General features: G+C 45.0%; 1 protein-coding gene across 1 annotated transcript; it reads left to right on the top strand.

Moving 5' to 3' along the window:
• Positions 1–18,874: 18,874 nt before the first annotated feature.
• LOC134337158 (cyclic AMP-responsive element-binding protein 3-like protein 3) lies at positions 18,875–77,031 on the top strand. The gene is made up of 10 exons (XM_063032001.1): positions 18,875–18,895; positions 33,406–33,552; positions 36,558–36,840; positions 48,560–48,678; positions 51,094–51,201; positions 56,106–56,212; positions 57,346–57,414; positions 59,174–59,258; positions 67,683–67,779; positions 71,864–77,031. Exons 1-10 carry the CDS (start codon positions 18,875–18,877, stop codon positions 72,211–72,213), a joined length of 1,386 nt encoding a protein of 461 aa, XP_062888071.1. The 3' UTR covers positions 72,214–77,031.
• Positions 77,032–139,244: the final 62,213 nt, after the last annotated feature.

Below are 139,244 nucleotides of genomic sequence, written 5' to 3'. Positions count from 1 at the left end.
GTCTCCCAAGATAACAGAGGCTCCTCATTTCCTTAGCCGTCCTGGTAAACCTCATCTGTAGCTTCATCAAGAGAATGACCAAAATGTTCTTCATTTGTTTGTCATACTTACTTCTGGTAAATTTAGTATCAGGTTTGCCCTTCAATTGGGTACTTACCCAATTACATCATGTTCAGACTGGTTAATTATAAAATGTTAGTTTTTGTTTACAGCCTCTGTGCTGACTCTATCGAGCTGGTTTTTTGGACTTCGGACTTTGTTCTTTCAAAACTTCCAACTCTCACTGCTGTTCTGTTAAGTGACCCGACCTGTGAGCAGAGGAAACTGCAGTGGTTTGTTATTCTCAGTCCTGCACTCTGTTAAACGATAAACAGCTTACTGTTTGTCATAGGACTTCCCAGTTGTAATGGGTCTTGCGACAACCCCGCCCCCACCAGATCGGATATGCCCCTAGTGATTGGGAGAATTGTTAGACTAATTCCACAATATTTGTATTTTACTTTATTTAGAGATGGTAACAGGCCCTTCCAGCCTAATGAGCCAGTACCCACCCAATTACACCATGTAATCAATTAACCACCCAATTACGCCATGTAACCAATTAACCTATTAACCCAAATGTCTTTGGAACGTAGAAGGAAACCAGATCACCTGGAGGAAGTCCACTCGGTCACAGGGAGGATGTATGAATTCCTTAGACAGTAGCAGGAATCGAACCTGGGTCGCTAGCACTGTAATAGCGTTACATGAATTGCTACACTACCGTGAGGTATTGCATTTTTCTGTTAGACAGAAACCCTCAAAACCCATCCAATTGATGTTTTCACAGCATATTGCCTATAGTTGGTGTAAAGACTTTGAGCTTTAGATTACTTACTGCCAATGAAGTTCGCTGTTTTATGACAAAATCACTTACACTGTTTTATGACTTTTCAAGATATCTTTATGATCAGTACGAAGGGTGATTGATATGTTCATGGCCTAAGGTAGAAGGAGTCAATTTTAGAAAACCTTGCGCATTTATTTTTCAACATAGTCACCTCCTACATGTACACACTTGGTCCAGCCGTCGTGGAACATACAGATCCCTGCTTTGTAGAAGTGGTCCATAGCAGGGGTGATTGATAAGTTTGTGGCCTAAGGTAGGAGATGAGTTATTAACTTCAAATTTCCTGCATTATCAGTCAATGAGTTGAACTGCACGTGCATGTAACGAGAGTGTCTTGGACCTCCAAGTGGTCCACAGCAGGGGTGATTGATCAGTTCATGGCCTAAGGTAGAAGGAGATGAGTTAGACCATAAGACAAAGGAGCCGAAGTCAGCCATTCAGCCCATCGAGTCTGCTCCACCATTTTATCATGAGCTGATCCATTCTCCCATTTAGTCCCACTCCCCCACCATAACCTTTGATGCCCTGGCTACTCAGATACCTATCAATCTTTACCTTAAATACACCCAATGACTTGGCCTCCACTGCTGCCTGTGGCAACAAATTCCATAGATTCACCACCCTCTGAATGAAAAAACTTCTTCGCATTTCTGTTCTGAATGGGCACCTTTCAATCCTTAAGTCATGCCTTCTCATACTAGACTCCCCCATCATGGGAAACAACTTTGCCACATCCACTCTGTCCATGCCTTTCAACATTCGAAATGTGTCTATAACGTCTCCCCTCATTTTTCTAAACTCCAAGGAATACAGTCCAAGAGCGGACAAATGTTCCTCATATGTTAACCCTCTCATTCCTGGAATCATTCTAGTGAATCTTCTCTGTACCCTCTCCAATGTCAGCACATCCTTTCTTAAATAAGGAGACCAAAACTGCCCACAGTACTCCAAGTGAGGTCTCACCAGCGCCTTACAGAGCCTCAACATCACATCCCTGTTCCTATACTCTATTCCTCTAGAAATGAATGCCAACATTGCATTTGCCTTCTTCACTACCAACTCAACCTGGAGGTTAACTTCAAGGGTATCCTGCACGAGGACTCACAAGTTCGGTTATAGATATGTAAAAAGGAAAAGACTGGTAAAGACAAATGTAGGTCCCCTACAGACAGAAACAGGTGAATTGATTATGTGGAACAAGGACATGGCAGACCAATTGAATAACTGCTTTGGTTCTGTCTTCACTAAGGAGGACATAAATAATCTTCCAGAAATAGTAGGGGACAGAGGGTCCAGTGAGATGGAGGAACTGAGTGAAATACATGTTAGTAGGGAAGTGGTGTTAGGTAAATTGAAGGGATTAAAGACAGATAAATCCCCAGGGCCAGATGGTCTGCATCCCAGAGTGCTTAAGGAAGTAGCCCAAGAAATAGTGGATGCATTAGTGATAATTTTTCAAAACTCGTTAGATTCTGGACTAGTTCCTGAGGATTGGAGGGCGGCTAATGTAACCCCACTTTTTAAAAAAGGAGGGAGAGAGAAACCAGGGAATTATAGACCGGTTAGCCTAACGTCGGTGGTGGGGAAACTGCTGGAGTCAGTTATCAAAAATGTGATAACAGCACATTTGGAAAGCGGTGAAATCATCGGACAAAGTCAGCATGGATTTGTGAAAGGAAAATCATGTCTGACGAATCTCATAGAATTTTTTGAGGATGTAACTAGTAGAGTGGATAGGGGAGAACCAGTGGATGTGGTATATTTGGATTTTCAAAAGGCTTTTGACAAGGTCCCACACAGGAGATTAGTGTGCAAACTTAAAGTACACGGTATTGGGGGTAAGGTATCGATGTGGATAGAGAATTGGTTAGCAGACAGGAAGCAAAGAGTGGGAATAAACGGGACCTTTTCAGAATAGCAGGCAGTGACGAGTGGGGTACCGCAAGGCTCAGTGCTGGGACCCCAGTTGTTTACAATATACATTAATGACTTGGATGAGGGAATTAAATGCAGCATCTCCAAGTTTGCGGATGACACGAAGCTGGGCGGCAGTGTTAGCTGTGAGGAGGATGCTAAGAGGATGCAGAGTGACTTGGATAGGTTGGGTGAGTGGGCAAATTCATGGCAGATGCAATTTAATGTGGATAAATGTGAAGTTATCCACTTTGGTGGCAAAAATAGGAAAACAGATTATTATCTGAATGGTGGCCGATTAGGAAAAGGGGAGGTGCAATGAGACCTGGGTGTCATTATACAGCAGTCATTGAAAGTGGGCATGCAGGTACAGCAGGCGGTGAAAAAGGCGAATGGTATGCTGGCATGTATAGCGAGAGGATTCGAGTACAGGAGCAGGGAGGTACTACTGCAGTTGTACAAGGCCTTGGTGAGACCACACCTGGAGTACTGTGTGCAGTTTTGGTCCCCTAATCTGAGGAAAGACATCCTTGCCATAGAGGGAGTACAAAGAAGGTTCACCAGATTGATTCCTGGGATGGCAGGACTTTCATATGAAGAAAGACTGGATGAACTGGGCTTGTACTCATTGGAATTTAGAAGATTGAGGGAGGATCTTATTGAAACGTATAAAATCCTAAAGGGATTGGACAGGCTAGATGCAGGAAGATTGTTCTCGATGTTGGGGAAGTCCAGAACGAGGGGTCACAGTTTGAGGATAAAGGGGAAGCCTTTTAGGACTGAGATTAGGAAAAACTTCTTCACACAGAGAGTGGTGAATCTGTGGAATTCTCTGCCACAGGAAACAGTTGAGGCCAGTTCATTGGCTATATTTAAGAGGGAGTTAAATATGGCCCTTGTGGCTACGGGGATCAGGGGGTATGGAGGGAAGGCTGGTGCAAGGTTCTGAGTCGGATGATCAGCCATGATCATAATAAATGGCGGTGCAGGCTTGAAGGGCCGAATGGCCTACTCCTGCACCTATTTTCTATGTTTCTATGTTTCTATCTCAGAACTTTGAATTCTCTCCCCATTTACGTAATAGTCTGCCCATTTATTTCTTCTGCCAAAGTGTATAACCATACACTTTCCAGTTATACAGCTCTTATTACATGCCCGTGTAGTTCAACTCTTTGAGTGAAAATGCAAAAAGTTTGAAGTTGGTAACTCATCTTCTTCTACATTAGGACACGAACTTATCAATCACCCCTGCTGTGGACCACTTCTGGAGGTCCAAGACGCCGACTTCTACAAAGAAGGGATCCGTATGCTCCATGACCACTGGACTAAGTGTGTAAATGTAGGGAAAATAAATGTGCTAGGTTTTCTAAAATTGACTCCTTCTACCTTAGGCCACGAACTTATCAATCACCCCTCGTATGTTGGTTCTGTCTGTTTCTCATGAAGAGTCGTATAACAATGTAAGTGGATTTTGCCTTCAATAGTTATAAAACGGTGAACTTCATGGTACAGTTAGCAGGCCGCCTGTTTTCCCAGTGACCCGGGAGAACCCTGTGCTGTGCTCAGATTAGTTCCATGAGATCTTTCATGTTTATCTGAGAGGATAGGGGCTCCATTCAATGTTTCATTTAAGAGGTGGTGCTGCAAACAGTGCAACATTCGTCTTTCAACTTGGAGCAAACACGTAGCATTCCAAACCATGAAGTAAAGTTATTTTCAAATGAGTAATGAGCAGTGAACTAGTGTTGACACCTACAGTAGGTAGTAGGGAAAGTAAAGAAAGCAGAAGAATAATTACCTAAATCAAAATTGATAGGACCAATCAATAGAAGGTTACATGAGCTGGGTGTAGTGTTGGGTAGTCGGGGGATCTCAATGACTGGAGGAGCTGCGATGAGAAGCAAGGGAGAAGACTGCTGAGACCCCTCTCAGCATGCACTTTTATCAGCAATGCTGAGGTACTAGATGACTACAGGACAGCAAATGTTATTTCTTTATTCAAGAAGGACACTGAGAATAAGCCAGGTAACTACAGGCCTGCGAGTCTTACTTCAGTAATAGAAAGGTTATTGCAAAAAAATCTCAGGGACAGGACTCTTTTCTTCACTTCAAAGGTTCAAAGGTTAATTTATTATCAAAGCCTGTCTCCATATACAACTCTGAAATTTGTCTTCTACAGATAGCCACAACAGAAAAAACGAACATGAAATTCGCTCTGAGAGCAACATCAAACCTCCCGCCCCCACACAAAAAGAACCCAAACATCAACCCACCCCAAACTCCCCTTACCCCACACAGAAAAGGAACATGAACATTGACCCCCACCAAAAAACAACCCCTCCCCCGCACAAATAACAAACAGAACACCAGCCCCCAAACCTCCTGCCCTTGCACAAGAAAATGGAAAAGGAACGGGCGATAAAAAACACAGAATATAAAAACCAGAAGTCTGAAAAAGTCCACAGTCCATCAAGACAGTAGTCCAATCCATAAACATAGAACCACAATACCATCTCCGATATCACCAATATTCATTGACAGAGAGGGACACCACATGAGGCAGAGAGGCCTACCCTCCTGTCACAGTGAGACACACAGCGATAGGCCTCTCATAGACTCCTTCTCCAGCAGCGATCAAAAGGTGGGCTGTCAGCACTGAAACTCTCGCTTGCCCCCGGCGTTTGTCTCGATGTCTCAGCTTCCTTGGTACTTTAACTGGCGATTACTAAATGCTTTAAACAGTGAAGTGAAGCTGAACTTTGGCTCGTGCCCATCTCAAAGTTTCTTTGCATCAAGGCTGTCTGAGTACACGCTCATCTCTTGGAGCCAGCAAAGCACTCTATCACTCAAATGATCTCCAAATTGCAAAACTTGGAGAAGTAGGATTAATTAGGGATAGTCAATAAGGCCTTTTCTTACAGTAGATTTCATATCGCAAATTTGATTGAGCTTTTCAAGGATGTGACTAATCATATTGATGAGCCAAGTGGTGTACTTGGAATTTATTTAGACCTTTGACAGGGTCCTGCATTGTAGGCTTGTTCAAAAGGTGCAAGCTCATGGTATCCAAGGCAGATGGACACAAACGATCCCAAATTGGCTTGGTAACAGGAGTCAGAGTGTGGTGGTGGTGGTTTGCCTTTCATTGGAAGTGCTTGAACAGTGGTGTAGCACAAGAATCAGTGCTGACACACTTGACGTTTGTAACATGTATTAATGACGGGTGTGGGAGGCGTGATAATTAAGTCTGCAGATTGCGAGGAAGATTGTCTAAAGCATCGTATAGATCAGCTGGAAAGTTGTGTAGAGTAATGGCAAGTGTAATTTAATCCTGAAAAATGTAAAGTGATACCTTTTGGGAGGGCAAAAAGTGGTCAGACACACTGTATGGTTGAGTTCTGGGATGTGTTGATGAGCAAGAGGGGCCTTAGGTAGATGTCCATAGAGCAACAAAAGTGGGAGAACAGGTTGATTGTGCTGAAGAAAACGTTTGATACACTTGCCTCCTTGGCACAGCTTAGAATATAACAACTTGAAAGTCATCGTACAACAGCAGTGGTTAGGCCACACCTTGAATGTTGGTTAGGTGGCACAGCGACATCAGCGCCGGACTCCGGAACAGAGGTTCCCGGGTTCGAATCCAGTCCTGCCGTTCCCGAGTATGCTTTCCATCCGTGCCGGGTTGAGTGTTGAGCTCACAACTCGACCTCGTAAAATAAAGAAAAATTCTGCGAAATGTCTGTGAGAGGGGTGGCGCCCCACACAGTCTTCCGATCCGCGCCATGTAAAGCATGAAAATGCCCAACGCTGGCCTCTCGGGCCTGAGTCGATGTCATCATCATCATCACTGAATATAATGTGCAGTTCTAATCGCCAGACTACAGAAAGGACGTGATAGTGCTGGAGAGATTCACTAGCATGTTTCCACGGTTGATGCATTTCAGTTATAAGGAAGATACTGGATACCTAGGTTCATTTTACCTGGAGTGAAAGAGGCTGAGGGGTGGCCTGATAGACGTGTACAAAATTGAGAAGGGTAGATATCGTTTTGTGTCTAAGACAAGAGAGTTTAAGATGAGAGATGGGAGGCTGAGAGGAGCTCTGAATGGAGCTTTTCTGCACAAAGGCTGGTGGAATTAGTAATGTGTTGCTTAAAGAATGTTGGAGGCAGAGACTCTCTTGTCACTTAATAAACATTTGGACAAGTCTTTGCACTGTAGAGCGCAGAAGGCAATGGACATCATGCAGGTAAATGGAACGCACATCAAATAGCAACATGGACTTGGTGGGCAGAAATGCCTCTTGCTGTACTGCACACATTAGTGACTCCAGGACTCAATGAACAGTTGAATGCACTCTTATAGAAACATAGAAACATAGAAAATAGGTGCAGGAGTAGGCCATTCGGCCCTTCGAGCCTGCACCGCCATTTATTATGATCATGGCTGATCATCCAACTCAGAACCCCACCCCAGCCTTCCCTCCATACCCGCTGACCCCCGTAGCCACAAGGGCCATATCTAACTCCCTCTTAAATATAGCCAATGAACTGGCCTCAACAGTTTCCTGTGGCAGAGAATTCCACAGATTCACCACTCTCTGTGTGAAGAAGTTTTTCCTAATCTCGGTCCTAAAAGGCTTCCCCTTTATCCTCAAACTGTGACCCCTCGTTCTGGACTTCCCCAACATCGGGAACAATCTTCCTGCATCTAGCCTGTCCAATCCCTTTAGGATCTTATACGTTTCAATCAGATCCCCCCTCAATCTACTAAATTCCAACGAGTACAAGCCCAATTCATCCAGTCTTTCTTCATATGAAAGTCCTGCCATCCCAGGAATCAATCTGGTGAACCTTCTTTGTACTCCCTCTATGGCAAAGATGTCTTTCCTCAGATTAGGGGACCAAAACTGCACACAATACTCCAGGTGTGGTCTCACCAAGGCCTTGTACAACTGCAGTAGTACCTCCCTGCTCCTGTACTCGAATCCTCTTGCTATGAATGCCAGCATACCATTCGCCTTTTTCACCGCCTGCTGTACCTGCATGCCCACTTTCAATGACTGGTGTATAATGACACCCAGGTCTCGTTGCACCTCCCCTTTTCCTAATCGGCCACCATTCAGATAATAATCTGTTTTCCTATTTTTGCCACCAAAGTGGATAACTTCACATTTATCCACATTAAATTGCATCTGCCATGAATTTGCCCACTCACCCAACCTATCCAAGTCACCCTGCATCCTCTTAGCATCCTCCTCACAGCTAACACTGCCACCCAGCTTCGTGTCATCCGCAAACTTGCTGGAGACAAGATACTAAGTATCCCACCAGGCTTGGGGCAGGGCTCTTTTTGCCTAGGAGCTGGCTGAATAGAGAATTTAGCTAAGGTCAACGATAATGGAGAGGGCATGCCAGTGTTGAATCCTTCACTTTCTATGTAAAGTAGATGGTATCTGTCTGAAGGATACTTGTAGAGAAACATTACCAGTGGATCTGAGACAGGTGAAATGGAAGAACAGGCCCATTAATTAACTTAAAGAGGAACTACAGAAACAGGACTGGACAGAAAAACAGAGAAGAGCTAGACCAGGTAATGTTAAAGGAAGTTTGTCAAAGACATCATGAGTAACAACTCTGGAACTTGAGTAACAACCCAATACAAGGAAGAAGTAATTCCCACCTCATGGATAGGGAGTCTGGAAAACCCCTCATTGTGATTCCCAGCTTAGTAATGGAAAGTAGATGCGACAATGCATGTCAAGTACAGTAATCAGTACACGTATGCAATAATAAACTAGTTTGGAAACGCGACTCTGTTAGGTGTGGTTATTTGCCTGGAAGCGTTGTCACCTGGTGACAGACAATAATGGGCAAAGGGGCATGTGCCACATCTGCCCCTACACCTCCTCCCTCACTTTCACTCAGGCTCCCAAACAGTTCTTCCAGGTGACTTGCTTCACCTGCGAGTCTTTTGGGGCCTTCTACTGTATTGGGTGTTCCCGACGCAGCCTCCTCTATATAGGTGAGATCTGACATAGGCTGGGCAATGGCTTTGTCAAGCAGATTTGCTCTGTCCAGCACAAAAGGCAGGATCTCTTGGTTGCCACCCATTTCATCTCGGCATCACATTCTGCCCATGGCTTCCTCTACTGCCATGGTGGAGGAGCATCACCTCTTATTCATCTGGATAACATGAACTTTGATTCCCTTAAATTGTGGTAATTACTCACCTTCACTATTTTCCACTGCCTCCTCTTTTTCCATTCCTCATTCTGGTTACTCTCTCACGCCTCCTCCCATACCCTCATGACCTGCTCTTCACTCCTTCTGGTTCCCCCCTCCTCTTCCCCTTATTCCATGGTCCAGTGTCCTCTCTCATCAGATTCCTTCTTCTTCAACTGTTTGCCTCATCCACCTATCACCTCCCGGCTTTTCACACCATCCCCCCTCACCCACTCACCTTCTCCCTCACCTAGTCCCACCTAATGTCCTCCCACCACCCCCCCCATCCTATTCTGGCTTCTTCCCCTCCCTTTCTACTGCTGATGAAGGGTCACACCCAAAACACTGATTGTTTATTCCTCCCCATGGATGTTGAGTTCCTCCAGCATTGTGTGTGTGTGTGTGTGTGTGTGTGTGTGTTGTACGGAGAGGATATTGTTTTTTTTTCAGGAATAGGGCTGGATAGTGATCTTTTAGCTTTTACTAATATTGAGGGAGCTGCATTTTCTGACTTGTAAATGAATAAACTCTCTCTCTGCGCCTTAAGGGAGTTCTGGGAATCTACTTGATAATTTCTAAACAGTGTTGCTGAGTTTCCATTTAACCTGAATTTTATTGTTGAATGAAAACTGCGGGCTGTGAGGAAATTGGATAAGTTACTTTTCTTACATTTGGAATTTTCTGTCTTCAGCTGTACTGTCAGTAATAATTCTAATAATAAGTGTATCTTCATTGTCTCTTCTGCTGTCTTTGAACATCTGTGTACCACTGTAAACCTGTATACTAATTGTAGAATACATACTGTTACACTCCCTCTTGTGTAGCAGAATCAGGAGACACCAGAAAATGCCTTCCAGAGATCTCATAGACAATAAGTGGTGCTGGAGGTCAGCTTCCAACACCACTTTGTATCTGCCAGGCTGTTGGGGAAATAATGGCTTCCTAGGTACCTGACGAAGGAATTAAGTGTGATATGAGGCCAGTATTTTAACTTGATATCTGTACATTGTTAAAAAAATACAGTTAAAAGCTTGTTTTTGCACACTGTTTATGGGGCTCCACAGGGGACGGTCTTGTTTCCCTTTCTGTTCACCATTTACACCTCGGACTTCAACTACTGCACAGAGTCTTGTCATCTTCAGAAGTTTTCGGATGATTCTGCCATAGTTGGATGCATCAACAAGGGAGATGAGGCTGAGTACAGGGCTACAGTGGGAAACTTTGTCACATGGTGTGAGCAGAATTATCTGCAGCTTAATGTGAAAGAGACTAAGGAGCTGGTGGTAGACCTGAGGAGAGCTAAAGTATTGGTGACCCCTGTTTCCATCCAGGGGGTCAGTGTGGACATGGTGGAGGATTACAAATACCTGGGGATACGAATTGACAATAAACTGGACTGGTCAAAGAACACTGAGGCTGTCTGCAAGAAGGGTCAGAGCCGTCTCTACTTCCTGAGGAGACTGAGGTCCTTTAACATCTGCCGGACGATGCTGAGGATGTTTTACGAGTCTATGGTGGCCAGTGCTATCATGTTTGCTGTTGTGTGCTGGGGCAGCAGGCTGAGGGTAGCAGACACCAACAGAATCAACAATCTCATTCGTAAGGCCAGTGATGTTGTGGGGATGGAACTGGACTCTCTCACGGTGGTGTCTGAAAAGAGGATGCTGTCTAAGTTGCATGCCATCTTGGACAATGTCACCCATCCACTACATAATGTACTGATTGGGCACAGGAGTACATTCAGCCAGAGACTCATTCCACCGAGATGCAACACAGAGCGTCATAGGAAGTCATTCCTGCCTGTGGCCATCAAACTTCACAACTCCTCCCTTGGAGGGTCAGACACCCTGAGCCAATGGGCTGGTCCTGAATTTATTTCCTGGCATAATTTGCATATTACTATTTAACTATTTATGGTTTTATTACTGTTTATTATTTATGGTGCAACTGTAATGAAAACCAATTTCCCCCGGGATCAATAAAGTATGACTATGACTATGACTAAAGCAAATCATTACACAATGCATTGGGCTAGAATAAGGTAAAACAGTGGTCATAGAAACAAAGAGACACAGAAAACCTACAGCACAATACAGGCCCTTCGGCCCACAAAGCTGTTCCGAACATGTCCTTACTTTAGAAATTAACTAGGGTTACCCATAGCCCTCTATTTTTCTAAACTTCATGTACCTATCCAGGAATCTCTTAAAAGACCCTATCGTATCTGCCTCCACTACTGTCGCGAAATAAAATGCAGAGTAAAATGTAAAAACTACTGTAAAGTTGCAGCGCAGGTAAACAATAAAATACGCGATCACAATGAGGTAGATTGTGAGGTCAAGAGTCCATCTTATTCTAAGAGTCTGATATCAATGGGATAGAAACTGTTCTTCAGCCTGATGGTGCATGCTTTCAGACTTTGTTAGGTCTCCCTTCAATCAGGTCACCCCTCAATTTCTTGTACAGTTCTGGTCTAAAATTCTAATCCTAATTATAACCATGGGTTATAACTAAGCGTAATGCCCTGGTTCACATCTTTACTGTTATGCTGTAGGTATTTCATTTAGCAGTTCTGAAAGAGCAGTATGTTCTGTTTTCAGCCTGTTTGAGTTATTGTTGAAGATAAGGAATGAGGAAGAATGCGTGCCATCCAATTAGAATGCCGGAACTGGGGGGGGGGGTGGGGGGGAGGTTTTTTTGGCGAAAGATACTGAGGTTGGTCTTGGAGATTTTGTTTGGTGGGAGATGAAGAGGGAAGATGCTGGGGAGAACCAGTTGTAGCACACGACCCAGTGGGAGACCCATTTGCTCGAAATGGATTTCGAGCGACATTCGGAAGCTGGTGTGGGCTTTCACGTTGACCGAGGGCCCAGCGTGTGAGCGACAGAGAAGTTCAAGGTGAGTTCCAACGTACACATTTGGCTGTTTAATTAGAATGGACCCTTTTCTTTTCTGTTTTTCTCTACTAACCTTTAAGTTAAGATTCATAAATATAATTCTTTTAATCGTATGTGGTGTACTGCCTGTCATTTCGTGGCACTAATATGTAACAAGGTAGCAAATTACACAGCATCCACACAAACCCGGGTTTGCGACGGGACAGCCATCTCAATCTCACGGGTTTGGTGGGACCGGAGGGTGTCTTCCCCAGACTTACACAGCCAAGGAAACCAGCGGGATAGAATGATTGATCGTTTTTTCAGCCAATCAAAGAGGCAGCAGGTATTTGCAAAGTGAAGAGCATGCTCGATGAAACTGACTGAATTACTTGACTCTAGCCTGCACTAATCTACTAGCTGGAGTGTTTACTGGCATACTTAACCTCTTGCTTTGGCAGTCTGACGTACCCTCCTGCTTCAAGCAGGCTTCGTTCGTACTGATGTCCAGGAAGAAAGAGGTAACTTGCCTCAACGACTTTCATCCATTAGCATCCACTCTGATGAAGTGCTTTGAGAGGTTGGACATGAGTGTATCAACTCCTGCCTGAGAAGTGACTTGGATCTGCTCCAATTTGCCTACCAGCACAACAGGCCAACAGCAGATGCCATTTCATTGGCTTTTCACTCAACCCTGGAACATTTGGACAGTGAAGATGCATCAGGATGCTCTTCATTGACTACAACTCTTCACTCAGCACTATCATCCACAGAAGCTAATCAATGAGCTCCTGATCCTAGACCTCAATACCTCCTTGTGCAATTTGATACTCAATTTCTTCATCAGTATACAACATCTTTTCCACGATCTTCATCAGCACAGGTGTACCACAAGGCTGTGTGCTCATCCCCCGCCCGACTCACTTTACGTTTATGACCGTGAAGCCAGTACATATCCAATGCCATTTTTAAGTTCGCTGACGACGCTGCTGTTGTTGGCTGAATCAAAGGTGGTGACGAATCAGCAGGTAGGAGGGAGACTGAAAATCTGGCTGAGTGGTGCCACAGCACCTTCTCACAATGTCAGCAAGACCAAGGAGCTGATTACTGACTGCAGGAGGATAATGAGCCAGGCATCATCAGGAGATCGGAGGTGGGGAGAGTCAGCAGCTTTAAGTTCCCTGGTGTGATCATATTGGAGGATCTGTCCTGGGACCAGAATGTAAATGCCATTACAAAGACAGACACAGACAGCTCCTCTACTTCCTTAGAAGTTTTTACAGATTCAGTATGTCATCTAAAACTTCAACAAACTCTTATAGATGTGCAGTGGAGAGTATCCTGACAGGTTGTATCAAACCCTTGTAGGGAAGCACTAATGCCCAAGAACAGAAAAGCCTATGACAAGTGGTGTATCCAGCTAGTCCATTACAGGAAAAGCCTTCCCATGACTGGGTATACCTTCAAGGAGTGCTGCCACAAGAAAGCAGCATCCGCCATCGAGGCTTTGCTCTCTTCTCACTGTTGCCATCAGGCAGGAGGTACGGAAGCCTTAGGTCCCACACCACCAGGTTCAGGAACAGTTATACCCTTCATCGATCAGGATCCTGAACCGGTGCGGAGACCTTCACCCTCCTCAACTCCGAACTGATTCCAAAACCTATGGACTCGCTTTCAAGGACCTGCAACTCTTGTTCGTAGTGTTATTTATCTCGCTGTCTGTCTATCTTTGTACATATGCATTGATTGATTTATTTATTAATATTATTTTGTATTCGCACAATTTGTCTTCTTTTGCACATTAGTTGCTTGACAGGCTTTGTGTGTAGTTTTTCATTGATTCCATTGTATTTCTTTGTTCTAATATGAATGCACACAAGAAAATGAATCTCAGGATACTATACGGTGACATATACTCTAGGTACTTTGATAATAAATTCAGTTTGAACTTTGAACTTAGAGCCTTGACCTCGTCATGGAGGAGGACAAGGGGGGATATGGGAAGCGGAATTAAAATGGGTGGCCGCTGGGATATCCTGGCTGGCTTGGTGGACGGAGTGAAGGCGCTTGACAAATCTGCTTCAAGTCTCGGTGATGCATAGAGGCCGGGCTGAAGCACTGGACGTGATGAGTAGCACTGAGGGGTTCACCTGGTTCACCTGGAAGGACAGTTTATGGTCCTGGATGCTGATGATGGAAGAGCTGTAGGGACAGGGCTAACTGGGACGAGTGAGGGGGATCAATGGGAAGGGACGAGTGGATGAGGGAGCCACACAGGGAGTGATCCCTGTGGAAAGCGGAGAGGGGAGTGGAGGGGAAGATGTTTTCTCTGCGATAGTAAGTCTGGACACAGATCAGGTTGTTGCTTCGCTGAGTACCTTCTCTCTTGGACCAGTCAGTCTAATTGTGCTTTTACTTTGATGTACAAAGTGTCACATTCAAATTAAAGTCTTTGCCCTAAACAAGATCCATGAGCTAATTTGAGATCAAGTACAACCTCAGAGGTGCAGCAGGACTAGTTTAAGGAGCCCAGGATTATGGCCACCCTCTGTTTTTTGAGCTCAGTACCATTCCAGGCTGCTGCTGACCTCTGGCACATTCACAGTTTGCTGCTCACTGCCAGATTAGGGAGGCTACTCAAATTCCACACTCAAGGAGTGGAGACTTCCCTTTCTAATCTACAGTAGTTAGAGGGGGCGTAGGCATTTACCAGCAGTGTGTCTTTCAAACTGCACTCAGGTCCTGACAGAGACCTCCCCTCAATGTCCATGGTCTGCCGAGGGCTTGGTTTTTCACCAGCCTATCCAGATTTCTCAGATCCCCATGAGGACTGTTACTCTCCTCCCCCATCATTGCTTTATCCGTTCATTAAACCGCAACACTGCCCACTATGCATTCCTCAAGATTGTACCTGCTGGGTTACATACTAAAAGCCATTTCTCCAGTAGGGAGTACCATGTGGAGACCAACAATATCAGTTTCAGCAAGGAAATTGACAATTCTCTTCTGTGAATCACACAGATGTTTATTCTTCTTTTAAAGCATCATTCACAGCAGCAATAGGATAAGTACATTAAAAGAAAATCATATTGAGCAATTCCTGTGCATAGTGGTTATGTCAGAAATTTAACAGCAATATGTTAATGATATCTTCCTTGTGATGTTGTGTTTGTGATATAGTAAATAGGATTATGATAACAAGAGATGCAGAAAGAGGCACATTGAGGAGTTGATATTTAATTTATATTATCATTTTCAAGTATAGAAAAATAAACACCTCCACATTTAGAGAATGCAGACTTCCCAATGAGTCAGATCTTTGTGAATTCTAACTCCATTGCGAGGGAACACATGATCTGGGCTGGTAATGTGATCTAGCAGGCTTCCAGAGTGATGCATATTTTAACAGGCAGCTTTTTGGACGGTGATGCTCTTACCTGGAAGTCTTGTGCTGTGATCTGAAGAACAGGTTCTTCAGAATTCCTGCCTAATGTTATTTACTTTGTCTCTGTATGTGTGACCTTGCTGTGATTATTAGCTACCATTTTTTTCTGAATTACAAGTGATAGCAAGGCAAAAATAATTCCTTGTGCTTACAAAAATAATTGGTTTTAATTTGTTTACAATGACTAGGGATGAGAAAAGAGTAATTATTGGGGAGGAGATTGAGAAATTATATCATCACTAGATGGGCTGAAGGGCCTGTTTCTGCACTGTCGTGTTCTATATTGGAAGAAAGCCAGTCTTTGAAAGATACAATTTACTATTTATGCAAAATCATACTGGTATGGTAATAACATTACATTATCCAATATTTTAAACCAAGTAGGCTAAACTATGCTGTAAAAGAGAAAATTTAAAATAAAATTCAAATTTATAGAACAAAATGTATTTCCAAAAGATCGTGGAACAGTAAGATGAAATTTCATAGACTTAAAAATACTTGAACTCTGATGGAATCAGAATAATTCCTCTGATTGGAAAAATCAGGACTCATTCATCTGAAACCTAATCAAAAGAGCAGGGAACAGTTTGCACTGGACACTGACTGAGACACATATCATTACATCTTTTAAGTGATGACCAAATAAACTGTTGAAGATAAGAGGATTGTGTTGAAAGAACTGGTCAGAGAGGATGGCTTTGGATTTCCAAGGATCTTTTTACAATGCTCATCTGCTTTTCAATGGCATGAACTAAAATGAATGAACCAGAGTTTGATTCAATTTTTAAAAATTATTGAGAAAGATTCCAGTATTAGGAAGTATTCTGGAATTATGTGGATATAGCAGATATTAATTCAAACAAGAATGAGTCTTCAGTCCTTATTGTAAATGTAAATAAGTTTAGGGCACTTGCAATTAGCTTTCAGTTCGTATTGTAAATTGCAAGCAGTAAACTGAAGTTAAACTGGCCCACAGACTAAGAGGCTGTATTTGGAATAGCAAAACATTAAGTCAATGGGGTTGTGTTAATTGGCCTGCATCATACCAGGCAACATGGCTAAGTTATTGGCACCATTGTGATTTGAGATCAAGCTGGCAGACCAGACGGATGTTGTCACCTAGCATATCAAACATGGTCACAGGAATAGGCAATCAATAGTTTTTACATACTTATGTTACTTGTGTAACCCTGACAACATAAATTTTGGGTGTCTGGCTCTCTGTCTTCAAAAGCTTTCAGAATATTTGTGTTAACCAGTTTCTCCCAAAAGTATTTAGGCCTTCAGAGGTGTCTTATCAATTACAATGTACTACCACTATGTATCTCAAAGGAACCATTTGTCAACCCAAAATATTGAAATTGTATTGAATTTTTGATCTTAATAGCATAAAAGTGTGATGTACCTTTGGGTTTGTGAGCCTCTACCAAGAATGTCTTCAGAATGATGCCTGCTTGTTGTGACCAATAATGACCTCTTTATCACCAGCTTCAGTGTCTCTTCGGTGACTTCAATCACAGCCACAACATCCAGATCCATTTGTTCCAACTTTCTGTTTCCTTGGTTTGGTGGAGCCTTCATTAAAGATATTGCTTGACCCACGGTATTTCTCCAGCAATTTGTTTTCTGCTCCACATTCCAGCATCTGCAGTCTCTTGTGTTTTCACTAAGGGCGCATCTGATGATGGATAGACTTTCAAGATCTTGCCGGCACTAGTTTGACCCCTTGTGCACTAGTAGCTTCATTTTAGATCTTTCTCTATAATCCCCTCCCCCCACTTTTTTAACATAAACTTTGTGACTTCTTGGCTAAGCTGGGGTCTGGGTATTTTCATCAAAGTAACTCAACTCGTGACTCCACTCAATCCTGTCCATCACCAAAAGGGAACTTCAGGAGTTTAAAGGAACATTGAATGAAAATGGTGGATATACTCAGCAGGTTAGCCAGCATCTGTGGTGAGGGAAACAGAATTAATATTTCAGGGCTGATGAGAGGTGGAAATTGAAAAGGTTGGAAATATAGAAGGTTTAAAACAGTCACAGAGGAGTGGATGATAGTCAGCTGGGAGGGGAGGAAAGAACAAAAAGGAGGAACAAAGATAACTTTCTATTTGTCTGAATGAGTTCTCCAACAGCACACGGGAGCCTCAACCCCAGTGGGTGTAAGGCAATCCATTTGTTTTGCATTTCATCCATCATTTTAACTACTGTTTCATGTCCCTCACTGGTACAAAGTGACTGTGGTTGTACCATTCACAATTTGCACAGCAATGACTTGGGGAGGCTTCTTTAAAAGCACTACCCAAACATGCAACTTCTGTCACCTTGAAAGAACAGAGAAGTAGTCTCATGTCAACACTACCACCACATCAAGTTCCCCTTCACCCTAACCCTATCTTGGAGATGTGTGCTTCTTGCTACGCTGAAACTGCTCAGTCTTCAGCATGGTGGGGGCTCATAGACAACCCACCACTATCTTCTCAAAGACAAGTAGGCATGGCAATAAACTAAGGCATTCCTTGCGACATCCACTACTGAGAATAAGTATTGGAAGATCACCAATTTTGTCCCTTTCATTGGAGAAGCAAGTGATTACAGGTCACTCCCCCAACTTCAGTGGCAAAGAAATTATTGTAAAAATCTATTGTCATCCATTTAGTCAGCATCAACCCTGATCTCTCCCCTTAATTACACCAGCTGATCACCATTCCCTCACCCCTATCATAGACAAACCTCAGAGTCCCAGATCTCTCCCAATGAAGCCCCATTGATAGGGCCGTCTACTTTCATGGCTCTAGCTTCCCAATCCCCCAGACCATTACCCTATATCCAACTACGCTCCCCCATTCTGGGAGAAAGGACTTTGTATGTGTTTATCCATGCAAGGTTGTTTTTATTATATACAAACTTCACAGGCGGTAGAATTTTGTAATGATGTGCCCATGTGTAAGACTAGCCTGCTGAACTTTACTGGTTTAACGAGCTCTTCCCAGCGTGAAGAATTTGACAGGCCCAGACCCTGCGGTCATACTCCCTCAGTAAATGAGAATTATCTAATAAGGCAGACCTGTGTGCTGTGATGGTGATCCATTAACTGAATGATTATTGACACACACACTTTCTTCAGTGAGGTGAGATCATGGTCTAAAGTTAATCTCACATTAATATAATTTTATTTATATTAAAGGGCAGCCCTCTGAACCCCCTTATCTCCTCCCTGGTGATTGGATAATTGACAATTCTTGCATGACATTTTGGCATTCTCAACAATCTACGTGTTATTCAGCTATCAATCACTGCCCTTCCATGGCAGCCGGCCAGGGTATTCGCCGCTGTCCAGCCAATCATAACAGCTGCTGGTGTTGCAATACCTGAAGCTATTTTTCCCTGGTTGGACTTCAACTTAGTCACAGGTCAAATCTAAGGAAGAGTGAGGGTGTATCGGTAAGTGGAAGGAACCGGAACGCTTCCGAAACACAGGAGAAGAGAAAAACAAGTTTATGAGCTATTCTTCCATATATTCGAAAATGACTCTGGTTACAGGGACGGTAAGTTTATTCGAATTTTAAAAAGTTTTCAAAATAAATAAACTAATGTCATCATCTGGTTATCAGATCTGTTCAAACACAAAGCAGGGCAAAGTTCAGACAGAGATTGAAGCACAGGATTAGGGTGGTAAATTGAAATCCTGTACACATTCTGGTCTTTTAAGATGTATTTATCTTCAAAATTATATGTTTTTTGGAATAAGGTTTTCATTTAGAGCTTTAGAAAATCTCAGGATGGGCCAAAGTGTTTATAGTCAATGGAGTAGAATTTGCTATCGGGAAGTTAGTGAGGTAACTTGCTGAAAGCTGGATAGTAATAACCAGAAAATCTAATACAGTAATCATGACTAGAGGGTTAACAATGAGCGGGGAGAATGCTCAAACCCTTTTCAGGTACCATCAATCATCTTGTTTCTTTAGAAAGGCTGCATTCTCAAACCTGGAATATCGTGCACAGTTTTGGTCACTTTCCTTTAGAAATTATATAGTAGACCAAAGGAAATTCACCAGGCCAGTTTCTGGCATAATAGGATTGTTTTATTGAGAACAGTTGGATGAGTTGGGTCTGTATTTGCTGGATTTTATTACACCGAGTTGTGATTTACTGAAATATATAAGATAAGAGACGACAAATGTTGAGATATTTCTATTAGTGGGAGAGGCTTGATGAAGGGATGTAGTTTCAAGGTAAGGGACCTATCATTTACAACGGAGATACATTAAAGTTTCTTCTCCCTGAGCAAAGTAAATTTCTGGAATTTTCTACCTCAGGAAGTTGCTGGATCAAAAGAATTATTTAAAATGGAGGTAGATATATTTTTGAAAGACAAGGGGACCGGGTGTGATGGGACACTGGGGCAGATTCACAATAATCATATTAAACAATGGGGAAGATTGGAAGGGGTTCTGCTCCTGCTAGTTGAGTTTTTCCAAGAGCACCAGAGCATCTGCTTTGCTTTAGGTGTTGGTGTGCAGACCGGTTGGCGGGGTGTTGAAATCACAATTTATGTTTGAGAGGCAACACTGAGTCAGTGGCGTACTGTTGTATTGTAGCAGAAAGCAGCAACAAAGTCCTGCTTTATTTTCAGAAGCCTTTAAATGCAGAAAAGAGTGGCCCAAGGTTAATGCAGTTGAAGCGTTGGCTGGCACCACTGTTCCCGGTGCACCTGTTCTGCTGTTTGTGATCATGAGGGAACGTGCTCTTCATTCTGACACGAGTGTCACCAATGCCAAAACCTGGACTGCACAGTGTCATTCAGGCTCTGATGACATTTAATCCCAGTCTCCTATTGGAATGTTACAAAGCCAGGGATGGTATGCTCTTGTTATAGGAGGCTGAGCGGTGACCTTATATAATGTCATGAGGGAATAGACAAAGTGAATGGTCACAGCCTTTTGTCCAGAGTAGGGAAGTCTAAAACTAGAGTACATAGGTTCAAGGTGAGAGGGGAAGGGTTTAAAGGAGTTCTGAAGGGGTTAGGTTTATAGCCAAGGACAATGGGTGCATGGAATGAGCTGCCAGAGGAAGTGGTAGAGACTGGTATAAATACAATGTTTTGAAGACATTCAACAACTGCACAGATAGGAAACGATTAGGGGAATATGAGCCAAATGCAGGCAAAAGGGACTAGCTCAGATAGACAACGTTAACATGGACGAGTTGGGCTGACAGGGCTGTTTAAGTACTGTATAACTCTATGATTCTACCTCAGCCTCCCTTTCTCCACATTCCTCTCCAGACAATCCACATTTTCACTTACTCTAATGGCAGTGATGATTCACCTACATTCTCAACTGAAATCCCCGACAGGAAAAAATTAGCTTCAGACATACGGCTACTGTGAATTTAACTTGGGACGGAGAATATTTCATGTCAGAATATTGACTCTGCCTGGTAGTGAGTGCCAAGAGTTAAACTGTCCCAGGTATTACGTGTGTCCATCCAAACCCCACCCCACGTGCCCAACAGAAAGGCTTCAGACACCTGGAACCGAGCAAAATAATAAACAGCATGTTCTGAAACCTGTCAAGTCTGGAATTTGTGACTTCAAAAGTCAACAAAATCAAGTTTCTGAACAAATGTTACCTTAAGCTGTAAGGACCCTTTTGTCGGGCACCTTCACTCTGTCCACAACAGGCAGGATTTTCCGATAGCCACCCCGTTTTAATTCTACTTCCCATTCCCATTTCGTCATGTCAGTCCACGGCCTCCTCTACTGCAACAATCAGACCCCTCCTAGGTTGGAAGGACATTTCACATTCCCTCTTAGTAGCCTCCATCTCGACGGCATGAACATCCATTTCTCTCCCTTCCAGTAATTTCTCCCCTTCTCCCCTCTCTCTTCTTATATTCCCCATTTTGGCTCCCCTCTATCCTCTTCTCCTTTATAGTCTTAGTCATACTTTATTGATCCCGGGGGAAATTGGTTTTCATTACAGTTGCACCATAAATAATAAACAGTAATAAAACCATAAATAGTTAAATAGTAATATGCAAATTATGCCAGGAAATAAGTTCAGGACCAGCCCATTGGCTCAGGGTGTCTGACCCTCCAAGGGAGGAGTTGTAAAGTTTGATGGCCACAGGCAGGAATGACTTCCTATGACGCTCAGTGTTGCATCTCGGTGGAATGAGTCTCTGGCTGAATGTACTCCTGTGCCCACCCAGTACATTATGTAGTGGATGGGAGACATTGTCCAAGATGGCATGCAACTTGGACAGCATCGTCTTTTCAGACACCACCGTCAGAGAGTCCAGTTCCATCCCCACAACATCACTGGCCTTACGAATGAGTTTGTTGATTCTGCTGGTGTCTGCTGCCCTCAGCCTGCTGCCCCAGCACACAACAGCAAACATGATAGCACTGGCCACCACCGGCTCGTAGAACATCCTCAGCATCATCCGGCAGATGTTAAAGGACCTCAGTCTTCTCAGGAAATAGAGATGGCTTTGACCCTTCTTGTAGACAGCCTCAGTGTTCTTTGACCAGTCCAGTTTATTGTCAATTCGTATCCTCAGGTATTTGTAATCCTCCACCATGTCCACACTGACCCCCTGGATGGAAACAGGGGTCACCGGTACCTTAGCTCTCCTCAGGTCAACCACCAGCTCCTTAGTCTTTTTCACATTAAGCTGCTCTTTTGTTTACCTGCCTATCACCTCCCTCTGGTGCCCCTCCAACTTTCCTCTCTCCCATGGTCCACTCTTCTCTCCTATCAGATTCCTTCTTCTTCAGCTTTTTACCTTTTCCTCATCACCACCCAGCTTCTCACTTCATACCCCCACCTGGCTTCACCAGCTTGAACTCCTTCTCCTCCCCACCACCTTCTGATTCTGGCTTCCTCTCCTTCATCTCAGCCCAGATGAAGGGTCTTCGTCTGAAACGTTTACTGTTTATTCTTCTCCATGGATACTACCTGACATGCCAACTTCCTCCAGCGCTGTGTGTGCGTTGACTGAGTGAGCTCCTGTCTCTCCTGCACCAACTCCACTTGTTGTCGAATGCTTCCTGTTCCCAACACCTTTGTCTCAACTAAACAGCGGAATTTACTGGCACAGTATGCCTTTACCACATCCCTTCCTGCTCTAAGATATCAGTATGCATCTTTTCCATGTGTGTCAGTGTGAGTTACAGTCCCTTCTTGCTGGAACTTGGTCTGAATCTCTCCTTGTTGCCCATGTTCTTGCTTTAAACTCATCCTCCCTGTTCATCTCTATCTTGTATCCACTGTTCTGTGTGAGAGCATGTAGAAGCAATATGTCACGGTAACCTCCTTCCTTTTCGCTGGTGTACCTGTGGGTCAGTAGATGGCACCCCAGCCTCTACGTCAAAACGCGATCAGTTCAAGTCGAACACTAAATCTAACCCGGCACTCCAGTCCAGCACCAAGGGAGTGCTGAAATGTACAAGCTCTTACTTTTTAGATAATTGTCTAAAACATGAGTCCATGCCATTTTGGCATTAAAATAACCTTGTGGGATTTTGGAAATTTGAATGTTGAGTGGCAACTTCAACTGGAAGGTTGAAGCTAGTTGTTCTGTGAGAGAATAAAGATTGTGTTTCACAGACCAATGAGGGTGAAGATCTACTGAGAGAAACATTGCATACTGTAGTAAAGTTGATGTAATTTGGGGCTGGATGTGGTTTATGCATGAACTATATTCTAAAGAATCCAAAAATTCTGCTGGGAAATGAGATGAATTCCCAGATTGGTGGGAAGAGATCCAGAAATATGAGCAAATTTTTCGACCTTGGTTATTCAACCATTTTTTATTTGAAGCTTTGTGAATCAATTTCAAGCCCCAGTCGTTAAACCAAATTTGCCCTTTGCAGATACTAATGACCTCATGTTGCATGCCATCTTGAACAATGTCTCCCATCCACTACATAATGTACTGGTTGGGCACAGGAGTACATTCAGCCAGAGATTCATTCCACCGAGATACAACACAGAGCGTCATAGGAAGTCATTCCTGCCTGTGGCCATCAAACTTTACAACTTCTCCCTTGGAGGGTCAGACACCCTGAGCCGATAGGCTGGTCCTGGACTTATTTCATATTTACTGGCATAATTTACATATTACTATTTAACTATTTATGGTTTTATTACTACTTAATTATTTATGGTGCAACTGTAAAGAAAACCAATTTCCCCCGAGATCAATAAAGTATGACTATTACTATGAAATTGCTTTGAAATAGAGTGGGGAGTTCTCCTGGCCAATGTTTATCTAAGTAAGAACACAACTTAGTCATTTTTACTTGACATTTTGTGACATTTTACCAAACGCTACAATTAACAACACGTCAAGATCAGCTGGTTGGCTGTGAAATGTTTTGTGACATCCAGAAGATGGTAAATACACTGTAAGAATACACTTTTCTGTCTTTATTTAACTTCAATACTGGTGGTTTCTCATAGTGTAGGAAACAACACCCACACCGACTCCTTCCCTAATCCATTGTTTCCCAAGGATTTAAACTGCTCGCCTCTTTGTTTTTCAGATCAGAATGCTTGAAGAGTATTGTGATTATAACCTACTGTAATGGCACAGTACATGTTTTCTTCAATCTCTAATGAAATAAAATATAATCTGGCAGTTTGGAATATTAATTTAGTATTTAAGATGTTTTAATTAGTGCTTTTCATCTCTATATTCTTTACTTAACACTCAATTGAGATTTGCTTCTCAGTAACTAACTTTTCCCTAATTTACATTTAACCAAAATGATTTTGACATGAAATATGTAATTTATAAATATTGTATGATTTGATTTGAAACAATATTGCATTTTGTGTCATTAACATTTACTGAAACACATTTTCTGTCACGCTTCCCTGAATTGTTTAGGTCTCATGCTTAGTTACACATGAATTGATCCTAATTGGTCATAAATATATTCAAATTTATGCAAATTGATACTATGTATTTTGGTTGGGCAGATTTTAGCATGACTGATGCAAGTCTGAACTCACATTCCTTCAGTATTATAATCTCCTATTAATTCAATATTGAGACCAAATATGTCTTTCAGTGAAATATCTTTTCTATAATAATAGTTCATTCAGAAAAATTACAGTGAAAGAGGGCATTTGTATTAAATCAAACTATATAGTCTCCACAAAATGTTATGTACAATACTGTATAGAAGTCCTGTGTAGGCGAATTCTTAGTCCGACTTTTTATCAGAGATAATGGATGTGATTTCATATTGCACAACATTGGGGCTGGACTATTTACGAAAATAATGGATAACTTGAATGATAATGGTTGTTTATAAGAATGCAGTTACAACCATTGGCCAGGTGGCTATACTTTAAATAGAACCAGAAAATGCTGGAGGAATCAATAGGTCAGGCAGCATCTGTGAAGAGGGAGGCAGGGGTGACATCGCATGACTTTTGATAATGGTTAGGGAACCCTTATCAGGACTGTAAATATGGGGAAAAACTTTGAGTTTTAAGTTGCAGCCAGGTGGTAGGGCACAGATCAACACTGTCAGAGTTTTAAAGCCAGCAGTCAAAGTCAAAGTCAAGTTTGTTGTACATGTGTAAGTGTTTTTTATGCACAAGTTCAATGGAGAACTTACTTGAACAGTTTATTGTCACTTAGCGTCAGATAAGCGGCATTCACACACAAAACCAAAAATGAAACATCAAACATCCCCAACTGAAACAATTAAGAGTCCATTTTAGTGCCAGGTGAAGGAAGTGGTCACAGTGTTGCTGAACTGTGGTTAGTGACAGAAGAGGGATAGAAGAAACAAATGAGACTGAAAGGTCCAGCCTGGAGCAGCGATACCTTTCAGTGATCTACAGTATTTCTCAACTCAGTCACTGCCTGGTATTTTTATTAAAATAATAGGTTATTTGCAACTTTTTGCTAAAATGCCAAAAGTCATCTTGCACTATAAAGGTCCTAGAAACTAAATTGTATCATACTTTTTTCACTATTACATAGTTGGAAATCTACTTGACTCCAGATAATTGAACAATTCCTGTTTCTGGGTTATTTTATGTCACTTGAAATTCTGATTGAGCATATCTAAGTGTGAATGACTGCAGTACCCTGACGTGCTTTCCACAATGGGGATGAAGGGGATGTCCTTGTTGTCCTTGCTGGGTGTCCTTTTGGCCATTGTTCTGAGGGCACCTGCAGGCAACACAACCAACACAACCTGGTCTGCACATTGCAACACCAATCCAAGTCAGTTAACTGCACTCTTCCCCTCACCCCACCAGAACTCCGATCTGCAGCCTCTCCTCCACCTGCAAAGCCATTCAGCCTTCAGTAATCTGCTGGTCCTCCCCAACAAGCCCCCATTCATCTGCCAGCCCGACTGCCCTCTCCCATCTCTCAACTGCCTGCCAGACCCTCCATTCCCTTGTCAGAAATCGATCCTGACCGGACCTGTACTCAACGTTCCACGTAATCTTACAGAAGGAAGTCCTTTCCCATCATAATAAAATCCAGCATGCTCTTTGTTTTCTTCGTTGCTTGCCGCATGTTAACTTTGAGTGAATCACATGCCAGCCTCTCTCAGCACTTTCAATCTCCCACCTTTCAATAATTACACTGTTCATCCACATTTTGTGCTGAAGTGTATGGTCCCACATTCGCCCCCAACCGCCATTATATTCCATCTGCCAGGTCCTAGTCCACTTACTTAGCCCACCTGTATCCTCCCGCAGAATCGCTGTATCCTCCTCACAGTCCACAATGTTACTCTGCTTTATATCATGAGCCAATCTGGAAATATTGTACTGATCTCCTTATCTGAATCTCTGACAGAGGTTATCCCTTACACTGATACCTCTGACACCCCACCACTCACAGTCCCCAACACAAAAATCAGTTGCCCATTCCTACTCATCGTTTTCTTTCCATTAACTAATCACCAATCAGCACCCAATCCATACACATAATCCTCTGTGCTCTAGTTTTCAGCGGCAGAATGCAGCAGACAGTACCTTGTGATTTTCCCTCTAGATTACTCTTGAATTCTATTTTTGTTTTCATTATTGTTGTCTTGATCTTCTGTTGTTGACTTCTGAAGCTTTCCTTATCCAGAGGATTACTGCCTTTTATGGCAATATTTTAAGATGCATATTTTTCTTTTCTGTTGGACTTTTGCTCCTTAAATAGATATACACTTAGTGCCACCTCATTAGGTATTTAATAAGATGGCCACCGAGTCTATGCTTGTGATCTTCTGCTGCCGTATCTCATCCGCTTCAAGGTTTGACATGTCGTGCATTCCGATTTGCTCTTCTGCACACTGTTGCAAAGTGTGGTTTTCTGAGTTATTGTTGCCTTCCTGTCAGCTTGAACCAGTCTGGCCATTCTCCTCAGATGTCTCTCATTAACAAGGTGTTTCCACCCACAGAATTGTCATCACTGGATATTTTTCTGTTTTTTTTGCACCATTCTCTGTAAACACTAGAGACTGTTGCGTGTGAAAATCCCCGGAGATCAACAGTGTCTGAGTTACACAAACCACCTTATCTAGCACCTCGGTCATTCCTCGGTCAAAGTCATTTAGATCACATTTCTGATGTTTGGTCTGAACAACAACTGAACCTCTTGACCATGTCTGCATGTTTTTATGCATTGAGTTGCTGCTGCATAATTGGCTGATTAAATTTTTGCATTTTCAAGCAAATGTACAGGTGTACCTAAAAATGCGGCCACTGAGTGTATATTTTCTGCTAGCTATGTGTTAATTCATTAAACATTAACAATTACATGTTTCCATCACATTTTCATACCTTCCAAAGTAGCTTCTCGTCTACCACCAGTCAACTACTCAAGCTTTCACAGCCTGGTTTGTTTATAAATAAGGGGTCAGTTTCATGTTCAATCTTTATATATAATGTTATCACGTTACAAGCATTCTTCTCAAAAGCCCCCTGAACTAAAAGATTATTAATTATCTTTTTCTTATTCCACATATTTTATGGTCTTATAAAATAGATCTAAAGCAACCAATTCACTATTTCAATCCTCAACATATGATCTAGGAAACCATCTCACTCACATTCCATGAATTCTTCCACACTATCGCTTGCTTGTTCCAAGTCTGTATAAAGTCCCTACAAGAATAATGTATCCACCTGCCTACCTATGTTATGATGGGTAGTCATTGAATTACCACCGGCTTTAAAGAAACCCTTTTGAGGGATTTTTAATAAATGATAAAGAATCTATAAAATTCTTTGTTGTTGAAGTTGAGAGACTAAAACCATCTTAACACAACAGCAAACTTTAAGATACCCTTTCCTTTCTCTCTACCCCTTTTGGTTGTAGATGAACTCTGCATTCTGCAGTTCAATCCACCAGTGAGGTACAAACTCCAGTGACTGATCCGATTACATTTTCGCATATGAGAGACCTTACTGCTCGGATTTGGTTCCATTGCATAAACAATTGTCACCTTTGATTCAACACTGTGTTTTCTGTTGCTTTCTGCTTTTTTGCTGTAACTCAAATTCATTCTACTTCTAAGCTATGATGTACTCCCTTTGCTGCCTTTATTTCTCCTTTATTATTAGGCCAATTTTTTCCTATTTTTTATTATTCCTGTTTACACGATAAATATCCTGGTATATTTGATTCCCAAATTTGTTCATATTGTGGCCACGGCTTTGTATCAACTATTAAATTGTACTCAGTTGTTTTTATTGTTTTATATTTCCCTATGTCATTGAAGGAGACATCCTGCCCATTCAATCTATGCCAGATCACAGATCTACCCAATAATTTTCCCTGTAATCCATTTTTTTCCACATTCCCTTCGATTCCGCCACCCGCACACTGGGAGCAATTTACAGTGGCCAGTTTACCTACAGAGAAAGTCTTAGGATGTAGGAGGAAACTGGAGCACCTGGAGGGAAGTCAGGATGTCACAGGGAGAACATGCAGACTCCACGTGGACAGCATCAGAGACCAGGTTTGAACCCTAAAGGCTGGAATGTAAGGTAGTGGCTCTGCTGGCTTTGTCGCTGTGGCCTCTATTTGTGTCAAAATCTCATCCGTTTTGTGAACGCTCCTTACACTCATGTTAAGGTGCCTCCATTTTGACTCCGTCAGGCGATTTTCCCCTTTGAACTTGTGTAAGTCCGCTCCTACTTCTGACAGAATCTGCTTACTAGAACATAGGACCATACAGCACAAGTCTTGTCTTTTCCGCCCGTGATGTTGGTTTACCCTTTTAACCTACTCCTACTCTATGATCAACCTATCCCTTCCCTCCTACGTAGTCCACAACTGGCCATTTTTCTTTCATCCATGTGGTTCTCTAAGAGCTTTTTATATGTCCCTAATGTATCTGTCTCTAATACCACCACACCGGCAGTGCATTCCAGGCACCTACCACTCTCTGTGTGAAAGATCTACCTCTGACATTTCCTCTAAACTTCCCCTACTCACCTGAAAAGGATGTCCTCTGCTATTACCCACTACCGCCAAGGGAAAAAGAAGCTGTTGTCCACTTTGTCTACAAACACAAGAAAACCTGCAAATGCTGGAAATCCAAGCAACACACACACAAAATGCTGGAGGAACTCAGCAGGCCAGGCAGCATCTATGGAAAAGAGTACAGCCAGACGGAATATAAGGTGTCGCTCCTCCAACCTGATGGCATATTGACTTCTTGAACTTCCAGTAACACCTCTCCCCTCTCCTTCACCATTCTCCATTCCCTTTTCCCTCTCTCACCTTATCTCTTTACCTGTCCGTCACCTCCCTCTGATGCTCCTTCCTCATTTCTTTCTTCCATGTCTTCTGTTCTCTCCTATTGGTCTCCCCCTTCTCCAGCCCAGTTTCTCTTTCACCAATCAACTTCCCAGCTCTTTCTTTCACCCTTCCCCCCTCCCAGTTTCACCTATCACCTCTCCTCCTGCACCCTCTAACTCTGACCCCTCATCTTTATTTTTCCAGCCCTGATTAAGGGTCTGGGCCCGAAACGTCGACTGTATTCTTTTCCATAGATGCTGTTGAGTTCCTCCAGCATTTTGTGTGTGTTGTATGCACTTTATCTCTGCCTTTCATAATCTTATTCAGCTCTATCAGGTCACCTCTCATCCTCCTTCACTCCAAAATTATCACTACCTGTTGTTATTTATTGGTCATGGTGACTCATTGGTGAGGCAGTGAGTCACCCAGGGGTACTGTGTGTCCACAGTTTGCTCCAGTGAGGATGGAAGGTGCACAATGAGGGACACAGAGGCCGGGCTGTGAAGTCAGTGCTTCAGTTTGCCATTCTACAGATGTTGTGATAACGGACACGCAGACAGCGACATCTCATGACAATTGCTGAGAGAATCAAGATACTTCTGCACTAATATCAAGAGACAAGGACCCTGCATCATCTCCAGGGATGTCCTGGGGCAACAAACATTCCACCACGATGGAATACAAGAAAAGAACAAAATAGAATAGCCAAACAGAATAGGAGAAAGTTTTTACACATTCATACAGAGTTGCAAGGATGTGCGTTGCATTGGCTGAAAGGAGGGGTGTTGCAGATTCAGGAATAACTTTGATTAAGGGAAGTTAGAGAGGCGAAGGAACAAGTAGGATTGGCACAGACTGTGCTTTATTGACCGAATGGCATAAGCAATGTTGTCTGCTAGACCCGTCATCTATATTTTCCAGCCATGCTGTGAAGGAAATAACTGAGACTGATGTGTACTGTAGTCCTGGGAATCCCAGCACAGATTGGGATGAATATGCCCTCACTGCATGTTGAGATTATGGCAGAATTCTCCGGTAGCATCATGGTACTAGGTAACTAGAAGGCAAACATATTGCATGTGATAGTAATATTGTTCTATGTGACCCAAGTATTTCAACACACATCTTTGATTGTCCATCTTCTCGGTGTCTCCAGCCCAACGTTCCTATCTCGTAGACATCATGTATGCTGCTAGGCTATGGTTTCTGGTGTTGGTGTTACCAAATGCTGTGATACAGGGTATCCCAGGGGAAGATCCAGTGTTGGTTTCTCCTGAATTTGGACACTAATTCAGAATTTTGTGAGAGTGTAAGCAGTACATACTTCTCAGGTGGTTTTGTATGTGAGAAAGTTGTCCTTTTCTTTGAATCTTGTCACCATAAGCTACAGAGTATAATAGATCTTAACTGATTGGCAAAATCACTGGAAATAAATCAGGCTTCGAAACAGTCTGCTAATTCTTTTTCACCTAAACACTGTTACACAGAACTGGAATCAATCTTCTCTATCATAATCCAGGTGAAACAATTCACTGCCTTTTGAACTAAACTCTCAAACATTAGAGTTTAATTATCTAAAGCCTTGAAGACAGTTCTCGGACGTAACGCATGCTAAAGGCTTGCATTCCCTCTTTCCCAAGTCTGATGAGGAGACCAATCTGAAACATAACTGTTTCTTTCTACACAAGTCTGGCCTGAGCTGCTGAGGTTATTTTTTGTTTTGATTTTAGATTTTCAGCATCCTTTTGATGAAAGTTAGTGTAAATGGGTGTTGATGACTGGTATGGCCTCAGTGCGCTGAAGGGCCTGTTTCTGTGCCAGAAGACTGTACGACTCGTATGTTCTGACAATTAATTTTCTTGGTCAGCCTCACTGGATTAAGGCTGACTTGCTTCCTCTCCAGTACTGTGGGTTCTGAGGCGGCTGCTGAGACTGTTGTGGGACCGAAGATGGGGCTGGAGGTGCCTCAGTGAGATGGCTTGTGAAGGGATGTGTTCCTTCCAGTGTTTGCATTGGGCTTCTGCCTGCTCCTACTTGATGGCCCTGAGGTTCTCCAACACATCACCAACACTCCTGCTGATCCTGGTCCAGGGATTCTGAGGGGCCAGATGGAATGTTGCATTTTTTTAAGGAAGATTTGACATTGAAGCTTTTCCTTTATCTACCTGGTAATCTCTTTCTCTGACAAAGCGTGGAATAAAATGAGTCAGACCTCGGGAACTAGAAATCTCCTTGTTTGGTCTTGACAGCTGCACCAAATCTCTGTTTTCCAAAACTGGTTGGATTTCTGACAACTGTCTCTCATTGGTGATATCTATTCATAAATGAAAAATAGAGAAAAAATGCTTTTAATTTCCACAACCTCAATAGCTCAATCTTAAAGTATATTTCAACCAACAAAAATACTGCCTTAGAGTTATAGAACACAGAAACAGGCCCTTCGGCCCATCTAGTCTGTGCTGATCTACTAATCTGCCTAGTCCTATTGGCCTGCACCCAGAGCATGGCCCTCCATAGCTCTCCCACCCATGTACCTATCCAAATTTCTCTTACATGTTGAAATCAAACCCATATCTGTCACTTTTTGCTGGGAGCTTGTTCTACACTCTCACCACCCTCTGAGTGAAGAAGTTCCCCCTCATATTCCCCTTAAACATTTCATCCTTAACCCATGACCTATAGTTTTAGTTTCATCCAACCTTAGATGAAAAAACATGCTTGCATTTACTCCATCTAAACCCCTCATAATTTTGTATACCTCTATCAAATCTCCTCTCAATCTTCTCCACTCCAGGGAATAAAGTCCGAACCTCTCCCTATAACTCAGGTCTTCAAGACCTGGCAACATCCTTGTAAATTTTCCCAGCACTCTTTCAATCTTTTGACATCTTTCCTGTAGGTCGGTGACCTACTTCCTACTTTACAAAAACGTTATTTCATTTTTGTATTTGCCATTGTAAATTCTACAGTAAGGCAGCAATTTGCATTCTGCAAGGTCCCAAATAGAAAGGGACCGTTACTTTTCTCCGTGAAATCAGATGATGGATAAATATTGTCCGGGGCACTGGAGGAGAAGTCTCTGCTCTTCTGTGGTTAGTGGTCTGGCAACTTTTACAGCTGCCTGAAAGGATCTTGGTTTCAGGAGATGAGAGTTCAGCATTTTCTCGGGACTTGAATGAGGGCGTGATTCACAACCAGCCTGACTTGTATGTGCGAGCGTAATGCACGAGCTTCGGCTGCCATGCCATTTCAACCTTTTTATTCACTGCTGTGACTCTGAATGAGCCTCCTGGGAACCGTAGATGTAAGCAGTTGGATCAAATGCATTGTCAATACTTCCAGTGTGCAGTTGACCTCAATATTTTGGATATGAACAACTGGTTTCATATAATTATTCAGTTACAATGAGAGTGCATATTAACCAATGAGACCAGGTACTTTTACTGAGACCAGGTAGCTTGCCCCAGAATTCTAATAATGACTGAGGACAAGCCCTCGAGTCCCAAGACATTCTTCTTGTAGCACAGCATTGTGAGAAGTACCTGCTTGGATACACAGACTCCCCAGGTATTATCTTGTCACTACCTGAAGTATTTCTCTGAAGTTGTCTCCTGTTGTGAGCCTGTAGCCAGCTCCCTTCATAGATAGGGTGATTTTCTTGAACTTTCAAGACTGATTATTGGAATCGAAATTGGTTTATTATTGTCACGTGCATTGAGAAACAGTGAGAAGCTTCTCTTGCACACCGTTTATAAAAATCAAATTATTACAAAGCGTATTGAGGCAGACCAAGGTAAAATAATCACAGAATGCAGAATGAGGTGTAGCAGCTACAGAGAAAGTGCAGTGCAGGTAAAATAATGTGCAAGATCATGGTGAGGTAGATTGTGAGGTCAGGAGTCCATCTTATTGTACCAGGGAACCATTCAATATTCTAATAACAGTGAGCCAGAACCTGCCTTGATCCTGGTGCTTTCAGGCTTTTGTATCTACTGCCTGATGGAAGAGGAGAGAAGAGAGAGTATTCAGGGTGGGTAGGGTCTTTGATTACACTGGCTACTTTACTGAGGCAGCGAGAAGTACAGTCAGATCCCAAGAAGGGGAGACAGGTATAGCTCATTGCCCATTTACATTTGGGAGGGGTTTGAGCTCTGCTTCCGATTTATGTTAGTAATTAACAGATGAAATGTCCTGTGATTATGGTGGTACTACTCTTGCTGACTGTTTTTTCCCCTTCACTGAGGGAATACTCTTTCCATTTTCCCTTCTCTAGACACCTGGAGAATGCTTGGCCCCGGAAATGGACAGCGTGGAGCTCCTGGATCTACTCTTTGACCAGCAGGATGGGATCCTTCGCCATGAAAACTTCCAGGCAAATGCCCAGGAGAGTGCAGGGTGCTGGGAGATGGCACAGCCCAGTGTAAGGAGAATTGTAAAGCTGCATCGTTGTGCGGGCACAGATCTTTGTAACCCTGGTCACCCCACATACAGAGCACCAGGAACCCAAGCCAGCTTACACACAGAGCACATTGTAATGTATCTGTTATACAGACCAGTATTGTAACTTCACACAGAGTACACTGTAGACCAGGTTATCCCCCCCGCCCCAACACACACACAAAACATCGTAAAATAGGTCAATACTGTTATCTCAAGGACTTTGCACATAGATCATTGTAACCTGAGTCACCCAATTACATCAAATTTAGAACATCGAACAGTTACAGCAAAGCCTCAGGCCCTTCAGCCCACAATATTATGCCAACCCTTTGACCTAATGCATGATTAATTTAATCTTCCTTCCTATATAGCCCACAATCCTCAATTTTCCTTTCATCCATGCATCTATCTAAGTCTCTTAAATGCTCCTAATGTATCTGCCTCTACACCACTCCTACCAATTCATTCCAGACACCCACCGCTCTCTGTGTTAAAAACCTACCTCTGACATCACCCTTAAAATTTCCTCCATTTAGCTTAGAATGATGTCCTCTAGAATTGTCCTCTGAGGGAAAGGTGCTGGCTGTTCACCCTACCTATGGCTCTTTTAATCTTTTACACAGAGGCTGTGGGAAAAGAACCAGTTCAGGTCAAAAATCCATCATCAAAACTAGCCCCAAACCCACCACACAGCCACTCACCCACTCACACACACACACACACAGAGTCACACACACAGTCTCTCTCTCTCTCACACACACACACACACACACACACACACACACACACACACACAGTCACACACATACACAGTCACACATACAGAGTCACACACACAGTCTCTCTCTCTCTCTCCCCCACACACACACACACACACACACACACACACACAGTCACACATACAGAGTCACACACACAGTCTCTCTCTCTCTCTCTCTCACACACACACACACACACACACACACACAGAGTCACACACATACACAGTCACACATACAGAGTCACACACACAGTCTCTCTCTCTCTCTCACACACACACACGCATACAGAGTCACACACACACACACACACACACACACACACACACACACACACAGAGTCACACACACACACACAGTCACACCCGGGTCAACCAGCCCAAACAAGATGGAATTCTCTCATGAAGGATCCCATCTCTCACCTTGTAGAACATAGAACCTCGCACAGTACAGTAGACTCTTTGGCCCACGACGTTGTGCTATTCTTTTAACCTATCCCAAGATCGAGCTAACCCTTCCTTCCTACATAGGCCTCCATTTTTCTTTCATCTATCTGCCTATCGAAGAGTCTTTTAAATCTCCTTAATGTATCTACCTCTACCACCACCCCTAACAGTGCATTCGTGCTCTTCCCACTCAGTGTGTAGAAAGATCTACATCTGACATCTCCGCCTGTACTTTTACCAATCACCTTGTATTAGCAACTTACACCCGGAAAATAGGCACTGGCTTTTCATTCATCAATGCCACTTATCATCTTGTACATCTCTATCAAGTCACTTCTTATCCTCCTTCACTCCAAAGAGAAAAGCCTTAATTTGCTCAACTTTTTCTCATAAAACATGCTCTCTAATCCAGACAGCATCCTGGTAAATCTCCTCTGGACCCTCTCTAAAGCTTCCACATCCTTCCCAAAATGAGGTGACCAGAACTGAGCACAATACTCCAAGTATGGTCTAACCAGGGATTTATGGAGCTGTAACATTACTTTGTGACTCAATCCCCCAACTAATGAAAGCCAACACATATACCTCCTTATCCATCCTATCCACTTCCACAGCAACTTTGTGGAATCTATGGATGTGGATCCCAAGGTCCCCCTGTATCTCCACACTGCTAGTAATCCTCCTATTAATCCCATATTCTGCCTTCAAGTTCAATATTCCAAAGTGAACATTTCACAGTTTTCTGGATTGAACTCCATCTGCCATTTCTCAGCCCAGCTCTGCATCCTGTCAAAGTCCCTTTGCAACTTACAATAAACTTCTGCAGTAGCCACAACACCATCGACCTTGGTGTCGTCTGCAAACTTACTAGCCCACCCTTCTGCTTCCTCATCTGAGTTACTTATAAAAATCACAAAGAGCTAGGGTCCCAGAACAGATCCCTGCGGAACATCACTGGTCACCGACCTCCAGACAGAAAATGCTCCCTCTGCTACTCACCCCCTGCCTTCTGTGGACAACCCAATTCTGAACCCAAGCTTCCCTGGATCCCATGCTCCCGACTTCCTGAATGAGCCTACCATGGTGGAACTTGTTGAATGTCTTATTAAAATTGATATACACCATATCCACTCTTTTACCTTCATTAGATTGTTTTAATATTACCTCGAGAATTCAACCAGGCTTGTGAGGCATGAACTGTCTCTCACAAGCCACGTTGACTATCCCTAATTGGCCTATGCTTCTTTAAAGGCTCATAAATCTGCCTCTAAGAATCTTCTCCAAAGTTTGCCTACCACTGATTTAAGACTCGCTGGTCTATAATACCCAGGCTCATCCCTATTCTCTTTCTTGAAAAAAGGAATAATATTTGCCACTCTCCAATCTTCTGTTACTTCTCCTATTGCCAGTGAGGACACAAAGATCATCGCTAAAGGTGCATCAATCTCCTTCCTTGCTTCCTGTAGTAACTTTAGGCAGATCTTATCTGGCCTGGGGAGTTATCTATGCTAACGTTTTTCAGAAGTTACATCACATCCTCTTTCTTACTGTCAACACGCTCCAACATATTAACCTGTTTGATGCTGTCATTACATTTGTCAAGGTCCCTCCCACTGGTGAACACTGGAGCAAAGTATTCATTTAGGGCCTCCCCTAACTCCTCCAACTCTTTTATCCTTGATTGGTCCTAACCTTCACTGTAGTCATCCTCCTGTTCTTTATGTACGAGTAGGACGCCTTGACACTCCGTCCTTTAATCTTGATCTCCTTCCTTTGTCCAGACCCACAGTGGAAGAAGCAACAAGGAGATCCTATCCTCACTCTTGCCAGAAACCGTCCCTGACTCCCCGCTCTGGTCGTCAGCTGGCAGTGACAGTGGGATATCTGAGGATCACCTGTCTGACCAGCTGGACAGTCCACAGCAGCCATCCAGCAGCCCCCACAACTTCGAGGCTTTCCAGTCGGAGCTGCCCTTTCACCCTGGCCCGGAGATTTGCTGCTCAGATCCTTGTCCAGGAGCTTCTGATTTGGCATACCCAGATGTGGATTTCTCTGTCAGCTTTGGTAAGAAACACAGCTGCCCTGTAAATGTGGACCTGGGAGACTTGGAGAGAGGCAAGGAGGTGTTCAACACACACAACATGTTGGAGGAACTCAGCAGTTGGGCAGCACTGATGGAAGGAATAAACAGTTGATATTTTGGTCAGAGAAAGGTCTCAGTCTGAAATACCAGCTGTTTATTCCCCTCCATAGATACCTCCTGACTTGCTGAGTTCCTCCAGCACATTGTGTATGCTGCTTAAGATGCCTAGCAACTGCAGGATCTCCTGTATTTGGGAAGGAGATGTTCCCCTGGGTTTGTTGTCCAGTTACTGTTTTTATTCCCGTGTCCCTCTTCTCCTTTGGAGAGAACTCTGCAGGATGTAAACGGATCAGAATTAGATTTGGGGAGGCTGCCAGGAGTTCATTAAGATCAGAGAATACTGGAGATCCTAAGCAGATCAGGCAGCACCCGTAGAGAGGGAATCAAATATAATCTTTCCAATCAATAACCTTTCATCAGAATTGAAGAGTATTGCCTGTCATAGATATCCTTTCTGGTCACCTCACCTCCTCCTCTCTGCAACTGAAACTATACTGTTTTCTCATCAATCTATTGAGGGGATATTGGCTGGAGATGGCCCCTTTCTTGTCCACAGATGATCCTAAGTTACAAGCATGTTTGGTTTTTATTACAGAATTCAATATTTATACGTTTACTGCAAAAATATCAACCACTCCTTGAACATTGTGAACATTCCTTGGTACCTCAAAGACCAATTAGGCATCCAAGGCTATTTGACTACAGTAGTTAATGCAGAGAAACCCAAACAAGTCACTCAAAATGCTGGAAGAACTCAGCAGGCCAGGCAGAATCTGTGGAAAAGAATGAACTGTCGATGTTTTGGTCTGAGATCCTTTACTGGGACTGGAAAGAAAAGAGTAAGAAGGTAGGGGTGGGGAGGAAGAAATACAAGATGGTAGGTGGTAGGTGGTAGGTGAAACCATGAGAGGGAGAGGAGTGAAGTAAAGAGCTGGGAAGTTGATTGGAGAAAGAGATAAAGGGTTGGTGAAGGGGGAATCTGAGTGGAGAGGGCAGAAGACATGGGAGAAAGAGAAAGGGGAGGAGCTCCAGAGGGAGGTGATGGGCAGGTAAGGAGATAGGTGAGAGAGGGAAATGGGAATGGGGAATGGTGAAGGGGGGGGCATTTACCAGAAGTTCAAGAAGTCAATGTTCGTGCCATCAGGTTGGAGGCTATCCAGATGTAATATAGGGTGTTGTTCCTCCAACCAGAGTGTGACCTCATTGCAACAGTAGAGGAGGCCATGGACTGACATGTTGGATTTGGAATGGGAATTAGCATTGAAATGGGTGGCCACTGGGAGATCCCTCTTTTTCTGGCGGATGGATCGTAGGTGCTCAGCGAAGTGGTCTCCCAATCTACATCACCGAAACACAGGCGGCCACACCGGGAGCACCAGATACAGTAGATGACCCCAACAGAGTCACAGGCAAAGTGTCACCTCACCTGCGAGGTCTGCTTGCGGCTCTGAATGCTAGTGAGGGAGGAGGTGTAGGGGCAGGTGCAGCACCTGTTCCGCTTGCAAGGATAAGTACCAGGAGGGAGGTCAGTGGGGAGAGACGAATGGACAAGGGAGTCATGTAGGGAGCGATCCCTGTGGAAACTGAAAAGTGGGGGGGGGGGAGGGAAAGATGTGCTTGGTGGTGGGATCCCATTGAAGACAGTGCTCCCAATGTTTTTCGGTGAGACCTGACATAGATTGGGAGACCGCTTCACCGAGCACTTATGTTCCGTCTGCCAGAAAAAATGGAATCTCCTGGTGGTCACCCATTTCAATTCTACTTCCTATTCCCATTCTGACATGTCTGTCCAGGCCTCCCCTTCCGTTGTGATGAGGCCACACTCAGGCTTTCACCTCATGAGACCACCTTATATTCTGTCTGGGTGTCCTCCAACCTGGCATGAACATTAATTTCTCAAAATTTCAGTAAATGCCCCCCTTCACCATTCCTCATACCCATTTCCCTCTCTCACCTCATCTCCTTACCTGTCCATCACCTCCCTCTGGTGCTCCTCCCCCTTCCCTTTCTTTCGTGGTCTTCTACCCTCTACTCTCAAATTCACCCTTCTCCAGCCCTGCATCTCTTTCACCAATCATCGTCCCAGCTCTTTACTTCACCCTCTCCCCTCTCTTGCTTTCCCCATCACCTACCACTGTATACTTCTTCCTCCCCTCCCCACCTTCTTACTCTGACCTCATCCTTTTTTTCTCCAGTCCTGACGAAAGGTCTTGGCTCGAAACGTTGACTGTTTACTCTTTTCCATAGACACTGCCTGGCCTGCTGAGTTCCTCCAGCATTTTGTGTGTGTTGCTTGGATTTCCAGCATCTGCAGATTTTCTCTTGTTTGTGATTGGATTACTACTCTGCAAAATCTCTTCCAGGGATGCCTACCCTGAAGAAGTTTAAATCTTCCCTTCGATGGGAGTTCAGTGAAACGCTCCCTCACTGCTCCCCCCCTGTGATCCCTGCTACTCTCCAACTCTTTAACCATGTGCTCACCCAGACCCGCTACCACAGCTATATTTCCTTTCTGGGAGCATGTCTTCGCCGCCCGCTTGTACCACACGGTTTCCAGATTTATTTTCAAGCTTCTTGATTTGGCCCCTCTGAGGACTCAGGTACTCACATTTAACTGCCTGCTTCTCCCACTGCATTCTACGCACCACACTTTATGCCATGAAGAGGTACCTGGTATCCCTATCATAGTTGCTTCCACAGCTCCGGGATTTTGAGCATATGCCAGAGCTTTTGGAAAGCACCAAGTTGAATAAGTCTCCAGGATCAGACGAGATGTACCCCAGGCTACTGTGGGAGGTGAAGGAGGAAATTGCTAAGTCTCTGGCAATGATCTTTGCATCAGCAATGAGGACAGGAGAGGTTCCGGAGGATTGGAGGGTTGTGGATGTTGTTCCCTTATTCAAGAAAGGGAGTAGGGATAGCCCAGGAAATTACAGACCAGTGAGTCTTAATTCAGTGGTTGGTAAGTTGATGGAGAAGATTCTGAGAGGCAGGATTTATGAACATTTGGAGAAGCATAATATGATTAGGAATAGTCAGCATGGCTTTGTCAAAGGCAGGTCGTGCCTTACCAGCCTGATTGAACTTTTTTTGAGGATGTGATTAAACACATTGATGGAGGTAGAGTAGTAGATGTAGTGTATATGGACTTCAGCAAGGCATTTGATAAGGTACCCCATGCAAGGCTTATTGAGAAAGTAAGGAGGTATGGGATCCAAGGGGACATTGCTTTGTGGATCCAGAATTGGCTTGTCCACAGAAGGCAAAGAGTTGTTGTAGATGGGTCATATTCTGTGTGGAGGTCGGTGACCAGTGGTGTGCCTCAGGGATCTGTTCTGGGACCCTTACTCTTTGTGATTTTTATAAATGACCTGGATGAGGAAGTGAAGGGATGGGATAGTAAATTTGCTGATGACACAAAGGTGGGGGTGTTGTGCATAGTGTGGAGAACTGTCAGAGGGTGCAGTGGGATAGAATGCAAAACTGGGCTGAGAAGTGGCAGATGGAGTTCAACCCAGATAAGTGTGAGGTGGTTCATTTTGGTAGGTCAAATGTGATGGCAGAATATAGTATGAATGGTAAAACTTTTGGCGGTGTGGAGGATCAGAGGGATCTCGGGGCCGAGTCCATAGGACATTCAAAGCTGCTGTGCAGGTTGACTCTGTGGTTAAGAAGGCATACAGTGCATTGGCCTTCATCAATTGTGGGATTGAGTTTAAGAGCCGAGAGGTAATGTTGCAGCTATATACCCCACGGAGTACTGTGCTCAGTTCTGGTCACCTCACTACAGGAAGGATGTGGAAGCCATAGAAAGGGTGCAGAGGAGATTTACAAGGATGTTGCCTGGATTGGGGAGCATGCCTTATGAGAATAGGTTGAGTGAACTCGGCCTTTTCTCCTTGGAGCGATGGAGGATGAGAGGTGACCTGATAGAGGTGTATAAGATGATGAGAGGCATTGATCATGTGGATAGTCAGAGGCTTTTTCCCAGGGCTGAAATGGCTAACACGAGAGGGCACAGGTTTAAGGTGCTGGGGAGTAGGTACAGAGGAGCTGTCTCTCTGTTTTTTACACAGAGATTGGTGAGTGTGTGGAATGGGCTGTCGGCAACGGTGGTGGAGGCGTGTACAATAGGGTCTTTTAAGAGACTCCTGGACAGGTACATGGAGCTTAGAAAAATAGAGGGCTATGGTTAACCCCAGGTAATTTCCAAGGTAAGGACATGTTGGGCACAGCTTTGTGGGCCATAGGACCTGTACTGTGCTGTAGGTTTTCTGTGTTTCTCTATTTCTCTCTCTGCCGCCTGTAATGGACCTGTACGCTTTGTCATCCTCCGCCGGATCCACACTTTCAATCGCCAGTTCTTCGACTTTCTCTCGTCCTGCCTGCAAGGATCAGAAGGTCGCCCGTCTACAGACCACCGAACCTGCTGTCTCTAATACCGGCAGGCCTGGATGCCTTTGGTGGGACCTCAGCAGCTCTAACAATCCAGAGCAGATTTAAAACCCGGACTCCACCGCCATCAATGTGGGTTCCAATGCCCTCAGCCATCGCTGGAACCCCCGTCTCCCCTTCCCTGACCACCACTCTGCAATCCCGTATCTCTCAGATCCCACCGCCAGATCTTCGGACCTCAGAGACTTCATCTTCCTCCCACTCCACCATTCCTGAACACTCCAAACCTCCCTTCTCCTCAGGCACCACCAACCCCCTTCCACCCTCCGATCCCAGCTCTCATCCGTGCTGGGCTTTCACAATTCCATCCAACATTCCCCTCTCTGAGCCAGAATGTTCTGTCCTCAGTAAGGACCTCACTTTTGTCCCTCTGTGTCCACACTTCAGTGAGTTCCACGCCTGCCATAACACTGAGCTCTTCTTCTGCTGCCTCTGTCTCCAAGCATAATTCTTTGGCAAGATCTCCCCAACCCACGCTGATGACACCTTCTCCCATCTTAAACCCTCCCCCTCTTCCTGGATACCCCACCCTCATTTTCTGCTTGCTCTGGACCTTTTCATTGCCAAATGCCAACGGAACATTAACCGTCTAAATTTTAACACTCCTCTTTCCTATTCCAACCTCACTCCTTCCGAATGCTCAGCTTTCCACTCCCTCCGCATCAATCCTAACCTCACCAACAAACCCATGGATGAGAGAGGTGCTGTAGGAGTCTGGCAATTGACCTCTACCTTGCTGAGGCCAGTGCCAACTGTCAGACACCTCCTCTTTTCACCCCTTGAACAAGACTCCACTAAGAAACGCAAGGCTATTGTCTCCCACGCCATCACCAACCCTATTGACTCTGGGGATCTCCCATCCACCGTCACCAACCTCATAGTTCCTGCACCCCAAACCTCCCATTTCTACCTCCTACCCAAAATCCACAAACCCACTTGTCCAGGTAGACCCATTGTTTCAGCTTGTTCCTGCCCCACTGAACTCATATCTGCATACCTCGACTCTGTTTTAGCCCTTTCCTTCCTACATCCGCGACACTTCACACGCTCTGGATCTTTTTCAGGATTTCAGGTTCCCTGTCCCCCATCATCTTATTTTTACTATGGATGTCCAGTCCCTGTCCACCTCCATCCCCTACCAGGAAGGCCTCAAAGCTCCCCATTTCTTTCTGGACACCAACCTAATCAGTTCCCTTCCACCACCAGTCTCCTCCATCTAGCAGAACTTGTCCTCACTCTAAACTATTTCCCCTTTGGGTCCACCCACTTCCTTGAAACTAAAAAGGTAGCCATGGGCACTCGCATGGGTCCCAGCTATGCCTGCTTGTTTGTTGGCTACGTGGAATTCCAAGCCTACACCAGTGACCATCCCACACTTTTCCTATGCTACATTGACGACTGCATTGGTGCTGGACTCGTCTATTTCATCCACTTATCCTCCAATTTCCACCCTGCCCTCAATTCACCTGGTCCATTTCCGACATTTCCCTTCCCTTTCTTGATCTCCCTGTCTCTATCTCTGGAGACAGCTTATCCACCGATGCTAATTATAAACCAATGGACTCCAACAGCTACCTGGACTATACCTCGTCCAACCCTGTTACTTGTAAAAATGCCATCCCTTTCTCTCAATTCCTCTGTTTCTGCCACATCTGCTCTCAGGATGAGGCTTTTCATTCCAGAATGAAGGAGATATCCTCCTTTTTCAAAGAAAGAGGCTTCCCTTCCTCTACCATCAATGCTGACCTCAACTACATCTCTTCCATTTTCACACACGTCTGCTCTTACCCCATCCTCCCGCCATGCTACCAGGGATAGGGTTTCTCTTATCCTCACCTACCACCCACAGTGTCCAGCTCCAAAACCTCTGCCACCTCCAAATGGATCCCATCACCAAGCACATCTTTCCCTCCCCCCGTCTTTCTGCTTTCTGCAGGGATCACTCACTATGCAACTCCCTTGTCCATTTGTCCCTCCCCTCCTGGCACTTATCCTTGCAAATGGAACAAGTGCTACACCTGCCCCTACACCTCCTCCCTTACCACCATTCGAGGCCCCAAACAGTCCTTCTAGATAAGGCAACACTTCACCTGTGCGTCTATTGGGGTCATATACTGTGTTTGGTGCTCCTGGTGTGAGCTCTTGTGTATAAGTGAGGCCTGACGTAGGTTGGGAGACCGCTTCACCAAGCATCTACGCTCTGTCCGCTAGAACAAGCAGGATCTCCTGGAGGCCACTTATTTTACTTCCTCTTCCCATTCCCATTCCAGTATGTCCATCCACAGCCTCCTCCACTGTTGCAACAAGGTCACACTTAGGTTGCAGGAACAACACCTTATATTCCGTTTGGGTAGCCTCCAACCTGATGGCATGAACATCAATTTCTCAATGGTGCCTCCACCAACCCCCCTTCACCATTTCCCATCCCCTCGTCCCTCTCTCATATTATCTGCTTGCCCGCCCATTGCCTCCATCTGGTGCTCCTCCCCACCCTTCTTCTTTCTTCCTTCACCTTCTGTCTCTTTCACCAATCAACTTCCTAGATCTTTGCTTCATCACTCCCCCTCCAGGTTTCACCTATCACCTGGTGTTTCTCTCTCCCCTTCCCCTACCTTTCAAATTTACTCCTCAGCTTTCTTCTTCAGTCCTGCCGAAGGGTTTTGGCCTGAAAGGTCGACTGTACTCTTTTCCGTAGATGCTGCCTGGCCTGCTGAGTTCCTCCAGCATGTTGTGTGTGTCCCACAGTGTAGTTGTGGAGAAGATGTTTCCCCTTGGCTGAGGAGTGTAGGGCTGGGTGGGGTGGGGTGTCCACCAACCCAAACCACCCAATTACACCCATGTGTCCACCAACCTAGACCGCCCAATTACACCCATGTGTCCACCAACCCAGACCGCCCAATTACACCCATGTGTCCACCAACCCAAACCGCCCAATTACACCCATGTGTCCACCAACCCAAACCGCCCAATTACACCCATGTGTTCACCAACCCAGACCGCCCAATTACACCCATGTGTCCACCAACCCAAACTGCCCAATTACACCCATGTGTCCACCAACCTAGACCGCCCAATTACACCCATGTGTCCACCAACCCAAACTGCCCAATTACACCCATGTGTCCACCAACCCAAACTGCCCAATTACACCCATGTGTCCACCAACCCAAACCGCCCAATTACACCCATGTGTCCACTAACCCAGACCGTCAAATTACACCCATGTGTCCACTAACCCAGACCGCCCAATTACACCCAATTTTCCACCAACCCAAAACGCCCAATTACACTCACGTGTCCACCAACCCAAACTGCCCAATTACACCCATGTGTCCAACAACCCAGACCGCCCAATTACACCCATGTGTCCAACAACCCAGACCGCCCAATTACACCCATGTGTCCACTAACCCAAACTGCCCAATTACACCCATGTGTCCACTAACCCAAACTGCCCAATTACACCCATGTGTCCACTAACCCAGACCGCCCAATTACACCCATGTGTCCACCAACCCAGACCACCCAATTACACCCATGTGTCCACCAACCCAGACCGCCCAATTACACCCATGTGTCCACCAACCCAAACCGCCCAATTACACCCATGTGTCCACTAACCCAGACCGCCCAATTACACCCATGTGTCCACCAACCCAGACCGCCCAATTACACCCATGTGTCCACTAACCCAGACCGCCCAATTACACCCATGTGTCCACTAACCCAAACTGCCCAATTACACCCATGTGTCCACCAACCCAAACTGCCCAATTACACCCATGTGTCCACCAACCCAAACCGCCCAATTACACCCATGTGTCCACCAACCCAGACCGCCCAATTACACCCATGTGTCCACCAACCCAGACCGCCCAATTACACCCATGTGTCCACCAACCCAAACCGCCCAATTACACCCATGTGTCCACTAACCCAGACCGCCCAATTACACCCATGTGTCCACCAACCCAGACCGCCCAATTACACCCATGTGTCCACCAACCCAAACCGCCCAATTACACCCATGTGTCCACCAACCCAAACTGCCCAATTACACCCATGTGTCCACCAACCCAGACCGCCCAATTACACCCATGTGTCCACCAACCCAAAGTGCCAAATTACACCCATGTGTCCACCAACCCAGACCGCCCAATTACACCCATGTGTCCACCAACCCAAACTGCCCAATTACACCCATGTGTCCACCAACCCAAACTGCCCAATTACACCCATGTGTCCACCAACCCAAACCGCCCAATTACACCCATGTGTCCAACAACCCAGACTGCCCAATTACACCCATGTGTCCACTAACCCAGACCACCCAATTACACCCATGTGTCCACTAACCCAAACTGCCCAATTACACCCATGTGTCCACCAACCCAGACCGCCCAATTACACCCATGTGTCCACCATCCCAAAGCCACGTGGTCACGGGGAAAACACGCAAGCTCCTTTGGAGACAGCAACAGAACTTGAGCGCAGGTTGCCGGTTCTGTAATAGTTTCATGCTAATCACTACGTTACCGTACCATTTGAGAGAGTTGTGCATGCTCAGGCAGTGAGTTCATTCAAAACAGAGGCTGACAGACCTGTGCGTACACAGGGTATCAGGTATATGAGGAAAATGGGGTTGAGGATGAAGATCGGTCATCTCCTTGCTGAAAGGTGGGGCAGCCTGAGAAGACGAATAGTCTGAACATACTCCTATTTCTCATCTTTTATGTCCCTTCTTTTGTTCTTACTATCTGAGGCTCAAAGCAGGATTTCTACACTTGCATGTGGTCACACGTTGTCAGCTGGTTGCGTCTTCAAGTCCCACTTAAGAGTCCTGAGCATATTTCTTGCTTGATGTACAGTACTTACGGGATGTGACACTGCAAGAGTTCTTTGGACAAGCCATTAAATTGAGGCCCCTCTTTGTCATCAGATGGATGTTAAGACCCTGTAGCATTGAGAACAGCAGCAAAGTCCTCTCTGGCCAATATTTATCCCTCTGCTAATGGCACAAACTAAGTACAACCTCATTTATTTCATTTGTAACTTAAATATTTTATGAGTTTATACTGTAGTGCTGCATCAAACAAATATCGCATTATATCAGATAGTGAAAATAAAAGTGATTCTGATTCTGATCCTGATTTTCTATTTGGTGTCTGTGGGAGCTCCTGCTATGGGACCTGACTGCTTTATTTCCTACACAGCAATACTGACTACTGCTCAAAAGTATCTCAGTGGAAACTTTTTAGAAGCAGGCCCTTCAGCCAGAGTCACCCATGCCCACCAAGATGCCCACCTACCCCAATCCTTGGTTCTAGTGGTTGGGACGTCCTGAAGCCACCAGAGAGCCATTGTGATTACGTTTCATCCATCGACTCCTTAACAAAAGGCTCAATGATCGGAGCTTAGCGCACAGTGACCACAAGGTGGCAGTAGATGACCATTATTAAAGTGTATTTGCATAGGTAACAAATGAAAGACAAACACAGAAATGAACAATTGTTCAGAGTTCAAAGATTGTTGAAGAATTCTACTTTATTAGTTATTTTGATCTGGTGTCCTGGAAATTATAATATAGGAGGGCGCTCCGAGAGGATCTTCAAAACTGTTGTCCGTTCCTCTGCCCTGCTCACACTAACACATTTCTGTCGTCCAGCAGCATTGGTCTGTATGAAGGAACTCAGAAGGTCAGGCAGCATCTGTGGAAGGAAATGGAAAATGGAATCTCAGAGGGTCAGGCAGCATCTGTGGAAGGAAATAGAGGGGATTGATGGAGCAGAGGGGAGATAACCAGTGTAAAGAGATGAGTGGCAAGAGATGGCTCACGATAGGTGGATCTAGGTGAGGTGGGCAGATGAAGGCAGGTGGGGAAGGGAGGGGTGCAGGTAGCAACAGAGGTTGGGAGCTGGTAGTGGAGACACCAAAGAGCTGCAAGTAATGGGACTACGAGGAAAGGGAGGTGGAGCATGGAACCAAGGGAGGGAGGTGGGGAGGGGCAGATGGGAGCAATGGGGGACGGAATCAGTGGGTGGAGGGTGTAGGTGATGCGCAGTTGGAGTGGGTAGGAGAGGGGAAAGAAACAGGGTGATTGGGGAATGGGGGTAGAAGGTTTTGGAAAGAAGGGGGAGTGAGAGGAGCTGGGTAGGTCTGCTTGAGCTTATTTCTCAGTTCCTTTCGACAAACATCACCCCAAGGTTACTTGTTTTTTCCTGGTCACCTCCCTCTATATTGTTGTGGATAGAGCCATGGAAGAAATTTGACCCAAACCCACTGTTTTGAAGCCCCCATTTAGCTTTCTAGAGCAGATAGGAAGGTTCCAAGATGCTACATTCAGGGAAGAGCTGGGACTTCTGTCGGTTCTGTAAAGTGGTTTGAGCTGTTTGATAGGCGATGCAATTTCTTTCTCCCTCTCTGCATAGAGTCAGGGTCACACAAAAACACACCATTTGGCCCAAGCATTTTGTTCTGAGATTTATCTCCAACTAGGGCTTTTCTGCTTCTTTAGGCTCCTCCAGTCCCACAATCGGTCTATTCCTCCACATTGACTGTCCTGTGTAGCCCAGTACTGTGGTCTTGTCTTCAGGCCTTGTACTGAAGTTCCTCCCTTTAATCCTGCAGCTCCCCCTCCTCCCTCTCCTTTAACATTGCCTCTATTGTCAAAGCTTCTGGTCAGTGTTTAGTGTCAAACATTTCTTCATTCATCATTGGGACCTGGAATTTTCTGGCAAGTCCAGTATTTATTGTCCTCCGTGACCTCCCTTGGGAACTGACACCTTGAACCACTGCAGCCCTGGTGGTGAAGGGAATTAACTCAGGTTATGATCAATGTCCAGTGTTGTGCTTTGGACAGGATGGCAGTGCTGTTTCCGTGAGCTTCCTGCCCTTGGCCTTCTCGATAGGAGAGATGGCAGGCCTGGGTGGGGCTGTGGGAGTATCCTAGGTTAGTAACTGCAGTGCGGTTTGTAGATGTGGTACACTGCACTGCTGTTGTTGGGAGTGAATGTTTCACGTACGATACGCCTTGGAATGCTTTGCTGCATCAATGATGTGTATCTGCATCGTGAATTCAAAGGTGTGTCAAAGACAGGGTTTTGGCTGTCTGTATTTGCAATGTGAATTTCACATCCCCCACTGATACTGAACTCCTTGAGGTAAGCGCTTTGTTTATTCTGTCAGGTGACTGGAACACTGAACTCCTTGAGGGTGGAGAACAGAACATGCCAGCACCGACTGCTCCCAACAATTTCATCACACTCACTGTCAAGGACCTGCTTCTCTCCAAAGTGTCAGAAAAGGTGAGTCCGTGGCCACCCTGTGAGAACAAGGTGCTTTGAATGAATACTTCAACCTGAAGATGGCAGCAAATCTGTATATGTTTCAAGATAAGGTTGAGTGCAAATGTAATTTTGGGGTTTGATTTTAGCATGATCAGAGTGAGCGGTATATGGTCGTGGGACTAATTTTGCATCGAATTAGTGTGGTCACTTTCAGCATCCTCCTCTCGAGCTGCAGTTACAACTACCCAAGCTTTTTCTCAAAATTCAACTGCAATCCTATCCAGTATGAATCAACCAGCTTCTTAATCGATCCACTGTTAAATACTTCCTATCTACAGACTTGTTTAAAATGCTGTGCTCTCATTTAAATTGCTGTGTAACAATAATACTACTCGATGCAGGGAGCTTTGCATCCTAATTGCCATTTGCTGAATGTGATGTTCTCTTGTTAAAGACTTTGGAAGGAGACAGTACAAGTGATATTATCACCCTAACTTCCAAGCTTGTGGGTTCAGTTCAGAGACCTGAGCAGATGTTTCAGGCTGACATCTTGGTGGGGCACTGTCGCATCAGGGGCCACCTGTCAGAGGAATGATTAAACTAAGGCTCAAGTTACCATTCCCAGTTGATGTATAAAAGTCCCTGTTGAAGAAGTGCAGGAGAACTTTCCCTGTCCTGCCTCGAACATAGTCTGCAGTCCAGCATAAAACAGGTTATCTGACCAATACATCATTGATTTTTGGGAGAACTCTTTTCTGTGGGAATTGGGCCTCGGCCCAAAACATCGACTGTTCATTCCCCTCCAGAGATGCTGCCTGCCTTGCTAAACTGCTCCAGCATTTTGTGTGTGTTGATCAAGATTTCCAGCATCTGGAGAATCTTTTATGTTTGTGACTTTATACAGTCAATTCTGACCGGACCTCAGAAGCATTAGCACTGGCAGTGAGGGAATCTGAGATGTCTTGGGACAATGAAAGGTGCTACGTATATGAATGAACCTTTTCTTTACTGCAGGAAGTCTTGAGATCTCACCTCAGGTAGTATAGAGTCATGGGGAATTACAGCAGAGAGGCAGACCTTCTGCTCCACCATGTTCATGTTGACATCTGCTCTCTCTCAGTCCCATTTACCAGCAGCTTGTCTGCAGCCCACTGTGCCTTGATGAATCAAATGCTTCTCCAGATACTTCTTAAGTGTTGTGAGACTCTCTACATCCACCAGCCCTTCGTCAGAGCATTCTACACACTGGGCAAACATTTCTCCTTCGATCTCTCCAACCACCAGCCCTTTGTCAGAGCATTCTACCCACTGGGAAAAAGAAATTCTCCTTCGATCTCTACAACTGCAAGCTGTCACGGTCCTGACCGTTAATTCCCCATATTCTCCTAATTCTCTTTGATTGCGGCACACCTGATTCTCATCTAGACCTGCAGCATAAATTTCCCGGCTTTGCATCCACTCATTGCCAGATCGTTATTTTAGCCAGTGTGGTAATTCAAGTTCCTGGCTGCTTAGGATTGTGTATTCTAAGTTTTACTTCAGTACCGAGATTTACCTGTGTAACTCTGTCTCTCTGTGTCAAGATAAGTATTGCCTGCTGTTTGCCTTTCCATTTGTCGTTTAGCTCCAGCAACGCTCTGTGTCAAGATAAGTTTTTCTTGCCGCCTGTCTCCTGTTTGCCGTTCAGCTCCAGCAACGTCCTGTGTCAAGTTAAGTTTTGCCTGCCTCCTGTTTTTCCATTCCCCTCCTGTTTGCCGTTCAACTCCAGCCACGCTCACGCCCCTGTCTGCATCCTAACTCTATCTCCGTGCCAGTGTCCCGTGTTTGGGTTCACTCATTCATTGCAACACTAGCCCTTCATCATGGCATTCTACCCACTGGGAAAACATTTCTCCTTCGATCTCTACATCCACCAGCCCTTCGTCAGGGTATTCTACCCACTGGGTGAAAACATTCCTGTTTAGATCCACTCTAAATCTGCAGGTCATTTCCTGTCATAGTCACCTTATGTACAGATACTCCACTACCCACCCTCACTTTATGTCTATGCAGACAGTCTGGTTATATAAGCTAATCTTAAACATTTATATTTATTGTGCTTTTTATTGTGTTCTTTTGTATATTGTGTTTTTTATATATACTGCACAAGATTACTTACTTCTCCTTTACACTTGTCTTCTGAAGAATGGCAATAAACAATGTTGAATCTTGAATCTTACCTTTTAAAGTCATGCCCTCTGGCTTTAGACACCTCTGCAATGGGGTGAGGTGTCTGTACTGCCTATGACCTTCACAATATTGTGGAACTCAGTCAGGCCTCCTCCACTGCAAGGAAAACAAGTCCGACCCATCCAGTGCCTTCTCATGATGGTGAAGCTTCTTCCCAGGTATTTGTGCTTTCTCTCACTTTGCCCTGTTTTCTCCCCTGGGCAGTACCAACCACAGCCACACCATGCCCGGGAGCTGGTACTCAACGAGGATGAGAAGAAGTTGCTGTTGAAAGAAGGCGTCACACTTCCATCACAGCTGCCGTTGACTAAGGTATGTCAGTGTCTCACAGTGGCTGACTGGGTGAAAGCAAGGTGGGCCCATTCCACCAGGAATGAATCAGGGGGATCTGTGCATAGCTAGTGATCTGAAAACCATATCCTCTCCATCAGAGACTCTGAGGGGTGCAATTTAAACAGTGCACAGTTTATAATAAAACACAGATTATAATATGGGCAGTACACCATTCAGTTCCAAATCAAATATCGCTGTGATGATTGTACGTTCTAGTATCAATTGTTTGACGACAATTAAGTATAAAGTATAAAGAAATGGGTTACGTAATAAGACCTGGATTACCTGGGTGAGACCTGATAGATGGGTGTAGCTTTGATAAAGGAGAGCTCTGAGGGTGGAGTCCAGAATAAGGGGCAGGGAACTAGAGCTCTGCCCTTCATGGGTCATGGGATGGGGGAACAGTCTTCCCTCAAATTCCTGTTGATGCTGGAAGACTGGAAAATGTAAAATTGAATATTAAGTAAGCATATCAAAATGACAGAGCCAGCAGATGAAGAAGCTAGAACATTAACAGATGGTAATATGGTGCTTCAGTTAGTGCTGGATGCCCCCGTTCCCATGAGCATTGAGTTTACTGCCTTGGCACTGGTGCTGGTTCTGGTGTTTCACTGCAGATGTCTCTGGGCAAGAAGGTAAAAGAAAAAAAAATTCAATTGCACAACCAAAGCCATCTGTAAAGGAAAATGAGTTTGTGTTTAATCTAATATGTCCCAAACATCAACCAGTCTTTTCTCTCCTTTCAGATGGGTTTCGTGATACGGGGAAGAGAGGAAGGAATGGGCAGGCAGGAGAGTTAGGGAGGGAGGAAGAGATGGGAAGAGATGGGGGAGGAAGGTATTGGGGGATGAGGATGGAGGAAGGGATGGGGTGAAGGTATTGAGGATGAGGACTGAGGAAGGAATGGGGAGGAAGGAAGGGATGAGGAGGAAGGGACTGGGGATGAGGAAGAAGGGATTGGGGATGAGGAGGAAGGGATTGAGGATGGGGAGGAAGGGATTGGGGATGAGGAGGAAGGAAGGGATGAGGAGGAAGGAAGGGATGGGGAAGATCAGTGTAGTGTGGTAGTCAGACCTGGAGAGCAGAGGAAACATGGGAGCAGGTGATGTGTTTAAAACAAAGCAATCTGGAGGTTGCGTGTGGGAAGGGTGTGCAAAAAGTTGTCATTTCTCCTGTTTAGCCTTTGGAAGGTGTCTGTTCCACTGGACGTGCATTGGTTCATTGGTTTGTTGGAACGTGTCGGACTCCAGTACTTTCGGGTCCGATCCTCTCCGGGTTTTCCTTCAATCCTGACAAATACTGTAAATTAAGGGACAAAATCACTTTGTTGTATTCAACTCCATTTCCTATTAACTTCACCAACAGTGGAGAGGTGTTTGCTGCTTGAGAGGTCTTTGTTTTTATCTATTGTATAGATGCATGGAACAGAAAACAGTCATTACAGCACAGTGCAGGCCCTTCTGTCCATGATGTAGCATCAACGTTATAACCTACACTAAAATTAACCTAATACTTCCCTCCTACACAACACTCTATTTTCTATCATTAAGAGTTTCTCATACCTGCCTCTACCTCCACCCCTGGAAGGGCATTCCACACTCCCACCACTCTCTGTGTGGCTCTGAAATCACTCCCCACCATACGTTCCTACAATCATCTAAAAATTATGTCCCCTTGATTTAGCTATTTCTGTCCTGGGAAAAAGTCTCTGGCTATCCACTATAATAGATATAACCTGGGTCCACAAACGCCCTGCTTAATGGTATTGGTCCATGGCATATAAAAGATTGGGAACTCCTGCACTATATCTATGTCTCCCATCTTGTCTGATGATGCGCACCTTGAATTTGGATGGTGAAGGGCTGCTTTCAGGTAACTATTTTACCTATTTAATTGAACTCGCAACCATTTCAGGCAAAATGATGACAATACTTCACACATGTTAGCATCCCTGAAGAGCTGAGCTCCTCGTCACTGTTGGTGAAGAACCTCCTATGAAGGCGAATACTGTGCCAGTTTGATACTTCTCTGCCTGCACTGGGACACCTGACTGGATAAAACTGACTGTGGGCTGCTTAGACACTTTCCAGTGGGTGCTAAACCTGATCTTCCCAAGAATCGCTCTACTGAGATCTCATTCTAGTGTAAACCCTCCCTTCCAGAGTAAACCCTCCCTTCCAGAGTAAACCCTCCCTTCCAGAGTAAACCTTCCCTTCCAGTGTAAACCCTCCCTTCCAGAGTAAACCCTCCCTTCCAGAGTAAACCCTCCCTTCCAGAGTAAACCCTCCCTTCCAGTGTAAAATCCTCCACTGCTCTTTCATCAATTCCTCAACTGTTATTTTTAGAGGGTTCTAATCTTGTACCAGCACCGAGCACCCAGCTTGCATCCAATTTCTAGGTAATAACATGCATAGAATTGGAGTAAAACCAGGCCATTCAGCCATAGAGTCTGCTCTGCCATTCCATCATGGCTGATTGAATTTCCCTCTCAACTCCTTTCTCCTGCTTTCTCTCCATAACCTCTGCTGTCCTTACCGATCATAGAATCACAGAACACTACAACACAGAAACAAGGTCTTCAGCCCATAAATAGCACAAAAAGAGAGTGGTAAAATACTGAGGAGTGTTCATGATGAAGGGACTCGGCCCGAGATGTCCACTGTACTCTTTTCTGTAGACGCTGCCTGACCTGCTGAGTTCCTCCAGCATTTTGTGTGTGTTGCTTTGGATTTCCAGCATCTGCAGATTTTCTCTTGTTAGCGTTCATGGGTTCATCGTCCATTTAGACATCTGATGGAAGAAGGAAGAATCTGTTCTGAAATGTTGAGTGGGTGTCCATGGCTCTAATCTTGTTTAGCAGCCTCATGTGTGGCACCCTGTCAAAGGCCTTCTGATAATCTAAGTAAATGTAGCCCCCTGGTAGGCCTCAGGCTCACTCAGCTCGCTTTCATCTAGGGGGAGCAGCCTTCGGCCCTGCCAAAATGGGTAATTAAGTTGGTGTAGATGCTGTGTGATGTACCCCACCATGCCAAATAACAGACAGTACACCATATGCAGTTAAATGATTACACTTTATAAGTACTTCTTGCTGATGGGTTAGTAGAAACAAATACAATGAAGGCACTAAGTCAGTAACTCTATCAGTTCTGTGCACAAATAATTCACTGGAGCTCTTACAGAATTGAGTCTCCCTTTCCTCCAGTCGATGTCCTCCGAACTCCACCGACCCTCGAATGGGATGACCCTTGGTGGTCGACAAAACGCTCCACATGAGTCTGTCCTCGTCTCCTCTCCTCGCCGAAGATCCTGGGCCTTGGACTCCCTGTTGGGTTTGTTCCTCGCCCATTTTACAGCATCTCTCTCATCGCATCTCCTCTCTCTGTCCCCATCGCACCTTCTCCCCAAAGCCCGCAAAAACAATAGCTTACAGACACACGAGAAAGAATAACATCTATCCCAATTGGTTAGCAAGTGAATACAATTCCCGTAATCAGTAATTATAACCCAAACAAGCTGCTACCGTTAACTCAGCAGTGAACATTACAGAGAAGCCATTTTATTATAACATAATAAAGAAGCCATTTTATTAGCCTTAGCAGTAACATAAAAGAAGAAATCCCTTACCCTAACAACATCCACTGATTCTTCTGTGTCTATCCATGCAAGTTACTTTATCAAAGATTTCCAAGAGATCTGTCAGCCAAGATTTCCACTGAAGGAAACCATGCTGACTTCAGCCTATTTTATCATGTGCTTCCAAGTAGAGCTTCATTCTTAATAATGGACTCTAACGTCTTCCCAACCACTGAAGTCAGGCTCACTGGCCTACAATTTCCTGTCTTTTGCCTCCATTACTTCTTAAAGAATGGAGTGCCATTTGTGATTTTTTTAGTATCCCGAAATGACTTCAGAGTCTAGTGATTCTTGAAAGAATCTCTTCCACAATCTCTTCACTCACCTCTTTCATATCTGGGACGTAATCCTTCTTGTTCAGGTGACTTACCTACCTTCAAACTTTCAACTTCCCATGCACCTTCTCCTTAGTATTAGAGCCTTCTGCCTCCTGACTCTCTTGAACTTCTGGCATGCTGCTGATGTCTTTCACAGTGAAGGTTGACAGAGAATACTTATTCAGTGTCTTTGTTCCTGATTACTACCTCTTCACTATTATTTTCCAGAGGTCCAATGCCCATTATCGCCTCTCTTTCACGCAGATTCTGATTCAGCCGCTGGGTTGAACTGGTACCTGAATCATGCTTAAAAGATGGCAAGCAGTGATTAAGGTTTTTGATTAATTAAATTAATCAAAAACCACACAGCCTTCCGATCTGCGCCTTGTAAGGCATGAAAATGCCCGACACTGGCCTCTCAGGCCTGAGTCGACGTCATCATCATCATAATTTATTCATATCATATAATAATTACTATTTTCATATATTTCACATATGCAATATGCACATATTTATTAAAACAAGCTTTATGATAGTAGATAAATACAACAAATAATACAATTTATAAATGAAAAATAATAAAAATATATAAAATACATAATGAATAATACATAAATAAATGAAAAGAATCAAGCAAAACAAAGTGTGCAAATATCTTCCTGTTTTCCTGTGCTCTCTGTGGTTTGCCAACTTTCTACTTCAGATACTCGCAGCTGTTTTCCTTTCCCACTCTCAATTTCTACTTCCAGCTCTTTCCCACAGATTCGCTCTGCAAAATTTACCTTTTTAGTTCACGTCTTGCATTCCTCTCTTTTACTTTCCCCACCTCTCCTTCCTTCTCCCCATCACTCTCTCACCCCTTCCCCTTCAAGACCCCTTTCTCTATAACTGTCTTCAACTTGACAAATTGATGAGTTTTCTTCCCAATGCCAGCAAGAAGAACGGATTTTGAAGAAGGTTAGGAGGAAGATCCGGAACAAACAGTCTGCCCAAGAGAGCCGCAAGAAGAAAAAGGAGTATATTGATGGCCTAGAAAACAGGTAAGGGATGACCTGGAGTCATCCAGCATAGAAATGGGCCCTTCAGCCCACTTAGCCTGTGCTAGCACCAAGCATTGTTTAGACTTATCCCACACCAATCCCTTTCCTGTCCAAGCTTCCACAAATCCCTGCAGATTCCACCACTCACTGTCATACTTGGTGCTGCAGTGGCCAACGAAGCTAGCATGCCTTGTAATGCGGTGGTGGGCGTCTGAACTGGAGCAGGTGGACAGAACCCACACGGTTCACAGTGAGAACATGCAAACTCCACATAGACAACAGTCACGGTCTGGGTCACTGCAGCTGTGAGGCAACAATTCTACCTGACATACCACTGTGCTGCCCAGACATGTCAGCTACGCTGGCGCTGAGCCCGACTACCAGCGTGCTTTGTGCTGACCGGCGGATCTCCGCTTCCTCGATGCTGGGGATTCTGGGGTCCATCTCTGTGCCCTCGGTATAAGGGGTGGCAAGAACAATCATCCCTCCATCTAAAATCCTCAGGAGGGGTTGGGGGGGGTACGAAAAAATTGGGTATCAAGTAAATAAAATTTGGCTCTGGAGCTTGGTTGAGAGGCTGCTGTGTGGATTCAGATCTGCTATAAAAATCATAAACAAGACAATATCTGCAGACTCTGGAAATCTGAGCAACACAGACAATGCTGGAGGAACTCAGCAGGCCAGGCAGCATCTATGGAAAAGAGTACAGTCAACATTTCGGGCTGAAACGTAGTCTGTACTTATTTTCCATAGAGGCTGCCTGGCCTGTTGAGTTCCTCCAGCATTTTGTGTGTGTTGCTCCACTATAAAAGCATCATTTTAAATGTAAATAATGATAATTCATGCAGTAAAACTAAGGCCCTTCAGAGGAGTGTTATCAGACGGAGAAAGGACACCAAGCCGCAGATCAAGATTAGGACAGGCGTCCAAGGAGAATGGTTTAAGGGGTGGGGAGGACTAGAACCCTCTTAGCAGGTCTGTTCTGATCCAGGACACTTGGAATGCTAAGTGTCTGACCATGTTCATGCCATGCTCTGCATCTGCTCCAATACTAAGTGCTCCGGGCCAGCCCCTGCTCTGTGTCTGACCAAGGAGACCTACATCAGAACCAATGAGTTTCTCTTTTGCTTCAGGATGGCTGCCTGCACAACCCAAAACCATGAGCTGCAGAGAAAGGTACTGCATCTGGAGAAGCAGAACATGTGAGTGGTCATCTCGGCTGAATGTAGCTTACACGCGCCTGTACGCAACTACTGATGGTAACACAAGTCCCTGCCAACCCCAGGATCTTGCTGTATGTGGCTGGGACTAGACTATAATGGCAACATTTTGCTGTACCCCTCTGGTACCTTCCTGTCACTGGTAAGATTAGTGTCTTCCAACGTTAATGAACTTTGCTGAAACTTATTTCCTCTCACTACTAATGTTAAGTACCAAGTAAAACAACGACAACTTTACAAGCACAGGAAGACTCAACGGGGTACCAAGAGACAGACATGTTTGAGAAGCTATGAAGAGTGTTCGGAGTCTCGGCCAGAAGCTTGGTCTATTTTGTGGGTTATAAGGGGAATCTGAAAGGATGAGACAAGCCTCAAGGCAGCAGAGGTTTAGGGAGAGAACTATACACTATGAAACTTAGTCTCCAGTGGAGAGATGAAGGTAGCGGTTAGCAATACTGAACTCACAACATACAGGCAAGGACGGTAGAGAATAGTGCGTAGCTAAGCGAGGTACGAGAACAGTCAGGGATTTAAATAGAAGGGTGAGATTTTAATTTGGAGGTTAGGGGATCGAGGAGCCAGTGTGTGTGAACCCAGCTACACGTCATGTGAGAATGGAACTTGGTGCCAGATAGGGGATGAGGAGTAGAGTTTTGAATGAACTTTACTTCCAGAATGGGTCCAACCAGGAGAGCTGTCAATGAAAATTTCAGCAGAGGATAGGCCAGGGAATATTATGGATGCACAAGTAGACATTTTATGAAGGCAGAACTCATGGGGGATTGAGATAACAGAAGGTGTACAACTGGAGGGAGTATTAATCATCTGAGATCGGAATCACACAGCAAAGGCAACACAATAATCTTTATCTAAATTGGTCAATTCAAGTTGAGAGAAGTACTTTGGGGTTTGAGCTTATAGAATCTATTAAAAATTTTTTTTTAACCAACTAGGATGCAGGATTTTAGATTTTGTCTTGTATAATGAGACAGGATTAATGAATAGAATCCTGTGGAAAACTGGAGTTGTGAACCAGTGTAATAGAGTGGATAATGTTCATTTTTCCAGGTACAGGGATTACTGGCAAAGCAGACGTTTACTGTCTTTCTCTAACTACCCTAAGAATGGTCGCAAGCTTAAATTTCTGTGGGCCTTCTAGTGAGAGGTCTCCTGTTGGGGAGGGTTTTAGGTGCAGAGGTTCTGAGGGAGTGTGTGGAGTGATCAAAGGCCCAGAGAAATTGAGGGCAACACTGTTTAAGGCCCCATCAGATTGTTCTCCCATTATAAACACACCCCTGTCGCTCTCTTGCCCTAGTTATGACCATAAATACCGACCTTGTTGCTGTATTAAACATTCCCAAAGTCACTCACAATCAACTTTAATAAAAATCTGATTTTCAGCAAAAATATTGCGGAATATTGTGAGGTTTGTATATCTGCATAAATATTGTGAATAAAAATAAGAGGGCAGATCACAACAGTTAATTCAACTAAAATAGAAATAATTGAATAACTATATTGGGTGTATTGTGCCTTTGACCCAGGAGGTATCGAAGACTCAGGGGGTGGGTTTGGGGTCTGTGGATTTACAGGTGAATCATTGCCCTTGAATAGTACAGTGCTGCCACTTGCTCTGGTCTGTCTCTGTGTGTTCCTGGAACTCTGAAGCATTTATCATTTGTTGAAGAAACTGCATACACTAAAATCCGGAGATATTTTAAACACAGCTTCCTTCCAACAGGACACTGCTGCAGCAGCTGAGAAAACTCCAAGCCCTGGTCATGCAATCTACAGGCAAGACAGCACAGACGAGCACCTGTGTTATGGTAAATGGGTCAAATGATCTCAAGAGTCGTGTTTGCACAGCATCTGCACGTGAAATGTGTGACAGCAGAGAGTGGTAAAACAAGGCAAGGCGGCGAAGAAGGAGGAGGTGCATTGGCCACCTATTGGAGACTTTCTCCAATATTCAGTTCCACTGACTGCAGTGGAATGAATGAGAAATGAGCCTGATCTGCTGAGTTAAGACCATAAGAGATAGGAGCAGAAGTAGGCCATTCAGCCCATCAAGTCTGCTCCTCCATTCAATCATGGGCTGATCCAATTCTTCCAGTCATACCCACTCCCCTGCCTTACCCCATACCCTTTGATGCCCTGGCTAATCAAGAATCTATCTATCTCTACCTTAAATACACCTAATGACTTGGCCTCCACAGTCGCTCGTGGCAACAAATTCCACAGATTTACCACCCTCTGACTAAAGTAATTTCTCTGTATCTCTGTTCTAAATGGACATCCTTCAATCCTGAAATTGTGCCCTTTTGTCCTAGAATCCCCTCCCATGGCAAATAATATTGCCATATCTAATCTGTTCAGGCCTTTTAACATTCAGAATGTTTCCATGACCTCATTCTCCTGAATTCCAGGGAATACAGCCCAAGAGCTGCCAGGTGTCCCCCATACGGTAACACTCTCATTCCTGGAATCATTCTCGTGAATCTCCTCTGAACCCTCTCCAGTGTTAGTATATCCTTTCTAAAATAAGGAGCCCAAAACTGCACACAATACTCCAAGTGTGGTCTCATGAGTACCTTATAGAGTCTCAACATCACATCCCTGCTCTTATATTCTGTACCTCTAGAAATGAATGCCAACATTGCATTCGCCTTCTTCACCACCGACTCAAGCTGGAGGTTAACCTTTAGGGTATCTTGCACAAGGACTCCCAAGTCCCTTTGCATCTCTGCATTTTGAAATCTCTCCCCATCTAAATAATAGTCTGCCCGTTTATTTCTTCCCCCAAAGTGCATGACCATACACTTTCTTACTTTGTATTTCATTTGCCACTTCTTTGCTCATTCCCCTAAACTATCTAAGTCTCTCTGCAGGCTCTCTGTTTCCTCAACACTACCCACTCCTCCACCTATCTTTGTATCATTGGCAAATTTAGCCACAAATCCATTAATATTGTAGTCCAAATAATTGACAGACATCGCAAAAAGCAGCGGTCCCAACACCTCCCCCTGTGGAACTCCACTGGTAACCGGCAGCCAGCCAGAATAGGATCCCTTTATTCCCACTCTCTGTTTTCTGCTGACCAGCCAATGCTCCACCCATGCTAGTAACTCCCCTGTAATTCCATGGTCTCTTATCTTACTAAGCAGCCTCATGTGCCTTGTCAAAGCCCTTCTGAAAATCCAAGTCTACTGCATCTCCTTTGTCTACCCTGCTTGTAATTTCCTCAAAGAATTGCAGTAGGTTTGTCAGGCAAGACTTTCCTTTCAGGAAACCATGCTGGCTTTGACCTATCTTGTCATGTGCCTCCAGGTACTGCATAATCTCATTCCTAACAATTGAGTCCAACAAATTCCCAACCACTGATGTCAGGCTAACAGCTCTATAGTTTCCTTTCGGCTGCCTCCCACCCTTCTTAAATAGCGGAGTAACATTTGCAATTTTCCAGTCATCCGCTACAATGCCAGAATCTATCGATTCTTGAAAGATCATTGTTAGTGTCTCCACAATCTCTCCAGCTACTTCCTTCAGAACCCGAGGGTGCATTCCATCAGGTCCAGGAGATTTATCCACCCTCAGACCATTAAGCTTCCTGAGCACCTTCTCAGTTGTAAATTTCACTGCACAAACTTCACCTCCCTGACACTCTTGAATGTCCGGTATATTGCAGATGTCTTCCACTGTGAAGACTGATGCAAAATATGCATTCAGTTCTTCTGCCATCTCTCATTACAATATCTCCAGCATCATTTTGTGTTTGTCCTATAGCTACCCTCGACTCTCTTTTACCCTTTATATACTTAAAAAGCTTTCAGTGTCTTGTTTGATATTAGTCGCCAGCTTCCTTTCATAATACATCTTTTCCTTCCTAATGACCTTTTTAGTTTCCTTCTGCAAGTTTTTAAAAACTTTCCAATCTTCTATCTTCCCACTAGCTTTGGCTTCCTTGTATGCCCTCTCTTTCGCTTTTACTTTGGCTCTGACTTCACTTGTCAGCCATGGTAGTATCCTTCTTCCCTTTGAAAATTTCTTCTTATTTGGAATATATCTGTCCGCACTTCCCTCATTTTTTGCAGAAACTCCAGCCATTGCTGCTGTGCTCTCCTTCCTGCAAATGTCCCTTTCCAGTCGACTTTGGCCGGTTCCCCTCTCATGCCATTGTAATTTCCCTTATTCCACTAAAATACTGACACATTGGATTTTATTTTTTCCTTCTCAGATTTCAATATGAACTCGATCATAGAAACATAGAAACATAGAAAATAGGTGCAGGAGTAGGCCATTCGGCCCTTTAAGCCTGCACCGCCATTTATTATGATCATGGCTGATCATCCAACTCAGAACCCTGTACCTGCCTTCCCTCCATACCCCCTGACCCCTTTAGCCACAAGGGCCATATCTAACTCCCTCTTAGATATAGCCAATGAACTGGCTTCAACTGTTTCCTGTGGCAGAGAATTCCACAGATTCACCACTATCTGTGTGAAGAAGGTTTTCTTAATCTCGGTCCTAAAAGGCTTCCCCTTTATCCTCAAACTGTGACCCTTCATTCTGGACTTCCCCAACATCGGGAACAATCTTCCTGCATCTAGCCTGTCCAATCCCTTTAGGATTTTATGTTTCAATAAGATTCCCCCTCAATCTTCTAAATTCCAATGAGTATAAGCCTAGTCGATCCAGTCTTTCATCATATGAAAGTCCTGCCATCCCAAGAATCAACCTGGTGAACCTTCTTTGTACTCCCTCTATGGCAAGAATGTCTTTCCTTTGATTAGGGGACCAAAACTGCACACAATACTCCAGGTGTGGTCTCACCAAGGCCTTGTACAACTGCAGTAGTACCTTCCGGCTCCTGCACTCGAATCCTCTTGCTATGAATGCCAGCATACCATTTGCCTTTTTCACCGTCTGCTGTACCTGCATGCCCATTTTCAATGACTGGTGTATAATGACACCCAGGTCTCATTGCACCTCCCCTTTTCCTAATCGGCCACCATTCAGATAATAATCTGTTTTCCTAACCTCACATTTATCCACATTAAATTGCATCTGCCATGAATTTGCCCACTCACCTAACCTATCCAAGTCACCCTGCATTCTCTTAGCATCCTCCTCACAGCTAACACTGCCACCCAGCTTTGTGTCATCCGCAAACTTGGAGATGCTGCATTTAATTCCCTCATCTAAGTCATTAATATATATTGTAAACAACTGGGGTCCCAGCACTGAGCCTTGCGGTACCCCACTAGTCACTGCCTGCCATTCTGAAAAGGTCCCGTTTATTCCCACTCTTTGCTTCCTGTCTGCCAACCAATTCTCTATCCACATCAATACCATACCCCCAATACCGTGTGCTTTAAGTTTGCACACTAATCTCCTGTGTGGGACCTTGTCAAAAGCCTTTTGAAAATCCAAATATACCACATCCACTGGTTCTCCCCATCCATTCTACTAGTTACATCCTCAAAAAATTCTATGAGAGTCGTCAGACATGATTTTCCTTTCACAAATCCATGCTGACTTTGTCCGATGATTTCACCGCTTTCCAAATGTGCTGTTATCACATCCTTGATAGCTGACTCTAGCAGTTTCCCCACCACCGATGTTAGGCTAACCAGTCTATAATTCCCTGGTTTCTCTCTCCCTCATTTTCAAAAAGTGGGGTTACATTAGCCACCCCCCAATCCTCAGGAATGCGTCCAGAATCTAAAGAGTTTTGAAAAATTATCACTAATGCATCCACTATTTCTTGGGCCACTTCCTTAAGCACTCTGGGATGCAGACCATCTGGCCCTGGGGATTTATTTGCCTTTAATCCCTTCAATTTACCTAACACCACTTCCCTACTAACATGTATTTCCCTCAGTTCCTCCATCTCACTAGACCCTCTGTCCCCTACTATTTCCGGAAGATTATTTATGTCCTCCTTAGTGAAGACAGAACCAAAGTAGTTATTCAATTGGTCTGCCATGTCCTTGTTCCGCATAATCAATTCACCTGTTTCTGTCTGTAAGGGACCTACATTTGTCTTAACCAATCTTTTTCTTTTCACATATCTGTAAAAGCTTTTATAGTCAGTTTTTATGTTCCCTGTCAGTTTTCTCTCATAATCTTTTCTCCCTTTCCTAATTAAGCCCTTTGTCCTCCTCTGCTGGACTCTGAATCTCTCCCAGTCCTCAGGTGAGCTGCTTTTTCTGGCTAATTTGTATGCTTCTTCCTTGGAATTGATACTATCCCTAATTTCCCTTGTCAGCCACGGGTGCACTACCTTCCTTGATTTATTCTTTTGCCAAACTGGGATGAACAATTGTTGTAGTTCATCCATGCGATCTTTATATGCTTGCCATTGCATATCCACCGTCAACCCTTTAAGTATTATTTGCCAGTCTATCTTAGCTAATTCACGTCGCATACCTTCAAAGTTACCCTTCTTTAAGTTCAGAACCTTTGTTTCTGAATTAGCTATGTCACTCTCCATCTTAATGAAGAATTCCACCATATTATGGTCGCTCTTACCCAAGGGGCCTCTCACAACAAGGTTGCTAATTAACCCTTCCTCATTGCTCAATACCCAGTCTAGAATAGCCTGCTCTCTAGTTGGTTCCTCGACATGTTGGTTCAAAAACCTATCCCGCATACATTCCAAGAAATCCTCTTCCTCAGCACCTTTACCAATTTGGTTCACCCAATCTACATGTAGATTGAAATCACCCATTATAACTGCTGTTCCTTTATTGCACACATTTCTAATTTCCTGTTTAATGCCATCCCCAACCTCACTACTACTGTTAGGTGGCCTGTACACAACTCCCACCAGCATTTTCTGCCCCTTAGTGCTCTATCCATATCGATTCGACATCCTCCCGGCTAATGTCCTTCCTTTCTATTGCGTTAATCTCCTCTTTAACCAGCAATGCTACCCCACCTCCTTTTCTTTCATGTCTATGCCTCCTGAATATTGAATATCCCTGAATGTTGAGCTCCCATCCTTGGTCACCCTGGAGCCATGTCTCTGTAATCCCAGCTATATCATATTCATTAATAATCTACACTTTTAATTCATCCACCTTGTTATGAATGCTCCTTGCCTTGACACACAAAGCCTTCAGGCGTGCTTTTACAACTCTCTTGGCCCTTATACAAGTGGCCCTTTTAGATTTTTGCCCTGGATTTGCCGGCCTGCCATTTTCACTTTTCACCTTACTACTTTTTGCTTCTACCCTCATTTTACACCCCTCTGTCTCTCTGTACTTGTTCCCATTCCCCTGTTGTGAACTATCCTCCTCTCTCCTAGTCTCTTTAATTTGATTCCCACCCCCCCAACCATTCTAGTTTAAAGTCACCTCAGTAGCCCTCGCAAATCTCCCCGCCAGGATATTGGTCCCCCTAGGATTCAAGTGTTACCCGTCCTTTTTGTACAGATCACACCTGCGCCAAAAGAGGTCCCAATGATCCAGAAACTTGAATCCCTGCCCCCTGCTCCAATCCCTCAGCCACGCATTTATCCTCCACCTCATTCCATTCCTACTCTCACTGTCGCGTGACACAGGCAGTAATCCCGAGATTACTACCTTTGCGGTCCTTTTTCTCAACTCCCTTCCTAACTCCCTATATTCTCCTTTCAGGATCTCTCCCCTTTTCCTGCCTATGTCATTGGTACCAATATGTACCACGACCTCTGGCTCCTCACCCTCCCACTTCAGGATATCTTGGACGTGATCAGAAATATTCCGGACCCTGGCACCGGGGAGGCAAACTACCATCTAGGTCTCTGGACTGTGGCCACAGAATCGCCTATCTGACCCCCTTACTATCGAGTCCCCTATCACAACTGCCCTCCTCTTCCTTTCCCTACTCTTCTGAGCTACAGGGCCGGACTCTGTGCCGGAGGCACGGCCACTGTCGCTTCCCCCGGGTAAGCAGTCCCCCCCAACAGTACTCAAACAGGAGTACCTATTGTCAAGGGGCACAGCCACCGGGGTATTCTCTATTACCTGACTCTTTCCCTTCCCCCTCCTAACCGTGACCCACTTGTCTGCCTCCTGTGGCCCCGGTGTGACCACCTGCCTGTAACTCCTCTCTATCAACTCCTCACTCTCCCTGACCAGATGAAGGTCATCGAGCTGCAGCTCCAGTTCCGTAATGCGGTCCCTTAGGAGCTGCATCTCTGCGCACCTGGCGCAGATGTAGACGTCTGGGAGGCTGGGGGACTCCAGGACCTCTCACATCCGGCACCAAGAACAACAAGCTGCCCTCACACTCATACTGCCCCTCTCCTCAAGTAACAACAAAAAATGAATACCAAACCTTCTTTGCCTCACTCATTTCCGCCTAAGCTCGTTCAGCCAAAGCCCTTAAGCCTTCACTCTGCTCCCGGCTCACTCCGCTGCCCGCTGTATGAGGCTCTGTTCCTTTTAAATCTTCTGTGCTTCACTGCCCGACGTCACACGCCTGCGCAGTCCCGCCTCTCTGAACGCCAATGGGAAAAAAACCAAAAAATTCAAAAATGGCTTCCTCTGCACTCCCAGTCCGATTCTCAGACTTCCTTCTCAGAATTAAACCCGAAGCAGGATTTCTGTCCTTTTAAATCTTCCGCGCTTCACTGCCCTGTGATCACTGTTCCCTAAGGGTTTCTTAACCTTAAGCGCTCTTATCATCTCCGGATCATTGCACAACATCCAATTCAGCACAGCTGATCCCCCAGTGGGCTCAACAACAAGCTGTTCTAAAAACCCATCTCTTAGATATTCTACAAATTCTCTCTCTTGAGGTCCAATACTTACCTGGTTTTCCCAATCCACTTTCATGTTAAAATCCCCAATGATTATCATGGTATTGCCTTTCTGACATGCCTTTTCTATCCCCTGCTGTAGTTTGTAATTCACATCCTGGCTGCTGTTTGGAGGCCTTTATACAACTCCCATAAAACTCCTTTTACCCTTGCCATTTCTTAACTTAACCCATAGAGACTCTACACCTTCCGATCCTATGTCATCTCTTTCTAATGATTTAATATTATTTCTTATACTCAGAGCCACACCCCCGCCCCCCCCGGCCTACTAACCCACCTTTCTGATACACCGTTTATCCTTGGACTTTCAGCTCCCAATGGCAGCCATCCTTTAGCCAAGTTTCAGAGATGGCCACAACGTCATACTTGCCAATCTGTAGCTGAATTTCAAGATCGTCCATTTTATTCCTTATTCTGCATGCATTCAAATATAACACTTTCAGCCCAGTATTTGTTGCTTTCTGTTTTAACTGCACCACGCCTCTATTGCCCTGTAACTCATCCCACTGGCTGTGACTATGCCTTATCTCCTGCCTGTCCTTTCTATCATCTCTGTTTCACTCTACCTTTGATTTATTTCTGTTTTCCCCCTTCCTCAGCCCTATCACTCCGGTTCCCATCCCCCTGCCAAAATTAGTTTAATCCTCCCTAACAGCTGTATCAAATGTGCCCGCTAGGATATTGGACCCCCTTGGGTACAGGTGTAACCCATCTCTTTTGTACCGGTTGTGCCTCCCCCAGAAGAGGCCCCAACGATCCAGGAACCCGAAGCCCTGCCCCCTACACCAGCCTCTCAGCCACACATTAATACGCCTGATCAGGTTATTCTTGCACTCGCAAGCACGTGGCACAGGCAGCAATCCTGAGATTGCTACCCTAGAGGTCCTGCTTTTCAGTTTCCTACTCAACTCCACCATTGCTAAAGTTTGAATAGGTGGTTAAACAAATCTGGGTTCTGCCACATTTGCAGTTTGTCAGAGATTTGACCCTGCAGGCAGATCAGCACAACTGAGTGTGGCTGCTAGGAGCACTGGTTTATGCAATGTAACCCCCAGAATTTTAGCCAGCAGGGTGAATAACCCTGTCTTCATGAGGAGATGGATTATTAAAGGGATGTCACTTGTAGTGAGCGGAGTGCTCATGACACACACACAACGGCAGTGTCAGAGTGAAACATCCGAACTTCAGTTCATCTGCCAAAACTGAAGGGGTGAATGACTTGACAAAGGCAGAGAGGAAAAAGGCTCATTGACAGAGTCCAGCGAACATGTGGCTCAAAGGTAGAGGATAAGTCCAAAGTCCAGCTGAAGGCTCACAATCTGAAACACCAGCTGCCCATTTCTCTCCATGGGTGTTGGGTTGCTCCAGTGTTTTGTGTCTTTCTTTAGGAGTGCTCTGTGCTGTTAATGTGAGTGGTGTCAGTTCTGGCCTTCTCTCTCTCCAGGTGCTGGTGTTGTCTTTCAGTCTGATCATATTCCCCAGCTTCACCTCATTCAGCTCCAGTCAGGGAGCAAATGAAGGCGACTACACTCCCATACGAGGTTAGTAACAGGACCCAGGCCAAGGTAATGCTGGCTGCTTTGACTAATACTCCAACACTACACATTGGCAGAGGCACAATAGATTGCAGATGCTGGAATTTCGAGTCACTAAAAAAAAGTTTGTGTTGAATCTGTCTCAACCTAATTCACATCTCTGACTCAGCCAATGATGTGAGAACTTTAAGGGGAGGAAGGACAATAGTCTGAGCATGAGAAACCCATCATAAGGAAAGAGTTAATAAAAATATATTTGTAGAGAAAGATTTCATATTCAGGAACAACAAGGTGATGACTGTTCTTTTCCATGTTCCACAAAGAGCTGAAACTGGAGAACCAATTTTAACTTCATCTGCCTTTAGGAAACTGAAATCAATGCAGGTTAATTTTGGCCACCATCAAAAGTTGACATTACACCCTGCACAGGGAATGGCTCAGGCAGGTTTTGTAGAGGTGTTAAAACAAGCCCCTCAGGAGAATCTTACACAAAAGGTTCTGTAGATGCTGTTGAGAGACTGAGAGACTTTGCCTGTAAACTCATTTGTCCCTAGCCTTGTCAGGTCATTGGTAGTGTGGATATTGATAATGCCTTTAACCAAGAGGTGCCTCATAGACAAAACTTGATTAAACCGAATGAGATATTGGGGCAGGTTTCCAAAAGCTTGGTTGAAGGATTAATTTGATGGAGAAGAGTGGTCCATCCTCTTTTGCAGAAATTCCTGACTTTCTGGATATTCTCCAGTGAATTGGAGGTAGAGAATGTGACAAAGAGGTTTGTTTGAAACCTTGCTGTATCATTGCACATTAGGGCATCAATGGAATCCATTTCTCTGCTGATTCTTAATTACCTGTCAGCTGGTTGTTAGTAACACCTAGATCTCTGACAGAATGGTATTGTCCTCACATCAAAAACTTGAGCATTAAAGTCTAGGCTGATATTGAAGGAAAAGCATTGAGGGACTACTCCCAATGAGAGATGTTGTCTTTTGAATTCGGTACCTCAAATTAAGGTTTCATCTGTTCCTAAAGTGGGCACCAAACTTCCTCTGACACTACTTTAATGAGGGCAGGATGGCAATGAAAGTTAAAGTTGAGTTTACTGTCCTGTACATGGGTGAATGGGTGCATCAGAGGAACATAGTATCGTTTAAGCAGTATCTGCAAGAGAAAATGTATCGTAAATTCTACACAATTTTGACATGAAGGAACACAATTAATACAAGTCCATTTTAGTTTAAAGTAATCAAAATGGTCAAAGTATTACTAAACTTTAGTGATTAGGGTTTTGCTGTTCAGTTCAAGAACTGAATGGTTGAAGGGAAGAGGCTGGTCATGAGGGACGGCAGGCTTCTGTACCTCCTACCTGTTGGTAAACGCAAGAAGATGGCATGGCCTGGATGGTAGGAACCCTTCGTGGATGTTGCCTTCTTGAGGAAAAACCTCCTGAAGATGTGGAAGGATGTGCCCATGATGTATTGATAGCCTGGGGATATCCTTAAGCTAAATTCACAAAATGGTTTGGCCATTCGGTTTGGAAATGTGGCACAGTTTTATTCAGTGCTTGTGTCTATATGCTAGATTTGCATCATGAAGGTGAGAGTGAGCTTTTGCAGTTTGTTTCTGGAAGTTCACCTGGACATTTCCTGACTTGCTCTTGTGTCAGTGAGGAGATTCCCACTGGAGTCTCTATCCCAGTAGAGTTCTGCTGAATATTGCAGGCATGCTACATTGGCAGTGAAGTCTGTGGCGACTCCTTCGGCTTGTCCTCAGTACATCCTCAGATTGTGTAGATTTCTGGTTGTTTAACGTAAACGGTGCATTTCTCTGTTTGTTTCAATGTACAAATAAATGAGTCTGAATCCGAGTCTTTCCTTGGGAACTCATCCACATTATTCTGAGGAGCAGCTCTAGTTTGACATCAGAACAGTCATGATTTTTACTGTTCTCTGTGCTGGGACCTCTTGGAACTGCCTCTGTCTGGTTCTGGGAACTTGGTACAATAGGTCCCTTTTAATTTTGTTTTAATCTACTTGCTCTCCACAGGATTCCACTCTCCTCCCATGACCTCATGAAACAATGTCCTATGTATTGACCTTGCATCTCATCTACTCCACCTCCTGCCCCACCAAACCACTATCCCCGGGTAAAAACATATTAGGTTCTGATCCCAAGGCCATCTTGAGCCTACAGTTTGTCCATTTTCCAGACTTACCCCAATCTAAAAGCATCGTCCCTCTCTCCGGGTGTGAATTAGACTCCACTCATCATTAGTAACCAGACAATGAATGCCCTGGACTCGCCCCAGGTCCTGCACTCACCATAAATTTCTTACTTGAAGGAGTGTCCAACAGGCCATCGATGTCTACCAGGTTGAACCTTCCCTCTATTTGCTGCAACTAAAAGCCACTCAACACTACAAGGGATTAATCAGGATGTTGCCTGGAGAACTTGGGTAATGGGGAGAGACTGGACTGTCTGGGCTTGTTTTCCTGAAGTGACGGAGCCTAATGAAGTGTATATCATTGTGGGAGGCACAGGCACGATAGGAAGTCAAAATCTTTTTTCTCCTGGTAGGGGTATCAATAATAAGAGGGGAGAGATTTAAGGTGAGGGGAAGGAGTTATAAATGGGATCTGAGGTCTTAGTTTTTATGAAGAGAGTAGTTGATATCTGGAAGTCGCTACCAGAGGAGATGATAGAATCAGAAACCAGCACACCTGAGAAACATTTAGACAGGGACTTGCGTAGGTGTGGTAAACCATATATATATGTTGTAACTCGGTTACCTGTCTGGACACACCCCTCTGCTGACTGCCCCTGTGGCTCCTCCCACAGAGTCCTGTATAAAGGTGTTCGCCTTGCCCCTCCCCCTCAGTCCGGGGGCAGACACTCACTGTGGAGGTCGTATTGTACAGCGAATAAAAGCCTTTCAGTATTTTACCAAACCTCAGTCTTTTGGAGTAATTGAAGGTGCTTCAGTAGGCAAGGTAGAGAAGGATATGAACCAATGTAGTTATTGTAGATGTAGCAAACATATTTTGAGATTTCGTTCCTTGCTCTTCCTGATTCAACAAAAGGTATTGACAAACAAAGGAGGTGCATGGGTAGTAACTATACATGTGTTAAAGGTTATAAGAAATTACTTTATTAAAGTTATAAAAACATTAAAATACAGACAGGAAGAAGAATACTTAATACCATAAAGAAAAGAACAAAGTAATACCAATGAACTGATTCATACAATGTTGGAGGGATCCTTTCTGTAGCCTCTCTCTGTCTCTCTCTGTCTCTCTCTCTCACACACACACACAAACACACCCTCACTATCCCCTCACCCCAGTCTCTCTCTCTCTCTCTCTCTCACACACACACACACACACACACACACACAAACACACCCCACACCCTCACTATCCCCTCACCCCAGTCTCTCTCTCTCTCTCTCTCTCACACACACACACACACACACACACACACACACACAAACACACCCCACACCCTCACCATCCCCTCACCCCAGTAGTGCTGGTCATGACCCATCCTAAGAGAAGATTCTGACTTGCACAAAGTTGTCCTTTTTTAACCCTTCAAAACCCTAATATAATTCCTATTGCTGTTCTTTTCCATCCTGTTGTGTTACCAGCCTATACCATTTTATCTCTGGTAACCCTCTCCCTGTCGCATATCTTAGAGAGAGAGTGAGAGAGACTGCAAAGTGACATTCTTCACCAGTATTTCATCTCAAGAATGTGCATTAAGCCCATCTTCAAGGTATTACACGTTCCAAGCTGACACCATCTTGTGCTGCAGCCACCATTTTGGACGGCATGCATGCCATAGGTTAAAGGGCCTGTTTTAGTTCTGTACTCTACGAATCTGTGATCTTTTGTGTGGGGTTTGAAACTGGAGATTGCCTGTTGTGAGAGCTAACTAACTTCCACTTTACCTGCATTGTGACTACACTTAATGAGCTGTAAATCATTTTAGACCATTAAGAAAAGCCACATGAATGAAAACCTGCCCTGTTTTTATTTGGTGTATTTCCTCCTGTGGGTGTGGGTAACCAAAGTATGTATTTGCTTTGTAGTATTCTCGAGGTCTCTGCACAACGTGGAGTCAGCCCGTGTGCATCAGATGCTGGCTAATCCCCGCGCTTCAGCAGAGAAGAACCAGGACTGGGGTGAACAACTGAGCTTGGAGAGCAGTGGCGGTGTCAGCCTGCAGGACCAGACAGAGAATGGTAAAGAACTCACTGGGATCATTCGCAGTTTTGCCACCGATGGAGCAGTCACTTCGCTGAGGAATGGCACTGCTTCCAAGGATGTCATACTCCTGCAAGAGCTTGACCCTGACCACCACACGACAGGACACAGCCATTCTGTCTGGACTGAAACGAGCTCTTCTGGACTGACCCCTGACCATGGAGATGAAATGTAATGGTTTCTGAATTAAGTGGAGCGTCTTATTAATTGACATTTTAATTTGGCTGACTGGGCTTCGAGCATACCAGTGAGATTCATATCTTTCTGTCAGAATATATTCTACCAGATTTCCCTCCACATTAGAAGCAGCCTCACATTTCCAAATTAACTATTTTGCAGTCCAAATATATATGTTGATCTTCCATATTTTGGTTTTATATGACTACAATTTGTATATTTTTTAAGAAGTAAATGCTAATCTTAATTATATTGCTGTGGCAATCTTGGCTTCGCATCTTGTCTGACCCCTTCTCTGGTGGGCTGTCGGACAAAGGAGGTCTGTCTCCCAGCTTGTTGCTGCCTGTGGCACAAATGGCTCTCTCATTATATTGTCTGATCTTCTCGAAGCAATCAAATGCTCGGTGGAGCTGAAAGCACCTCGTGTGCAGGGACCATTGTGTGATTTTGGTTACCCTGTTTCCACTTTTTCTTGACATAGAGACAGGATCAGCTGTGTTAGGACAGCAAGGTTCTTCCTGACTATTTGCAATCGCGATTGACCCCTCTCACTCTCCTTTCTGACATGTCAGACTGAGCTCTCGTCCATCTTTAGTCACTTCAATCCTTCCCCAGCACTGACACCGTTTCTCCCCTTCCCTGGTGGCTGTCAGATGAAGGAGGGCTGTCCCCTACTCAGTTGGGGAGGAGGGCGGCGTGGGAGAATGGAGGGCGGCGTGAGGGTGGACGGGTGGCTCAGTCATTACATAAGCAGGCGGGCTGCCTCTGACATGGAAAATGGCAAGTAAATTGTGAAGGTTGCTTATACCGATTTCTTTCTCCTGAATGATTTTTCTGTGCATGGTACAAGGACAATTAACTCTGGTCTTCACTCCTGCTCACGACCCAGTTGCAGATCTTCACCTCAACATCTATCACTCCCTCTCACCATACTCCCCTTCATAATCGTTATTCTCTCCCCCACATCCCCAACTCATCAACCACCCTCCTACCATTCATTATCATCCGCCATCTACTTTGACATCTCACCCCGTCCATGTCCATTCTCCTGTCCACCCTCACTTGATCCTTCATTCTCCCACGCAACCGTCCTCCCCATCCATCCCTTCCTCCCCATTCATTACCAACCTCCATCTACCCTGACACCTCACCCCATCCATGTCCATTCTCCTTTCCACCCTCATCCCATCCTCCATTCTCCCATGCAGCCCTCCTTGCCATCAATCCCTCCAATCCAATCCATCCCAACCTTCCTACCTATCCGGACTTCACCTCCACCTCCACTTTCCTATACTCTTCACCTCCCTCCACCGAATTCCTTGGCCACCATCCAGCCGCACCTCGCCATTTCCCCCCTCTCTCCTGAACTCTGCCACCCTTTACTACTTCTGGCCTGTTCCTATTCTTGCGCTTGGCTTTAATTGTGACTTTAATGGGTGATGTTGAATATTTTCAAAAGATTTTCATGCAGCAATCAGATTGAATACAAATCATTAAAATTCCACAGTTTTTAAAAAATGTATTCATGGATTTAAAAAAAACCATTAACCTCTTCCTCCCAACCAGAGGATAGAACCTGGAATATAATACTCTTCACATTAGGTTTCAGTGTCAGTCAAACCTCTGGTCCAATCAGGGAAGTGATGCTGAATTTCAGAGGTGAGTGAGAGTGACTGCCCTTGACTTATCAACTGAGTGAGGCATTCCCTCACTCTGTTCAAACCAAAGTCAGTGGGAATAAGCTCTCCAATGGCCGGGGCTCTGACAGTAGGAAGGTGGTCACCTCAGGCCAGGAACACCTCACTGTGTGTAAAGTGCTTACAACTTGTTTCAGGTGCTGTAGCCCTTTTAAAACTTAAACGGTTTGTGGAACTGTGTGTGCTGCTACTTAACAAACACCCAGTGAGAAGGGATAGATGTGCCCATGCATGGGGATACATAGGGAGCAATAGGCTTTATGTTCTGGGCAAGCACTGGACACTGGTGCACAGTACTAGTCATCCCAATTTCAGCCCCACTCTAACACTGACATTTATCAAACAAAGTACAATGAGTTATGGAGCCTTGGTCCTGGAATCATAGGGCGGTACAACATCCCACCATGTCCACACTGTACCGATCTACATTAGTCCTATTTGACCACATCCATGACAAATTCGCAAACTGGGTCCTAACTTGGCCTAGTCATAGGAAGCAGAGTCTGATGGGTTGTGAGTTGTTGTTTTTTCATTTGGAAAGCTGTGATTAATGTGGTGGCTGGTGTTGGGATCTTTCCTACATTCATATCCAGATTATTAATGTCTATCCATTAATAATCTGGATGTGAACGTAGGACATAGGATGGGTAAATCACAGACGATACAAAAGTTGGCATTGTTGATAGTGAGGAGAGTAGTCACAGGCTACAGAACAACATTGTTACAGCAAGATAGGCAGATGGATTTAATCCTGGAGGATGTGATTATTTTGGGATGGCTAATTAGACCAAGGAACAGTCAATGAATGGTGGGTCTTATGAAGTACTGAGGGACAGAGGCACCTTCGTGTACTGTGAGGGCAGTTAGTAGAGTTATTGTCTCAATGCTCCAGCATCCTGGGTTCCGTCCTGAGCTCAGATGCTGACTGTGTGGAGTTTGCATGTTCCTCCTGTGATTGTGTGGCTTTTCTCCCAGTGTTCTGGTTTCTCCCATATCCTAAAGATCTATTGGTTGATGTGCTAATGGAGGAATCGGGGGAGTAGGTGGGAATGAGGGGAGAATAAGTGGAGAGGTGAATGGGCATTTGATGTTTAGACTGAACTTGATGGACCAAAGGTCTTGTGACTCCACCACCCCAATGATAAGTATAAGGATCCCTGAACCTGCTGTACAGCTGAATAACGTGGTGGAGGCAGATTTAGGATGCTTGCCTTCCTTAACCAGGGCATTGAATATAAGAGCAGGGAGGTTGTGTTACAACGCAATAAAACATTGCTGAGAGCGCAGTTGGAATATTGTGCAGCTCTGGTGGCCATGTTAGAGGGAAGACACGATGACACTGGAAGGGGTTCATGTGCGACTACCTGGGATGTTGCCTAGGCTGGATTGTGGATGATGAAGAGCCCAGAAAGGCTGTGCTTGCTTTCTTTAGAGTAATAATGACTGAAGGGACTTGGCAGAGGTAGGGGTTTAGGTCGGGTAGACAGTGAGAAGCAGTTGGCCTTAGCAGAGGTGTCTGTCCACATGGCATGCAGCTTAAGATAAGAGGCAAGGTAGTCAGAGGGCTTTTGTGGAAGAAGGTTTTCACCCAGCACGTGTTGACATCTGGAACGGGTGCAGGCAAGTACTCTCATAATATTGAAGAAGTGCAGTATGTTCTTGAGTATTTGACAAGTTCTGGTGGTAGGATTAGTTCATGCATACTCGTCGGTAGCATGAACACATACAGATCTGCTTCTATAATCTTCATTTACTCTAATTATTATTCAAACATACTCACACTTCAGACTCTTACTTAACAAAATTCAAATCTCTTTAACGTTGGTTTGAGTTTGACCCCCTCCCATCTGACAACTTTGACAGGCTTCTCTCCACTCTCCTGATCAAATGCCTACCTCCCATCTGTGGATCTTTGTCTCCTCCTTAGCGAGGAGCACACCTCAGGCTTGGCTCCTGGCTGCTCTTTTCTCTTTGGTCTATTCTCTGCCCATTTGTTTTGTCAGGAGGGGTTCCTATTGTTATAATAGGCACATCTCCTTGGTGAGGAGCTGCAGAACTTCTCCTGCCTCACCTGCAGTCTCATTAACTTCTCTTATTCATGAACCATGCAGGACATTATTTTAGTGGATGGTCTGACTTTCATCACATGTCCTGAAGAATCTATGGACCAATTACTTGAACTAACAATGCATGCTAAAACACCAGCAAGGTACTAAAACAATCCTTTCAGTTATAAATTGATGTTTTATCATGTGTTCAGATGATCAACAAGATCAGGGACTTCTACTGCCCAAAGTTATTCTCATAACTAGCACTGCCAACACAGATGCACCCTAATTACTTTGTGTCAGCTTGTTCGGAGTACAAAATGATTTCTTTGCATTTTACAGTAATTCATTGTATGAGTGATGATAAATATATTTTATAAAATGTGATAAGGTGTGATTTAATGGGAAAAATTATTTTTGTCAGTACTAGTTGCAAAAGAATTACTGAATTATCAATTACTTCAGATCTTCTGGATTATTGTCAACAATCAGAATAAACCTTCACTTTAAATCTCCTCTTTCTTTGTCAAAATGACAAAGTTATTTATCCCTTTACAAGCAGCAGGGTTCAATGCTTTTCACCATGTAGAAGTCACTCGAAGCCTTGCTGTGTCCTTCTGAATATTGACTGGTCGTCAGCAACTGTTACTTAAGGCACAGTGATTGGAGGAATGAGATACAAATTATTAAACTTTCAGATTCAGTCTTGGACTTCCAAGAAACCTAGGGACTAATGAATATACACACCAATATATGACTGGCAACAGGAGGAAGCTAGTCTGCCTCTTTAGTCTACTCCACCATTCAGTAAGGCCAAATAATCTGATGATTCGATAATCTGATTGTAACTTCACTTTTGCATTCCTATCCATCTGCAGTGGCCTCTTACCCCTTCCTCAACAAGTAGCTTTCGACCTCTGTCAGGCAGGAGAAAGTGATCCCGAAAGTTCTTTACGTCACCTCCAAATAGCAGAGCATTTCATGCCACTAGGTCGAAGGAAAACTCCAGACACTTGTCCTCCCTTGGTTAAAGAATCTGAGCACTTTCATGTCACATCAGCGAAACAAAACAACTGGTCACTGACGTCATAAAGCAGGGAAGAGTACAGATGATACTGTGGTGGAGATAGTTGAGAGCTTCAGGTCCTGATGTGTAGATATTACTATTTATTTGCTCTGGTTCAGCCATGTAGGGCTTATGGTTAGGAAAGTACATTGGCCTCTCACCTTCCTTAGAAGTCTAAGAAAATTTGGCATCTCCCTGATGACCCTTACAACTTTTTCCAGATGCACCATAGAAAGCGTCCTACCCAGACGTACAACAGAAAGCATCATAACCAGATGTACAACAGAAAGCATCCCACCCAGATGTACAACAGAAGCATCCTACCCAGATGTACAACAGAAAACATCCCACCCAGATGTACAACAGGAAGCATCCTACCCAGATGTACAACAGAAAACATCCCACCCAGATGTACAACAGGAAGCATCCTACCCAGACGTACAACAGAAAACATCCCACCCAGATGTACAACAGGAAGCATCGTACCCAGATGTACAACAGAAAGCATCGTAACCAGATGTACACAGAAAGCATCCCACCCAGATGTACAACAGAAAGCATCCCACCCAGATGTACATTAGAAAGCATCCTACCCAGATGTACAACAGAAAGCATACCACCCAAATGTACATCAGAAAGCATCCCACCCAGATGTACAACAGAAAGCATCTTACCCAGATGTACAACAGAAACCATCCTACCCAGATGTACAACAGAAAACATCCCACCCAGATGTACAACAGAAAGCATCGTAACCAGATGTACAACAGAAAGCATCCTACCCAGATGTACAACAGAAAACATCCCACCCAGATGTACAACAGGAAGCATCCTACCCAGATGTACAACAGAAAGCATCGTAACCAGATGTACACAGAAAGCATCCCACCCAGATGTACAACAGAAAGCATCCTACCCAGATGTACTACAGAAAGCGTCATATCCAGATGTACAACAGAAAGCATCCCACCCAGATGTACATTAGAAAGCATCCTACCCAGATGTACAACAGAAAGCATACCACCCAAATGTACATCAGAAAGCATCCCACCCAGATGTACAACAGAAAGCATCCCACCCAGATGTACAACAGAAAGCATCCCACCCAGATGTACAACAGAAACCATCCTACCCAGATGTACAACAGAAAACATCCCACCCAGATGTACAACAGAAAGCATCCCACCCAGATGTACAACAGAAACCATCCTACCCAGATGTACAACAGAAAACATCCCACCCAGATGTACAACAGAAAGCATCGTAACCAGATGTACACAGAAAGCATCCCACCCAGATGTACAACAGAAAGCGTCATATCCAGATGTACAACAGAAAGCATCCCACCCAGATATACATTAGAAAGCATCCTACCCAGATGTACAACAGAAAGCATACCACCCAAATGTACATCAGAAAGCATCCCACCCAGATGTACAACAGAAAGCATCCCACCCAGATGTACAACAGAAAGCATCCCACCCAGATGTACAACAGAAACCATCCTACCCAGATGTACAACAGAAAACATCCCACCCAGATGTACAACAGAAAGCATCGTAACCAGATGTACAACAGAAAGCATCCTACCCAGATGTACAACAGAAAACATCCCACCCAGATGTACAACAGGAAGCATCCTACCCAGATGTACAACAGAAAGCATCGTAACCAGATGTACACAGAAAGCATCCCACCCAGATGTACAACAGAAAGCATCCCACCCAGATGTACATTAGAAAGCATCCTACCCAGATGTACAACAGAAAGCATACCACCCAAATGTACATCAGAAAGCATCCCACCCAGATGTACAACAGAAAGCATCCCACCCAGATGTACAACAGAAAGCATCCCACCCAGATCTACAACAGTAAGCATCCCACCCAGATGTACAACAGAAAGCATCCTACCCAGATGTACAACAGAAAACATCCCACCCAGATGTACAACAGAAAGCATCGTAACCAGATGTACACAGAAAGCATCCCACCCAGATGTACAACAGAAAGCATCCCACCCAGATGTACAACAGAAAGCATCCTACCCAGATGTACAACAGAAAGCATCCCACCCAGATGTACAACAGAAAGCATCCTACCCAGATGTACAACAGAAAGCATCCCACCCAGATGTACAACAGAAAGCATCCTACCCAGATGTACAACAGAAAGCATCGTACCCAGATGTACAACAGAATGCATCCCACCCAGATGTACAACAGAAAGCATCCTACCCAGATGTACATTAGAAAGCATCCTACCCAGATGTAAAACAGAAAGCATCGTACCCAGATGTACAACAGAACACATCCTGCCCAAATGTACAACAGAAAGCATCCTACCCAGATGTACAACAGAAAGCATCATACCCAGATGAACTACAGAAAGCATCCCACCCAGATGTACATTAGAAAGCATCGTACCCAGATGTACAACAGAAAGCATCGTACCCAGATGTACATTAGAAAGCATCCTACCCAGATGTACAACAGAAAGCATCCTATCCAGATGTACAACAGAAAGCATCCCACCCAGATGTACGTTAGAAAGCATCCTACCCAGATGTACAACAGAAAGCATACTACCCAAATGTACATCAGAAAGCATCCCACCCAGATGTACAACAGAAAGCATTCCACCCAGATGTACAACCGAAAGCATCCCACCCAGATGTACAACAGAAAGCATCGTACCCAGATGTACAACAGAAAGCATCGTACCCAGATGTACAACAGAAAGCATCCCACCCAGATGTACAACAGAAAGTATCCTACCCAGATGTACAACAGAAAGCATCGTACCCAGATGTACAACAGAAAGCATCGTACCCAGATGTACAACAGAAAGCATCCCACCCAAATGTACAACAGAAAGCACCCTACACAGATGTACAACAGAAATCATCCTACCCAGATGTACAACAGAAAGCATCTTACCCAGATGTAAAACAGAAAGCATCGTAACCAGATGTACACAGAAAGCATCCTACCTAGATGTACAACAGAAAGCATCCTACCCAGATGTAAAACAGAAAGCATCGTACCCAGATGTACAACAGAACGCATCCTACCCAGATGTACAACAGAAAGCATCCCACCCAGATGTACAACAGAAAGCATCCCACCCAAATGTACAACAGAAAGCATCCCACCCAGATGTACAACAGAAAGCATCCTACCCAGATGTACAACAGAAAGCATCCTACCCAGATGTACAACAGAAAGCATTCTACCCAGATGTACAACCGAAAGCATCCCACCCAGATGTACAACAGAAAGCATCGTACCCAGATGTACTACAGAAAGCGTCATATCCAGATGTACAACAGAAAACATCCCACCCAGATGTACAACAGAAAGCATCCTACCCAGATGTACAACAGAAAGCATTCCACCCAGATGTACAACAGAAAGCATCCCACCCAAATGTACAACAGAAAGCATCCCACCCAGATGTACAACAGAAAGCATTCCACCCAGATGTACAACAGAAAGCATCCCACCCAGATGTACAGCAGAAAGCATCGTACCCAGATGTACAACAGAAAGTATCCCACCCAGATGTACAACAGAAAGCATCCCACCCAGATGTACAACAGAAAGCATCCTACCCAGATGTACAACAGAAAGCATCGTACCCAGATGTACAACAGAAAGCATCTTACCCAGATGTACAACAGAAAGCATCCCACCCAGATGTACAACAGAAAGCATCGTACCCAGATGTACTACAGAAAGCGTCATATCCAGATGTACAACAGAAAACATCCCACCCAGATGTACAACAGAAAGCATTGTACCCAGATGTACAACAGAAAGCATACCACCCAAATGTACAACAGAAAGCATCCCACCCAGATGTACAACAGAAAGCATTCCACCCAGATGTACAACAGAAAGCATCCCACCCAGATGTACAACAGAAAGCATTCCACCCAGATGTACAACAGAAAGCATCGTACCCAGATGTACAACAGAAAGTATCGTACCCAGATGTACAACAGAAAGCATCGTACCCAGATGTACAACAGAAAGCATCTTACCCAGATGTACAACAGAAAGCATCCCACCCAGATGTACAACAGAAAGCATCGTACCCAGATGTACTACAGAAAGCGTCATATCCATATGTACAACAGAAAACATCCCACCCAGATGTACAACAGAAAGCATCCCACCCAGATGTACAACAGAAAGCATCCCACCCAGATGTACAACAGAAAGCATCGTACCCAGATGTACAACAGAAAGTATCGTACCCAGATGTACAACAGAAAGTATCCTACCCAGATGTACTACAGAAAGCGTCATATCCAGATGTACAACAGAAAGCATCCCACCCAGATGTACATTAGAAAGCATCCTACCCAGATGTACAACAGAAAGCATACCACCCAAATGTACATCAGAAAGCATCCCACCCAGATGTACAACAGAAAGCATCCCACCCAGATGTACAACAGAAACCATCCTACCCAGATGTACAACAGAAAACATCCCACCCAGATGTACAACAGAAAGCATCCCACCCAGATGTACAACAGAAAGCATCCCACCCAGATGTACAACAGAAAGCATCGTACCCAGATGTACTACAGAAAGCGTCATATCCAGATGTACAACAGAAAACATCCCACCCAGATGTACAACAGAAAGCATTGTACCCAGATGTACAACAGAAAGCATACCACCCAAATGTACAACAGAAAGCATCCCACCCAGATGTACAACAGAAAGCATTCCACCCAGATGTACAACAGAAAGCATCCCACCCAGATGTACAACAGAAAGCATCGTACCCAGATGTACAACAGAAAGTATCGTACCCAGATGTACAACAGAAAGCATCCCACCCGGATGTACAACAGAAAGCATCCCACCCAGATGTACAACAGAAAGAATCCTACCCAGATGTACAACAGAAAGCATCCTACCCAGATGTACAACAGAAAGCATCCCACCCAGATGTACAACAGAAAGCATCCTACCCAGATCCATCACAACTTAGTATGGCAATTGGTCTGTCTAAGACCACAAGAAATTCCAGAAAGCTGTGAACACAGCCTGGTGCATCACAAAAAGGATGCTTTCTATGGTACAACTTGGTAGGATGCTTTCCTCTCTATGGACTGTATCCATGTGTTCTGCTGCCTCAGGAAAGGAAGCAATGTAGTCAAAGGACCCCTCCCACACTAGTCATTCTCTCTTCTCAGTTCCTACATTGGGCAAAAGATACAGGAGCTTGAGAAAATATGCCATCAGAATCAAGGATAGCTTCTACCTAACAATGATCAGACTTTTGAACAGCCTCTTATTCACTGAAAATGAACTCTTGACCCCCCAGTCTACCTCACTGTGGCCCTACACTTTATTTGCCTTCCTGCACTGCATTTTCTCTGCAGTTGCAACACCATATTCTGCATTATGTTGCATGCCCAAGTTGGTGTGGTCTTTCATTGATACTATTATGTTTTTATTGAGTGTGCCCACAAGAAAATGAATGTCAGGGCTGTATATGGTGATATATAATAGGCATCTGTTAATCTTGTGAGACCATGGATTTGCGCCTTGTAAGATTTCCCGGGGCGCAGGCCTGGGCAAGGTTGTATGGAAGACCAGCAGTTGCCCATGCTGCAAGTCTCCCCTCTCCACGCCACCGATATTGTTCAAGGGAAGGGCACTAGGGCCAGTACAGCTTGGCACTGGTGTCATCGCAGAGCAATATGTGGTTAGGTGCCTTGCTCAAGGACACAACATGCTGCCTCAGCTGAGGCTCGAACTAGCGATCTTCAGATCACTAGACCGACGCCTTAACCACTTGGCCACGCGCCAACACAAGGTGGCCCTACATGGTGACATATATACTTCAATAATACAGTGGTGCTAGAAAATTTGTAAATCCTGTAGAATTCTACTATTTCTGCATAAATATGACCTAAAATGTGATCAGATCTTCACATAAGACCTAAAACTACATAACCAGAACCTAATTAAATAAATAGCACAAAAACATTATACTTGTTCATTTATTTATTGAGAAAAATGATGCAATATCACGTGTATTTGTTGGAAAAAGTATGTGAACCTTTGCTTTCCATAACTGGTGTGACCTTCTTGTACAGCAATAACTTCGACCAAACGTTTCCGATGACTGTTGATTTGTCTTGCACGTTGGCTTGGAGGAATTTTAGGCTTCAACTTTGGGATGTTGGTGGGTTTCCTTGCATGAACTGCTTGCTTCATGTCCTTCCACAACTTTTCTATAGGATTAAGATCAGGACTTGGACTCAGCCATTCCAAAACACAAATTTTCTTCTTTTTAAACCATTTTGTTGTTGACTTACTCTTGTCTTTTAGATCATTGTCTTGTTGCATCATCCAACTTCTTTTAAGCTTCAGGTGGTGGACTGCTACCCTGATATTCTCCTGTAAAATATCTTGACACAATTTTGAATTCATTGTTCCCGCAATGATTGCAAGTTGTCCAGGCCCTGATGCAGCAAAACAGCCCCAAACCATGATGCTCCTTCCACCATGCTTCACAGCTGGGATGAGGTTTTGGTGTTTGTGTGCAGTGCCCTTTTTCCTCCAAATGTAGCAATGTGCATTTTTTCCAAAAAATTCAACTTTTGTCTCATCTCTCCTCAAAACACTGTCCCAGAAGCATTTGGAACATCCAGGTAGTCCTTTGTAAACTTAAAATGTACTGCAATGTTTTTTTGTGACAGCAATGGTTTCTTCTGTGGTGGCTTTCCATGAACATCATTCTTGTCCAGTATTTTTCTTATAGTGGACACGTGAACAGAGACTTTATCAAGTTCGAGAGATTTCTGCAGGTCCTTTGCTGTTATCTTTGGTTTCTTTTTCACCTCCTGCAGCATTACACATCTTTGCAGGACACCCACTCCGAGGGAGAGTAGCAACAGTACTGAGTTTCCTCCATTTGCAGACTATTTCTCTTACTGTGAACTGATGAACACACAGGTCTTTAGAAATGTTTTTGTAGCCTTTTCCAGCTTCATGCATCTCTACAATTCTTCTAAGAAGGTCCTTTGAAAGTTGTTTTGATCGAGGCATGGTGCACATAAACAGATCTTTCTTGAGAAGAGAAGGATCTGTCAGCAATCTGATTTTCTATGTCTTTTTCATAGGGCAGGGTACCTATACAACCCACACCTCCAATCTCATCTCATTGATTGGAACATCTGACTCTAAATAGCTTTTGTAGAAGGCACTACCCTAGAGGTTCACATAATTTCCAACAAATACATACAATATTGGATCATTTTTCTCAATAAATAGATGGCATGCCAAATCATTGCAAACTTTTAAGAAAGTAGAGGCATTGCCATGCCTTCTTTGTAATGGCACTTATGTGCTGGAGCCAGGAAAGGTTCTCTGAAATGATAACATTGAGGTTTGGCAGGAGCTTGTTATAGTAGTTGACAAGTCCTAAAAAGGACCTCATCTGTGACACATCCTTTGGCCTTAGGGCATTGACCATTGCTTGAATTTTCTCAGCACATTTGTGTAATCCTTGTGCATCAATAGTGTGACCACAGTAAGTGATGCTTGGTTTGAAGAATTCACACTTGTTGTGTGATGCTCTGAGCTCATAATCTTCTAATCTTTTTAATACTGTCTTGAGATTTTGGAGATGTTCCTTGTCATCCTTACCAGTAACATTGATGTCATCCAGGTAACATTGATGTCATCCAGGTAACATTGAGTGCCTGGGCAGACTTGCAGCACCTGGCCCACAGCTTTCTCCCTAATCCCATTGGGCAGAAGATACAAAAGCCTGAAAGGATATCCTCTATCCTAGGCAGAGAGTATTAATTTACTTTCTGTACTGGGTTGGTGGTGACCTTGAAATCACCACAGAGCCCAACAACCCTTTCTTGGCTACTGGGACCACTGGTGTTGTCCATGGGCTCCAATGAACCTTGGAAAGAATTCCTTCAACCTCCAAGCAATATACAGTAGCTCATTGGCTACTTTATCACAGATGATATCAGGAACAGGATGGGCTTTGTAAAACTTCGTGACATTTTCATTTAACACTATTTTATCCTTGATATGTATGAGTTTTCTAATGCCAACCTGTAACACTGCCGTGGCATTATCCAGTACCTTTCTTCATTTGCTTTCAGTTGACTCTCTTGCAGGGGATGTGGCATGTAATTGGTGGATGGATCTCCAATCAAGTTGTAGTTGCCTCAACCAATCATGCTCCCAGTGTTGCCCTCCTATTTTTAACACATGCAAACCCAATGTGGCTTGTTGGTTGCAAAAGTCATCCTCACAGAAGTTATTTTGTTTTGTAGGGTAAGTTCTTAGTTGGATACCTGCAGGCTTCAGTTCAGTATCTTTGAAATGCTGTTCAAACTCATTTTGTGGAACGACTGAAACAGCCAAGCCAATGTCCAATTCCATTTTAGTTAATTTGCCACCTGCTCTTAGTACAGTAGTCAGGATGGAATGCTCCTCCTGTCAAACGTGGGAATTCAGGATACCTGACCGTTTCCCTGATGACTACATCTGCGGGAAGTGCACCCAACTTCAGCTCCTGATTGACCGGGTCAAGGAGATGGAACTGGAGCTGGATATATTCAGGTTCATTCGGGAGGCTGAAGACATTATAGATGAGACTTTTGAAGCGGTGGTCACATCCAGAGTACAGATTTCGGGCAATAGATGGGTGACCGTCAGGAGAGGTAAGGGGAGTAAGCAGTTAGTGAGTTAGTCCAGGGTTCCCCTGTGGCCACTCCAGGATGGTGTCTCCTGGGTCCATGATGTTTTGGAGTGGCTGCTGGATATTCTCAAGGGGGCGGGGGAGCAGACAAAAGTCATGGTATTTATTAGCTCCAATGACATGGGCAGAAAAGGGGAAGAGGTCCTAAGCAGGGAGTATATCGAATTAGGAAAGAGGTTGAAGAGAGGACCTCCAATGTAGTAATCTCTGGATTAGGCCCTGTGCTACAGGCCAGTGCAGGTAGGAATGGGGTGTAACATGGATAAATGAGTGGCTGTTGAGATGGTGCTGGGGGACGGGTTCAGGTTCTTGGATCATTGGAACATTTTCTGGGGAAGGGGTGACCTGTACAAGAGGAACGGGTTGCACCAGTACTGGAGGGGAACCAATAGCCTGTCTGGGAGATTTGCTAATGGTTTAAACTAGTTTTGCAGGGAGCTTGGAACCAGAGCCCCAGGTCTGTAAGGGAAGGATTGGGCCAGAAGGTAGATGTCAGGGAAAGTACTGAAAAGCAAAATCAAATTAATAGATACGATGGCACAAATAGTTTGAAGTGTGAGTATGTTAATGTGAGGAGTATTGTGGGTAAGGTGATGAACTTAGAGTGTGGATCAGTACATGGAACTATGATGTTGCAGCCATTACTGAAACTTGGTTGAGAGCGGGACAGGACTGGATGATTAATGTAGCAAGTTTTCAAAGTTTTAGTAAAGATAGAGTAGGAGGTAAAAGAGTGGGTTGGAGAGTTGCTCTACTGACAATGTCTCAGTTGCACTCGGGGGAGACCTAATGGAGGGATAAGACATTTGGGTAGAACTCAGGAATAGGAAGGGTGCAGTCAAACTGAAGGGATTGTACTGTGGACCCCACAATAGCCACTGGGACATTGAGGAACGGATATGTAATCAGATTAAGAAAATGTGTAAAAGTAACAGGGTTGTTGTCATGGGGGATTTCAACTTCCCTAATATAAACTGGGACCTTTTTAGTGCAAGGGGTTTCGATGGGGCAGAATTTGTTAAGTGTATCCAGGAAGGCTTCTTAAATCAATATGTGGATTGTCCAATGAGAGGAGGGGCCGTACTGGACTTGGTGTTGGGTAATGACCCTGACCAGGTACCACATTTCAGTGGGTGAGCAGTGACCACAAGTCCTCAAATTTCAGGATAGCTATAGATCAGGATAAGTATGGTCCCTGGAGGAGGATCTTATACTAGGGTAGGTCGAGTTACGAGGGAATTAGGCAGGAACTAAGAAAAATTAATTGGAAAACCTTTTCTCTGTAAAGTCCGCATGAGATATGTGGAGGGTGTTTAAGATCAATTGCACTGGGTACAGGAAAACTATGTTCCTGTTTGGAGGAAGGACGAGGATGGAAATATAAGAGAGCCTTGGATGTCCAGAGAGGTGATAAATTTAATCAAGAATAAAAAGGAGAAGTACATAAAGCTTCAGAAGTTAGGATCAAACAAAGCACACGGGGAGTATAAAGGAGCCAGAAAGAATTGAAGAATGGAATTAGGGAAGCCTGGAGGGGCCATGACAGGTCCTTGGCAATTAGGATTAAAGTGAATCCCAAGGCATTCCATACATACATCAAGAGCAAGAGGATAACTGGGGAGAGGGTGGGATCACAAGGATAAAGAGGGTAACATTTGGTTGGATGTGAAGAATGTGAGTGAGGTACTTAATGAGTACTTTGCTTTAGCATTTACCAAGAAACAGGATCAATGCTGAGGGCATAAATATGTCAGGGCATTTAGAGGTCAAGGAAGAGGAAGTATTGGGCCTCCTAATGAGTATTAAGGTTGGTAAATTTCCAAGGTCCGATGGGATTGACCCCAGGTTATTGAAGGAGGCAAGAGATGAGATTGCTGGGGCCTTGACCAGTATCTTTGTGTCCTCTCTAGCCAACAGCAAAGTCCCGGAGGGCTGGCGAGTGGCTAATGTTGTACCTCTATTTAAGAAGGGAACAAGGGAAATTCCTGGAAACTATAGATTGGCAAGTCTCACATCAGTTGTAAGGAATTTGCTGGGGAAAATTCTTAGCGATAGGATATATGGGTATTTGGAATCTCACAGCCTAACAAGGGACAGCCAGTGTGGCTTTGTGTGAGGTAAGCAGTCACTCACCAATGACTGAATTTTTTGACAAGAGAGTTTGATGACGATAGGGCAGTGAATGTTATCTACATGGATTTTAGTAAGGCACTTGATGAAGTCAGTCATGGGAGGCTAGTCCACAAGGTTAGGATGCATGGGGTCTGCAACAATTGGCTGTTCGGATGCAGAACTGGCTTATGCATAAAGAGACAGGAGACAGGAAGCTGTCAGCAGACAGGTAGCTGAGTGACTGTCAGGAGAGAGAAGGGGAATAGACAGAATGAGCAGAGCACCCCTGTGGCCGTTCCCACCAATAATAAGTACATTGTTTTGGATACTGTTGATGGGGATGACCTACCGGGGACAAGTTGCAGTGGTTGCGTCTCTGGCACCGAGACGGAACCCTCAGTTCAGAAGGGAAGGAGGGAAAAGAGGAGAGCAGTAGTGATAGGGGATTCGATAGTTAGGGGGACAGATAAGAAGTTCTGTGGAAGAGATCGAGAATCCTGGATGGTCTGTTGCCTCCCTGGTGCCAAGATCCGCGATATCTCAGATCGAGTTTTCAGTATTCTCAAGAGGGAGGGTGAGCAGCCAGATGTCGTGGTCCACATAGGGACCAATGACATGGGTAGAAAGAGTGAGGAGGTCCTGAAAGGCGAGTTTAGGGAGCTAGGCGCCAAGTTAAAGGAAAGGACCTCCAGAATAGTAATCTCAGGATTGCTATCAGTGCCACGTACAGGCGGGTTTAGAAATAGTAAGATAGCGCAGATCAACACGTGGCTGAAGACATGGTGCAGGAGGGAGGGCTTCAGATTTATAGATAATTGGGCAGTTTTCCAGGGAAGGTGGGATCTGTTCCGGCGGGACGGTCTGCATCTGAACTGGAGGGGGACAAATATTCTTGCGGGTAGGTTTGCTAGAGAGGCTCCAGTGGATTTAAACTAGATACAAGTGGGGAGGGGAACCAGAGTGTAGGAACAGGTGTAGGGGAGAAGGAAGAAAAAGAAAATAGTAAAGTTGTTTGTATCGTCAGTGATAAACAGAGAGTAAGAGGTGAAAAATTTCTTAAATGCATTTATTTTGATGCTAGGAGCATTATAAGAAAGGTGGATGAGCTTAAAACATGGATTGATACCTGGAAGCATGCAATGAATCTTCCCTGCGATTTCATGTGAGATGGGATGCCAACAGGCAAGTATGGAGAGGGAGAATGAATCTGCAGGTCAGTTTGAGATTGGACAGATTTGCTGGTGCATTCTAATTTGGCCCTTCCTGATATAGATTTTCCTGTTTCGTCTAGAACGTGCATTTCTTCAGCATTTTCCAACACTTGTGCTTCCACCGCGGCCGCATCAGCTTCTCGTTGTAGCGTCATCAGTTCTAACTCTGTATTTATCCCTGCCTTTTCCTCCTGGTTTTCCGCTTCTCTGGCAGCCTTTTCCATTTTCAGTTTTGCTTCTTGGTTAGTGTATGACACTCGCACCTTGGCAGCTTCTGCTTTAGCTCTTGCGAGGGCAGCCACACTTGTCCACGTCCTACTGCTCTTGGGGCTGGATGCAAACGACTTGGTGCTTGATCGTGAAGCCATCGTACCACTTGACGAAACATCTAATGATTTCACCTTTTCACTGTAGTGTTTTCATGCAGTGTGTTGAAACTCTGACTAAACACCAAGTTAAACCGGAGCCAATGAACATAGAGTCGTATTAAGGTTAACCATTTACTGTTCACTCTTTCACATTAACATCGTATGGTGAAAACTGTTGATAAAAAAATACAGACATATACAGCATCTATTTCATTCTGGAGACCATGCGCGCTCTCTTCTTTTAGCGAGTGTCTCCAGCCGCCCGAGTAGGGGGCGAGGAGGGTACCGTCAAACCACCGCCAGGTCCAAGCCCACCTCGCATTTGAAATTGAAAAGCCGACACGTGCGCCATTTCCTTTAACAGAAACCGCATTAATATTCTTACTTCAAATGCCTTCTTATGAACTTATGGCGTTGCTTCTATAATGTTTCTTTGTGGGTAGAAACGGAGCTCTTCACGAACATGCTGCACGCATGGTACCCACCTTCACACCTTCTCTGAACCGGAGGTTACACATAAGACATGGCGAAACCGGAGGTGATGTCATCACATGCCACAATATACCATAGACAATGAATTTACCTTTGTTATACTGTAACATAATTATCAACCTTTAATTTCAACTAGAAAATAGTTACAAACAAATCATTTAAACCCAACAAAGTCAAATAAATGCCTTAAGGGCAACACAATAGTTATCTGGATAGACAGGGTCTGATTAGGAACAGTCAACATGGATTTGTGCCTGGAAGGTCATGTTTGACAAATCTTGTTGAATTTTTTGATGAGGTTACTAGGAAAGTTGATGAGGGTAAAGCGGTGGATGTTGTCTATATGGACTTCAGTAAGGCCTTTGGCAAGGTTCCACATGGAAGGTTAGTTAGGAAGGTTCAATCGTTAGGTATTAATATTGAAGTAGTAAAATGGATTCAGCAGTGGCTGGATGGGAGATGCCAGAGAGTAGTGGTGGATAACTGTTTGTCAGATTGGAGGCCTGTGTCTAGTGGTGTGCCTCAGGGATCTGTACTGTGCACTCTTGTTTGTCATATACATTAATGATCTGGATGATGGGGTGGTAAATTGGATTAGTAAGTATGCAGATGATACTAAGATAGGTGGAGTTGTGGATAATGAAGTAGGTTTTCAAAGCTTGTAGAGAGATTTAGGCCAGTTAGAAGAGTGGGCTGAAAGATGGCAGATGGAGTTTAATGCTGATAAATGTGAGGTGCTACATTTTGGTAGGACTAATCAAAATAAGACATACATGGTAAATAGTAGGGCATTGCAGTAGAACAGAGGGATCTAGGAATAATGGTGCATAGTTCCCTGAAGGTGGAATCTCATGTGGATAGGATGGTGAAGAAAGCTTTTGGTGTGCTTTTCTTTATAAATCAGAGCATTGTGTATAGGAGTTGGGATGTAATGTTGAAATTGTACAAGGCATTGGTAAGGCCAAATTTGGAGTATTGTGTACAGTTCTGGTCACCAAATTATAGGAAAGATGTCAACAAAATAGAGAGAGTACAGAGAAGATTTACTAGAATGTTACCTGGGTTTCATCACCTAAGTTACAGAGAAAGGTTGAACAAGTTGGGTCTTTATTCTTTGGAGCGTAGAAGGTTGAGGAGGGACTTGATAGAGGTATTTAAAATTATGAGGGGAATAGATAGAGTTGACGTGGATAGGCTTTTTCCATTGAGAGTAGGGGAGATTCAAACAAGAGGACATGAGTTGAGAGTTAGGGGGCAAAAGTTTCGGGCTAACATGAGGGGGAACTTCTTTACTCAGAGAGTGGTAGCTGTGTGGAACGAGCTTCCAGCAGAAGTGGTTGAGGCAGGTTCGATGTTGTCATTTAAAGTTAAACTGGATAGTTATAAGGACAGGAAAGGAATGGAGGGTTATAGGCTGAGTGCAGGTCTGTGGGACTAGGTGAGAGTAATCGATCATCATGGATTAGAAGTGCTGAGGTGGCCTGTTTCCGTGCAGTAATTGTTATATGGTTATATATGGTTAAGTGGCCATGGGCGAAGCAGCTGACTGCCACTAGGATGTGCCATGTTCCGGGCCCATCTCCAGTGGCAGAGCTGAGGTGCATTGGTATATGATGGACCCACTTTCTTTATGATTGATTAGCTCAAAATTTCCTTGAACTTCCACGCATCAGACTCCTCCACAACTGAGGCTGTGGCTCCATCATATACCAGTTTGCATAAAGGCATGGATTCGCGCTGTTCCAAATCAATTTGCCTCAGCAGAGAGCAGCAGCTGGAGCTGATTCATGTATGTGTGATAATTACAGCCTTTGCTAAGGTACAACCATCTTGTGCACACACAATACTTTACAAACTATCAATTCCAAAATGTATTCAAAGCGGAAGCAGTTTCCCATCCTCAGTGTCTACGCAACCAAACACAACACATTATGAAGGTTAATGATCATCCCAGTCTGATTCATCATCTCGTCAGCTACTTAACTATTACAATGTAGGTGGAGGATATTCTGTTCACCAGGACCATGTTGCCTCCCAGCAGTGCAAACTCATCTCTTTCATTGCCCCACTTACTTATTTCCCTTCATCTCTGCAATGAGCAAGCTACAAATCTAGAGGTCAATGTCATACTCAGTAGGATGCAAGATTCATGATCAGCCTTTGACAGTCGCCCACCCTCGAAATCATGAAGGCTCTGCCAACCTTGCATGAAGCAGCCATACAACAAAGGAGGAGGAGAAAGGATGACAATAATTCAAGTCAATTTAAAGAGGACATCTTCTTTCACAAGGCAAGGCAATGTTTGGACATTATCTTCGAGCTTTGGTTGGGCTGCATTCGGTGTATTGCATGCAGTTCTGGATGCCACAATACAACGCACAACATCGCAGCAACAGAGAGAGTGCAGAAGAGACTCACTGGGACATTGGCCAGAATGGAGTGTTTGGAGAGATTGGTTAGGCTACGCTTATCCCCCAGTGGAATGTAAGAGACTGAGGGGTGACTGTATAGGGGTTTATAAAGTTATGAGGGGCATAGATAGGACAGATAGTCACAGACTTAATCCAAGCTGGCAGAGTCTAGAACTTGAGGGTACAGGTTTAAGTTACGAGAGGAGAAATTTAATGTAGGTATGAAGGGCAAGTTTTTCATACAGATAGTGGTGATTATCTGGAACAAGCTGCCAGAAGAGGTGGTGGAGGAAGATACTATTGCGATTTTTCAAAGGCACTGGTACAGCTACTTGGTTAGAGACAGCTGCCCTGTCACATGAAGGGACCAAAGATGTTGAGCCAAATTTATCAACCATGCAAGGGGATATAGAGTAAGCAGGTTAAACAGGTGCTCAGACGTGATGAAATAATCAGGGAAAATGTGAGGTTGTCCACTTGAAAGGAAAAATAGAGATGCAGAATATTGTTTAAATAGAGGGAGACTACACATAGCTGCAGTGCAGAAAGAAATAAGGGTTCTCAGTGTATGAAGCCTAGGAAGCTGAGTGGGATATTGGCCTTTATTGCAATGAGCACTGAGTACAGACATCAGAAAGTCCTGCTACAAACATGTGGGGTGTGGGTGTGACCACACCCATAGTACTGTGTGTAGCTCTGGTCTCCTTACTTAAGTGTGGGATAGACTTACACTGAAGGCATTTCAGTAAAGATACATTAGCTTCATTTGTGGAATGTAGATGTTGCCTTATAAGACCATAAGACCAGAAGACCACAAGATATAGGAGCAGAAGTAGGCCATCGAGTTTGATCTGCTATTCAATCATGGGCTGATCCAATTCTTCCAGTCATCCCCTCTCCCCTGCCTTCTCCCTATACCCTTTGATGCCCTGGCTAATCAAGAACCTATCTATCTCTGCAATGACTTGGCCTCCACAGCCACTTGTGGCAACAAATCCCACTGATTCACCACCGTCTGACTAGAGTAATTTCTCTGCATCTCTGTTCTAAATGGATGCCCTTCAATCCTGAAGTTGTGCCCTCTTGTCCTAGAATCCCCTACCATGGGAAATAACTTTGCCATATCTAATTTGTTCAGACCTTTTAACATTCGGAATGTTTCTATGAGATCCCCCCCTCATTCTCCTGAACTCCAGGGAATACAGCCCAACAGCTGTCAGACATTCCTCATACAGTAACCCTTTCATTCCTAGAATCGTTCTCGTGAATCTTCTCTGAACCCTCTGCAACGTCAGTATATCCTTTCTAAAATAAGGAGCCCAAAACTGCACGCAATACTCCAAGTGTGGTCTCACGAGTGCCTTATAGAGCCTCAACATCACATCCCTGCTCTTATACTTTATACCTCTGGAAATGAATGCCAACATTGCATTCATCTTCTTCACTACCGACTCAACCTGGAGGTTAACCTTTGGGGTACCTTGCACAAGGACTCCCAAGTCCCTTTGCATCTCTTGTGACAAGGTCTTGAATTACCCCTATGAACTGTGCTTGATTACCTCTATGAACTGTGCTTTTGAAAAGAGAGAGAGAGATATTTAACACCAACATCTTGTTTTTAAGAGAGAGAGAGAGACGGAGACTGCTCACAGTATGTTTACATTTCTACAAGGATGTTGTCTACTTGGAAATTCTTACAGACAGAGAAGGGAGGAGCTGTTTGAGTGGCAGTTGGTATTCAGCACAGGGAGATAAATAGAAGGTCAGATGATAGACCTGAGACACATGGTTTTGGATACTGAATGAGCTTTGTTGTGCCCACAGAAAAAGTGAGTTTTGGAGGATCAATTAGGTGGATCGATCAGTGGCTCTTGCAGTGTGAACAGGGCATGACCGCTGGGGAGTTATTTGTGTGTCTAACCCTCGCCTGGGTTGATAGCTCCACCACAGGAGAACAGTCCCCTTTGTTGTGGTCATGGTCGGTGACTTCTAAAGGATTTCGGAGGACAACGGGAAGATCAACGGCGTCAGCTCACCTAAAGACTCAAATCTCTCCTTTTCTCTCTCTCTCCATCACTACTCAACTCAATACCATGAACTGAACTGAACTTTACTCATCATCGTAAGACTATCTATTTACCCCTAGACTTGAAGAAGCTTGGTTTTTCATATATTTCCACACTTACTGGATTCTTACTTATATATAATCATTGCTAATCTGTTTGATTTATCTGCACTTATATTATTGTAATGTGTAGTTACTAATAAATGCCATTAGTTAATAGCAATATTGGACTCGAAGGTGTTTTCCATTTCCGCTGGTTCTTTAACCCGTCACGGGGTACGTGACACTCTGCATTTTGAATTCTCTCCACATCTAACTAATAGTCTGCACCTTTATATCTTCCACCAAAGTGCATGACCATACACTTTCCAACATTGTATTATGGGTTGAAGTTGATCAGATGCAGTCCATATGTATTAAAATTTAGATGACTTAAGGAAATGTGTAAGATTGTGAAGGCAATTGAAAAGGTGGACACAATGAGAGTGTTTCCCCTGGGTGAGGTTTCTAGAAGTAGAGGGCATAGTTTCAGAAGAAGTGGTTGCCTATTTCAGAAGGAAGTGAGGGAGGAATATTTTTCTCTCTGTGGGCATGACTCTTTGGAATTCACCACCCCAAAGATGGAGTCACTGAATAGATTCACGGACAAGATAGACAGATATTTGGGTTATGGAAAATGGAGGATCATGGTGGACAGTGAGGACAGGGAAAACAGTGAAGCTGAGGGCAGATGGAATCAGCCATGATCTTAGTGTAACAGCCAGCTACTCCAATTTCTTATATTCTTCTGAAACATTTGCTCTGTCACTTCGTCTCCAATTGCTGTCAGGTATTTTCCAGCATTTTCTATTTTTATTTCAGCTTTCTAGCCACTGCTGCCTTTTTGTTTTGTTAGGGAAGGGCAGTACGTAATGAGCAGGGTGTTCCCTTGCTTGTGAGTGATTTCGTGCCACGTAACCTAAAGGAATCTAATGTTAGCACTGAGACATCTCTGACTGTTCTCGCACTCTGGAACAGCAGAGCGTCATTCCTGGCAGCAGGAGCAACAATGTTTGCTGAACCACGTGTGACTCTTCCAATTCCTGCCTGTCCCCAGGAGTTAGGAAGGAGAAGGTCGTAGTAACAATGGGCCGTATCTGGACTGAGTGCACCTTGCCTTGTCTGAATCATGTAACTGGGTAGACTGGGTTATCAGGTTTGCTCTTATTGTTGTCTCTTAGCAGTGATTTAATGATCTGCCAATCTGTTTCAGTTAAGGACCAACCACGGTTCATGGATCTGACCGCAAAGAACGAGTAAGAGCATCTCTCCTTCTAAAGAGAACTTCAACCATTAGAGACCTGCAGTCCTTCAAAAGGAGATGGCATCACACCCATCCTTTCTGAGCACCATGAAGATGTGCGACAGGGAGCATCACCTATCCTACCATGTTCATAGGTGTTGCCAAGATGTTAAACAAGCTCTGACGTGCACCTAATGGTAGCAGTGTAAAGGGATTCAAGAAAACAGTAAAGAGGCACTTTTATAAGATGCTTCTGAAAGAAATGAAATAAACTCTATTGGAGTTGAATAGTGAGTGGCTCTCATGAACTTTCACATATAAAAGTACCAAGCCTTCATTTTCATATAAAATAAAGCAGTTAACCAATTTCTAAATCCGTGTCAAATTGAAGTCTCAGGCAATTATACACCTGAGTGATTTTGGTTCTGGTTTAAGATGGTGCTGGTGAGGCTAAGTGTTTACTTGCTGGTGGCCAATGAAACAAAGAGAACAACTTTGTAAATATCTTTTTCATCTGTATTCATATGTATGAGAATTTATTGTTACTGTGTATCTGTGTGTAATTGTATTGTATACATTTTACAAATAACACAATCTAGTGTCTGTCAGTCCGGACAGTTATACTTGTTTTTGCTGTTTTTAACAGTTTTTGGCTGGTGGAGTCTTCATTTCCCTAAGTGAATTATTGTGTTTCTAGTCTAATGCTGAAAGCAGAAATAACAGACAAATTATTCTCTCGCTTGCCTAAAGAAAGAAGAATGTGGAAGAAATAGGGCAGTTTGTTCGCTCAAGGATAAAGATGTTTGTGTAAAATGTCAACATAGATCATTTTGATTTTGCCAAAGAAAGGTATTTCTCTCTGAGATCTCTTCTCAGCTATCAATGGAAACCAATCACTCTGCTTTGTTCCTTATCTGAGAAAAGGAAAGCAAAATATTTTCAAAATATAAGAATAATAGCTGAGAGCAAAGCTTGTGGATCTTGTTACTACCTGGGGTTGTCCATGCATTTTGCTGAGTTGGTGGAATGCAGGTTGTGCAAGAGTTCATTTATTATCAAAGTATGTTTGCATTATACAACCTTGAGATTCATCTCCTTACAGGCAGCCATGAAACAAAGAAACCCAAAAGGACCCATTAAAACAAAGAAGACTGTCAAACATGCAATGTGCAGAGAGAAAAAAAAACAAATTATGTAAACAATAAAAGGCAGCAAATAGCATTCAGACCTGAAGTCTACAAAAGCGAGTCCGTACACAGACTGTCAGTTCAGCGCAGAGCTGAGCAAATGTCGCGTGGAAGTGAGCTGAACCGGGCTGTCTCCTGCCTTGGGCCCCGACGCCCTGACCTTTCCAATCTGCCTGGTACTTAGATCGTCGTCCAGACATTGGGTTCAGTCACTTCGATACGCTTTCCTTTCCTCAGATAAGGAACAAAGCAGAGTGACTGGTTTCCATTGATAGCTGAAACCAGAGAGACGTGCCTTTCTTTGCTGAAATCAAAATGAAAAGGAAGCACCATCTGAGTGGATGCTGTGTAAACACTGCCCATGCACGGTTATTGGTTGCCCAGAAATGACAGATCGTACACCAGCATAAGATTATAAAGAAAGTATATTTACCAAATGTTTAACTTTAACAAACAGCTGCAGAAAAAAATAAAAGGTCCTATTGCAGTTAAACCATCCAATGTGCACATAACGTTGGAGCTCATAATGGGTTAATCAGGCGAGTATCTCTTCACTCACGCGCTGGACGCACGGTCTGTGTGAAAGTACCTGCCGCATTCTGAACTCCCCACAAAGACCATCTCGGACGAACTGGCTCTCTCAGGAGTATTGGCCCTTCCTCCTTGGGGCCATTCACCTACATTCAACAGCATTCCGTGGCATCTTCCCTCGTGTCCCACTCCACAGATCCTGCTGCACCTGGTCTATTGTGTGTGGTTTTGATCACCCTGTTATAGGAAAGATGTTATTAAGATAGAAAGGGTGCAGGAAAGATTTTCCAAGATGTTGCCTGCACTGAGTTATGAGGAGAGGCTGCATAGAGCAGGAAATTGTGTGTATTAGGAGCACAGACAGGGTGAAGACACAAAGTTTTTCTCCCAGGAGGGCTGCTGAAACAATAGGTTTAAGATCAGAGGGGGGAGATTTAAATGGGGCATCAAGGGCAGCTTCTTTGCACATTTGGAAGGAGCTGCTAGAAACAGTGGTCGAGATGACTACATTAGTAACATACAAAAACCTTCTAGATAAGTAGAGGACTCTGGGCCAAACCTGGACAGGTGGGACTAGCTCACCGGGCATCACAGTCGGGCTGAATGGCCCATTTTCATGCTGTGTGTCTCTCAGTGTGAGTGTGAGTGAGTGTTGGAGAGTTGGTGATGGCTTGCATAGCTGTAAGTTACTCAGCTCCAATTCAGACTCCCACATGGCACCTGGTCACATTTCCCTGAGTGCTGTTTGAGATGCCAGTCCAGCACACACTGAAGATCAGTAGCTGCATGGAGAGGAGAGGATTTAGTCCAGTGGCCAGTGAAACTTCAGTTGTGTGAGTGAGACCATCACCTGGTTTGAACATTTTGAACATTTTGTATGTGTGGGCATCATGTAAAATGAACCTTTTGTCAGTGATTTTGGATTCTGTACATTGAATTTCCTGCAGCTGATTCTGTGACTGAGTCAGTCTGTCAGATACCTCAGAGATCGAGTCAGTCAGAGACTGGCAGAGACCAGCTAGTCTGCCAAATTCCTCAGAGACAGGCAGAGACCGAGTCAGTCTGTCAGTTACCTCAGAGACCAAATCAGAGACTGGCAGAGACCAGCTAGTCTGCCAAATTCCTCAGAGACAGGCAGAGACCGAGTCAGTCACCTCAGAGACCGAGTCAGTCAGAGACAGGCAGAGACCGAGTCAGTCTGTCAGTTACCTCAGAGACCGAGTCAGTCAGAGACAGGCAGAGACCGAGTCAGTCTGTCAGTTACCTCAGAGACTGAGTCAGTCAGAGACAGGCAGAGACCGAGTCAGTCTGTCAGTTACCTCAGAGACTGAGTCAGTCAGAGACAGGCAGAGACCGAGTCAGCCTGTCAGTTACCTCAGAGACTGAGTCAGAGACTGGCAGAGACCAGCTAGTCTGCCAAATTCCTCAGAGACAGGCAGAGACCGAGTCAGTCAGCCATTTACCTCAGATCTTCTGAGGAGAAAATAAATTCTCACAAGTCGTTAATCCAGTGAACGGAAGCTGAAGCTGGCTATCTGAATGAATAATAATACAGTCAGTGTACCACAGTAAGATTCCATGGCCACATTGAGCTTCACCTTTGCTGGAAAAATGACTTTGCAGGTTTGAAATGCAAATTCAGGATTTAGAATGGCAGATGAGATCAGATAGAGCGCTCCCACTACACTGGCATCACAGGGCACTTACAGAGAACATACAGCAGCACATTGCAGAGACAGGCCCATCCACTCACCATGTGCCAGTCATGATGCCAGTCTAAACTAATCCCATCTGTCTGCATAATACCTGTTTTGCTCCATCCCCTGTGTCTGACTAACGCTCTCTTAAATTACGCTACTTTATCTGTTCCTCCCCTGGCTCTCCTGCAGCATATTAAAGCACCTTCCACCCTCTGGGTAAGACATTTAGTCTTACAGATCTCCTTTAAACATTTCCCCATTCACTTGAAAGCAACATCCTTTAGATCCCCTACCTCGGCCTTAGTGAAAGGCAAGATCTACCTACTAAATTGTTTAGAGAAAAAACACATCAGATTGTACTTCCAACTTGAGGCCTTTGATTTGGGATAATTGTATTTGAATTACATAAAATGCTTTTGTTAAACTTTCAAATTAACTCAACCAAGAAAACACTGTAACTAGCATATCAAGCAGGCCATAGCTGTCTTCCTTTAAGACTATTACAATACTTCATACCTTCTGTAGTAACTTCCACTTTGAAAAAGGACCACTCGACAACTTCATGTCCAAAGGAACAACTTTATCTGGGACGGTAAGACCAATGCTTTTTGTAAACAGAGGTTGATTCTGGAGTTGCGGGGTTTTACTTCCGTTCTTTTCTGTGCATGTGTGTATAAGCCCTTCCATTGCATTGGTTTTGCCGTCCCAGATAAGGTTGTTCCTTTGGACATGAAGTTGTTGAGTGGTCCTTTTACAAAGTAGAAGTTACTACATATGACTCACATATGCACTCTAGGGGTAAAATTTGCTTTTGCATCAAAAGTTTTATCAAAAGATTTATTATTCACTTTTTAATTCGGACATAAAGTTCCACAAGGTGTGGGGACCTTTTCTTGAATATTTTCATAATTTTTTCTCTTGATTGTCAAATCCTGCATTTCCAGCTTTCTTTGATTTTTTTTTGATTAGGTAGCAGGCTGCTTTTTAAATTATTATTATTATTCATTTTTAACTACAATGTATAGCTCTGGGGTGATAAAAGTTTATCTCAAATGTCCTTTCAAATATGTATACTTATATATAATGGTTGGCTTGGAGTTGGATAGTGGGTGGGTTGGGTGCTTTCCTTTTTATTTTGTATTTTTAAAAATTTTTTTTTCTTTTTTTTCATTTTTAATATGGGTGACTTGCTCATTTGTTAAGATACGTACTATTGTTATTTTTGTCTGTATTGCAATGATCCTTCTATTTACACCATTGATTTTTTTCTATGCTGTAGTTTGTAGATTACCCTCCCTCAGAGACATTTATACTGGCAGACTTCAGAAGAAGGCTATTTGTATTTCAAAGGATCCCACTCATCCTGGACATCACCTGTTTTCCCCTCTACCTTCTGGGAAGAGATACAGAGCATTAAGAATGAAAACAAAGAGACACTTTACCAGCTTCTACCCACAAGCAGTGAAATGTATAACACCCCCTTCCCTTCTCCTGTCCCCCTCCTAAGACGGCGGCAGCTAAATGCATCACACTTCCAGGAATGGCAGGTGTGCAATAGTCCTACCCCCCACCATCCATATATTATTAATTTTGGACTGCACTCCTGAGGTTTTAGAGTTTATTTTATGTATATATTCTTCATCATGCTGCAAAACATTGAGCTGCTGAACTGTGTTTCATTGCTCCACAACAATGACAATAAAGATATTCTATTCTATTCTATTCAAAATCATAAATAAAATATTAAAAAAAAAAGTTTATCAGGCATACTGTATTTGTGTATTTATTTTTCATTTTTTTCAGGATCTAGGAAAGTCTCAAAGATTGACCGGTCAATCGTGATCGACCAGTTGGCGACCACTACTCTAGCATTTGACATTTTCAACCCTGGGAAAAAGACTATCTACCTTACACAGTATATACCTCTCCTATCTATAATTTTAGATAATCCTATCAGGTCACTCCCTCAGCTTCTAGAGCAAACAATTTAAGATTGTCCAACCTTTCCTTATACGAAAGGTTGCCGAAAGGTGGAATACGAACTCAACGTATTCTATGCAAGATTCAAACAGAAGAGAAGCGTCCTGCTCCCTCCGGATGAACCGGACCTGGTGGCATCGAGATTCATCGTCACCGAGGAGGACGTTAGAAGAGCCTTCCTGAAGATAAATCCAAGGAAGGCAACGGGCCCAGATGGTGTCCCGGGACGGGTTCTCCAGGCCTGTGCAAGTGAGCTGACATCTTCAACTGCTCCTTGCTTCAGTCTAAGATCCCCTCGTGTTTTAAGAAGGCAACGATAATCCCAGTGCTGAAGAAGAGCAAGGTGGCATGCCTGAATGACTATCGACCTGTGGCTCTGACATCAATTGCTATGAAGTGCTTCGAGAGATTGGTTATGGCACACATCAACCTCAGCCTCCCGGTCAACCGTGACGCTTTGCAATTCGCCTACCTGAGCAACAGGTCAACGGCAGATGCCATCTCTCTGGCCTTACATTCCTCCTTAGAACACCTGGAGAATAAAGACGCATACGTAAGGCTCCTTTTCATTGACTACAGCTCTGCCTTTAATACCATCGTTCCAAATAAACTGATTCCTAAGCTCCGGAACCTGGGCCTTAGCACTCAGATCTGCAGCTGGATCTTCAACTTCCTCACAGACAGGACCCAGGCCGTAAAAATAGGGGACAAGCTCTCCTCTACAATCACTCTGAGCACCGGTGCCCTACAAGGCTGTGTACTCAGCCCCCTGCTGTACTCACTGTACACCCATGATTGTGTAGCCAAGTTTCCATCAAACTCAATATATAAGTTTGCTGATGACACAACAATTGTAGGCCGTATCTCGGGTAATGATGAGTTTGAGTACAGAGAGGAAATTAAGAACCTGGTGGCATGGTGCGAAGACAATAACCTATCCCTCAATGTCAGCAAGACGAAGGAATTGGTTGTTGACTTCAGAAGGAGTAGCGGACCGCACGACCCAATTTACATCGGTGGTGCGCAAGTGGAACAGGTCAAAAGCTTTAAGTTCCTCGGCGTCAACATCACAAATGACCTGACTTGGTCCAACCAAGCAGAGTTCACTGCTAAGAAGGCCCTCCAGCACCTTTACTTCCTGAGAAAAATAAAGAAATTTGGCCTGGCCCTAAACCCCCTCACTAATTTTTATAGATGCACCGTAGAAAGCATTCTTCTAGGGTGCATCACAACCTGGTATGGAAGTTGTCCTGTCCAAGACCGAAAGAAGCTGCAGAAGATGGTGAACACAGCCCAGCACATCACACAAACTGATCTTCCGTCTGTGGACTCACTTTACACTGCACGCTGTCGGAGCAGTGCTGCCAGGATAATCAAGGACACAACCCACCCAGCCAACAGACTTTTCATCCGTCTTCCCTCCGGGAGAAGGTTCAGGAGCTTGAAGACTCATACGGCCAGATTTGGGAACAGCTTCTTTCCAACTGTGATAAGGCTGCTGAACGGATCCTGACCCGGATCTGGACCGTACCCTCCAAGTATCCGGACCTGCATCTCGGTTTTTTTGCAATACCTTACTTCCCATTTTTCTATTTTCTATTTATGATTAATCATTTAAATTTTTAATATTTACTCATTTTAACTATTTTTAATACCTTTAATATTTAATATTTGTAATCCAGGGAGTGTGAAGCGCAAAATCAAATATCGCTGTGATGATTGTACATTCTAGTACCGATTGTTTGGCGACAATAAAGTATAAAGTAACTAATACACTTTATTCCAGGCCGTGTCCTGGACAGCCTCTCCTGTACCCAGTCTACAGCTTCCACATCCTTTCTGTAATAGAACGACAATACTCCGGTGTGGTTGAACCAAAAGCATTAACACCACAGTCGTCATGAGCGCAAAGGCTGCACCGAAGGCACACTGCAATCAGCTGCAGAATGTCGTGCATGAGACATTGTCTTCCAGTGCGCAGGGCAAGGGGCAAGAGCACTCTCATCTGAGACAGCTCGTGGATGTTCACACTTGAGTGAGAGCTAATCCAACAGATGAGGGAACTGATTGAAAGTCTTGAAAAAGTTTATCAAATTATGCAAGCTGCTAGCGTCAGCAACACAGACTGTTGTTAATTGTAGAATTTGGCAATGCTGAGGTAGAAGGAGCCACAATATACTACTGTTAATGGAACCAGAGGGGAACTTAAATAGCAGAGGTGACCTCTTTACTTGCTATTGTCATCAGGATGTCCTCACCAGCAGCAGGAAAATAAACAGACTTCAAAACAGATCCCTCATTGTGGCGGTAGTTACCACCACAAAGCACAATGTCCCATTAAAGGGAAACAGTGAAACCATTTTGTATGCCTTCATCTTGCAGCAAACACTGCTTCAGAACTTGCCACTGTTAAAGGTTTTCTTGGAAGTCCATTGGGAACGACGATGACGTCAATGACACCCCTGATGAGAGTGGAGCCGAACTGGGAAGCGCAGATGTGCCCACAAGTCAGGCATATTATGGGCACTGAAGGGCCGGGTCACCTCTCCTGGCGCTTTTGATCGAGGTCCTTCAGCCGCTGCTCTTTGAAGGTGCTGGTGCCTTTGTAAACTGCCAGGTGCCAGGCATTGCAGTCTTTGGCCAAGGCCTATCCACGCCTTCAAGGACACTTCCATGCAGTTTTTATAACACTTCGTGGGGCTTCCACCTCCCTGCTTTCTGGTGCCATGTGCCAGCTCAGAAAAGAATGCCATCTTTGGAAGGTGGTTGTCTTCTATCCAAACCACATGTCCAACCCATCGAAGTTGAGCCTTCACGGTCAGTGTCTCTATGCCAGAGCTCTCGGCCCTTTGTAGCACTTCTGTGATGGGAACTCTGTCTTGCCAGGAGATGCCCATGGTCTTGGAACTTGAAGACTGCCATCTTGGTCTTCAGCCGGATGCCACGTTCTCCCCTCACACGAGTCCATGGCCTGCCAGAGGATGCCCCAGCTTTTGCAAGTCTGTTTGAGACCTCTCGATCTAGACTGCAGGAGGAGGTGGGACAGCTTCCCAGGTAGGTGAAGGTGTCAACGTTGTTGAGCTGTGTGACTTCAGTCTCAACTCGTGGTTTCGCAGGGTTGGTATGGGTTGCGGGCTGAAGCAGAACTTCTGTCTTCTGCAGGATGATGGTTAGCTGAATTTTCTTGCTGCCACAGCAAGGCAGTCAGCAAGGCCCTGCAGGTCCCTGTCACTGTGTGCTGCCTCGTACTATTGCTTCCAGCACCTTGGTCTTGGGCTTGAGGAATCACAGATCAAAGAAGCGTCCATTAGTCCTGCACTGAATTATTATTCCCACATCAGTCTGTGAGAGAGCAGAGAACAGCCTCGTGGCAAATGGCAGGCTGAACAGAGTAGGCACGAGGATGCCGTTAATTACCAGGAAGGGGCCAGAGGTGCAGCCATTTTCAATGACCCTGGTCATCATGGAATGACCTGACAACGCTGACTAGCCTTAGACCATAAGACCATAAGATAAAGGAGTAGAAGTAGGCCATTCAGCCTATCGAGTCTGCTCCATCATTCAGTCATGGGCTGTTCCAATTCTTCCATTCATCCCCACTCTTCTGCCTTCTCCCCAGACCCTTTGATGCCCTGGCTAATCAAGAACCTATCTATCTCTGCCTTAAATACACCCAATGACTTGGCCTCCACAGCTGCTCGTGGCAACAAACTCCACAGATTTACCACCCTCTGACTAAAGTAACTTCTCCGCATCTCTGTTCTAAATGGACATCCTTCAATCCTGAAGTTGTGCCCTCTTGTCCTGGACTCCCCAACCATGAGAAGTGACTTTGCCATATCTAATCTGTCTAGGCCTTTTAACATTCGGAATGTTTCAATGAGATTCCCCCTTCATTCTCCTGAACTCCAGGGAATACAGCCCAAAAGCGCCAGACGTTCCTCATATGGTAACCCTTTCACTCCTGGAATCATTCACATGAATCTTCTCTGAACCCTCTCCAACGTCGGTATACCCTTCCTAAAAAAAGGAGCCCAATACTGCCAAATACTCCAAGTGTGGTCTCATGAGTGCCTTATAGAGCCTCAACGTCCTAACCCTGCTCTTATATTCTTGTAGCCTTGGCAGGGGTGGGGGCAGCCTAACTTGGTAAGGATGTGCCTAAGGCTTGTACGACTGACCTAATCATCTGTCTTCATCAGGTGGACAAAAAGAATATGGAGATTCTGGTTCTGTTCCTAGCACTTCTCCTGGATCTGTCTGATAGCAATGATCATGGCCAGTGTCCCTCTGTTAGATCTGAAACCACACTGGCTCTCTGAGACAACGTTGTCACGGAGGTGAGAGGTAATCCTGTTCGGTATGATACAGGCCATGATCTTCCTGGCTATACTCAGGAGAGATATGCCTCTGTGGTTGTCACAGGATGCCCTTTCTCCCTTGTACTTGTACAGCTGGATGGTGTTTGCATCCCTAAAGTCCTGTGGTACACAAGCTTTCTCCCAGAACTGCTGCTTGAGCTCAGTCAGCCTCTGGAGAAGGGTTCCCCACCCTCCTTGAAGACTTCTGGTGGTATCCCATCCGGGTCTGGGGCCTTACCTGGCTGCAGCTGGTTGACCACCTTCCTAGCTTCTGCCAGTGTGGGGGATCATCAAGGGGCTCTGAGACTGGGTGCTGGAGCATGTCTTCTAAGGCCTGGTCATCTATCTGGGATGGCCTGTTCAGCAGCTGGTTGAAATGGTCTGCCCAGCGTTGAACAATGTCGCCTCTGTTAGTGAGGAACACTCCATCCAAGGAGCGGACTGGTGCCATGATGTTGGAGGAAGATCCATACACTGCCTTTAGACCATCAAGAAACTTCTTTGTGTTGTTCTGGTCAGCGTAGTGCTGAAGATCTGCTGCTTTGTCCTCCCACCACTGATCTTCCATCTTCCACAGCTCAGCCTGGACCTTACTATGCAGGTGCTTCAAGCGTTCATAGTTGGAGGTTGACTGCTGGTCACTGAGCCAACGTGTCAAGGCTTCCTGCCTCTGCTTGAGGAGGGTGATGATATCAGAGTTGTTCTCATCGAACCAATCCTGACGCCTCCTCTTGGGCTGCCCGAGAACGGCACATGCAGCGCTGTACAGGGTGTCTCTGAAGACAGCCCATGCTGTATCTGGGCCTGCTTCCTCAGGCAGTTGCTCAAGGTGCCAGCTTGTTGATCAGCTCTTCTTGATGCTGGGGTCAGCAAGCTGTTGAACGTTCAACTTCTGCTTAGTGTCAGCCTGCTGGTGCCTATGCGCCCTGGCGATCTGAAATGACAGCTTGCCTCTCAGCAGGATGAGGTCAGTCCAGCAGACTGCACTCCTCATCGCTGTGGCGATGATCGCATCCCTGATGTCCCGGCGCCTTGAGATCAGGTAACCAATCAGATGCCAGCTCTTGGAGCGCGGGTGCATCCATGTTGCCTTGTGGATGTCTGGAAGCTGAAAGAGGGTGGTCGTGATCGTCAGCCCATTTTCTGCGCAGAAGGTGAGTAGTAGCTGCCCATTTGAAATCACCTTTCCATGGCCATGCTTGCCAATGACTTCTGGCCAAGACTGATGGTCACTGCCTACTCGGGCATTGAAGTGGTCATCTTTGGGGACTGAGCGTAATGGCTGGCCGAGTTCCTGGTAGAACAATTCCTTCTGCTCAGAGGTGTGGGTCACGGTGCCGATCAAAGTCAGTGGACTCCGGGTTCCTGACCATTGTGGTCCGGATGGCAAAGCTAGTCTTGCCACTCCAGAAGAAACACGTAGGTAGTCCCTTCTTCTGTGATAGACCAGGCGTGTCCCACTGAGCACCGCAGTGTCAACGTCGTGCTTCTGAAGCACGTGTCCTACGAGAGCAGCTCACCTCTCTGGTCTGTTACTGGTCTTGTTGTCCATCAGTGTCCTGATGTTCCAGGCTCCAAAACAGAGTTTGCTCAGCTTTCTGGTGGTTCTTCTTTCTTTTGTGGTTTTGAGATAGTAGGTGTCCAGTTGCAGTATGCTGACAGGATAGAGTGAGGCAAGCTTTTTCTAGGTCACCTTTTCCAGACACTTTCCCATGAGGAGGGAGCAGTGCGGTCCCTGACGAGGGGTGCTCCATCGCCAAGGTGGCTGCCGAACTCTGCCCTTGCCTCGTGAGAAAAGAGCGACTGTCCTGCCTTGGCTGCCTGAGTACAGGTCTGTGACTAGTGGCTCCTAGCACCATTTTTTGCCTGCCACCATTGTCACTCATCCATCGTCCCAGGTCTTGAGTTGGTTGTGGAGATTGGTGTCACCAAATCCTGGGCAGGAGGTGAATGAAGACCATGAGTTGCCCAAGCATCACGATCGCTCTCTCGGTCCAGACACTGATGTCAAAGGGGATGGCAGGCATAATGTTTTGATGACAGCTGAGCTACAGGAGCTGCCAGAATGATATTGAATCAACATCAGACTGCCTTAGGGGCTCCATCTCCGGATTTCTTCCTCAGGGTTTACTCCTGAAGCTTTTCCCATCAGTGGGTATAGCCTCAAGGCAGCGGAGGCAGAGTTTTCCTCATCCTAATTGTGCTGCCTTCCCAGGATAACAGGGCCCAGCTGCCCGAAGCAACTCGATTTAAGGCACCAGTAATGCACAAGTTAAAGATGATGCAGAAATCAACCACTGTTACAATGGTCCTAAATATACATTTGGTATTCACTGTACCCATCCGAAGCAGGAAGAAGTGAACATTTGCCTCTCATGTTTTTGCAATCTCTGTTAACATGATCAGTGGGCTAACCTTCAGCAATCTTCACAATCTACCTATCCTAACTCAGTGCAGTCATTCCAGGGCATCCTTACATTAGTGTCTTTTCCTCCTGGTGATGAAGCCTGCCATAGTCTCTTATGTGCTCATTACTTTTGGCTGGCTTCTGGCCATTAAAGAAAGACACTACATGAATATATTTCATCACCTCCAGAGCAATTTGCAGTGTAAATGGCTAAATTATGCTTGAAATATTGACACTAATCTCTTTAGGCAGCATAATGAGCGCAGAAGTCTCACTTACCATAACATCACATTTGATTCATGACTTTAATACTTTGGTAGCAAACAAGATGAGTTCTGTATAACAATAAATGTAACGCCCTGGTAAAGATTTTCCTGCTAATGTTGTAGGGTATTTCATGTAGTGGTTTTCTGTAAAAGCAGTGTGTTCTGCTTTAGTGTTTGGGTTACCACTAAAGATAAGCGATGCTTAGGAAAGTTGTGTCATCCAGTCAGGATGGTAGAATAGGGAGGAGGTTCTAAAGAACACTGGGGCAGAGGTTTTGTCATGGACACTTAGGTGGGTTGAGGTCTTTTTTGGTGGGAGATAGAGAGACAAGAAGCTCGAGAGAACTGGCCGTAGGATTCGATCAGGTGGGAATGTATGATCTGATGGAGCCCAAGAGGGGGTTCGGGGATTGGTGGATATGAGTTGGTGCCGTGAGTACATCGGACACAACGGCTTTCGGAAGATTTGAATTCCAACTTGTTTAATTATGATGGGACCTCTCATTTTTTTCCCTTCTTTTCTTTTCTGTTTGGTTAAGTTAATATTCCTAAATATACTTTCTTTATAGTTGTATGCAGTGTACAGTCTGTGATTTCTTGCTGCCAGGAGATTGCATGGGGCGGTAAGTTGCACAGTATTCACACAGACCAGGGTTTGGGTAGGCGAGACATCCCAACCTCATAGGTTTGGTGGGACACAAGTCATATCGACCCTAGGCATACAGAATTTGAGAAAGGTGGTTTTCCCACCGGAGTCCAGTGGCTGTTAGTGAGGGGTTAATGAGCTGCCTCTCTACAGACACCCAGTAAAAAGGGTCTCACTGTGGGGGCTCTCATCCTGGATTGAATTTGTTGAACACTGTGTAATTGCTCTAAGAATTGATTAAGTGGTTTTGCATTCGAGCCTGAGTTATGCTATTGTCCAGAATAGTGATTAAGATATGTGGTTGTGGGCGCCGCAGGGATTAAGTGCTGGTGTAATTCAAAGAGATTACTCATAACTGATGCTTGTGGTCTGAGCAGGGCGGATATGCACAGCCCAGATGAATCGTTGATTAGGAGATTAATATTAGGGAAAGTTACAATCATGGAATGGAAATGGGACCAATCGGTGGGCAAAGATATTGTTTCAGTTCAGACTAGCGATGACATGATGGGTGTGGATGGGGTCCCGGGAGAGGCGGGGCCATGGGCCGTCCATACTTTCAGAGAAGAGGGGAGTGTAGGCGAGGGGCCAAATTGGAAGCCGAGTTTCCTGTAACTGAGGATGGAGACTTTAAAGACCAGTTGCTCTCGTTTGTACGAAGTAAGGAGAAGGAGTTGTCTGATCTGGAAAGTCTCATGAGTCCTCCAGTGAGGGGTGAAAATTCTGAGCTTTATTGGCAATTATATCCCTTGTGGATAAAGTGCACCAGTGGACAGTCAAAATTATCGTTGATAATGGTCTTGGGGTCGAAGCCCAACCCCGAAGGGGAAGAAGAATATGAGATTTGGGCAGAGCAGACCTCTTAGATGCTGGATGAATGGCAGTCATCGTCGTCATGGCTATCCCTTGAGGTCGAGGATGACGATCTTCATTCTGTACAGAGCGAAGACGCCGGTACGTGTATTTGTTTAACGTGTACTTGATGTTGCACTCCAAGAAGCACACGATACTTCACAAATCAACCAACTGATTCCAATGGCATGGAAACCATGACGATTGGAGCTGACGGATTTGTTGCAGCCTTCATCTGCTTTCACAGCCGTTGAGTTCGAAGTAACTTCATCTGCCTGTTCCACTGTTGAGGTCCTGGTTGGATTGTTCTATGTCGGGGACCTCTCCCTCGACCTTACCGCCATGGGTGACCCTACCAGGAGCATAGCTCCAGACGGCATCGCTCTCGGGATCACAGGACCACACAAGCTTCTCCACCGCGACAAAGTGACAATCCACGGAGAAGATGAATGCCAGTGCCCTGATAATATAAAAAGAGAGTTTGACTGGCAGAGCGTTTGAAAGGTCCGGCTGCTGATGTGGTGAGCTTCTTTGCTACTGCTGCAGGCTACATGCAAGCAGTAGAAAGCGTTTTTGGCATGACAGGAAGCCCAGTGGGTTGAGAAGCATGTTCCAGGAGAAAGGGGAGAAACCTTCTGCCTACATTTTTGGGCGAGAGGGACAGCTGCTTTGTTTGCAGGGTAAAGGGGCCGTTCAGCTGGCTGATGTGAATCAATTAAGGATGGACCAAGTGGCGAAGGGCGCACAGTCACCTGATATCATTATTTAAGCCTCTGAATGTCCCATAAGATGCATCCCCCTCCCCCGTTTGTTGAACTGATCAGAGAAGAAAGAAAGGAGGAAAACACAATGGAAGAATGGGAAGCTTCCATCAGCAGGGCACCGTCTTTGGTAGTAGCCTCTGTTGCTGAAGCAACTCCGGATGTCCCCCAGGCGGGGGTTTGACAGGATACAGGATGGAATTGAGAGCCAAGTATCTCAGTTGATATCAGCTGGTACGGCACCAAACATGACAAAGCCGTTAGGGAGCCAGGCCCACTGTTGGGATGTACTAAGCAGAGAACTGCTATTGAATGGATTGTTTTGAAAAGAGGAGTGACTCGTATTGTTACAACTGTGGTGAGGGGAGACATTTCAGGCAGGAGTGTGAAAGACCAGAAAACTCTTGGAAAATGAATCAATAGTTACTTAAACAGAAAGGGAAGTCAGGAAACCTCGGAGAGACCCAGTGAGGGAATGGCCTGGTGTCTTGGGGGAAACATTCCAGTCAATGTATCAAGGAACACTCCACAGTGCGAAACCCTATTCCTGAAAGGTTTGTGGGGCCAAGCTCCAGTGTATCCCTACGGATCAAGGGTATTTATGCTAGAGCCATACTTGACCCAGGTTCTCAGGTTACTCTGCTGTACAGATCCTTCTATAACCAGTATTTGCTGTATTTACCATTGACGCCACTCAGCGGCCCAGTAGTACTGATGACCACCCGCATGATAATGACTTGTCATTGAAGCTGGAGTTTTCAGAGGTAGATGTGGGAGTAGCTGAGGTCCTGGATACATCAGCACTGGTCTGTCTGGAGCCGATCGAGAAGGATGAGGCTTCAGTTCTAGTGGGAACAAATACTCCTATTATGAGGAGGCTAGTGGGAGCTTTCAAGGAGACAATTGGAGAGAGCTTTCTGAAAACCTTGTCCATTCAACTGGTGTTCTGGGCTGTTTTTGAGAAAGTGCAAGTTAATTCTAGGCCGGATGATAAGCACAAACGAGGAACTGTGTGGTGCACCCAGACTAAATCCATCGTGTTATGGCCTGGGGAAGCAGCTAGAGTGATGGGAAATCCCAGATTTCCTGGAATACCTGATGCCAAGGCCCTCCTGGTGCTCTGGAAGACCATGAAGAGGAGTTAGGCTTAACTGCTGGAGTATTGGAGAGGCCCAAACTGCAGAAGTTGTCAGTTGTACATGTAAACAGGATGACAGTGACTGTCAGGAACATCTCAGAGAGGGAGGTCACTCTCAGGCGGGGAATGCTAATGGCACAGCTTTTCTGGTGACTGTAATTTCTAGTTTTCTTGTGAGAAAAGCAGGAAAGAGACCATTTCCTGGATCAGGAAAGTTGACAGCCAAGTCATTTAACTTAGTTGATTACCTGGTACCTGGAGGTTGGAAAGAGAGACTGACGGAGAAGATGTTAAAGTTTGAAGATACTTTTTCTACTGACAAGTTTGATGTGGGTTTTTCCAAATGCTTTTCACACCATCCGAGTGACAGAGGACACCCCTTTCAGAGAAAGGTCTCCGTGACTGGCACCTGCTGAGTTGGAGGACATTCAGCAGGATCTGTGGAAGCTGAAGGAAGTGGGAATTATTACTGAGTTAAGGAGTCCGTGTGCATCGCCCATAGTGGCTGTGAGGAAGAAGAATGGGAAGGTATGAATGTGTGTTGACTATCAGACTCTGAACTGACGCACAGTCCAGTGAACTGTCCCGAGGATCGAGGATGTGCTGCTACTGTAGGTGTTAGGCAGCCTGAAGCTGAAGAGTTAAAACTCTTGCTGGACAAGTGCCAGTTCTGCAAACGTTTGTCCATTACATTGGGCACATAGTCTCAAGAATGGAGTAGCTACCGATCCGTCAAAGATAGAGGTGGTGACCATATGACCAAGGCCCAAGAATGTAAACGCTCTATCTTTGTTCGTTGGGTTCTGTGGGTACTATTGGAGGTTCGTCACCCTTTGAATCAGTCTCTGTGTGATTACCCTCCCTTGGGAAAGAAAGGGAGGAGGGCAAAAGAAGATGGTAAAGTTTATCTGAGCCCTTCAAAGCCTTTTGGAGCAAGGTGGGATGCAAGATGTGAAGAGGTTTCTCAGTTGCTGAAGGAGCTGCTGGTGAAAGTGCCAGTGTTGGCTTTTGCAAAACCCCAATTGCCGTATGTATTGCAAACAGATGCCAGCAAAGGGGGCTTAAAGGGCGTTCTATATCAGGATCAGGGCACAGGGTTAAAACCTGTCGCTTTTGTCAGCCAGAGTCTGTCACCCTTTGAAGGAAAGTACCTCTTGCACAAATTGGAGTTTCTGGCATTGAAGTGGGCTGTGGTGGTAAAGGTAAGTGCCAGGTTCGAGGTGAGGACTGACAGCAATCCATTGACTTGTATCCCGTCCTCGGCAAAATTGGATTTCTCAGACCATCGGTGTTTGGCGGGGTTGTCTGCCTATAATTTCAGCCTGAAGTACCAGCAGGGGAGACGTGACATTGATGCAGATGAATTGCCCTGCCTTGCACATGAAGGGCTGGAAATGGACGGAGAGTGGGAGAGCGTTCCTGAATCTGGAGTTAAAGTAATGTACCAGATTTCCACCACAGGGAAATCAGAGACGAGGCCAGGGCAGGATAGAGCTGTTGATCATTTGGAGCTTCTCATTGCGCCATTCCACAAGCTTACTGCATCCTGACCGCTCTGAATTCTTGCATTGAGTCCTGAGGGTCTGGCCGCTGCTCAGTGAGATGCCGTTTGGTCAGTTGTTGCGAAAGGAATATGTCCCAAGCTGAAAAGATGAAGCACCCTGCCATACCTCTGCTGCTGAGAGAACAGAACAAACTGAGGGTTGAGGAACCAGATTCTATACCAAGTCACGTCTCTCTCAGACAAGTCTCGGCTTTCCCAGTTGGTTCTGCCTGAGAAGTATCGGAGGATTGTGGTGAAGTCACTTCATGGTGATTCAGGTCAGCAGGGGTTTGACAAGACCTATGGATTGGTCCAGGATCTATTCTACTGGCCCTGAATGAAGCCTAAGGTCGAAGAGTACTGCAAGTTGTGCATTTGATATATTCGGAGAAACTCGCTGCCAATGAGGGCCGCTCTTTTATCCCATTTGCAGAGTGTGGGGCCACTTGATCTAGTATGCATGGATTTCCTCTCCATAGAGTTTGATTCCAGAACACTGTGAATGTCTTAGTTATTACTGATCACTACACCAGATATACTCAAGCCTTCCCTACAAAGGATCAGAGAGGATCCGCTGTGGCCAAAGTGTTATGGGGAAAAAAGTATTTTGTTCATTATGGCCTTCCGAGACAGATACACGGTGATCAGAAAAGAGATTTTGAGAGTAAGCTCATACATGAGTCACTGAGCATGTTTGGAGTTGAGAAGTCAAGGACTACGCCTGATCACCCTCAGTCTGAGAGGTTCAACTGGACATTGCTAGACATGTTCAGAACCCTAGATCTCAGCAAGAAGAGCAGATAGAGTCAGCATACAACCACAATTGCATGTGAGATTTCCCTTGGCCATATTATTTGCCAAGGGAAATCTCACATGCAATTGTGGTTGTTGTGTACATCTCTCCTTCTGCCAACCCAACGTCGGCGTGTAACATCATTTATACCGTTGGGCACAGGAGTACATTCAGCCAGAGACTCATTCCACCGGGATGCAGCACTGAGCGTCATGGGAAGTCATTCCTGCCTGTGGCCATCAAACTTTGCAGCTCTTCCCTTGGAGGGTCAGACACCCTGAGTCAGTAGGCTGGTCCTGGACTTATTTCCATCTGGCATGGTTTACATATTATTATTTGATTGTTTGTGGTTTTGTATTGCTATGTTTGTATTCTGTTCTAGGTTGGTGCAACTGTAACGAAACCTAATTTCGCTAGGGATCAATAAAGTATATCTATCTATCCATCTATCTATCTACCTATCTATACTGGGCATCTAGTCCTCTGCTACAACTGTACACAGAATGAAGCTAATGAATACTCACCATGTTATTTGATGTTTGGGGGCAAAACAGAATTGGCTATAGACCTCTGTTTTGGGGGTGGTGGGGAAGATTTGCCACAGAGGACCTATCTGAAGTATGTGCCTGATGTGAGGAAGGAATTGCAAAAGGCCTATGAATTAGCAGAGTTCTCTGCTACCAAGCAGAATCAAGGAAACAGAAGAACTACGAGCAAAAGATTAGGTTCTCCCAACTGATGCCTGGAGACAAAGTTCTAATAAGGAATTTGAGGTTATAAGTTGGCTAACCGCTGGGTGTCTGGGCCTTGCGCAGTGGAGTGTCAGATGCCAAGTGTGCCAATTTTTCTGGTGAAGCCAGAAGGTGGGAATGGGCCTGTCAAAATTCTCCGTCAGAACCACCTTTTACCTCCAGGACAGGAGGGACATGTTGACCCAGAACCTGACATGGACCCTACACCTAGTAGGAGGACTCTGCACCGAAGGGGGAGAGCAGAAAGACAATCAGTGGAGAGACCTGAAGGGGACCTAAGCACTGAATGCTGTACGGACTCAGAGGATGAGGAAATGGGGGTGTGGTATGTTGTTGCGTGAATGAAATTACCGGAGAGAGAGAGTTACAGTATCTCCTTTCCCTCTGGCTCTCTCTGATCTGCAATTTGCTGCTGTTGTTTTACTCGGTCCTTCAACACTTTAAGTTGATTACAAAGGTCCTTCACGTATTGTGTCATTCTATCCCTGTAAGCCCCAGGCTCCCCGTAACCCGTAATTACCCCATGATATAACTTCAGTAATATCTGCCTAATACGTGGTGGGGCCACCTCATCTCTTTCCTCCCCATGTGCCCAGCTCCCATCTGGTCCCTCCTTTGCTTCCTTTCTCCGCTATCTCTCCGTCTCTTCTGTCTCCACCTCTTAGTGTAATTTTACTAAACAGGCTTCTGTTGTTTCTTCTTGCAGGGCCCGCCACTATGGGATACAATCTCGGCTTGGTCTTAGGGCGGTATAGCCTGTTGTTTATGGATATGATCCACTGGGCTTTACTGGCCATATAGGCGAATTAATAGTGGCCGCAGTCTCTCTGGGTATCCGCTGGTGTTTTTGTTCCTTCACTATACCCTAAACAGCGGTCAGTGCATCAGTTTTTATAGGATACTGCTTCTAGGGTTTATACAGACCCTCCTCTATTTTAACTGGGTTTATCTTTACTCCACCACAATCTTGTTTGTGTCTAGCCCACGCTGCTGGGACCTGCTGACAAGGTAACCCATAGACACCATCCTGGCTCCAATCTTTGGTGATCGGGGCAGCTGCGACTATGATAGATAGATTGTGTATTCTGTTGGTTGTATGCATTCGCTGCCCCTGACTTGTCCATATTATTTCTCCCTTTCCCGAATCTATAACAGCTCCTGCTTCCCGTAGGATGTCTATTCCAAGGATAGTGCCCTCGATATTTGGACATACGCAGAAATACACTGGAAGCTGCACTCCCCTGATTTCCAGTATTTGCAACTGCTTTCACTGTTTTCCCTCCTACACCCTTAATATAACTGGCCTGTCTGGGGGTTGGCAAGGGTAAGTCTGTTATCGATACCAATGCCCCTGTGTCCACTAACATGTTGCATTGCCATCCCCCTAACAATGTAGTTGTGTACATCCGCGGGTCACCAGTGCTGACAGTGGAGCCGGCTGCCACATCTTTTTCTGAGCTAGAAGCTGTCTTTACTTGTTCTTTGATCTGATTGACAGTCAGATTGGTCAGACTGGGCACCGATGGGGTGAGAGATTGCGTGTCTGCTGTGATGTTCACCTATTTATCTTTCCTCTGTTTTGGACACTGCCTCCAACCACGTCCCAATAGGCCGCACCTGTAGCATATCAACTCCTTTACCCTCCCACATCTTGCTTCGTGCCCTGGCTGTCGGCAAGCAAAACAAACTCTATGGGACATCACAACAGCTGCATCCACTATGGCTACTTTATGATCTCTCTTGCACTTTCTTCGAACTATCCCACTGGCCCACGAAACTATCATAGAGTAGGTCGGCCCCACCGTTATGCCTAAATCTAAAATTTCCTGGTGGGCTGAGCTCAGGCCTTCCTTCAGCATTTTCAGGAACACTGGGTCATCCCTCCCTGGTTTATCCAACCCTGAATACTCCTCATACACTCGGTATTTACGGTCTGCATAATCCATGGCCACCGCATTAGCTTTTTGAAGCACTGCCATTATCATTCCCCAGTCGCTGCCTCACTTCCCCTTTAAAAGAGCGATATCTTTCTTCATTGCTGGTGTTCCTGGTAGTTGCCCAGGTATCATCCCACACCCCTTGGGCCATCCTGTCTCACATATTCCTCTGGCACTTCGCTTTCACTAACACATGTATATCTTTTGGGGTGCATCCGGTGGATTTCAACCATTTCCTTAAGCTTACGCCAGAATTCTGAATTCCCACATGCGACTTCAAGTGAGGGCAACTCTGACAAAATGCCCTGTTTCTCCCCGGGGGTTAAGGGCTTATGAACGGTCATAATCATTGTCAAGGGCTGGCTTGGATTATCGGGGTCCTCGACCAGATGTTGCTTGATCTCAATAGGTGCCATCCCAACAGATGCATCTGGGTAAAACCTCTCCCTGAGATATCTCCACACTAATTCCCACACTACACAAAATATAAAAGTCGGGTACCAGTTAAACAGCACATATTTAAAACCGCGAAGTATGTGCTCCACAATCTGCCACTTTTGAGCAGCTGAACTCATGATGCCTGCTGTATTCCTTTGCATCACACTTGCAAAATGTGACCTAAAATGCAGCTCCCCGAGCGAGTATGCACTGTGTCGTCCCGAACGGTCGGTAACCACCCTTCGCAACTGGTTGCTCTGTCTCACCAAGTTAAAACGCCAAGTTTTCTCACTTACATAAACATACATGCATGCACAAACACTACTCGTTCATCTACCAGTTCATCTCTCCGCATTTGTGATACCTCGTGTTTCTGTGTACCACTGACCTGAACAGAATCAAGTGTGAGTGCTATTTTAGAAAATACTCACCCACTTAGACTGCTAAGATTGCTGGTCACACGATGGGTCACGATGGGATCCTACTCCTGAAACCAAATGTTGTTGCTTGAATGAAATCACCAGAGAGGGAGTTACTGGTCGATACAAAGCAGCTTCTTTGTTTGGCAAAACAAAGTACAGCAGGCATCATATGGAGACGCTTTTGGTGGAAAGGTCTGCTGGCCCAATGTGGGGCTCAATATTTATTTGCGAAACACAAAGGACAATTCCATATTTACAAGTATAGACAACGCTTTCTTTTGAAGCTACATACAAACTTCACACCTTCTGGTTCACATCCATCCCTCAGGTGCCAACAGCGTCCGGACTGGGCTTCTAGGAATCCATTGTTCCAAACTGAATCCACAGTACATTTATTTGGTATTTTACGTGCTTAACATAAAGGACAATTCCATATTTACAAAGTATACATAATGCTTTCTTCGAAACTACATGCAAACTTCACACCTTCTGGATAACATCCATCCCACAGGTGCCAGCAGTGTCTCTGGACTGGGATTCACAGCTTTTAGGAAATGCATTGTTACTAACTAAATCCACACTACATTGTCAAGGAACAGAAGACTGGTGGCCAAAGCCATTTGCTAAATGTAAATGACCTAAACCCAAAAATCACTCTAACATGATATATGTTACCTTATGCAAACTCCCCAATAATGAAGAGCTTCCCGAACTTCCCCGTGCTGATGTAGATGTAGCTGGGATGAGAAAGTGGGGGGACTAGAGTGGGCAGGGAGGCTTGAGGCTGGACGATGGAGGGAAATCGGTTCAAAAGTAACTGGGGATGAAGGTAAACTCTGTCAAGTGACAGGAGGAGCTGAGTTGCTGAAAGGCATGAGTAATGGACAGTGGGAGGTCTCTCCAAATAGACAGGAAAGATCCCAAGGAGTTGAGGGAAACTGAAGAAATAGATGTTGGGATAAGGGGGTCTCAAAGAGTCAGGAAACTCTCAGATAGGCTGGCCTATGTCACACTAGGAGAATAGAATGTTGGATTGGAGTTCCTGACCATGAAATTCCTTTGTGATATTAATGATGGGTTAATAAATTTCAAAGTCAGGAGGACATGACTATTTTTGGTGGGGTGAGTGCGTCATGCCCTGGTAAAGATTTTACTGCTAATGTTGTAGAGCATTTCATGTAATGGTTTTCTGTAAAAGCAGTGTGTTCTGCTGGTAGTGTTTGGGTTACTGTTAAAGATAAGAGTGTTTAGGAATGTTATATTATCCAATCAGGAGGGTGGGACTGCGAGAAGGTTCCAGAGAATGCTGTGGGAGAGGTTTTGTGACAGATACTGAGGTAGGTCGAGGTCTTTTTTGATGGGAGATAGAGAGAGAAGAAACTTGAAAGAACTGGTCATAGGAATCGATCTGGCGGGAATGCACAATCTGATGGAGCCCAAGAGGAGGAATTCTACGGAGGATCGATGAATAGGAGTTGGTGCCGTGAGTACATTGGACACAACAGCGTTCGGAAGATTTGAGCTCCAACCTGTGCACATTTGACTGTTTAATTATGATGGGATCTTTTGTTTCTTTTTCTTTCTTTTCTTTAATAACTCTTTGGTTATGTTAACATTCATAAATATACTTTCTTTATAACTGCATGCAGTGTACAGTTTGTTATTTCTTGCTGCCAGGAGTTTGCATGGGGCGGTAAGTTGCACAATATTCACACAGACCAGGGTTCTGGGAGACGAGACATCCCAACCTCACAGGTTTGGCGGGTCACAAGTTATATCGACCCCATGGCTCTTCAGCCCACAATGACCTTTCAATCTACTCCAAGATCACTCTCATGTCACCCTCTATTTTCTTTCATCCATGCGCTATAGAAATGCTCCTAAATGTCCCTGATAAATCTGCCTCTGTCATCAGCCCTGACAGCACCTCCCACACACCCAACACTTTCTGCTTAAAATAACTACCTCCGACATACCTCTATACTATACTTTCCTCCATTCACCTTAAAATTATGCCCCCTCATATTAGCCATTTCCATCCTGGGAAAAAGGCGCTGTCTGTCCACTCTATCAATGCCTCTTATCATCTTATAAACCTCTGTCGTCCCCTCCAATCCTCCTTCATTCCCAAGAGAAAATCTCCAGCTCGTTCAACCTCCCCTCGTAAGACATTCTCTCTAATCCAGATAGCATCCTGTTAAATCTCCTGGGCACCCTCTCCTTCCTATAATGAGGTGATCAGAATTGAACAGAATATTCCATGTGTGGTCAAACCAGAGTTTTATGGAGCCGCAACATCACCTTATGGCTCTTGGACTAATGAAGGCCACACATCATATGCCATCTTAACCACTTCAACATGCAATCAACATGTGTGGCACATTTGAGGGATCAATGACATGGATCCCAAGATCCCTCTGCACCTCCAGACTGCATGGGTGGGGAGGTTACTAGTGAGCTAGTGCTGCTTGCTGGTAACACTTTGTGATGATTGAGAGTGGGCTAGTTGGATTGGATATGTGAGCGAAGCATTCCTGGGCAGTTTCCCACATTTTCTGGGCAAATGCCAGTGTTGTAACCAGACTGGAACAGCTTGGCAAAGGGCACACTAGTTCTGCAGTGAAATCCTTCAGTACACAATGTGCATGTAATCAGGTTTCATAGCCTTTCCTGTGCCCAGTTCTCTCAGTTGTTTCTGGACTGAATTGAATTGTTTGAAGACTGGTTCCTGTGATGATGACAATCTGAGGAGGGAGGAGGGCTGGATCACCCACTTGGCACCTCCTGATGACTGTGGTCATCACCTTCTTTCTGGTGCTCACACAATGGACCCACAATGTGGCCACAGGCACCCGTTTGCAACCTCCTCCTCCTGTAGGTGTTTAGTTGTCCACCAACTCTTGTGACTAGATGTATGGGACTACAGAGCTTTAATCTGATCCATTGCTTGTGAGATTGTTTAGCTCCGACCAGTCTATGATGTCGTTGGGAGTTAGTACACAGATGTTACTGCAGCTCTGAACAGTCTATGATGTCTTCGAGAGTTAGTACACGGATGTCCCTGCAGCTCTGAACAGTCTATAATTTTGTGTGTTAGTACACGGATGTCCCTGCAGCTCTGAACAGTCTATAATTTTGGGTGTTAGTACACGGATGTCCCTGCAGCTCTGAACAGTCTATAATTTTGGGAGTTAGTACACGGATGTTACTGCAGCTCTGAACAGTCTATAATTTTGGGTGATAGTACATGGATGTCCCTGTTGAACTTGGTCAGCACCCCACTGAGCTGTATTCTTGTTGCCGCTCCTCTCTGAGCCAGCAATGCTGCCCGTCTTTGACTGTAGTGGCACAGAAGAGGTGACATAGTATGTCAGGTTACAGGTTGTGGTGGTGAATATTTCCACTGATGGTAATGGTCCGCAGTGCCTCATAGATGCCCAGTTTTGAGCTGTCAGATCTGTTTGGAGTCTATATAGCTTGTGGTGTCACACAACACAATGGAGGGTGTCCTTAATGTGAAGATAAGACTTTGCCTTTAGGAGGACAGTGCAATGGTCACTTCAGTCAATGCTCTCACAGACAATTACATCAGCCGCAGGTGGATTGCTGTGATTAAAATCAAGCAGCTTTAACCCTAGTGTTGGTTCACTCACTACTAGCTACTGCAGACCTGGTCTGTCTGCCCTGTCCTTCAGGTCTTGGCTGTCTGGGCTGGTGTTGGTTGTAGCAAATCACTACTGCCAATAGACACTGAAATCTCCATCCAGAGTAAATTCTGAGCCCTTGATGCTCTCAGTGTTCAAGGGTACAGAATGCTTGATTCAATACACAGGGCTATCGATTCACCAGCTGAGGGAGGGTGGGAGGTAATAGGCACAAGCAGATTCCGAGGTGCTTGTTGGAGCTTTGGTGTCTCCTTCCCACTCTGACCTGCTTGTGTACCTAGAGATTGAGATGAGGAAGCTAGTTGGAGTGACTGTGAGCCCAGCAAGACCGGGCTCTCCCAATTTCAACTCCAGTCTCCAGGTGTTTGTGAGGAAGAATTTGAAAGGTGGGCTGGGTTTGGAATGACTTTGCTGAGTCTGAATTGGTGCTGACATCGATGTCATTGGTTCTCCTGGTTTTGTTCTTTCTGTTTTTATATGGCAGTAGTGATAAACTGAGTGATTGCGAGGTCATTTCATAGGGGATTTCAATGTCAGCCCCATCTCTGTTCATTTGTTAGTTGACCAGCTAAATCATCTATATGACAGATACACGGGAGAAAGAAAGATCAAGGAAAGAAGGAAGCTAATTCAGCTAGTTGTGCCTGTGTTGGTCTCTTGAAGGTGCTAATTCTTTCCTAGCGTGAGTCAGTTTCCTGTTCATGTCTATATCTAATTCCTGTTTAAGATGTACTATTGAATAAGTTTCCGTCACCCTCTCGAGCAGTGTATCCGGATCATGGAAATGAACTTCACAACATACCCCTCCTGCTCCTTTGCTACTTTTTCTGATTAGTTCAAATGGAACAGAAGCAGATGAGTTTATGAAGCACAGTTCCTAATGTCAGGACACATCACTGAGGTTTGTAACCAGTCGAGAACATTTTGTTGCTCTCACTATAATGTAAGAAAAGCAGCAAACTATCTAGCCTGCAACAAGCAAGCAATGAGATATCAGACAGATAAATGTTTACTGTTAACAACAGGAATTCTGCAGATGCTGGAAATTCAAGCAACATACATCAAAGTTGCTGGTGAACGCAGCAGGCCAGGCAGCATCTATAGGAAGAGGCGCAGTCGACGTTTCAGGCCGAGACCCTGGTCTCGGCCTGAAACGTCGACTGCGCCTCTTCCTATAAATGTTTACTGTTGTTTGGTGAGAATAATTGTTATTCAGGATATCAGAAGTCCTCTGCTTCTCTGTGTATTGTGCCCAGCTGACGTAATGAACTGCATTTTATATCTTTGTTTTCAATTGTGAGTGTCTGCAAACTTTTCCGCCAATATTATTCATCCCCAGTTCCCCTGAATTGAACAGGTAATTGAGAGCTGACTACATGATGAGCCTAGAGGCATATACAGGTCAGATTTCTGTGCAAAACTGTCATACATTAGAGAGAGGCAGATTATTTTTAACAACAATCCAGTAGAAACATAGAAACATAGAAAACCTACAGCACACTACAGACCCTTCAGCCCACAAAGCTATACCTACCATGTCCTTAGCTTACAAATTACCTAGGCTTACCCATAGCCCTCCATTTTTTTAAGCTCCATGTACCTGTCCAGGGGTCTCTTAAAAGGCCCTATTGTTTCCGCCTCCACCACCGCCGCCGGCAGCCCATTCCACGCACTCACCACTCTCTGAGTAAAAAACTCTCTGCCATTTTCAATTGATCCTACCACCAAATACATCTTTACCCTCCCCCGACTCTCTGTTTTCTGCAGAGATTGCTCTCTCTGTGATTCCCTTGTCCATTTGTTCATCCTCACTAATCTCTCTCCTGGCACTTAACCCTGCAACCATTCTAAGCACCACACCTGGTCCTATACCTCCTCCCTCACCACCATTCAGGGGAGGCAGCTTTTCACTGATGAGCTTGTTGGGGTCGTGCATGGTATCCACTGCTCCTGGTGTGGCCTCCTCTACATTGATGTGACCCAATGCAGATTGAGGGACTGCTTTGTCACTTCGTCAAGAATTTTCAGTCTGTCAGCAGCAAAAAGTTAGGTTTTCTGGTAGCCACCCGTTTTGATTGTACTTCCCAATCCCCCCCTGACCAGTCAGTCCACGACCTCCTCTACTGCCATGATGAGGTCAGCCACAGCTTGGAGCAACAACTCTTTGTATTCCATCTTCGTAGAATCTAATCTGGCAACGTCAACGTTGATTTCCCTAACTCCCCCTCCCCTCCCCTCCTCCCCCCGCCACTTTGTCAGATTCAGAATCAGGCTCAATATTACCAGCATATGATGTGAAATCTGTTGTCTTTGTGGCAGCAGTACAGTATATAATAACAGAGAAAAAAACTGTGAATTACAGTAAGTATATATATACTTATATATATATAATGGTTGTTTTGTTCCTTTTCCTCCTATATTTTTTCTCATTCTGGTTATCATCTCGCCCCCTTCCCCTCCTCCACACATACACCTGCCCATCACCTCCCTCTGGCTGACTACCTCCTTCCCTTTATTCCATGGTCTCCTCAGATTCCTTCTTCTTTAGCTCTGTATCTCTTCCACCTTTCACCTCCCAGCTTCATACATCATTTCCATACACCTCCCCCTCTTCCTCCTCTCACCTCTCACCTGGACTCTATTACTTCCTGCCAACCTTTACTCCTCTCCCTCTCCCTACCCCTTTATTCTGGCTTCCGCCCCCTTCCTTTCCAGACCTGATATAGGGTCTCGGCCCGAAACTTCAACTGTTTATTTTCCTCTATCGATGTGCCTGACATTCTGAGTCCTTTCGGCACTTTGTGCGTGTTTCTCAACTCCTTGCATCTGCAGAATCTCATCTCTCTCTATAAATGTTCAGTAGTATAAAATTTCCCTGACATGCAGATGTCCATAAATTAAGTTTGAAAATACTTGGGAGAACGACTTTATCTTTACCAAGAAATAATTGCTTCTCCTTTCATGTTCATAAAACCTTTGCTGAAAAAAAATGCAGTTCCAATGGATGGTTAAAATCAAGACTTCAGCACCCGTGTCAGCAGCCGCTGCTCTGTGGTATCTAATGAGCCAAATGGAGGACTAAGTTTGCACAGACTCAGTGAGATTTCTGTACAGTAAATCGAGAGGTGATCTCACCAAGGTGTTGAAAATGATCAGTGAACTCTACATTGTATTTCCTCTCGAGAAAGAACTCACAAAACAAGTGAACCCAATGCTAAATCAGAGGGAGGACATTTAAGATTAATAGATTGACTTTCATTGTTCAGCCAGGGTATGGAGCTAAGCAAGAGAACTGAAGACCTGACAAATAGCATCCATTGTCAGCTAAATTATGTTGAGTTCTAGTCTCCTCATCATAGTGAGAGTGTGGAAGCTTTAGAGAGGATGCAGAGGAGATTTACCAGGACCCTGCCTCGATTAGAGTGCACGTTTTATGAGAAAAGGTTGAGTGAGCTGGGGTTTTTCTCTTTGCAGAAAAGGAGGACAGGAGGTGACTTGATAGAGGTGTATAAGATGCTAAGAAACATTGAGCGAATGGACAGCCAGCATCTTTTTTCCCAGGGCAGAAATGACTGATACGAGAGAGTATAATTTTAAGGTGAATAGAGGAACATATAGGAGGAATGTCAGAGGTAGGATTTTTAAAGAGAGTGGTGGGTTCCTAGAAAGTGCTATGGGGTGATGGTAGGGGTCGATTCATTACAGACATTTAAGAAACACCCAGATAGGAGCATGGATGAAACACAGATGGAGGGCTATGCAGTGGAGAAGGGTTAGGTTGATCTTAGAGTAGGCCAAAAGGTTGGTACTCTGCTGTACTGACCTATGTTGGATGGATGGGCAGTGAGTTCCAGTTTTTATGTTTTGTAATTTATCACTATTGGGAAAGGTAACCATTTCCGCCATTATGCATTCTCTCTTTCCCTTCTTGTCTCGCCACACGCCACACGTTCTCTGTCTCTTCCCCTACAGGTTCACAAAAGCATTTGCAGTTCCCTTACTGTTTAACTCCATACATTACATATTCTTTAACTCTGGATGATTTCAGACAGACCCACTCTGGTAACCACTTGGGATACTGTCTCCCCTAGTTCCTTGCCCTCTTCCCTTCTCCCTCTTTACTTTGATTTCAAAAGCACACCCCTGATAATTTCATTGATGCAACCTCCCCTTTCAATTGTACCATCTTCATCTTTTTATTCAATTTAGGAATGTTTGAAGGCCAACCATTAGCACAACAAAGATGCTTTGAAGGTAAAATGTTTGAAGTTAGCAACAGTCCTGTTAGCAAATATTTCACTCAGTGCTGACACTTATAAATGTCATATATGTTATAAATGTCACTTATAAAAGGATATTGAGACATAGAAACATAGAAAACCTACAGCACAATACACAAAGCTGTCATGGTCCGGTCAGTGAAGTCCGTATTCCAGTTCATGGTCCAGTCCATTGACCCTTGCTCCAGGTTTTCCTGTCTACCCTGTTTCTGTTCTTGTTGAGCTCTAATTGAGGCAGCTGATGCTCGTTGGGGCTGGCTGCATAAATACCTTCAGCGACCAGGGTGTGGCTGCTGGAGTGTTCTTGTCCTTACTCCTTGTATGCCTTCCTCTGCCTTCTGTTTCCTCGCCTGAAGCCCTGCCTTGTCTTGCCGGTAACTCTCGCCTCACCTGAAGTTCTCGTCTCGCCTTGCTTTGCCGGAAGCCTTGCCTTGTCTTGCTGGTAACTCTCGCCTCATCTCGCCTGCAATCTTGTCCTGGAGCCACCCTGTACCTTGCTCCCTTCCTGTCCCTTGCCTCCGCCCAGGTAAGCCAGGCCGTCTTGCTCTTACCTGCGGTTGGTTCTGTCCCTTCCTGTCCCTTGCCTCCGTTGAGTAAGCCAGGCTGTATTGCCATTACTTACGGTTGATTCTGTCCCTTCCTGTCCCTTGCCTCTGTCGGGTGGTGATCTGCACCCTGCCCAGGAGTACTGCGCCCTGCTCAGGAGTACTGCGCCCAGCCCAGGAGGAGCCTCTAGCCTCCGGCCTCCAGTCAATTCTCCAACCTCCTGCCAAGCCTCGCCTCTAGTCTCTAGCCTCAAGCCTGAAGACTCCAGCCTCCTGCCTCCTGCCAAGCCTTGCCTCTAGGCTCTAGCCTCTAGCCTCAAACCTGAAGACTCCAGCCTCCTGCCTCCTGCCAAGCCTCGTTCTTGCCTAGTTCTGGGGTCCGAGCCAGAGGCGAGACCCAGGTACTCTGGGTCTCTGGCTCGGAGTCCAAGCCCGGGCTCCTAGCTCTCTTGTCCAGTCCTGTTCCGGGTTCCCAGTTTTCGTGTCTATGTCCTTGCCCTCAGCCTGTATCCTTGTCCTGTCCCTAGTACTTCAGTGTCTCTGTCTTGCACTTGGGTCCATTTCCAACCTCCGCCCTATGATGGAACATTCCAGCCAACCATGCACCCAGCGACACAGACACTGTCATTTTCCTATTGCCACCTGGGGTTCCATTCTGTTAAATACCCTCCCACCCGCCTGAGTCGTCCACAGTCTGGATACCCTGTTTGGTCGCCAGGAGGCTCCCGTGGGGGGGTTACTGTCATGGTCCGGTCCATGAAGTCCATATTCCGGTTCATGGTCCAGTCCATTGACCCTTGCTCCAGGTTTTCCTGTCTACCCTGTTTCTGTTCTTGTTGAGCTCTAATTGAGGCAGCTGATGCTTGTTGGGGCTGGCTGCATAAATACCTTCAGAGACCAGGGCGTGGCTGCTGGATTGTTCTTGTCCTTACTCCTTGTATCCCTTCCTCTGCCTTCTGTTTCCTCGCCTGAAGCCCTGCCTTGTCTTGCCGGTAACTCTGGCCTCACCTGAAGTTCTCGTCTCGCCTTGCATTGCCTGAAGCCTTGGCTTGTTTTGCTGGTAACTCTCACCTCGTCTCGCCTGCAGTCTTGTCCTGGAGCCACCCTGTACCTAGTTCCCTTCCTGTCCCTTCCCTCTGCCCAGGTAAGCCAGGCCGTCTTGCCATTACCTGCAGCTGGTTCTGTCCCTTCCTGTCCCTTGCCTCTGTCGGGTGGTGATCTATGCCCAGGAGTACCTCGCCCTGCCCAGGAATACTGCGCCCTGCCCAGGAGGAGCCTCTAGCCTCCAGCCTCCAGTCAAGTCTCCAGCCCCCTGCCTCCTGCCAAGCCTCGCCTCTAGTCTCTAGCCTCTAGCCTCAAGCCTGAAGACTCCAGCCTCCTGCCTCCTGCCAAGCCTCGCCTCTAGTCTCTAGCCTCTAGCCTCAAAAGCCTGAAGGCACAAGCCTCCTGCTTCCTGCCAAGCCTCGCCTCTAGTCTCTAGCCTCTAGCCTCAAGCCTGAAGTCCCCATCCTCCTGCCTCCTGCCATGCCTCGCCTCAAGTCTCTAGCCTCTAGCCTGAAGACTCCAGCCTCCTGCCAAGCCTCGCCTCTAGCCTCAAGCCGCTAGCCTCAAGCCTGAAGACCCCAGCCTCCTGCCTCCTGCCAAGCCTCGTCTCTAGCCTCTAGCCTCAAGCCTGAAGACTCCAGCCTCCTGCCTCCTGCCAAGCTTCGCCTCAAGTCTCTAGCCTCTAGCCTTAAGCCTGAAGACTCCAGCCTCCTTCCTCCTGCCAAGCCTCGCCTCTAGCCTCAGGCCTGAAGACTCCAGACTCGTCCTGCCTAGTTCTGGGGTCTGAGCCAGAGGCAAGACCCAGATACTGGGTCCTTGTCCAGTCTCTGGCTCAGAGCCCAAGCCCGGGCTCCTAGCTCTCTTGTCCAGTCCTGTTCCGGGTTCCCGGTTTTCGTATCCATGTCCTTGCTCTCAGCCTGTATCCTAGTCCTGTCCCTAGTACTTCAGTGTCTGTGTCTTGCACTTGGGTCCATTCCCAACCACTGCCCTATGACAGAACATTCCAGTCAACCATGGACCCAGCGACACAGACACTGTCGTTTTCCTCTTGCCACCCGGCGTTCCTTTCTTTGAAATACCCTCCCACCCGCCTGGGTTGTCCATAGTCTGGATACCCTGTTTGGTCACCGGGAGACTCCCATGCGGGGGTGGGGGAGTACTGTCATGGTCTGGTCCGTGAAGTCCGTATTCCGGTTCATGGTCCGGTCTATCGACCCTTGCTCCAGGTTTTCCTGTCTACCCTGTTTCTGTTCTTGTTGAGCTCTAATTGAGGCAGCTGATGCTTGTTGGGGCTGGCTGCATAAATACCTTCAGAGACCAGGGCGTGGCTGCTGGATTGTTCTTGTCCTTACTCCTTGTATCCCTTCCTCTATCTTCTGTTTCCTCGCCTGAAGCCCTGCCTTGTCTTGCCGGTAACTCTCGCCTTGCCTGAAGTTCTCGTCTCGCCTTGCTTTGCCAGAAGCCTTGCCTTGTCTTGCCGGTAACTCTCGCCTCACCTGAAGTTCTCGTCTCGCCTTGCATTGCCTGAAGCCTTGCTTTGTCTTGCTGGTAACTCTCACCTCGTCTCGCCTGCAGTCTTGTCTTGGAGCCACCCTGTACCTAGATCCCTTCCTGTCCCTTGCCTCCGCCCAGGTAAGCCAGGCCGTCTTGCCGTTACCTGTGGTTGGTTCTGTCTCTTCCTGTCCCTTGCCTCCGTCGGGTAAGCCAGGCCGTATTGCTGTTACCTATGGTTGGTTCTGTCCTTTCCTGTCCCTTGTCTCTGTCAGGTGGTGATCTGTGCCCTGCCCAGGAGTACCGCGCCCTGCCCAGGAGGAGCCTCTAGCCTCCGGCCTCCAGTCAAGTCTCCACCCTCCTGCCCCCTGCCAAGCTTCGCCTCTAGTCTCTAGCCTCTAGCCTGAAGATTCCACCCTCCTGCCCCCTGCCAAGCCTCGCCTCCAGCCTCTAGCCTCAAACCTGAAGATTCCAGCCTCCTGCCTCCTGCCAAGCCTCGCCTCAAGTCTCTAGCCTGAAGACTCCAGCCTTGTCCTTGCCTGGGGTCTGAGCCAGAGACAAGACCCAGGTACTGGGTCCTTGTCCAGTCTCTGGCTCAGAGCCCACGATCGGGCTCCTAGCTCTCTTGTCCAGTCCTGTTCCGGGTTCCCGGTTTTCGTGGCCATGTCCTTGTCCTCAGTCTGTATCCTAGTCCTGTCCCTAGTACTTCAGTGTCTGTGTCTTGCACTTGGGTCCGTTCCCAACCACCGCCCTATGACAAAAGCTGTGCCAAACATATCCTTACAGTAGAGATTACCTAGGGTTACCTATAGCCCTCTATTTTTCTAAGCTCCATGTACCTATGCAGGAGTCTCTTAAAAGACCCTATCATATCCACCTCCACCACTGTCGCCGGCAGCCTATTCCACACAGTCACCACTCCCTGCGTAAAAAACTTACCCCTGACATCTCCTCTGCACCTACTTCCAAGCACCTTAAAACTGTGCCCTCTCATGTTAGCCATTTCAGCCCTGGGAAAAAGCACCATCATCATCTTATACACCTCTGTCAGGTCACCTTTCATCCTCTGTCGCTCCAAGGAAAAAAGGCTGAGTTCACTCAACCTATTCTCATAAGGCATGCTCCCCAATCCAGGTAACATCCTTGTAAGTCTCCTCTGCACCCTTTCTATGGTTTCCACATCCATCCTATAGTGAGGCGACCAGAACTGAGCACAGTACTCCAAGTGGGGTCTGACCAGGGTCCTATATAGCTGCAACTTTACCTCTCAGCTCCTAAACTCAATTCCATGATTGATGAAGGCCAATACACCGTATGCCTTCTTAACCACAGAGTCAACTTGTGCAGCAGCTTTGAGTGTCCTATGGACTCAGACCCCAAGATCCCTCTGATCCTCCACTCTACCAAGAGTCTTACCATTAATACCGTGCCAGCTCCCAGAGTTTAGACGCTCTGTCTCTGGAGTATGGGTAGCTGGATTGGCCTCTTTAAAGATTCAGGACCTTCCCACTAATTGGCAAACACATTTTGGGTGCCATGGATTTCCCGCTTCATTTGGCAAGGAAGGAAACCTAGAATTCGATATAACACTTTACAGTTAGGGAAGGAAAGAGGAGGTATGGTTCTTCCTTGCCTGAGAAATTATTTTTATGCCTCACAGATAACCCCTCTGTTATATTGGTGTAATAGGGAATATAAGGCTAGATGGAAGGAAATAGAATTTGGATTAGTTGACAGTTTTCCTCTTCAGGCCTCAATAGCTGACAAGGGATTGATGGCCCAGTTGGAAAAATTTAATAATGCTTGGATAAATCTTACATTAAAAGTATGGTAGAAGGTGGTTAATTCATGTGGAATTAATAACATGCTAAAATTCTTTAGATGGTGTGCATATGATACCGAATTCCTTCCCAACAGAGGAGATAAAAGATTTGAGCTATGGATAAAGAAAGGTCTTACAACCTACCTCTCATTTATAGATAAAAGAGTATTACAAAGTTTCCAAATCCTGCAGGACAAACATGGCCTAGAACATAATGACTTTTTTAGGTACCTTCAAATACGAAACTATGTTAACCAGAGTTGTAGATATACAGACCTATCAACAGTAGAATTAGAATTTTTCAAGATTCTGAATTCGGCTTGCAGTTCAATACCTAGTAAATCAGTTTCTCGCCTGTATAATGCACTCTCCCATGCTAAAAATGTAAATACACTGTATATTAAAGAGAAGTGGGAGAAAGAAGCGGGGTTGGTACTTTCAGAGGAGGCTTGGGGGAAAATCTGCAGCTTTCAATGGTCCTCGACTAATTCTTTGACTTGGAGAGAACATTGTTGGAAAAACATTATAAGATACTTCAAGACCCCATATCAGGAAAAATATAAAGATACAAATGTGATGTGTTGGAGAAGGTGCGGCTCTAAGGAGGCAAATCATTTTCATATTTTCTGGGATTGCCCTAAATTAAGTCTATTTTGGGAAGGCATTCATAGAACATTAGTTAAGGTACTTAGGTCCCAGATACCTCTGAACTTTGAGACGCTCTATTTGGGGCATGTATTGTTCCTTGAACAGAAGGAAGATATAAAGTTGCTGCAGGCCCTCTTAGCGGCAAGTAAGAAATCAATCACTAGAAAATGGCTAAATCCAATACCACCTACATTAGAAGATTGGTACGAAATTATCTTGGAAATATTTAAAATGGAAAAGTTGACCTACTCCCTGAGAACTCAAAAAGAAACATTTTATCAAATCTGGAATAAATGGATTGAATATATAACCCCAATGCGAGCAGACTTTAGATGACTCTCCTAATGATTTATATTGCTCTTCTCATCAACACAGTAATATTGCTAACGTAAGCACCCCTAGTCTAAATGTTTGTTGTTTTTTTTTTAGAAAATAGAGAATTAACACAAGTAAAGGGAAAGATTTGGGAAAGGGATAAAAAAAAATGAAAAAATTAAGTAAATAAGTACATAGGGATTGGATAATTATGTCTGCGGGCAGGAACAAGCACGAACAAATTGGGATATAAACACCTACAATGGTTGGTATATAGGCTTGTATGCAACATTTTGGACCAGTGGAAATGGTCCAGAAGGGTTGTATGGAAACTATTATTACCATTTTTCTTAACAACTAATTTCATTACTTAGCCTAATAGGTTAGATTTACCACAGTACATAATTATCTATTTAAATGTTTATTTTGCTTTTATATCATCTCAATGTGTACTTAAGAATGTATAAATAATTGTAGTTTTATACATATAAAAAAATGGAAAAGGTTATATGTGTGAAAAAAGTACATGATAATTGTGAACTCCTTATCCAAATAAAAATAAAATTTAAAAAAAAAGAATTGAGAATTCAAAGAGCACCCGAACGGACCCTCAGTGCTCAATCAGAGAAATTGTCTAGTGCTTTGTTTTGTGCTCAGTTTTCAATCCTAACCTCGGACACTCCAGTATCTGGGTCCAAGCCATCCTTGTGAAGGACTCATGTCAAAGCACAATTGAGCCAGTACGGATCCAGCAGGGTATCAGTCCACTTTGTTCACTGTGACCAGCCACAGCGAGAGGATTTCCAGACAGAGCCTGGAGATACACGACCTCCAGGTAGCCGATGGTCAACTTTAGCAAGGAGGAAGCCAGAGTGGCTTGGGAGAGTCAGTCAGTTGCTCTGCGAAGCCAATACATCTTCCAATCCCAGAGTGATTCGTCGGAGACCCGGGTTCTGCAGCAGCTCCCTCACTCAATGCTCATTAGTGTTCGAACTCCAGCCGTCCCGGTTCCCTTTCAAACGCGGTCAGATGGCCTTCGTTATCTCTCTTCTAACTGGAAGAGTCCTGGCTTGGGCCACCGTGCATTGGAAACGAAGGCCGGAAGTTTGCTTGGATTTGGAGGAATTCATGGCCTCCATGAGAAATGTGTTCCATCACCCCGCCAGAGCCAGCTGAGGCTCAGACTGTCTGATAAAGATTCGACAGGGCAGAATGCTAGTGGCTGACTTTGCTATCCAGTTTCAAACCTTGGCCCAAGGGACTGGCTGGAATGAGGCGGCTTTGACCACGCTATACCACCATGGACTCAAGACAAACTGAAGGATTCTCTTGGGGGAGGAGAAGATGGCGGTGCGACGCAGCGCGCGCGGCCTCTCCGGTGAAATGATATCGTATTTGTTAAATAGGGGGCCGTGCACAATTCTGATTTGATGGCGACAGACATGAGAAGCGCGGAGAAACATCTGGAGAAATTTCTGAAATGCCCGATTTGCTGCTGCTGCTACTGTGCGATTGAGAATCTCCGGAGGGGAAGGCCCCAAATCCTCGGCTTTGCCTGTTGCTGGTGGCCGGGGCTGGGGTCGAAGCGCTCGGCAGAGATGGTGCTCGGTGTCGGAGGGCTGGTTGGAGGTTCAAAGTTTTCGGACGACTCAGAGTCGGACTGTGGTCGGGTGCTTCCAGGATTCTGCATCGGCAAGTTTGCGGCGCTGGAAGCTCATGGCAGGGAGAGTTTTCTTCCTTCTCCTGTCCGTGTGAGATCATGGGACTTTCGAGAGACTTTGAACTTTTTTTACCATGCCCATGGCCTGTTCTTCATCAAGTTACAGTATTGCTTGTACTGTTGTAACTATATGTTATAATTATGTGTTTTTTGTCAGTTTTTCAGTCTTGGTCTGTCTTGTGTTTCTGTGATATCACACCAGAGGATAATTGTATCATGTCTCAATGCATGCATTACTAAATGACAATAAAAGAGGACTGCGTGTCCTCATAATCTAATCTAATCTAATTTTGCCCTGGGGGAGTAATGAGAAGTTCCGATTGACCAATCCATTCATCTTGATAACCATCTGGCACAGCGTAAGTGGAACTACATCAATTGGCCTCATAAGAATCTCCACCGATGAGAGGCTCTGGCGTCAGAGTCAAGGTTGCTGCTATTTCTGTGGGGAAGCAGGTCATCTGTGGCCAAATGTCCAAAGCTGCAGCAATCAGAACTGTTAAGATGTCCAGAGTTGGGGGGACTGTAATGGTAGCAGCCGCTAACCCCCCAAACTCACGGATTTTGGTGACACGCTGAGGGCGGAGATCTCCTGAGGATGAACCAATGAGTGGTGAATGCTTTTTAGGTCTCTGGGGCAGCTGAAATTTCCTGGACTTGGGGAACGTACCGCAGCAGGATTTGAGCCAGTCCATGCTTGCAACTGTCTTGGACTGTTGTCCACTTGCTTTTGGGGCAGATGCTCTGTAGACATTGGTCTTGCGATGAGGGTGGAGGACCACACGGAGGACATTAGTTTCAGTATCATTGAGTCTTTTCACAAACCCTTGATCCTTGGGCACCCTTGGCAGTCCCAGCATAACCATTCTGTGAACTGGAATGAAGAGCAGATCATTGCACAGTCTAGTTACTTCAAGAAGGTATGTTTTCAGCTTGGTGTTCTGACCCCCAGACTCGCCCAAGACCAGCGGCCGACAATGGGCAGACTTCTGTTTGGGGTAACCTGGAGCCTTTAGGAAACCCAGTCCTGCCTTCACGGGCAGGAAAGCTGGCTCCAGCCAACAGGCCTGTGCGAGTCCCGATCCTGTCTAGTCAGGGGTGCACTGGAACTAGACCTCTAGTTCAGGAGTAAACCAAGGAGGTAGCCAAGCAGTCTGGAACTCTAGTAGCTAAGCCAAAGGGCTCCAGTTCCCAGGTCCCGTCTAAGGGGAAGGCTCTAAAATGGAGACCCTTGGAGCCTAGTCCCAGGGGCGCAAGGACCACTTGGTACAACTCACTGCTGATGTCTGAGGATCCGGATGAGGATTTGGACTGTGATTTGGGGCTTCTGTTTCCACTAAAGACTCTTGTGAACCTATGGAGGAGACTTTGGGATCTGCTGAACCCCACCCACAACCTAAGGAGCCTCAGGAGTTGTCCTTGGAGGAAGGTTCAGGGGTAACTGCAGCACCCAAGCGGGTAGAAATCCCTTCTGTCTATAAGGATTTGGAAGAGATCTCCAGAAAGGAAAAGGCCTCGAATCTTCCACCGCACTGAGCCTATGACTATGCAATAGACCTACTACCTGGCACTTATCCTCCACAGGGTCAATTATATGCGCTGTCAGTGCCAGAGGGAAACTATGGAGGAGTATATAAAGGAGGCTCTTGCCTGGGATTCGTTTGGCCCTGTGCTGGCTGATGATAGAGGGCTGAATCGCTGTGACAGAACACACTGGCAATACGCATTCTCCCGCTAACCTTGCCCCTTTGCCAGGTTAGTCACTCCTCATCGTCCTGTCCCTGGTCCAGTTTCCCCAGTAGTTCACACACTTTGCCCTCCTGTTCTGCAGTTCTTGGGAGTTCACCATTTACACACCCCAACAGTAAAACAATCGCTAGCTTTGTAAATTAAAACAATCACTTCAGTTAATGTGTTCTATTGGTTTATGACTCATAAAAATAAGAATTTTAGACACGGGCATTCCAAACAGTTTCACTTATTTTCACTCACACTGTTACATCGGTTTGTAGACAGCAGAATGGCTCCAGAAGACGAAAGGGACAGTTTGGGGCATCCTAAAAGAATGCCTGGGTTAGTGGAAGCAGGCGCCCTCCCCCCTACACAGGCAGGTTTAGACCCTCAGTCTGGCTTTGCCAGAGAGGTGTGCAGGCTGGAATTGATGGTTATATTGGAAAGTTAAAGACGAAGTGTGTCGTGGAGAAAGCCTCTGTATATTTGCAAATTTTTGTACATGTTTGTTTTTATTTATCTATTTGTAAATGTTTTTTCGCTTCACAACTTTTTGGCAGCTTTTGCTCTTTTTTTCACTTGGCACTAATGTTCTGTTGCAGATTACTATCTGTTTTTTTCAACTGGTGACTCTCATCAGATGCACTTACCCACACCAGATAGTGAGGTGTGACAATCCCATAACAGTGAAGAATTGTTACCCTCTCCACTCACGTGCAGTGCCTTCAAGATTCTCCGAGGGGCAAGAATATTATTGAAGCTGGACTTGTGGAGTACGTGCAATCTGGTTTGCATAAAGGAGGGTGATGAGTAGAAGGTGGCATTCAACATACCAACAGGGCACTCCGAGTACCTGGTCATGCCCTTTGGCCTTGTAAACCCTACAGCAGTTTTCCAGGCCTTTATAAATGATGTGCTCCAGGATGTTCTCCAAAAGTACACCTTCATTTGCTTGGACAATTTCCTGTTCTTCTCAATGTCCATGGAGGAGTACATCACTCACGTCAGAGATATCCTAAGGAGGCTTCTTGATCATGGACTTCACATCAAGCTGGAGGAGTCCAAATTTCATGCAACCACCATTTCATTTTTGGGCTTCATCTCTAATGGTAATCCCCAGATGGACCCTAGTGAGATACAGGCAGTTGGAGGTTGGCCACAACCATCCAGCATGAAGCAAATCCAAGGATTCCTGGGATTTGCCAACTTTTACCGAAGACTCATCAGAAACTTCAGCTCAGTAGCGGCTCAGCTGACAGCACTAACTAAGAGATCCATAGACCCTTTTGTTTCGATAACCGAGGCAGAGGCTGCTTTTGCAGAGCTCAAACAGTGGTTCACAACAGCTCCCATTTTGGTTGCACCACCTTGCCTCCCATCACTTTGCCCAAGCCAGGGTGATGGCACCAATTCGTTGGGGAATCGACACACTTGTTCACAAGGTTCGGGCACAAGGAGAGATTCCTCAGAAAGGCCGTCCAGGTTGGCCATTCGTTCCTCAGAAAGACTATCCAGGTCGGCTGTTCGTTCCTCAGAAAGGCTATCCAGGTTGGCCGTTCGTTCCTCAGAAAGGCCGTCCAGGTTGGCCGTTCGTTCCTCAGAAAAGCTATCCAGGTCGGCTGTTCGTTCCTCAGAAAGGCCGTCCAGGTTGGCCGTTCGTACCTCAGAAAGGCTATCCAGGTCGGCTGTTCGTTCCTCAGAAAGGCCCCTCTGGGTTGGCTGTCCATTCCAAGTCCCAACCAATCTCAGGTTCTTCACTGGGGACTCGCATCAAGAATGACCTCTCACCCAGGGATTGCCAGGACCCACGAGTTCATTCAGAGAAGAAATTGGTGGCCTGGAATAGTGAGAGAGGTCAGTCAATACGTTCAGGCATGCGAGGTATGCGTACGGAACAAGAGGCTGTGCATCCACCTTCAAGGTCTCTTTCACAAACGTTGTCATGGGTCTTCCTCCTTCCAAGAGGAAGACTAGCCACATCTTCAGAGTCCACAGTTTTCCGGTGGACACTGTATTGGATCATGCTCCGTGATTCATATCATGTTTTTGGAGGGCATTCTGTAAGTTGATTGGGGCAACAGTGAGTTTTTCCTTTGGATTTCACCCACAGACCAATGGTCAGGTGGAGCAGGTGAACCAGGATTGGGAATGAACCCTAAGGTGTCTGGCCTCTGAGAGAGCAGATGAGTGGTACAACCATTTGATGAGGGCAGAGGTCACCCGCAACACTTCATGGCATTCGGCACACGAGATGTCCCCTTTTGAATGCCAATTTGGGTATTCTCCGCTACTCTTCCCTGAGTAGCAGGCTGAGGTTGGGGTCCCTGCCGCTGAAGAGCTAGTCTGACATTGCAATGTGATATGGATGAGGGCAGGAGAGATTTTGTCAGCTTCTACCTGGAAGGCTAAAATAAAGGCTAACTGCAAGTGAAAACGGGATCCATTTTGCAGCCTGGGCAATAGGTCTGACTGTCAACTCAGGATTTCTCTCTCTGAGTGGAATCAAGGAAATTGGCATCCAAGTTCATTGGACTCTTCAAGATTCTCAGGAAAGCAAACCTGTTGGCTTACACCTTGCAGCTTCCCACAACCCTCAAGATCAATCGCACTTCCCACATTTCTAAATTAAAACCTGTGAACACCAGCCCTTCAACCCCACCACCATCAGTCCTGCCAGGTTCGTCAATGGGGAACAGTCTTCACATTGAGAAATGTTGGATTCATGAAGTGTTTGGGGTGTTTGGCAGTTCCTTGTGGACTGGGAAGGATTCGGACCCATGGAGCGGTGCTGGGTTCCTGAAAGGGACATCTTGGATTTGGCTCTCATCCATGGCTACCATCATCGCCTCTCCAATCCGCCAGGGCCGTCAGGAGTTGAGGATCTGTTATGAGCCACACCCAAACACGCCAGCTTCTGGGGTTTAAATGCTCTAACTCTCCAGAATATGGATAGCTGGCGCATCCTCTTTGAAGATTTTGGGCCATCCGCTAATTGGCAATCTTATTTTGGGCATTAAGAATTGAGTATTTAAAGAGCACCTAAATGACTCAGTGCTCAATCATAAACCCAACTAGAGGTACAGTCTAGTGTTTTGTTTTGTGCTCGGTTCTCAGTCCAGTTTTATTCTGTGTCTCAGTCCTACTCCTGGATACTTCAGCATGTGGGTCCAAGCCATCCTCGTCATGAACTCTTGTCATAAGTAAGAGTTCAGAAGAAAGGGTTTTCTTTTAAAACCACACACCAGGATTTATGTATCGTTTGAGTCCTTTGAATAGGTATATTCTGGTTAATTTTTAATTCGCCAAGAATTATGCTGAAGACATCTTACTGCAAGAGTTGAGTAAATCATGATCATTGATGACATTATTGCTCCTTGGCTATCATTGACCTAATAGATATACTGCTGTGGCTTCCTGGTTAAGAGGAGTACCATTTGGGATGTAAGGAGATCTAAAATTGAGTCCAGTTTATTCAATATTTTTGTCAGGATGCACAGATTGTACACAACAATATATATAGCAATGCTGATCAAATATTCAGTAATATCCTACTTAATTAAACAGCACTGCTTTCTCTCTTCCAAAGAAAGATTGGAATAAGCAACATGTATAGATCTATCAGTTCAACTCATGAAATGGGTTTTGAATTCTCTGGTCTTTGTACGTACACAGGTGCTGCTTGTGTTCCTCTACAGGTCCTTTGCAGGACTTACGTCAGTTCACAAATGTATTGAAGTTCACAGAATTTGCACTAAGACCAAGTGGTGCACACAAGCCCATCTAATTCATTGACTTTCCCTGACGATTCTTGAAACCTTTCCTCCATAACCTCTCCAAAATCCCATTCTCTTATCCCTGACCTGCTTGGTGGACTCAGTACACACACCTACTCTGAACATATCTCCAATATAACTGATGCTCCTTTGTATGTTTTCTTTCAGTTCCCTTCCTTTCCTGATTTATTGAACCAGGCTTGTCCTGAGTCCTCTATAAGAAAGTGTCCGATCATGATATGGACAATGTTCTGTAATAAGAAGAAAAGACCCAGAGTAACACACACTGGGTCAACTCTGCAGGCCAGGCAGCTTCTATGGAGGGGAATAACGAGCCAACATTACAGACCGAGACCCTTCATCAGACTGGAAAAAACCAGTATAAGAGGGTGGGGAGAGGGGCTAGGAGTACAAGCTTGAAGGTGATGGGTGAAGTCAGGTGAGGGTGGGTTGGGGAGGGGGTGGTGGAGTGAGAAACTGGGAGATGATATGTGGAAAAGGCAAAGGGCTGAAGAAGAAGGAATCTGGTATGAGAAGAGAGTGGAGCATGGGAGAAAGAGCAGGAGAAAGGACACCAGAGGGAGGAGATAGGCTGGTGAGGAGAAGAGAAGGGGTGAGAGGGTAACCAGAAGGGGGAATGGAAAAAGAATAAAGGGGGAGGTGAGAGAACTTACCTGAAGTTAGCAAAGGCGAGGTTCATGCCATCTGGTTGGAGGCTTCCCAGATGGAATATTAAGTATTGCTCCTCCAGCCTGAGAGTGGCCCCATCATGG

The sequence above is a fragment of the Mobula hypostoma genome, chromosome 24, assembly GCF_963921235.1.
Source record: "Mobula hypostoma chromosome 24, sMobHyp1.1, whole genome shotgun sequence".
In the NCBI taxonomy this organism is placed as follows: domain Eukaryota; kingdom Metazoa; phylum Chordata; class Chondrichthyes; order Myliobatiformes; family Myliobatidae; genus Mobula; species Mobula hypostoma.
Note: the sequence above shows the minus strand (reverse complement) of the source record. Positions and strands in the feature narration are given on the sequence as shown.

Excerpts from the sequence above, each read along its gene's own strand:
- LOC134337158 (XM_063032001.1), top strand. The coding sequence starts at position 18,875 with ATGACTCTGGTTACAGGGACG. Across the intron at positions 59,259-67,682 it reads AGACGAGCACCTGTGTTATG|GTGCTGGTGTTGTCTTTCAG; the intron begins GTAAATGGGTCA and ends CTCTCTCTCCAG. Across the intron at positions 67,780-71,863 it reads CGACTACACTCCCATACGAG|TATTCTCGAGGTCTCTGCAC; the intron begins GTTAGTAACAGG and ends TTTGCTTTGTAG.